The sequence below is a fragment of the Oncorhynchus mykiss genome, chromosome 4, assembly GCF_013265735.2.
Source record: "Oncorhynchus mykiss isolate Arlee chromosome 4, USDA_OmykA_1.1, whole genome shotgun sequence".
NCBI lineage: Eukaryota > Metazoa > Chordata > Actinopteri > Salmoniformes > Salmonidae > Oncorhynchus > Oncorhynchus mykiss.
In genome coordinates, this window is record NC_048568.1 from 14,952,093 (window position 1) to 15,094,344 (window position 142,252).

The 142,252-nt window shown below is 43.3% G+C and overlaps 9 protein-coding genes across 14 annotated transcripts; 2 read left to right on the forward strand and 7 right to left on the reverse strand.

Annotated features, from left to right (window-relative positions):
* Positions 1-521: 521 nt before the first annotated feature.
* On the reverse strand, positions 522-8,031 carry ppil4 (peptidylprolyl isomerase (cyclophilin)-like 4). The gene is made up of 12 exons (XM_021600308.2): positions 7,872-8,031; positions 7,380-7,512; positions 7,159-7,276; positions 6,873-7,015; positions 4,080-4,176; positions 3,763-3,879; positions 3,402-3,526; positions 3,201-3,267; positions 2,341-2,452; positions 2,070-2,160; positions 1,708-1,837; positions 522-1,462 (listed from the first exon to the last, which is right to left on the reverse strand). Exons 1-12 carry the CDS (start codon positions 7,939-7,941, stop codon positions 1,289-1,291), a joined length of 1,377 nt encoding a protein of 458 aa, XP_021455983.1. The 5' UTR covers positions 7,942-8,031; the 3' UTR covers positions 522-1,288.
* Positions 8,032-8,104: 73 nt separating this feature from the next.
* On the forward strand, positions 8,105-12,362 carry LOC110522159 (glycoprotein integral membrane protein 1). The gene is made up of 8 exons (XM_021600309.2): positions 8,105-8,391; positions 8,807-8,878; positions 8,972-9,071; positions 9,151-9,305; positions 9,440-9,599; positions 9,724-9,944; positions 10,040-10,203; positions 10,693-12,362. The coding sequence occupies exons 1-8, from the start codon at positions 8,302-8,304 to the stop codon at positions 10,799-10,801; spliced, it is 1,071 nt and encodes a 356-aa protein (XP_021455984.1). The 5' UTR covers positions 8,105-8,301; the 3' UTR covers positions 10,802-12,362.
* katna1 (katanin p60 (ATPase containing) subunit A 1) lies at positions 12,359-17,102 on the reverse strand. 2 transcript variants are annotated; one of them, XM_021600306.2, is made up of 11 exons: positions 16,758-17,097; positions 16,224-16,386; positions 15,970-16,115; positions 15,414-15,603; positions 14,954-15,069; positions 14,713-14,818; positions 14,451-14,609; positions 14,179-14,305; positions 13,592-13,726; positions 13,369-13,495; positions 12,359-13,132 (listed from the first exon to the last, which is right to left on the reverse strand). In XM_021600306.2, the coding sequence occupies exons 2-11, from the start codon at positions 16,383-16,385 to the stop codon at positions 12,934-12,936; spliced, it is 1,467 nt and encodes a 488-aa protein (XP_021455981.2). In that variant the 5' UTR covers position 16,386; positions 16,758-17,097; the 3' UTR covers positions 12,359-12,933. The 2 variants fall into 2 exon arrangements, with proteins under 2 accessions (XP_021455981.2, XP_021455982.2); XM_021600307.2 differs by having other exon boundaries at positions 12,369-13,132; positions 15,414-15,582; positions 16,758-17,102.
* A 3,775-nt stretch (positions 17,103-20,877) lies between these two features.
* LOC110522160 (serine/threonine-protein kinase LATS1) lies at positions 20,878-33,526 on the reverse strand. Its single transcript, XM_021600310.2, has 8 exons — positions 33,316-33,526; positions 32,319-32,804; positions 29,806-29,956; positions 28,007-29,502; positions 23,596-24,178; positions 23,269-23,454; positions 22,987-23,093; positions 20,878-22,897 (listed from the first exon to the last, which is right to left on the reverse strand). Exons 2-8 carry the CDS (start codon positions 32,670-32,672, stop codon positions 22,361-22,363), a joined length of 3,414 nt encoding a protein of 1,137 aa, XP_021455985.1. The 5' UTR covers positions 32,673-32,804; positions 33,316-33,526; the 3' UTR covers positions 20,878-22,360.
* Positions 33,527-33,742: 216 nt separating this feature from the next.
* LOC110522162 (nucleoporin Nup43) lies at positions 33,743-40,095 on the reverse strand. Its single transcript, XM_021600313.2, has 8 exons — positions 39,844-40,095; positions 37,230-37,352; positions 36,514-36,591; positions 36,219-36,381; positions 35,869-36,004; positions 35,233-35,384; positions 35,023-35,139; positions 33,743-34,872 (listed from the first exon to the last, which is right to left on the reverse strand). The coding sequence occupies exons 1-8, from the start codon at positions 39,961-39,963 to the stop codon at positions 34,643-34,645; spliced, it is 1,119 nt and encodes a 372-aa protein (XP_021455988.2). The 5' UTR covers positions 39,964-40,095; the 3' UTR covers positions 33,743-34,642.
* Positions 40,096-40,172: 77 nt separating this feature from the next.
* On the forward strand, positions 40,173-48,478 carry LOC110522163 (protein-L-isoaspartate(D-aspartate) O-methyltransferase). Of its 4 annotated transcripts, none has more exons than XM_036975696.1 (8): positions 40,173-40,491; positions 45,029-45,133; positions 45,238-45,269; positions 45,450-45,554; positions 45,709-45,829; positions 46,126-46,250; positions 46,839-47,055; positions 47,547-48,478. In XM_036975696.1, exons 1-7 carry the CDS (start codon positions 40,317-40,319, stop codon positions 47,016-47,018), a joined length of 843 nt encoding a protein of 280 aa, XP_036831591.1. In that variant the 5' UTR covers positions 40,173-40,316; the 3' UTR covers positions 47,019-47,055; positions 47,547-48,478. The 4 variants fall into 4 exon arrangements, with proteins under 4 accessions (XP_036831591.1, XP_036831589.1, XP_036831592.1 ...); XM_036975694.1 differs by having other exon boundaries at positions 46,839-47,008; XM_036975697.1 differs by having other exon boundaries at positions 40,178-40,491; positions 46,165-46,250.
* lrp11 (low density lipoprotein receptor-related protein 11) lies at positions 47,768-56,410 on the reverse strand. 2 transcript variants are annotated; one of them, XM_021600312.2, is made up of 9 exons: positions 55,568-56,410; positions 54,968-55,125; positions 54,350-54,491; positions 53,402-53,527; positions 51,438-51,689; positions 50,469-50,642; positions 50,266-50,325; positions 50,044-50,160; positions 47,768-49,929 (listed from the first exon to the last, which is right to left on the reverse strand). In XM_021600312.2, the coding sequence occupies exons 1-9, from the start codon at positions 56,163-56,165 to the stop codon at positions 49,775-49,777; spliced, it is 1,782 nt and encodes a 593-aa protein (XP_021455987.2). In that variant the 5' UTR covers positions 56,166-56,410; the 3' UTR covers positions 47,768-49,774. The 2 variants fall into 2 exon arrangements, with proteins under 2 accessions (XP_021455987.2, XP_036831588.1); XM_036975693.1 differs by having other exon boundaries at positions 50,469-50,639; positions 55,568-56,408.
* Positions 56,411-56,770: 360 nt separating this feature from the next.
* Positions 56,771-117,317, reverse strand: map3k5 (mitogen-activated protein kinase kinase kinase 5). The gene is made up of 30 exons (XM_021600315.2): positions 116,242-117,317; positions 100,119-100,258; positions 97,573-97,596; positions 93,907-94,100; positions 91,237-91,405; positions 90,583-90,689; positions 85,938-86,108; positions 85,222-85,334; positions 84,113-84,272; positions 81,546-81,699; positions 81,239-81,346; positions 80,977-81,029; positions 80,175-80,270; positions 79,790-79,871; positions 79,096-79,229; positions 77,901-78,028; positions 76,796-76,932; positions 76,135-76,240; positions 73,553-73,710; positions 71,569-71,746; positions 71,370-71,390; positions 70,970-71,147; positions 70,010-70,178; positions 69,596-69,787; positions 68,681-68,786; positions 64,878-65,121; positions 64,452-64,564; positions 59,472-59,584; positions 59,108-59,184; positions 56,771-58,979 (listed from the first exon to the last, which is right to left on the reverse strand). Exons 1-30 carry the CDS (start codon positions 116,654-116,656, stop codon positions 58,919-58,921), a joined length of 4,101 nt encoding a protein of 1,366 aa, XP_021455990.1. The 5' UTR covers positions 116,657-117,317; the 3' UTR covers positions 56,771-58,918.
* Positions 117,318-124,038: 6,721 nt separating this feature from the next.
* ccn2a (cellular communication network factor 2a) lies at positions 124,039-126,940 on the reverse strand. The gene is made up of 5 exons (XM_021600316.2): positions 126,577-126,940; positions 126,099-126,315; positions 125,726-125,980; positions 125,403-125,614; positions 124,039-125,279 (listed from the first exon to the last, which is right to left on the reverse strand). The coding sequence occupies exons 1-5, from the start codon at positions 126,634-126,636 to the stop codon at positions 124,983-124,985; spliced, it is 1,041 nt and encodes a 346-aa protein (XP_021455991.1). The 5' UTR covers positions 126,637-126,940; the 3' UTR covers positions 124,039-124,982.
* Positions 126,941-142,252: the final 15,312 nt, after the last annotated feature.

The window sequence follows — 142,252 nt, forward strand, 5'->3', positions numbered from 1 at the left end:
GCGATGTGTAGCCTATGATTATCGGAGCAGAGCTTGCCTGCCCACAACCCTCACTTGCAGCTCACCAGCTGATATAAGCTACGTGTGCTGGGTGTGGCGTGCCCTTTCACTGCCAGATAACAGAACCCTTGTTGCTCTGCGCATCCAGTGCTGCTAACATTTTCCTTACCATAGTACCCTATCTAGTCCAACTGCAAATACAAGTCGCGAGAATCCAAGTCAAATCAGAAGTCATGAAAATCTGGACTCCGTCCTGACTACAACACTGGGTATCATGCTATTTCATTGACATACGGCTTGAACTCATGGGGAGGATGACACAGGGAATCCCCTCTGCAGTGTGCATACAGACAACTCACGCTTTCCATGCCCACTACCCAGCTAACAATTCTAGGTACAGAGAACGTTTTTGTAATATTACCCGTGATGTTCCCCTAATGTTTGAGAGTCTAGTTTCCTGTTAGTTGATGGAACATTCTATGTTAGCAAAAACCTTAAAACATTTTTAGCATGTTTTGGTGTTAAAGTTCAGAATGTTCCTTTAATGTAAAAAATTACTTATCTAGAATGTGGTTACAATATTCTCAGAATATACAATGTTCTAGATGCGCTTTAAGAACATTCATGTGTCTGAGGGTTAAAATTGTGGGAATATTTGTTAGCTGGGTACATTTATTTTCTGTACAAAAGCTGGAAAAAAAACTACAGTCAAAAAAAGGTTAAAATATGGACAAACATGGGGGCGGGGGGGAATCATTCACCTGCCCATTAATAAACAGAGAAAGGGGGGTGGGGTATAAGTCAAACCAAAATACAAATATACTTATAGAACATTACTGACTGGGGACTTAGTTATTATGTGTGTATGGAGATTGATTTGGAAAATGCTGTGTAGACCTAAATACAGAATGTTGCCCTATAGGAATCGAGCAGTTCAGGCTGAAATGTTTTATTATTCATAATGAGCAGTGTTCTCAGGTTACGTAACACTGTGTTACTTCCAGGTAATTAGGGTAAACATCCCATTATATTCCCCCCCCCCCCCCCCCCCCCCCCCCCCCCCCATGTAATGTGAGGGCCGAGTCCCTAGTGCTGCTCTCTCAGTCATGGGTGGTGTTGGGGTAGTAGGGGCCACAGTGACAGGTATCAGGGCGGTCCAATTCCATTTCAATTGAGTCAATTCATGAAATAAACTGACATTTATTTTTCAAAGAGGATTTTCCAATTCAGTATATGGATGGGGAATTGAAATGGAATTGGCCTCAACCCTGTTCCTATCCCTCTCTCATCATCGGTGTCTGCTCCTCTCCTTGTCTTTAGACTTCTTGGGTGAGCGACTGCGGCTCCTCTCTGGGCGGTGCTTTTCATGGGACTTGCTGTGCTTGTGGTGGCGGTCTCTTTCCCTGGAGCGTGAATGCTGCCGGTCTGTCTTTTTCTCCCGCCTGGGCTCCTCACTGTTCCACTGTAGGTATAACATAGGGAGAGAAACAGGTTTGACAAAGGTTCAAGAGAAATCTTTGGTGGTGCTGAAACAAAGCTCTGTGGAATGACTCAGTATACCTCAAGTGACTAGTGTCACAACTGCTGAAATGACAAGCCATTCCCAAATGACATGAGTCATGCTTATTCTAATGCTCCTACTGTGAAAGAAAGTATATGTGCCCACCACAAGGAAAACAATTAGTTCAAGAGCCATTTTCAGGCCACCTTGGATTTCCTGGATTTCCTGGTGTCCTCGTCATCCGAGTGATTGTGTTTCTTATCCTTGTGTTTCTTCTCAGCATGCCGATGGCTTGTTCCTTCTTCCTCTTCCTCTAAAAGCAGGTCGTATTTGGAGCTTTTGGGAATGTTTAGAAAAACTTGAGGAAGTAAAGTGTGCAATTCCAAGTTTGCCAAGTCTTTCAGAGAAATGTCATTTCTTCCAACAGAGAAATGTCTTCACAATAGTTTACCTCTCTCTGTCCTGACAGCTATGTGAAATGGTGCACAGTTGAGTTTAAGTATTTTACACTTGAACTCATATTCTCCTCTACATATTGAATAGCAAATATAAACACATTTAAGGATACTCCTGCTTAGGTTTGACTTTATCCTTGAGAGCTAATTTGGATCCCGCGTCTTTTTCATAGGCCTTGAAGTCATCCTTGGTATACTTTCCACCTAGAAAACAAAAGACCCATGTGAAGTTCTCTACTTAGCAGAGGTGAATGGCACATCCTTTAGTTTAAGTGCCTTATTAGGGCTTAATTGAGTCTCTGAAAGTATACATAACACATACTTTATGGATCACACAAAACCTTTAAATAAAAGTCCAAGTGAGTTGTTTTAATAAGTGTTTACCTTTGCCTTTCCACTTGATCTTTGAAACAGACTGGCTGAAGTCCACGTGTATGCGCCTGTCATCTATGAGCACATTGTCCATCTTGAAGAAGGCCTTTTCACAGTCCTCCTCCTGTGCACAGAAAGGACATCAATTGCATCTAAAAGAGGGTCATGTGAGCCCTTATGGATCCAGTGAACAAGGGAATTAATTTCAGTAAACAAAACCATATGACCATTCAAATGAATTCATTTAAACCCTCTCAATTCTGACTAACTGGTGCCATCTATTGATATTTTGCACAACTGCACTTGAATTGTTCAAAAAGGAATCTCTATCTTTAGATTTCTGTCTTGATTTGTATGCTGAACAAAAATATAAACGCAACATGCAACAATTTGAACGATTTTACTGAGTTACAGTTCATATAAGGAAATCAGTTAATTTAAAATAATTTATTAGGCCCTCATCTATGGATTTCACAACTGGGCAGGGGTGCAGCCATGGGTGGACCTGGGAGTGCATAGGCTCACCCACTGGGGAGCAAGGCCAAGCCAATTAGAATGAGTTTTTCCCCACAAAAGGACTTTATTACAGACAGAAATACTCAGTTTCATCAGTGCCTGGGTGGCTGGTCTCAGACGATCTCGCAGGTGAAAAAGCTTTTTACAGAACATTTCTGGGACCTTTTACTTCAGCTCATGAAACATGGGACCAACACTTTACATGTTGCATTTGTATTTTTGTTCTGTGTACTTATGAACCGGAGTGGAGCAATGTTCAACTTTTATTTCTATGCATAATCAAAATAGGGCTAAAATGCTTTTATGATAACTCATGGTACATAAAGCAATCATGTGAAAACCAAACCAATACACACCTTTTCAAACTCTATGAAAGCATAGCACAGAGACTCTCCTGACTTCCAGTCTCTGATGATCTCACAGCTGTAGCAAATTAAGAACATGTTAATCATGGTACATTCAATATTTAAATTGGTTAGGACTAGGTCTATTTATAATTAAATATGTATCGTAATGTTATGAGGCCAGTATATGGAAATAGACAGGGTCTATTTTACCACTTAATAAGTCCGAAGCGGGAGAAAATGATCTCCAGGTCTTCATCTGTGGTCACAGGGTTCAGCTTACACACAAACAGCACATTCTCAGGAGGTTTCACTTCCGCATCAGGGAGATCACCCACCTACACAAGCACATACACACGTCAAACCACAAAACTCTTATAAAACCACCATATAATGTTTACAACACTAATATGTTCACTAGCTAATTAACTACTACAGCAGAAGTACTGTTGGGTTCTTCAACAGCAATCTGCACAAACAAGTGGTAATGTTGAGTGTTACAAAATCCCTTCTGCCATCACTCCTGAAAGTATGGACATCCTCTACAAGGCTAAGTGGACCACCCCCCTCTCACCATCTCCAGTAGGATAGCCTGTGTCTTGGCCTCCTTCTCCTTCAGCAGCTCATCCAGCTCCTCAGCCTTCTTCCCATCTGTGTCGTTGATCACTTCATCAGCTCCAATACGCCCACTCTGCACACCAAAGAGGGGCCAGTAAGGTTAGACGTCAGAAGTTGCATCATTCATTGTTTTCTGGTACTGAAGACAATAATGAACTAACTTAAACCTGTTTAATTTTATATTAAAGTAATATCGTTTACAATACTTTTGCTCTGAAAGGGAGATATGCATTGCTTTTAATTCAACGGTACAGAAAGTGTCCAGTCACATACATCCAGCTGTTCCTTGGTAGGCTCAGGGGAGCGGTCAGGCACGGGCAAGTCAGCAGGGTCATCGAAAGGGTCTTCCAGGATCACAGTGTGGTTTATTCTGCAATAACAAAACAAGTATCATACCTATTTTCTCTCCACCTTATACTGGGATGTCTATCTGAGTAGGTCATTTTATTGACACCACTGTAGCAGGGTTTACTTTTGGAAAATGTGCCGCCGGACATAAAAATAAAAAAAAAAGCTACAATATGGAACTTTTTGGGCGACCTGACCAAATTTGCATAGAAATGTGAGTTATAGATCTGTCATCGAAAGCAAGTATAAGAAGTAGTAGAGCTGTTCTGTGTGTGCTATTTCTATGCTTCCCATTCAAGTTTCATTTTAGAGAGTGTTTTACTTTCGGTTTTGTACATCAGCTTCAAACAGCTGAAAATACAATATTTTTGGTTATGGAAAATATATTTTACAGTGGTTTAGATGGTACAATGATTCTCTACACTATACTTGCTTGTTTTGTCACAAACTGAAATTCAGCCAACTTTTTGCAAATTGGAAATGATTTCTGCATATTGCACCCTTAATTTACCAGATATTTGAGAAATTTACCGGACCCATACACATTGGGTGCGTAACCTGATTAGGGCGTCCACCCACAGTGGTCAGACTGACAGAAATCGCATTTAGATGAAAGTAATTCCTATTAACAGAACATGGAAGTCGAGGATGCAATGATGTGCGGTCCTTCTTACCGAATTCTGATGACAACTGCTCGGCCTCCGACCGCAAGGCACTACAGAGGGTAGTGCATACGGCCCAGTACATCACTGGGGCCAAGTTTCCTGCCATCCAGGACCTCTATACCAGGACCCATGAGGAAAGTCCTAAAATATGTCAAAGACTCCAGCCACCCTATTCGTAGACTGTTCTCTCTGCTGCCACAAGGCAAGCGGTACCAGAGCGCCAGGTCTAGGTCCAAAAGGATTCTAATCAGTTTCTACCCCCAAGCCACAAGACTCCTGAACAGCTAATCAAAGGGCTACCTCTTTCACGCTGCTGCTACTCTCTGTTTATTATCTATGCATAGTCACTTTAACTCTACCTACATGTACATAATACCTCAATTACCTCAACTAACCGGTGCCCCCGCACATTGACTCTGTACCGGCACCCCCTGTATAAAGCCTCGCTTTTATTTTTTTACTGCTGCTGTTTTATTATTTGTTACTTTTATTTTACATTTTTTACTTAACACTTTTTCTTAAAACTGCATTGTTGGTTAAGGGCTTGTAATTAAGTATTTCATTGTATTCGGCGCATGTGACAAATTCAATTTGATTTGATTTAAACTAAATCAGTAAATTGAAATAAATAAATTAGGTCCTAATCTATGGATTTCACATGACTGGGAATACAGATATGCATCACAGATACCTTTTTAAAAAAGTATGGGATGTATATGGATCAGAAAACCAGTCATTATCTGGTGTGACCATTTGCCTCTTGCAGCGCAAAATCGCCTTTGCATAGAGTTGATCAGGATGTTGGTTGAGGCCTGTGGAATGTTGTCTCCTCTTCAATGTGTGTTTTGAAGTTTTTCTATGCAAGTCAGTTAAGAAAAAAATATTATTTACAATGACGAGTTGCGTTGCTGGATACTGACGGGGACGGGAACATGCTGTCATACACGTCGATCCAGAGCATCCCAAACTTGCTCAATGGGTGACATGTCTGGTGAGTATGCATGCCATTTCCAGCTTCCAGGAATTGTGTACGGATCCTTGCGACATGGGGCTGTGCATTGTCATGCTAAAACATGACGTGATGGGAGTGGATGAATGGCAAATTGCACGCCCATACCATCACACCACGGGGCACTCTGTTCACAACGTTGACATAAGCAAACCGCTCGCCCACACGACACCATACACACTGTTTGCCATCTGCCCGGTACAGTTGACACCGGGATTCATCCGTTTCAAGCGTGCCAGTAGCCATCCAAGGTGGGCATTTGCCCACTGAAGTCGATTACGATGCCGAACTGCGGTCATGTCAAGACCCTGCTGAGGATGACTAGCACGCAGATGAGCTTCCCTGAGACAGTCTGTGCAAAAATTATTCATTTGTGCAAACCCAATGTTTTATCAGCTGTCCGGGTGGCTGGTCTCAGACGATCCTGCAGGTGAAGAAGCCGGATGTGGAGGTCCTGCGCTGGCGTGGTTACACATGATCTGCGGTTGTGAGGCCGGTTGGACGTACTTCACTCTAAAACAACAAATTCTCTAAAACGACCTTGGAGGCGGCTTATGGTCGAGAAATTAACTTTCAGTTTTCTGGCAGAAGCTTTGGTGGACAGTCTTGCAGACAGCATGCCAATTAAAAACTCCCTCAACTTGAGACATCTGTGGCATTGTGTTGTGACACAAAACTGCACATTTTAGAGTGGCCTTTTATTGTCCCCAGCACAAAATGTAATGATCATGCTGTTTAATCAGCTTCTTGATATGCCACATCTGTATACTGTACGCGTATTGATAAATAAGATACATAACAAATATACTGTACACATGCACCAATTTAATTTGACTAAGTAATGCAAATTAACCTATAGACCAATAAGAATGACCAGTCAAATGTATTTATATTGACAGGTATTTACATCAATAAATAGGCTAAACTCTAGGTATTCATGGAACAGTGAGTGTTTATTATATTTTTTTTGTATAAAATTCTATTCTAATCTCCCTCTAAAATGGCTACATTAAAATATGATTAAAGGAAATTAAATTTGCTGACCTGATATCCTGAAAAGGGATGAAATCCTTGTCAACGAAGGTCTCATTGATCTTGGCCAAGACGTCCATACCCTCTGACACCTCTCCGAACACAGTGTGGACCCCATCCAGGTAGTCCAAGTTCTCACCAGTGGTGATCAGGAACTGGGGACCAAGGAGATTGTTACAGCACAAATAAAATATTTCAGATGCTTGCCATCTGTCCTACTCGAATCTGTAGGCTAACATTGTGGCTTTCAAACTGATAGCAGTTAAATACTGAGGAGGTGGATGGCAGTTTTACCAACCTGAGAACCATGTTGGTCACTGCCATTGTTCACCATGGACACCATCCCCTTCTTTCTGTGTTTGATCCGTGGGTTTTTCTCTGCATCATAGAAGCGGGCCTGGTCTCCATATAGTTTACTGAGGGTATAGAAAATAAATCATCAACATTCCTGTGAGATATAAACTACAGCTGTGATGATGATTTTGGACAATGCTGTTTATGCTAAGGAAGAGGACTGACCCATAGACAGATTCTCCACCACGGCCAGTCCCAGTGGGATCTCCAGTCTGCACAATAAAATCTCTCTGGACATTGTGGATGAGGCAGTAATTGTAGAATTTGATTTTGCATAACTTCAGGAAATTCAGGGATGCTAGAAAAAAATGAGCTGATCATCATTATGAGAACACATCACATTCATAAGACGTTAGGATTTCCTTTCCCTGAGTTTCAATGATTGCGCCACATCAACACAGAGTGAACTGTCAGATGGAGTGTCCCCAAAGCAAACCTATCTTTTTAAATGTTTGTTAGCTAGCCGAAATATAACATTAACAACAGGTAGCATTTGCTATCGCTGGGTAAATGAATGGTTGGCTATCTTGTTACCTAGCACTTGCTAGCAGCAACTTAAAAGGCGATATTTGACTTTCTGAGAAACTTTAATTATTACGAAATGTAGGCGGTGTTACCAAATATTAACGTCGGATGTGTTAGTGCATGTTTTCTTACTTTTAGGCCTTTCTTCTGTAAATAAATCAATGACGATATCACCCAATGTTGTTTCAAGAAGAACCGCCATGTTTGCAGGGTGACTGCGCAGCTGCGCACGCGCTCTTGTTTGGTTCCGGTGTCACTTGGGGGTGTTGTGGGTTTCCACTAGTTACCACAACCACAAAGTCAGAACATCTACATCTGGTAAAAATGTACGAAAACAAAAATATTTTTTTGTCTTATTTTAAGGTTAGGGTTAGGTATAAGGTTAGCCACGTGATTAAGTTAAGGATTAGGTTTAAAATCACATTTTAAGAATATAAATCGTAGAAATAGGCGGAGTTTATGACTTTGTGGCCGTGGTAACTGGTGACGACCGTATTGTTGTTTCCTTTGATCAGACTGAAAATAAGTTTCCTGCAAAATATTTTTCAACGACCGCTAGAAGATGGCGATGAAACGAACATTAAGTTATTCTCTATTTTTTCTGTTTATGTCGTTTATTTTAGCTGAGTCTGCACCTCGACAGTTGAACACGGTAGGAGACAAATTTACCACGGTACTAGACTAGATAGCTATAAAAAAAAATATGTATAAAAATAAACTAGTCTAGATAACGTCAACTGTTAGCTGGTCAAATCAACAAGGTAACGTTAGTCTTAACTATGTTTACCTACTGTGCTGAATGCAGCTAACTAGCGAGTCAACTAATATTGGTAGGTAACTAGCTGGCTAATGATGCTAACGTTACCTTTGTTGCTATCTGACTCACTGCAGCTAGCTAACTAGCTAATGTTTATGTTTTTATCCAAGTAGCATGAGAACAATACAAGCCAGGTAGAATGCCCTGAAGTGTCACTCACTGGTCCTGATGTTTTGGTGAATAATGTTATTTACCTAGCTAGCTAATGTGTATATCATGTTCCTCTTTCCCATTCATGATTCTCACACAGGAAAGCATTCTGATCAATGTGACAGCAGGGACATTGGATGACACACAGGTGCAGGAGTCCAACAACTTGCAGGTAAGCTATAATACTCTGAAGTTGTCTATTAATAAGCCTGTCATAATGGTATTGGATAATAACATAATTAAATCAATACATTTACCTTTTCAGATCAACCTGAATATTTCAGTGGATGAAGAACAGGTGCTCATCAATGACATCCCTGTGGAGTTGTCAGGGGTGACTAGGTTGAACTGCCAGGCCTTGCTGTGTGAGTAGTGAAAATGCTTCTGCTGCTTACAGAACTGCATTATGCACCTGATTAATACAGATTTTTACTCTGTTTACAGTGGATACCATCAATGGAACCAGTGAATTTGAATCTGGTGACTATGTGTCCACTGTCACCCGGGTGATGGTGAGCCAGAATCGCCTGTGGAGTGATTCAGAAGAGGTGGTGGCTCTCCAGGTGTTCAGCGAGGTCATTGAGATGGAGGGGAAAAAGGTCAAGTTACTTGATGGAGAAAAGGACAAAATAATTGTTAGGATATTTGTCACAGCATATTTTCACCATGGTGGGTGGTACAATGATGGTAAATCTGTGATCTTATGGCTTTTGTGTCCTTTTCTATCACTTAGGTCCAGCAGCCAGAAATGTGCGAAGTGAAGATACTGATGAGCCCCAATTTCCAGAAGCTTGCTCAGTATACCAACACCTACCCCATTGGACACAGTGAGATCTTCAGGATCCCAAGGGAAAATGATGTGGTCATCACAGATCCAACAAATCCTAAAAAAGGTATGCAAGAATAACTTTTCGTTCTCGTACTTTTACATGAAAAGGACAAGTTCTCAATTCCATTACTAAAGTAGTGTTCCTAAATTAGTTTGTGAACGGTATTGTTCCACTTCCTTCTGCTCAGCTGAAGACCAAGTGATGTCCCATACCACCATTCATTACCCTCTGAAGCATGCTGACACCACCCAGGAGGAGATTGCTGCCCCAGGCAAGCTCCCAGAGACTCCCCTCCGCATGGACCCAGACTTGCTGTATGATAACAATGATGAGGATGATGACTTGGGAGGGCTGTCGGATGAAATGCAGACAGAGGCACCGCTCAAACAATCCATCTCCTCTTACAGTGTAAGTAAATTGGACATCAGATCCAAATCAAATGCACAAAATACATTTTCTAGGATGTGCTCGGAATGTGCTTTGAAGTTTGAATCTGTTTGCAGGCCATGTGTCGATGGGTGGAGGAGGTGAGGGACCGCCTGCGACGCTTCTGGTCTGAGTCCTTGCCCCTGTTCTTCTTGATCATGTGGGTGGTGGTGATTGGTGTGGTTGGGTCAGCGGTCATTGTCAAGATCCTGGACATGCTCTTCCCAACATGTGAACACAAGTATGTTTTCACATAGGTCCTGTTGTGCCTGCTTACATGATTGTTGTAGAATTAAATGAAACATTGCCAGGTCAGTATGCAGGATTTGTCATTGACCACACCTTACTGCCAAGACCATTTGAGGCACATCAGTCGCATCTTTTCTTAATGCGGCAATTAGCAGTAGAACAAAAGTGTCTTCCCCACCCCTGTTTTAGTAAAAAGCTGAGGGATGGCTGGAGAAATGTAACCACACTCAAATTCATAGACAGAGGTATGGATGCAAGGACTGAACATACATGCTAATGCTATCAAAATTAGTTTGAACCAAACATTGGAGTATACTTCGGGTTCTGATAGGGCACGACAGCTGAACTAAGCACATCTTTTTCAACAATCAATGGGTACATATTAATGATTGAAGTTTAAAATTGTAAGTAGCACTGCTGATTGCCCCCTTTTTAAGTGTGATTTTTACTAGGAAAATTAATGTTGTACCTTTTCCTCTAGGGGAATTTTCCATTTAAATCCTGTGACTCTGATGCCTGAAGATGAGAAACACACCCTGCTAGAGAACATTGAAATAGAAGCAGAGGAAAAAGCCTTAAATGAAAACTGAAGACTGATGAAGTGGAGTGAGTCTGATTGCAGCTGTTGACAACAAGGCATTATGTGGTTAGAGAAACCATAATCTTTTTGTAGCACTTAAACATGCATTGCATACACATTATTTGCTTTATACCCTCTACTCAAAACATGAATCTATGTTAATACTGCAAGCAGATCATACCTATGGACCTAGCTACTTACTGCACACTGTTACTTTTAATATTATGATTGTGTTACCTCAAGTTACAATATTACTTTGTGTTAAGTAGTTTGGATATACAGGTAGCCTAGCGGTGAAGAGTGTTGGGCCAGTAACCTGAAAGGTCGCTGGTTTGAATCCCCGAGCTGACTGTGAATATGCCGATGTTCCCTTGGGCAAGGCACGTAACCCTAATTGCTCATGTAAGTCGCTCTGGATAAGAGCGTCTGCTAAATGACAAATGTAAATATACCACACGTTAATATTGGTTTATTGCTCATTTTATCATTCTGACTGGAGGATTGAACTGAGGATTTGGTGTTTGTCTGCATGCAAGACAAGCAGCTTTTATTTACTGTTTTTTTGAGCCAGTACATATGTCAAGGCCTCACCTATACATTAATTGTAAAAGGATCAAAAACAAAAAAAATATTGAATGTTGCTATTGCATTTTGACTAAGCTTGACTCTTGGCTGCGGTAAAGTTCATAAAATGGACAGGAATGCCTAGTCTTGCACCCATAAGTGCAGTGCAGAATAATGATCAAATATGAAATCTAACCATTTCAATTGTTCGAGAAGACAGTTCCTAGTGGCGCGACCTCTGGGGCATATTCACTTGGCTCTCTGTCACAGATACAGATAGACCTAGAAAGTATAGCATGGACATGAACTGGAGAAGCGATTCATTTCCAGTCTTTACATTCCAATTATGTTCACTCTGGAAACATTGCACTCACAGAATAAGCCCCCGCTGCTTTAATAAATGCCTGTTTGTATGCATTTGAACTGAATATGGTTAACGGATGTTCTTTGCAATTAATGAAAATGGTGACACTTATAGGACCTTTTTTTTTTATAAAGCGCATCTTGTCTCAATATAGCTAGTCAGACCTACTCTTCTCCCAGTAGCATATTGGCTGGTTTGCCTCAAAGGCATGACCAAAATATAATTGTATCAATGTGATTCAAGGCTAGGCTCCTGGTTGACGTACGCATGGCATTGAATGGGGCCTTGGCACATTGACTTTCTGCCTCAGCAGAACTTGCAAGAGAGGCCGTAGTAGTGAATGCAGTTGGCGGTCACAGAAACCGCTTAAGGAAACTGCATGCAATTTGAACTTCAGTGAATGGATGAAGAACGTAAGTTATTTGACCTTTTTGTTGCTTCTATGGTGCCTCAATTCCATTTCAGTCTTGTGTTGTACTGAAGCATGGGAGCATGACTTGTGTGCATAATGTATTTTCATTCTAATCAAACTACATTGAATTCCCAAATGCTGCTCAATAAATGTTTCTGTAATGTTAGTGACATTCACGCTACACAATACAGCCAGGTTACATGCAAATAAAGCACATGGAAGCCTTGTCAATGCAAGTAATATTTGACTTTTATAGCTTTATTAAGACATGGTTAGTGTTCTATGATTGGTATATAAATTCACATCCACAAAATGTGGGTAGAACCAGTTGGTTCCCTAAATACATATTTAGAAATTAAATCAAGGTCATAAAAAATGTTCTGGTAGTGTATCTTTGATTAACTGATAGCAGTAGCACATCTGATAAAACCCAAAGACACTGGATACTTTGGTAGCAAAGGAGTTCAATTGAAATAGAAAGGACCATAGAATTTGCTGTCATGAGACCTGGTAGTGCAAATGAATGAACTTACTTAACAGCTAATCTACTAGTGTAAATTGAGCTATAATAAAACACATCAGAGAATCATTTGGTTTTCAACAGTCTTCGTTCCAGCACTCCTGGGCCTTTATAGAACAGCTTACTTAGGTGCATGGTTACCCTACTTTAAGGCATTTCGCATCACCTAGCCTAAGATATAAATAATTTACAAAGAAAGGGAAACCATTACAGTTAAATTATTGTTCCCAGAATATCAACTGAGCATCCCACCAAATCCCCTGCAGGCTTCCTGATTAACTCTCAGCAGGAGCCAAACTCTTCAATCCACTTCTCATACTTCTCTAGATCGGACGCCGATACAGACTTGGACACTTTCTTCAGAGAAGACTCAAAGTCCTCCATGGTGGTGGGCATGTGCATCTCGGCTCTGGAGATGTTACGGATCTCCTCTGGCGTCAGCCCCTCGATCCTTCGCCGCATGGCCATCAGAGAGGCGTCCCTACAGATGTAATGGACACAGTGTTTACTAAAGGCAGTGGAACACACCTGACTTTACTCTCATAAAGTGAAGAGTGGTTCATTTCACCATTATTTCCTAATTGAAGAGGCATCTCGTTTTCAAATCAGTGAGTCTCAGCTGAATGATTGTATTTGAACAAATACGCAAGTGTTTATTTACGACTGTTCGCTTAAATATATATTTTTTTTAATAAACCTGAAAAGATAAGGCCTTACCTGCACACATTGGTGATGTCTGCTCCTGAGTAGCCCTCACTCTGCTCTGCTATCTTTGCCATATCCACATCATTGGCCAGCTCCAGCTCCTTTAGGTTGATCCTCAGCAGCTCCACTCTGCCCTTGGCTGCAGAGAAAACAAGCCAGTCACACCATTGTGAACATATACATACATACACATATATATATATTTCAGGAAAACAGTGTTCCAATGATTGTTGACCTGAAGGCAGAGGGATGTAGATTCTCTTCTCCAGACGTCTCCTCAGAGCCTCATCGATGTCCCAGGGAAAGTTAGTGGCTGCCAGCACCATCACCATCTTAGAGGGATCCTCATTATCTGATGCTCCTCCCACACCTAAACAGCATAAAATCCCATTAATAATCAAATTGATATTATCACTGCTATGTATTTAGGGTACAATCTATTGGGCAATAAACATTGTTGTAGAGACATGAATAGTGCATGTACCAGTGGTGCATGCACCAGTGACTTGGTCTATAAAAAAAGTGGTCAGATGAAGCAGATGCTAAACTACAGGACTGTTTTGCTATCACAGACTGGAACATGTTCCGGGATTCTTCCGATGGCATTGAGCAGTACACCACATCAGTCACTGGCTTTATCAATAAGTGCATCGAGGACGTCGTCCCCACTGTTCACCTAATAACTTTTTTGCACTATTGGTTAGAGCCTGTAAGTAAGCATTTCTCTGTAAGGTCTGTTGTATTCAGCGCATGTGACAAACTTTGATTTGATTTAATTAATTTGGCCTCCCAAATTAAGCAGAGTGGCTGCTGTTACTGTACCATCCATCTGGACCAGCAGCTCTGCCTTCACCCGCCGGCTAGCCTCATGTTCCTCTGACGTTCCTCTGCGGCTGCACATGGAGTCAATCTCATCAATGAATATGGTGGTGGGGGCATAGAACCGGGCCTGTTCAGAGGAGAAAATTAAACACTGAAGAGCCACACCTCAAAAACAGCCTTTTCACATTTTCGTAATATGATGCCGCCGGTTCTCTCTTTCAGGAAGAAAAATGTACTGCACGGGCAGAGGAGCTGATGAGGCAGAACCTTACCATTTCAAATAGAATGCGGACTAGTTTTTCAGACTCTCCTCTGTACTTGGAAGTGAGAGTAGAAGACGAGACGTTAAAGAATGTGGTTCTGCACTCTGTGGCAACGGCTTTGGCCAGAAGAGTCTTTCCTGTGCCTGGAGGACCCACCATAAGCACACCCTAAGAAAATATTGCACATGGATACACCACATATTAGCAAGGCATCATATCAACCAATCCAAATAATATATAAATCAAGTGGGCCTTGGGCTTCGATGTATACCTTCCATGGTCTTCGTATTCCTTTGAAAAACTCTGGCATCCACATAGGTAGCACAACAGCTTCTTTCAAAAGCTTTTTTGCTTCTTCCAAGTCTGCAATATCATCCCTATAGGCATTGGGGGGAAAAATATTTCCTGTTAGACAACTCTTAAAATGAAAAACATACATTATATTTTTAGGATAATCCTGGAGGTTAATGATAGCTGTTCAGGGAGGTTAATTGATAGCCAGTCAAACATACCATTTGACATTGGGGTTCTGTGAAATGATGTCTCTCTCCAGGGCCTCAATAAGGTCTTTGTCATATCCTTGTCCGTCAAACCGCTTCACCTCTTTCTCTGAGACTTCAGCTTTGTTCTGCAAGGCAAACATACAGGAAGATTGTCAGCCCTGAGGGGGCTCACTGTGTAGCAGAGGCTCGCTCTATTCCAGGAACCAGACTGACAAGGTGGTGATGATGATTTTAAGGTAAACAGAGTGAACAATGTTTGGTCAACAGTGCAAATAGCTTTCAAGTTAAGGTTGGGTAATGCCAGGCAAAGCATTACATTTTCCCTGGGACAGTGATCATTTATAAAGTTGAACCTTTATATTTAATAATCCTCCTTGTGGTAGGAGTGGTCTATGTGTGTATTATGTAAGGGTGTAACAAAGAATCTTTCAGTCCTTATTTGAGCCCTTGATGGTACATTGTCATTTACCTTGTCGTCTTTTGGTTTGGCTGGGGGCTCTTTTTTTTCCTTGCCCTTCAAAGGTTTGGCTCGGTCCCCATTGGCCCCACGTGGTGACTGCCGATGCTGAGCCCGCACACCGGCCACACTCAGGCGGTTGTTGTGTGGTTTACTGTCTTTGTAGGGAACCGGGGGCCTCCTAACCGGAAGAGGAGAGGCTCTTTAAGGAAAGAAGGGAATAGTACATCAATCAGCCTAAGCACTCCAAATAATACTTTTAGGTTCAGTTAGTTTGTATCTTAAAAGATGACATTTGGACATCAAGTGGGTACCTTTGAGTGCTGAAAGAGCAGGCCACTACCAGGCACTCTGAGCACTAATCTCACTCATATGACTGGATCATTAAGTTATTTTCTTCAGACAAACAGCTTATTCTCCCCTCTTACTAACCAAAGTGCAAACCCCATCAGATACTAATGCAAAGACATGAAAACAACTTGAATATATTTTCCAAGTAAATGAATGACTGGGTCTCTAAATATATACACTAGAATAGAAATCTGTGTGAAAGGAGTCCATGCTGTACCTGCGCTCTACTTGTACAGGCCATATGTCATTAATGTCATCTTGATTACTTGGTGGTTTGGATGGGGTGGTCTCCAGTTGAAAACTTTCTAGAGTTGTCATTATTTCTTGAACCTGATTGTTTTCTTCGTTTATCTCTTGCCATACCTGTAAAGAGATGTCAATAGCAACATAAGAAAGGCACATTTACTGACCAAAACTCTGTTCCAATCAAACAAACTTAGGTTTAACAATGACAAATGTCATAGATTTTACCTGTTGCCATTTCTGTTGGAAGCTACTGTCCCGTACTGTGAAAAGGTATTTCTTGATTTGTTCAAGTACTCCCCGATAACAAACAATAGCAGAACTGTAGTTCCCAAGCAAAGCGTACTCTCGAGCAAGTTTCACGTTTTCATTGATCTCATGCAGACTCATTCTAGAGAGATGAACATTTTATTAGATTAAAGTGATGTTTTTTTGTGATGTTATAATGCAGTTCTCCCCAGAAGGCATGACAACAGAGATCCTGTAAAACAAAACATTAAATGGCACAAGATGGACATGAAGATGCCAGCTGTGACAGGGAGTTGAATGATATCGGATTGTTAGCTTAGCATAACTTGGCTAGTTTGTTAACTAACACGTTTCAGATGAACGAACATCACAATTTAGAAAATAACAGCAATAAAACTAGCAAAAGTATTTGTTACATAACGTTACTGGCACATAAAACATTTCATGTCAAATTAGCAACTACAAATTAACTCCCAAACTTCTTTAGCATGCTAGTTTGCTAGCTACACCCACCTGTTGCATTGATGTAAAAAACAAAATACGACACAAAAAGTGTAGAACCGCACCCAAGGACTGAAACAAATCGAGTCAAGCGTTTAAAAATGGCAAAAAAATATAACGTTAATTACATTTCTTTTCGTCTGACAAAAAGAGCTAAAACCACACCGAAACCAGACAACACACCCGCCTATGAACGTTTGAAGCTGTCAACTCAGGCGTCATATCCTGAACTGGAATCAGAAATGGAACGGCAGCAACAGCAGCATTATTTTAACTCTTTCATATACAACACGTTAAAATACAAATATGGCTTTGACCCTCTTCAACAGACGACACCTTTGGGTGAACAGATTTTGATTTGTGTGGTACCCTCAAACACAACTCTAGACCTCGAAGCGAGTTCCACTGCGTGTTTTCATTGTTCCCCACTAATCAGGGACAGTGGTGTAAATTACTTAAGTAAAAATACTTTAAAGTACTACTTAAGTAGATTTTGTACTACTTAAGTAGATTCTGTACTTTACTAATTTATATTTTTTGACATATTTTACTTTTAGTTCACTGCATTCCTAAAGAAAATAATGTACTCTTTACTCCATACATTTTCCCTGACACCGAAAAGTCAGTGTTACATTTTGAATGCTTAACAGGACAATTCACACACTTATCCCGAGAAAATCCCCGGTTATCCCTACTGCGTCTGATCTGGTGGACTCACTAAACACAAATGCTTTGTTTGTCGATGATGTCTTAGTGTTGGAGTGTGCCCCTGACTATCTGTAATTGGAGTGTGCTCCTGGCTATCTGTAATCTGTAATTTAGAAAACAATCGTGCCATCCGATCTGCTTAATATAAGGAGTTTGAAATGATTTATACTTTTACTTTGATACTTAAGTATATTTTAGCAATTACATTTACTTGTGATACTTAAGTATAGAGACAGAATAAGAGACAGAATAAGTTAGGGGAAAAACAAAAGGAAATGGACTAATTCAAGAAAGATCAAATGTAATATATTTTAAAAAATGAAGCAAACTGGATGGAATATGGAGAAAAATGCCCCATACTCTTTTTTAATCTTCAACATAGAAATGCTACCAAAAATGATTTACTGAAACTAATGACGGAGTCACCCATGATTCATGAAATAATATTTTGAAAGAGGAAGCAAAGTACTTAAAGCATATATTTTCATTTCAGTCTCCTCCATCTCCACTAACCGAAGTTAATTCTATGGATTTTTTTTCTATTAATAATGTAAAATTAACAGCTGTAGACTCATGTGAAGGCCACATTACAGAGGAGTAACTTATTGATGCTATTAAAGCCTTTAAGTCTGGGAAAACTCCAGGGCTGGATGACATACCAGTTGAGGTATACCAAACCTTTGTTGATGTACTCAGAGGAGCATTATTAATATGTTTTAAACATTCCTATAAAAATGGTAGATTATCAGATACTCAACAAGAATGTCTGATTTCATTATTCCTGAAACAGGAACCAGGTGGTAAATATAATAATCCAGTCGGTTTCAAAAATTGGAGGCTGCATACACTTCAGTGTTGTCATGCAAAAATTCTAGCAAAATGCATAGCACATAGAATTTAAAAGGTATTGTCGGATATTATTCACCCTAATCAGACAGGTTTTTTACATGGACAATACATTGGCAGTGGTGTAAAGTACTTAAGTAAAAATACTTGAAAGTACTACTTAAGTTGTTTTTTGGGTATCTATACTTTACTATTTATATTTTACTATTTCTATTACACCCTGAGGAAGGTACAGTGATGCCGAAACGTTGGTGAATAGCCATTACATTTTTGGAGATTATACATGCAGTGTGCAACTTTCTTTTGATAGTTTACAGTTTATTCGCCGTTAGTCAGCACCTCCACACAAACTATTTTCTGGGTGTTGGCCTCCCAACACTATCTACTATTTCTATTTTTGACAACTTTACCATTTACTTCACTACATTCCTAAATGTACTGTACTTTTTACTCCATATACACTGCTCAAAAAAATAAAGGGAACACTTAAACAACACAATGTAACTCCAAGTCAATCACACTTCTGTGAAATCAAACTGTCCACTTAGGAAGCAACACTGATTGACAATAAATTTCACATGCTGTTGTGCAAATGGAATAGACAACAGGTGGAAATTATAGGCAATTAGCAAGACACCCCCAATAAAGGAGTGGTTCTGCAGGTGGTGACCACAGACCACTTCTCAGTTCCTATGCTTCCTGGCTGATGTTTTGGTCACTTTTGAATGCTGGCGGTGCTTTCACTCTAGTGGTAGCATGAGACGGAGTCTACAACCCACACAAGTGGCACAGTTAGTGCAGCTCATCCAGGATGGCACATCAATGCGAGTTGTGGCAAGAAGGTTTGCTGTGTCTGTCAGCGTAGTGTCCAGAGCATGGAGTCGCTACCAGGAGACAGGCCAGTACATCAGGAGACGTGGAGGAGGCCGTAGGAGGGCAACAACCCAGCAGCAGGACCACTACCTCTGCTTTTGTGCAGGGAGGAGCAGGAGGAGCACTGCCAGAGCCCTGCAAAATGACCTCCAGCAGGCCACAAATGTGCATGTGTCTGCTCAAACGGTCAGAAACAGACTCCATGAGGGTGGTATGAGGGCCTGACGTCCACAGGTGGGGGTTGTGCTTACAGCCCAACACCGTGCAGGACGTTTGGCATTTGCCAGAGAACACCAAGATTGGCAAATTCGCCACTGGCGCCCTGTGCTCTTCACAGATGAAAGCAGGTTCACACTGAGCACATGTGACAGACCTGACAGAGTCTGGAGACGCAGTGGAAAACGTTCTGCTGCCTGCAACATCCTCCAGCATGACCGGTTTGGCGGTGGGTCAGTCATGGTGTGGGGTGGCATTTCTTTGGGGGGCCGCACAGCCCTCCATGTGCTCGCCAGAGGTAGCCCCTTGTGAGACCATATGCTGGTGCGGTTGGCCCTGGGTTCCTCCTAATGCAAGACAATGCTAGACCTCATGTGGCTGGAGTGTGTCAGCAGTTCCTGCAAGAGGTTGGCATTGATGCTATGGACTGACCCGCCCGTTCCCCAGACCTGAATCCAATTGAGCACATCTGGGACATCATGTCTCGCTCCATCCACCAACGCCACGTTGCACCACAGACTGTCCAGGAGTTGGCGGATGCTTTAGTCTAGGTCTGGGAGGAGATCCCTCAGGAGACCATCCGCCACCTCATCAGGAGCATGCCCAGGCGTTGTAGGGAGGTCATACAGGCACGTGGAGGCCACACACACTACTGAGCCTCATTTTGACTCAAAGTTGGATCAGCCTGTAGTGTGTGACTTCAAATCCAGACCTCCATGGGTTGATAAATTTAATTTCCATTGATCATTTTTGTGTGATTTTGTTGTCAGCACATTCAACTATGTAAAGAAAAAAGTATTTAATAAGAATATTTCATTCATTCAGATCTAGGATGTGTTATTTTATTGTTCCCTTTATTTTTTTGAGCAGTGTATTTTCCCTGACATCCAAAAATAATAATTACATTTTGAATGCTTAGCAGGACAGGAAAATATTCTAAAGTACACGCTTATCAAGAGAATGTCCCTGGTCATCTCTACTGCCTCTGATCTGGCAGACTCACTGAACACATGCTTCCTTTTAGATTATGTATGAGTGTTGGAGCGTGCTCCTGGCTGTCCGTAAATTTAAAAAACAATAAAATGGTGCCATCTGGTATGCTTAAAATAAGACATTTGAAATGATTTATACTTTTACTTTTAATACCTAAGTATATTTGAGCAATTACATTTAGTTTTGATCCTTAATATTTAAAACCAAATACTTTTGACTTTTACTCAAGTAGGATTGTACTGAGTGACTTTCACTTGACTCATTTTCTATTAAGTTATCTTTACTTTTACTCAAGTATGACCATTTGGTACTTTTCCCAACACTGTTCAGTGACTGATTTAGACCCGGGATACCAGGTGTGGCCAATTATCATATCGAGCACAAAACCAGCAGGCTCCAGACCTCATAGGGTAAGAGTTGAATACCCCTGGAGAGTACTATAGAGCAGCCTGTATTGGATAGTTCCAGGTGTGAAAGGCCAAGAAAATGGAATTTGTGGAAGTGCTTTACATTCTTTATTCATTAGCCCTTCTCCCAATCCCCCTCCCAAAACATTTACACCATAAATCTAATTATGTCATCTTTACATGATTTCAACAAAAACAATGCATATTACAACTACATCAAAATATTTCCAAGTCACTAATAAAGGCAAAATATGGGATAGGGGAGGTGACCCATCTATCCACTATGAGCTACTAAAGACTGCCAATTTATAATTCCTTTTTCAGTATGGTATCAGTCCTTCGTGAACAGGTTCGACGTGTCAGTGAGCTCATACATACACAGCATAGTGCTTGGTTGAGACACTATGTCAGAAGTGATGAAGGCAGATGCTACTGTGGAAGTGAATGAGAGAGAAGAAAATGCCCTGTACATAGCATAACAGAGCCTGTCGGCCCCAGTCATGCCATCTCTTCATTTACTTTAGTTTCATTATATAAAAAGGTACCTTTCAGATTGGCCTTTTTCAGAAACAAGGAAACGAAATAGACAGTGGAATGATCACTACCAATTATTACAGGAAAGAGATTTGAATAATGCGGAGGGCCTGCCCTAATGAATATCAACTAACCAATCAAATAGATAGAGAAAATATTTACATCAAATGTGTACAACAATTTATAAATAAATGTTATGTATAAATTAGAAAAATACACAAATCCCTAGTTCAATCAACTAAGTCTAGTTTAAAATGCCCCTCTATACAGTATTTGGTGAAAGAGCAGAAGATCAAAGGCACAGCAATGAAAAATTCAAGATGTACTTATCCCTGCAAATTCTACCAGAGTGATATCACTAATATATCCCCATTGCAATAGACCTATTAAAATATAAATTAAGACAATTGTCAAAAAATAAAGTAAAAAAAATAAATCCCATACTTATGAGTATCAACTAGCATCACCAGTTTGTAGTATCCTTAATAAAGGAAGGCTTAAAACAGGGTTTATAAGTCTTCGAAGAGCACCCTGATATTTTTGCTTTCAATTCCTTGGTCTGTTCAATGTCAGACAGCATATAAAGCTTACCCTGTACAACTCCATGAATACACCTGTAGTGTGAAAGACTAAACCCTCCTCCTACAGACTGTAGTGTAGAGAGACTATACTGTAGTGTAGTTATGTGTACCATGTATCTGTTCTGTATGGTACAATTATATCTGGTCCTAATTGTTCCGCAGAAGAAGGGGCTGAGAACACAGTCTTGTACACAATTCAGTCCCATTCAAAATTCGATTTTCCCTAACCTTAACCCTAGCACCTAACCCTTAATGTAATTCTAACCCTAATTCTAACCTTAACCCTAAACCCCATAGAAATAGCATTTGACTTCTGGTCCCCACAAGAACAGTTAAACACGTCCACACACACACGTCATATATCCAACTCCTGACCCGCTCTCTGACAAACCAGCAACCTGTTTCAAAGACATTATGTACCAATAAACCAGCAGAACAAAGATGTTTATAGAAGATACTACACATAGACCAAATCACGGCCCTGTGCCCCCCTGCGGCTCTCTTCCTGGTCTCCCTCCTCCTGTGCCGGGGCCTCAGAGTCTGCCTCGTCCCCATCAGATCCCTCCTCATACTCTATGCCAATGGGCTTGGGACAGCTGTAGGGGTGGCCGTTGTCGTCAAAGAAGCGGCGGAAGGTGAACTCGTAGAAGGCGTGCTCGGGGTGCTTGCCGTTCTTGAACCAACCATTAAGGGTGTCATTGTGTTTGCCCTCGGCTTCGTTATCTCTGCTCCACAGCTTGTCTGGGTCCACCGGGTCAAAGTTGGAGGTGTCTGTGCAGTGAGCGATGGTGGGTACGTAGGGGGCCGGCTGCATCTGCCGCAGGTCACTAGAGAAGTCGATGGTCTTGAAGAAGGGCTGCACCTTGATCTCGTCGGCGCCGTTCTTGCCGAGGCGATCCTCGGGGCCGCGGCATAGTTTAATGATGAGGTCCGATGCCTCGGGGCTCAGCTTGGCTTGAGGGGGGATGTGCAGGGTGGTCTGCCAGTTTATCACCTGCGTACGAGACAGAACCAGAGCGTTTAATAGAGCGCAGAGGACAACACCTGACAAGCCAGGCCCACATTTTTAACTGGTTGATTTACCTTGAGCTGGGTTTCCAGGGGTGTAGTTGTTAAGAAAGGAGGCTGCCCAACCACCATTTCATACAGAATGACACCAACACTCCACCAATCACACAGTTGGGTGTATCCTTGAACAGAGAGTTAACACAGTCACATGTTAGCGACAATAACATGGCGCACAAGAGAAAAATAACCTTTCACACATTACGCTTAAAATGTCACTTCTACACTAGTAATTCAAACATCACCAATTATATTTCCAACTCCCCATAGCAGATTCAACTCTCTCTTACACAGGCTTACCTGTTCTGAGCAGCACCTCTGGAGCAATGTAGTTGGGTGTCCCCACCAGGGAGTGGGCCAGGCAGCGCTGGTGTTGCCTCGCCTTCCTCCTCTCCAGGGGCTTGAGCCGGTCTGCGCAGCGACAGTTAGCTGGGTCCTGCTCCCATTCCTTACTGAAGTCCATGCTGTCCTGCCGAACATGGTCTCCTACGGAGAGACACACACGACACAAAGATTAGCTTGGCTTTACTGACAATGAAGAGAGGGAGAACAGTGTTACCCCAAAGGCCAAAACATCCTCTTGGATTGAAGCAGCAACAATCATCTTAAGGGATGGATCATACTAACCACTCTGGTAGTACTTTGAGTCGTGCGTCCAACGGAAGCCGGTGCAGAGCCCAAAGTCGGTGAGCTTGATGTGTCCGTCACGGTCTATGAGGATGTTGTCTGGCTTGATGTCGCGGTGGATGAAGCCCATCTTGTGCACGCTCTCCACGGCGCAGGTGAGCTCAGCGATGTAGAACTGAGCCAAGTCCTCTTTGAAGAGGCCCAGCCTGATCAGCAGACTCATCATGTCACCCCCAGGGATGTAGTCCATCACAAAGTACAGGTTGTCCTTGTCCTGGAAGGAGTAGTAGAGCCGCACCACCCACTCATTATCAGCCTCAGCCAGGATGTCTCGCTCTGCCTTGACGTGGGCCACCTGGTTCCTGAGGAGAACGTCCTTCTTGCGCAGCGTCTTCATGGCGTACAGGGCTCCCGTGTCCTCCTTCCGGGCTAGACACACCTCTCCAAAGGCTCCGATGCCCAGGGTCTTGATCCTCTTGAACATGGACTTGTCCATCTTGGCCCGCTTCAGTCGGATGTAGTTGGACTCTTTCTGAGACAGCATCATGCGCATCTGCTCCTGGGCATCCCCTGACAACCCAACCTAAATAGCAAAAGATGACAATTTATATTCAGGCCCGTCATGGAGATGGTTTATTTAAGAGAGCACCACAGAATACTCACTAGGCACATAAAATAAAACAACCAAGATGCATTAGCAAAGCAATGAATTCAAACTGGTAGGATGCAGGCCAAGGTAAGGTAACACAAAATAGTAACGATTAAAACATTGGAGAACACAGGTTAAAAAAAACCAAAAGATACACCATATGACCAAAGGTATGTGGACACCTGCTTGTTGAACATCTCATTCCAAAATCATGGGCAATGATATAGAGTCGGTCCCCCCTTTGCTTCTATACCAGCCTCCACTCTTCTGGTAAGGCTTTCCACTAGATGTTGGAACATTGCTGCTTCCATTCAGCCACGAGAGCCTTAGTGAGGTCAGGCACTGATATTGGGCGATTAGGCCTGGCTCGCAGTCGGCGTTCCAATTTATCCCAAAGGTGTCAAGGCTCTGTGCAGGCCAGTCAAGTTCTTCCACACCGATCTCGACAAACTATTTCTGTATGGACCTCGCTTTGTGCACAGGGGCATTATCATGTTGAAACAGGAAAGGACCTTCCCCAAACTGTTGCCACAAAGTTGGAAGCACAGAATTGTCTAAATGTCATTGTATGCTGTAGTGTTAAGATGTCCCTTCACTGGAACTAAGAGGCCTAGCTCGAACCACAAAAAAACAGCCCCAGACCAATATTCCTCCTCCACCAAACTTTACAGTTGGCACTATGCATTCAGGCAAGTAGCGTTCTCTTGGCATCTGCCAAACCCAGATTAGTCCGTTGGACTGCCAGATGGTGAAGCATGATTCATGACCCCAGAGAACGCGTTTCCACTGCTCCAGAGTCCAATGGCGGGGAGCTTTACACTACTCCAGCCGACGCTTGGGAATGCACATGGTGCACATCTTAGGCTTTTGTACGGCTGCTCGGCCATGAAAACCCATTTCATGGACAGATGATTTGTATGCGCTTCAGCACTCGGCGGTCCCGTTCTGTAAGCTTGTGTGGCCTACCACTTTGCGGCTGAGCTGTTGTTGCTCCTAGATGTTTCACTTACAGTTGACCAGGGCATCTCTAGCAGGGCAGAAATTTGACAAACTGACTTGTTGGAAAGGTGGCATCCTATGACAGTATCATGTTGAAAGTCACTGAGCTCTTCAGTGAGGCTATTCTACAGCCAGTGTTTGTCTATAGAGATTGCCTGGCTGTGTGCTCGATTTTATACACCTGTCAGTAACGGATGTGGCTGAAATAACCGAATCCACTCATTTGAAGTGGTGTCCACATACTTTTGTGTATATAGCAGACGTTCTCAATAAGGCTGGTATTCTTGGCAAGCAAGGTGTTAATATATGCTGCAGTGGAGCACAATCATGGAAGTGGATGGACAGGCATGCCTCTCCCTACGGAGTTGGTGTGTCGCTGTCAGTCAGCAGAGGGCTTCATGCTGTTCAATTAAAAAAAGGTAAATCTTTCAACAGCGGCTTACTTGGTCACTGATCTGTGTGGACTATTCAGGTCACGGCATTGATAGATGATACTTTAACCTTCTACACCAGCTGTTAGTGACAGCAAGTAGAGAACAGGAGAGAAAGAGAGAGCGAAGCAGACAGAAAGAATAGAACATTAAAAAACTATTAACATACAGCTTGAACAGGAAAGAAATAGTAAGAAAGAGAGAAATATTGAAAACTAGGACTGCGTGAGGACATTCGAAATCCATGTGTGTATATTTTGGCTTTTCAGTTGATAATGTATTACCCTGTATTCCTGTGAATTGGACCAAATTCCCTCCCAGCTGCAGTCAGAGCAGGAGATGTTCACCCCTCTGCGTCCAGACTGCAAATGAATCGCACATGCGGGAATCCGCCGCTGGCTGATCCCGCCCTGGCTTACATTCAGGGCGGGATGTAAATGTAAAATGTTCTTTGTCTAAACTAAATCACTGCACCAAAATAAATCACTGCATTTGACTCACACAGCCTCAGTCACTTACTCACCTTGTCCACTGCATCTCTGTGACATAAGCTAAACATCTAGCTGGCTAACTCATAATGTCTCAGTCTAAACTATACACGCAAAAATACAGAAAGGAGTGGGAATCAAACCCTGAATTCAAAGGCTGGCTGAACACGTTTATTGGAGATGATACACGGGCATACTGCCTGTATTGTAAGGCTGATTTCTACACCAAACTTAGTGATGTAAAAAGGCATGACAACTCAAAAACATACTCAAAAGGCAAAGCCTTATAACAACAGTTCCACCCAAAACAATGATGAGTCCACAGATGTAAGTGTTTCTAAGTACCTGGGGGTTGTGATAAGGTACTTTAGTGACACCAAGCAGACAATTGTTTCAACTTTTCTGGGGCTTGTTGAGTTGGAGGGAGGAGATGCAAAATCTATAGCCCGTGCTGTTGTGGCTTTCCTCGAGAAGTGTTGTCTTAAAAAAGAGAAACTCCTGGGGATAGGGACTGACAATGCCTCTGTTATGACGGGGATTAACAATGGGGTCCATAAAGTGCTGAAGGAGGAGGAGTAAAGACTCAAATATCTGGTTCTTATTCACTGTGTGTGCCACTCTCTGCAGCTTGCTCATTTGTAGTTCTAAACATATTTAGGGTGTTTTTTACTCACTTTTTGTCTCTTCCATGACTTTTTCTTCTCTGAACTTCTCTGAAGAAGTAGCGCTTTCCTTTCTGGGTGTCGAGTCTAGCGTTCTGTTTTGTTTGGTGCGTGCGACCTGGCGCTCGCTCCACTTTCATTTTTATCCGCTATTGAACACAGTTTATTCTGTCTTAAATTTGATCGATTATTTACGTTTTAAAATACCTAAAGTTGGATTAGGAAAGTTGTTTGAAATGTTTGGACCAAGTTTACAGGTAACCTTTTAGATCATTTGTAGTCATGTTGGGCGAGTTGGAACCGGTGTTTTTCCTGAATCAAACGCGCCAAATAAATGGACATTTTGGGGATATAACGACGGAGTTTATCGAACAAAAGGACCATTTGTGATGTTTATGGGACATTTTGTAGTGCCAACAGAAGATCTTCAAAGGTAAGGCATGAATTATATCGTTATTTCTGAGTTTTGTGTTGCGCCCGGCGGGTTGAAATATGATTGTCATGTGTTTGTATGGTGGGATGCTGTCGTCAGATAATAGCATGGTTTGCTGTAAAGACTTTTTGAAATCTGACACGGTGTCTGGATTATCAAGAAGTTAAGCTGTATTTTGGTGTATTGCACTAGTGATTTTATGAAAGTTAAATATTTCTAATAATTTATTTTGAATTTCGTGCTCTGCAATTTCACCGGATGTTGTCAATGTTCCGCTAGCGGAGTGGTTGAAAAACAAGTTTTATTGACTCCAACCTAAGTGTAAGTAAACTTCCGACTTCAACTGTAAATGGTAACAAAATAACTTTTGTCAGTGTGGTGTGTGTGTAACCTTTATTTAACTAGGCAATTCAGTTAAGAACAAACACTTATTTACAATGACGACCGCACCCGGACAATGCTGGACCAATTGTGCGCTGCCCTATGGGACTCCCAATCATGGCCAGATGTGATACAGCCTGGATTCGAACCAGGGACTGTAGTGACGCCTCTTGCACTGAGATGCAGTGCCTTAGACCGCTGCGTCCATGTGTGTGTGTGTTAACCGTACTAGAATGCTTAAAAGGCCGCAATTTTTTTGTATTATATAGGTATAGTTTTTTTTGGTCAAGGAAAATATTGGATATTGTTATTGGTCAAAAATGTAATAACGGTGCATCACTAATTATAAGTAGTGCCTGTGGACTCACCCTCTGCATCTCACTCTCCAGCTGCTTCTTCCTATGGATCCTCATTTGGTGGTTCTTCAGGACGTTCTCAACGTGCTGCTCCATGAAGAACTTGAAGGCCTGGGGAGAGTAGAGTGACACTCTGGGGTCTCCTCGCCGCTCCTCGTCTTTGTTGTTCCGGCGCATAGGCACCGGAGATGTGGTGATCTGTTTATTCTCCTTCTCTGTTCCCATGGCAGCAGAGTATGGGCCTTCTGGCTTGTCATTAGAGCTGCTGCTACACTCCTCTTCCTCTGCAGCCTCCTCTCTCCCAGTACTGGGCTTGGGCCCTGGGTCATAGGCAGGGCAGGGTGCAGCAGGCTGTTGGAGAAGGTGTTTGGGGTACGGGGGTGGAGGACCCTGGTAACTGGGCACCTCTGCTACTGTAATGGGTACATGGGGCATGGGCGCTGCTGGTAGAGGCTCCTGGTAGGTAGTGGGAGATGGAGAGGGTGGGGGATGGTGCATCCAGGGTGGGTGTGTGGGGGCCACAGCAGTGTGTAGTTCAGGCTTCTGCACACGCATACTCTTAACGGGCCTCAGGATGGGGGCCTGGGTGATGGCTGTCACTGTGGTGGCAGAGGGTTGGGAGCTTGCTGGGTGGCCCTGCCTGTTGCTCATCTGGTGGCTGTTGAAGGAGTTGGATCGGACAGGGATGCTGTGCTGCTGCCATGAGGGGGACATGTCCTGGTTGCTGCTACCTGGGGAGGACTGGGGCTGGCCGAGGGGGGCTTGGGTCCAGGACTGAGGCCCACCTATGTTGTACATGTCAAGATTGTACATGTCAAGATTGTGACTGTTCCGGTTAGGCACCATCATGGACTGGGGGAGGTTACCATCGTTGATGTAGGATGGGGACGAGGCAGGACCTCCGGCCTGCATCTGCTGAGCGGTGGGGCTTTGTCTGCTGCTCTGGTTCACTGGGTAAGGGGGAGGGGGTTGTCTGCTACTACCACTCTGGTGTCCCATGTAGTCTGGTTGAGGGGAGCCGTTCTGAGACCAGCCGGATGGGAAGCTGAACTTGTTCCCCCCAGAGCTCTGCATGATGATGGGCTGACGGCCCATGGGCACTGGGCTGATACCCCTCTGGTTCTGGGGGGCTGAGTAGCCATCGGGCCAGGCTCCTTGGGGAACGGGAGAGATCCGGGGCACCAGGTAATCCATGTTGCCAGAGAAGCGCTTGGTGGAGGGGTTACTGTCCCAGGAGGGTGGAGGCGGGGTTCCACCCCTATTTGGGGGAGGGGTGACACTGCGCACCTGAGGGGGTAGGGGAGGGTTGACCCGTTGGTTGTTGCCAGGGTGGCCCTGTGGGAAGGCTGGGGGAGGGCCTCGTCCTGCCAGGTCACCCTGGGGTCCAGGGCTGTCTGAACGGTACACCATCCCCTCCACCCTCATGTGGCCATGTCTCTGAACCAGGGACTCCTTGGAATCCTTCCAGCTCTGCCTCCTCAGCACAGGCTGCTGGATATGAGAGGAACCTGCAACGATGGAAAGAAAAACTACAGTTAAAAAGCAGCATATAGAGAAGAATCGTTGTGTTTTCAGTAGATGTTACAGCTATATCAAAAGAGAGCAAACCCTTGCCTTGTACAGCATTCTCAATTCAAACACACTCCCTTCTCCCAAAGCAGTTGTTCAACAGAATCTTGTTCCCTCAACAACAATCTATTGCATCTCCAGCGACAAATAGTCTAGCCCTAGATTCTGCAACAACAGTAGCCAAGTTCCTGTGAACAACCCTGGAAAAAGGAGAGGTTCGGTCACAAAGGACAGACACCTACCGGGGGCTTTCATGCCTGCATTGACGGGGCGGGCGGCGGCATCCACCATCTGCTCCCTCACAGGGTCCTGGTAGCTCATCTTACTAATGTACTCTATGGCTGCCTCCACGCTGCGACTGTTGGTCTGCATCAGAGCACGGATCACCATTTCCTGCACACAATACATTTACTAGCTATTAATACCTGAAACAAAAGGGTTGCTCAAGGTACTGTTAGACAAACATCAGATCAAGTTAACAGGAACTACACAACAACTGTCAAATACAATGTAAATCATACATGCCTTTTTTGTGCACATTTTTTTTTAAAGAACCATTGAAAATATTTTATACTCCGCTTCAGTGCTGAATACAGGAGTCCTGTGACTGACGAGTTGAAAACATCTTTAGCATTAGGGCAATTCCACAGTAACAGAATCACTCAGATGTCACTTTTATGCCAATTACCAAACAAAAAAATATTGATTGCAAAGTTAAACCATACAACTCTATGAACTATACAGAAATGCATACCTATGAATGTCATTCTCTTCATGTTGAGGTGTTCCGAATAGGTACAAAAGGTAGAAACATTTAATTTCCTCCTTATTCTACACTGGCAATTATTAGAATGAGCACCGCACAGCACAGTAGAATTCAGTGCATTACAGTAGAGTACAGTAAATTACTCGTGTGCACTACTATACAGTACTGTATTGTACTGACCTATACTCTACTGTACTAACGTTATGCTGTCCAAACTTGTGAAACAGACGTCTAGGATTGCCTCTGATTTGGACTGACTTTTCATCATCTATGGACGTCCGGTGATGGTTGATGCTCAGTGGGCTGGTTACTAGGTATTTAATGATTCACAGATACACATAGGTCCCGATTTAAATGTTTATAAGTGCATAGGTCCGCGGACCCCAAACTGATCCAAATGTAGCATACGTCGGTCAGAAAATCTATTCAGACTTTACAAATCGGCGGTTAACTATTTTTTGGGCCTCATACTAAATTCTTTCTACCTTCCGAAAATACCAAACTTTTTTGACAACTGATGCTTCCTCTCCTTCAGTGTCGAACTGCATGTAACGGTGTTGACAGCCATTGATCAACTACAAGATATTTTGCAAGCCTAACCTCCACAGTCAATATCAGTAGCCTAGTCAAACTGCGTGCTGACCAACGTGAGGTAGGCTGCCTGTTCCTGAACTTGCACATCTGTGCGGCACAAATGGCTTGCGTGACATTAGGCTTTATTAGTTGAGTGACAACCTATGTAATTTGTAAAAATTATTGTTGTTATCTATGCGCTGTTGAAAAATGGTGCTTTACCGGACGGAAAGTAAGCTACCGGGGACAACTCATCTAACTATACCTGCGGAACAGGGCTTGCAATATTTTATTTTGATTGTTCAGGTTCCCCATCAGCAATCGTTTTGGTAGTTTTGCTTTAAACAATCAGTTTATATATATCGCCTTCAGAAAGTATTTTGTTACGTTTCAGCCTTATTCTAAAATTGATTTACATTTTTGTATAATCTTCAGCAATATACACACACAATACCCCATTATGACAGAGAAAACAGGTTTTTAGAAATGGTTGCAAATATATTAAAAATTAAAAAACAGAAATACCTTATTTACATAAGTATTCAGACAATTTGCTTTGAGACTCAAAATTGAGCTCATGTGTATCCGGTTTCCACTGACTGGGGCAAAGGTTCACCTTCCAACCTTGACAACGACCCTAAGCAAACAGCCAAGACAACGCAGGAGTGGCTTCGAGACAAGTCTCTGGATGTCCTTCAGTGGCCCAGCCAGAGCCATGACATGAACCCAATTGAACATCTCTGGAGACCTGAAAATGGCTGTGCAGCAATGCTCCCCATCCAACCTGACAGAGCTTGAGAGGATCTGCAGAGAAGAATGGGAGAAACTCCCCAAATACAGGTGTGCCAAGCTTGTAGCGTCATACCCCAAAAGACTCAAGGCTGTAATCGCTGCATAAGGTGCTTCAACAAAGTACTGTCTGAAAACTTGTGTAAATGTTATTTCAGTTTTTATTTATCTGCAAAAATGTATTTAAAAAAAGTTTTCCCTTTGTCATTATGGGGTTTTGCGTGTTGATTTGATGAGGGACAAAACGATTGAATCAAATTTTAGAATAAGGCTGTATAATGTAACAAAATATGGAAAAAGTCAAGGGGTCTGAATACTTCCAGAATGCACTGTACATGAATGCAGGGTAAAGAGACTAGGCATCAGAACATATCATAATAATAATAATAAGAGTAAAATAAAGAACAGAGTAGCAGCAGCAAATGATAAGTGTAAAAGTGTGTGTGTGTCAGTATGAGTGTGTGGGCGAATGTAGTGTATGCGAATGCGTTTTGTGTGGGAGTGTCAATTATGTGCGTGTAGTGTGTCAATCTAAATCTAGTGTCGAAATCATGTGACTCATGTCCACACCTTCGCTAGATACCTAGCTGAAGCACTGTTTCCACTTTTACATTATTTTCTCCATACCTCATCAAAGCCAGCAGACAGCAGCTCCAGCAACATCTGTTTGTTAACCTCTGCAGTCCGTCCAGAAGAGTTGGGCTCATTGGCATAAGGCATCAGGGACTTGCGAATCTCCTGCAAGGCTTTGTGGTAGGGGTTTCTGGGGTTGCTGCAGCGCCCTTGCTGCCTGGGGTCTTCAGGCGCCACTATAACAGCACCCCCCATGTCCACCTTAGGGGGGTCAGAAGGCCGGGACATGTTCCGGAGACTCTCCCGAATTTCCTGCAGCATCTGGTGGCTGTTAACACTGTAGTTGCTAGCAGGGAAAGTCTTTGGTCGCATCTGTCGATATCCTTCGGGTTTCTCCCCTCTCTTCATGTAAGAACATGTAGATTGACAGCCAAAGGGGGACAACAGGGTAGCACACAGCAGTGAGTCACTGTGAGGGTATCAGGGGCCAGGAAGAGCTTCAAGACTCGATTCACTTCACATCTGCATCCTGCTGAATACCTGGGGATGATAAAACACAGCAAATGGGAATTAATTCAATCTCCCAGATATGAGCAGTGAAATGATCCAACAGATTCTGTCAATTAATATATTCAGACAATTCATTATGGAAGATAGCTACAAAACTAAACTATTAATTATAAGCTATAACTTAAGTTACAACCCATCAACTAAACTAACGTTAGTTAGCAAACGTGACCATGAAAACAAATGGTGTTGGTAGCTAAGTTAGCCGGGTAACGTTACCAAATATTGTAGTTAAAAGTACCGACTGTAGGATGTTATGTAATAAACACATGTAATCCAGCCAGCAACAAAGCTAAAAGGTAATGATGAATAAAATGCTACGTATTTAGCTAGTTACTGACTCAACTTCAGTTAAATAGCTAATCAGCTAGCCATCTACCAAAGCCAACTGCTGCTGGTTGTCCACGGCCTGTTCGCGTCGCAAAGCAACCACTAGCCAAGTTTGCTAGCATGCTAGCTAACAGGTTGTTGTCAATTAACTTACCTTCAGAAGCATTCTTATTTTAATCAAATCTCCAGACTTCAAATCAAAAAGAAAGTGCGATTAAATTAGTTAATCTAGTGATTTAGACGAAGTTTGAAAGTGAATCGTTTTACAGCTACTCCGTGTCCCAACTGTGGCTTGAATATTCCTGTCTTGACAGACAACTTTCCCGGATGTGTAGGTTGTTTTTCCCATCGTCCCCTGCGATAGCACCTTTCACCCCCCCACTTTTACTGTTGATACTTAAGTACTCATAAACATAAAACAAATACAATACATACATACAAAATGAAAACAAATGGATGTCAAAAGTTTATATTCTATAAAATGTTATAATTAGACCTAAATGTGGTCCATATTATGGTTGTGTCATATTGTGTATATATCGTCTTATGATGTGATGCATAATTGGATAAGTGATAACATATTTATGCAAAGGCATTTTATTTCAAAACACAGGAGTTAAATTACATGAATACAACCAGTATGACTTCCCCAAAAATCAAGTGCTTTATCTGTGATTGGTTTTGAGCATAATTTAGAGTGTAAACTACATTTCTGTGGTAATCCAAGATCTCTCTGTATGCTTTTAATTTCTTAAACCTCCCTCAGGAATATCAAAAACAATCATACAATTTACTAAATACTTTCACCTGATGAAGGTGATCTAATCCTCAAGAGCAAGACCTTTTACTGGGAAAATATTTCAACAATCAGATTAGTTAAATAATTGCCTGAAGATAACGACCCTACCGCTACGCACTGAGGTCTGAACGCAATCATGGTTACATTAAGACACAGTGAGAAAACGTACCTCAGTGCAGGGATGGGACATGCCACTGTCCTCCAAATGTTACATTTATCCACACTGCTCCATCGAGAAGATTGAAATTTTGCTCATGCCCTTTTTGTCCTCATGCTAGGTAACAGTAGCCACCGCAGCCAATTTTGGAATGTTGTGTCAGCCAATCAGCTCCTTTGTTGTTCAACGCAATGTGCTATTCCATAATGGCTGATATGGCTGCTAGCTAACATGAAGACGAAAAATGAATTTTTCCGCAAAAACTAGCAGTATATAAATCTTCTTGGAGTAGTGTGGATAAAGGTACAATTTGGAGTGCAGTGGCATGTCCCATCCCTGCATTGAGGTATGTTTTCCGAACCCATATCTCGCGCCGGCTCCAAGTGTCTTAATGTAACTATGATTGCGTTACGACCTCAGTGCATCTCAGGGTAAATAAGCGGAATGGTAGGGTCAGCATTTTCTGGCAAGATAAAGTCCAGCCAGCCCGTCAAATAATGTGAACTGTATTTTTTACATTTATTTTTAAATTGGGACATGTCTGTTGACATAAATAGCCTCTCCGTCCGTTCCACACACCAAGCATTGTCCCAGTACATCCAGACTGTTCACAGACAGCATTTGGCTAGGCAGCATGTGAGTGGTCTCAAGGTGTCCCTTACTAGAGTCCCCAGTCAGCCAGGCATTGATGAGGGACTGGTTCCCACCTGCTGGGGCTATTGCGCTGCGAGAAATTATGCTTGTGTTCCGTCCACCTGGTGAATAAATAAATAAATTACTGGTGTTACAGTAATGTAATCCTGCTAAATAAAAAAACCAGGTGGATATATCAAATACTTCCCATTTGGTAGTAATCACAACAGTCCTGCTCTGTGAGCCTTGAAAACATATTTCTGATGACTTGCCTTGTAAGAAGGATGGTGTGTCTGTATTTGAAGAAGTCTCCCAATGCAACAGTGATCCATCCTCTGAGCATGAGAACAGGTGGCCTGGGTTTGATGGATGAAAATGGACCTCCCACACTGTGAGGACAACAAAAACATAAGTTAAAACCCTTAAATTGAAGATCGACTTGCTGTTTTAGTGAATTAACTACTTCCATAAATATGTCTTACTTTCAGAAGTGTGTGCCTCCATAAGTGAAATGGGCATGTTGCCTTGTCTCACGTCCCAGATACAGAGCATGCCATCCTGCCCCCCTGTGGCCACAATGTGTTGTTGGTTGGGGTGCCTGTCCACACAATGCAGTGGGACTCTGTCTCCAGTTCTAGAAGCCCCCCCCAAAAAAAGACAAAAACAACACTTAAAGATGCACTATGCAGAAATCACTCTGTCATCTCTTGGTTGCTAAATGCCTGATTGTTATTTTAATTTCAGTTTACGTAACAAAATAAGCAAGTATAGTGTAGAGAATCATTGTACCTTCTAAACCACTGATACAGTTTCCATAAACAAAAATATTGTATTTTCAGCTGTTTGAAGCTGGTGTACAAAACCGAAAGTAAAAGCAAAACTGAAACTCAAGAACATGGAAGCATAGAAATTGCACACATAGAACAGATCTACCGCTTCTTATACTTGCTTTTAATTAATAACTGGTCTAAAACACATTTTGTGTGAATATTTGGTTGGGTAGCCCAAAAAGATACATATGGCAGCTTTTTAAAAAACAACAAAGGACATTACACAATTAAGTTGTTGCACCAGAAAAACTGATTTACTTCAGCTCCTCAAATATGTAATCATCTTACAATGAAAGAATCTGCGATGGTTCATTGCCTGGTTGCCTGAAGTCCCATAGTTTGAGCTGGCCAATAGAATTGACGGTAAGGATCTCTGTAGTCCTCAGGAAAGTCACAGCATGGATTGCGCTACTGTCAGCCTTTTCTGACAGGAATGAAAAATACTATGTCAGTTTCATCTTGGCTAAAGGGTGAGATTTCACTTGAAGTTACAGCTGACTTTTGGAAATGGATATGAAGGCTATGTCATTGCAAATTCAAAATGCAACCTTTAAGAAAATAATGGCCATTGCCAGGAGAGCATACAATTATATACACTCTTATTAGCACATAAAGGACCTATTGTTTCCTCCTCAGACCTATGGTGCGCAGCACTCCTTCCTGGTCCGCTCTGAAGAGCATGATCCTTCCATCTTCCCCAACTGTGACAATCTCAGGGCTGTTACACACAACTCCAGTACATGGGGCGTTGTTGCAGGGATAATGATGTGCTCTTTCCCACAGTTTAGAAACAGACAATGTCTGTAGAGAAGAGAAAATAGATGCTATTGAAAACAAGGTCCTACACAAGCTAACTTGACATTTGTAATTGATGTATCCATGATTGTTGGTATATCTTCATTATGACTATGTCTTGTGAAGTAACATCCATACCTGGCTGTTGTGGTGATGCCGAAAGATAGTCACCGCTCCAGTTGATGACGCTGTTACTATTCTGTCTTGATCCAGAAACTAAAAGGAGTGTAAGATTGACATTTAATTATGCAGTGGTGTAAATTACTAAAGTAAAAATACTTTAAAGTACTACTTAAGTAGTTTTTTGGGTATCTGTACTTTACTATTTATGTTTTTGCCAACTTTTAGTTCACCACATTCCTAAATAAAATGATGTACCTTTTATTCAAGAACTTTTCCCTGACACCCAAAAGTACTCGTTACATTTTGACAGGGAAATGGTCCAATTCACACACTTATTAAAAGAACATCCATGGTCATCATTACTGCCTCTGATCTGGCAGACTCATTAAATACAAATGCTTTGTTTGGAGTGGGGACAATAATTTGCCATCTAGTTTGCATAATAAGCCATTTGAAATGGTTTATACTTTTACTGTTGATACTTAAGTACATTTTATCAATTCCATTTACTTTTGATACTTAAGTATACTTAAAACCAAATACTTTTACTCAAGTAGTATTTCACTGGGTGACTTTCACTTGAGTCATTTTTTATTAAGGCATCTTTACTTTTACTCAAGTATGACAATTGAGTAATTTTCCACCACTGCAATTATGACATAATTATATTGAAAATCAGGACCAGTACAATAATATCTAATATTTTTACACCTAATAGTATATTAACTTACTTGAAGGTCCAGAACATCCCCATTATGTTTGTATTCGCATAATAATTGAGGGTCTCCCTCAAATTCATCGTCCATACTGGAGACCCCATTCTCTCCGATGGACCAAATTGAAATGCTGTTGTCCTGAAAAAAAGAGATTTTGCTAGAGGTATGCAATCAGACAGAAATGTTCAAGAGCTGAGTGATGGTAAGTTACACTAGCTATTAGTGCTTAATTTAAGCTGAATATGATCCACACCTCTCAGATTTGACTTTGTTTGTTCCGGCACCTATTTGCCCAGATCCGGTATCTCTCGCTGCATGATTTTTTAATTATTTCACTGTTTGCACTTTAAACATTCAAATAAAAGCGATCAGCATTAAATCAAGTTGCCCCCTCGCTATTTCTCCCGCTCCTCAGAAAGACCATCATGAAAAAGTTTGGTGATCCTTCTATTCTGCCACACTGATTCCAGACCTGCTCTCTTACTTGTACATAGAGGTTATGGGGAGGGCCAGTGGGGTAAGTAACTGATCTTGACACAGGTCTTGGTAGTGGTGGTCAGATAGTGAAGAAGTCCCTACGTAATCACCTCACGTAGCCTAGTAATCTCCCTACTAAATTTGAATCGTGGGAACTCCAAATAAATAGTTGATAAGTAAAGGCAATTGAGTTTGACATTTTTCAAGTCCAAAAATCCAGAGAAAGATGGTGAATCGAAACAAGAACGAGCCAGAGAACTGTCAGTGCCGGAAAAAAGGAGTGAGGGGCAAACTGTTCCTGATGGCAATACTAATCTCGCCAGTTCAGCATTACCACCGGCACCTCCACTAGCTAGTAGGCCTACTAGCGAGTCAGGGAGAGGGAGACGGTGCATCCACTGACGAAGTGCTTGGAGCAGTTGCAATTTGCGGTTCAAGAACAAGCAAACGCATAACCCCTTGCTTGTCATACAAAATTCAAAGTTGGACTGTACAACAAACAAAAAGGTAGGGAGCTTGGGTCTAGAAATGACTGGAGGGATTACACTAGCAAAATAGTTGGTGGAATGTACAGTAAATTAACATCCTATGCATCAGACATAAAACAAACAGAGCCCTCCGGAAAAAAAGGTTTTTGAACATGTCTGAACAAAGGCGCATTTGGTGGCAGCCTTGTAGACAAGACTAAAGAGGACACCCAGGTTAACACTCAAAATGAAATGTAAAAAAAAGACACTACAGCCAGTCTTCAGAACAGCCTTAGGAGGCTAAACATCACAGCCACATGCCCCCTCACGGCTTTGAGCAATAATTTCACTCTCAGGAGTTAAATGGACTTGACATGGGGCTCCCGAGTGCCGCAGCGATCTAAGGCACCACATCTCAGTGCTTGAGGCGTCACTATAGACACCCTGGTTTGATTCCAGGCTGTATCACAACCGACTGTGATTTGGAGTCCTATAGGACGGTGCATAATAGGCCCATTGTCATTCGGGTTTGGCCGGTGTAGGAAGTCACTGTAAATAAGAATTTGTTCTTAACTGACTTGCCTAGTTAAATAAAGTAAAAATAAAAAATCAATGTAAAACATGGGGAGTCATTGTGGGAGGTTTCAAAAACTAAGGCAGTCCATTATTTTGTCCTTTACCTTCACAGCACAGAACAAGTTTCATCTGAATATGTGCTTCATATTATCACATAGGCAGGAGGCCTATATATTCTCATATGTGTGTTCTGCTGTAGCTTACATTTATGTATTTTATGAAGTTATATTGCGATATTTGTTCTACAGCTACATCGATGTCTTGAAAATGATATGAAATTCGGATCTTGTAAGCCCCACAGCGGAGTATACACTACCGTTCAAAAGTTTGGGGTCACTTAGAAATGTCATTGTTTTTGAAAGAAAAGCACATTTGTTGTCCATTAAAATAACATCAAATTGATCAGAAATACAGTGTAGACATTGTTAATGTTGTAAATGACTATTGTAGCTGGAAACGGCAGATTTCTTTAATGGAATATCTACATAGACGTACAGAGGCCCATTATCAGCAACCATCACTCCTGTGTTCCAATGGCACGTTGTGTTAGCTAATCCTAGTTTATCATTTTAAAAGACGAATTGATCACCAGAAAACCCTTTTGCAATTATGTTAGCACAGATGAACTGTTGTTCTGTTGTGACCCCAAACTTTTGAACGGTAGTGTATGTGCATATGGCAGGTGTACTGCAGTGTCGTAAAAATATGTTGCTGAACATTGATGTCTAGAAAATGAGGCTATAAGAAATTCAGACTTGTGTAGCTAAGCCCCGCTGCAATACTCAAGTATGTGGGCACACTGCAGTGACTTCTAAAATGCTTTGAATAAATTAGCACCTTGGAGTGCTGTCCGTTTCACCACCATCTATATTAGGTTACTTGGTTACTACGTTGTGTTTGACACTTTTTCTCAATGTGTTCCGGTAACGTTACCTCACTGAGCCACCCGGATAACAACACTCTCGCGCTCACTATGTGTTCCGGGACATCACGATTTACAAATTAAGCACTTTTAGCTAGCAACGACAGTTAAGTGAAAGGTTTCTTATTATTGACAGAATAATAAAGTAACGTTGTGTTGACATTAGCTAGCTAACTAGCAAACCCACCTCGTTGTCCCAAGACCCAGTAGCAAATATGTCTGGTTGCTGTAAAGACGAAGATGAGACCGGTCTCCATCTCGTTTTGCTGATTTTCTTTGACACGTACTTAGCATTGATTCCCTCCATCAGAATAATCTTAAACGTAGCTAATTTCTATTTCTGATATACATGTAAACGTATAATTAAGTCCCCTCTACATGCATTTCCCATAATACCGCCAAATCTCGTACGGTGGCTCAATGAGGACAAACTAAACGTCAAACGCAATGTGATTACGTCACTAATTCACAAACGTGTTAAGCTCTCGCGCCCCTCCTACTGGGTGAACGCGGAAGATAGATTCTTGCTCTGGCAATCAAATCTGAGTGGTCAAAAACCCCACATTAAAGATGAAATCTCCGATTAGCTAATTTATATGCAACCATCATTTATTCAGGGACTAGCTACATGGAAAAAGCTGCAAGCTGCAAAGTAAAAGTATGTCGCGTGACGTGTCCCCTCCGTCTGTTTTGGAGGTTGTCAGTTTCATAGGCAAAGGCGTTGGCGCAGGCGCGGCACTGACAGCCGCTGTCTACCTGCTCCGCAGAGTGTGTTTAATAATGGCCTGGAAATCTGGAGGAGCCAACCACGCAGAGCTTGTAAACAACCTACGCAGTAAGTTTACTCATTATGTAATGTGGATAATTAAGGATTTTGGTTTAGATATCTAATGGGTAATAGAGAATTGCTGCTTTCGCCAAAGCATGGTGACTACCGTCAGGCTAGGCTATTAAACATAGGGACATTGCACACTGTTTTCCTATGTAGTCACGCTAATATCTGGCTGATGTTTGCAAATCTGCACCTGCTACCACAGAGTGCTAGCTTGCAAGTTAACAATTTCATCGACACAGTAGTGGCATTATTAGGTGCAAAGGCTAAGTATATCCTTAGGTATTTTATGTGCGTCATATTGTGCTTTGCACCAACCTTGTTTAGCTACAGTCGCTAACTAGCTATCAGCCACAGCTGTTGTTAAAGAAACATAGCTAGTTAATTTGCTAGCTAGCCAGTTCATATGATTGTCATGCGGCATATCATGCGGAATACCGAAGCCGTTTGTTAGTTAGCAAACCTACTAATTACATGCATTGGAAGTTCGATTGAGTTGATCTCTGTTTTTACTACAAAAACAAAAGTGTGGTCCAATAGTGTGTGATTGCGGTCCGCAATTCGGGGCATTACTGTGTGGTGATTATATGATTTGTCGCCTCGGATGGTTTGTTTATATAGTAGGTTAGGCCTAGCTACAATGTCTGTGGCATCAGCAGTACCATATCACCTGCATCTGAAGGAACGCCACAACCAAATCATAATCTCATTGGTTCTTGCATGAAGGCCCCCCCCCCCCCCCCCCCCCCCCCCCCACACAGGAGCGCCACAATAGTTTTGCGCTAATATTCTATAAATGGAGCAGGAAGTAAAGCAGTAGAACATTTGAGGTGCCGGTACTCAGTTCTGGTGAGCTCCTGCCCAAGTCAAGGACTGATTACGGCCACAACCTGTACTCTAGTGCTCCCGCCTGCATACCGGAGTCCTAGCTTAAATCTGGACTGATACAAGTATAAAGAGGGGTTCCTGCACATGCAAGAAAGCCCACAAGCAAGAACGCCCAGAATTGCGGGACACAATTGCACTCTTCTCATCTGGTTAGCTAAAAAAGCTGTAACCTGTGGGTGGGGTATCCATGCCTAGCATGTTGATCCACTGTATTGACTGTACCTAAGTTACTGTAGGATAGGGAATGCCATCCTTTGGAGAGGCATGATCCAACCTTGTTGTTATTAAAGCAGGCTACTGGTCACACTCAGCATTCATAGGTAGTTGAGCAATATTTAATCCAATTTGCAGTCACACCTGACACACCACTGTGGTGGTTAGCCTTGCTAAGATTGTGTGTCTCTTATGTGTGTGCGCCATAGAGTAAGAAGTGGCACGTGACATGAGAAAGATGAAAAAAGAAAGATGTCAGCTTCTCGCTCCATTTTCCTTCCATCTAAATCTACTAATTCAGGATCTAATAGATCTCTTAAATTCACCAATTTGCTAGGCAGATACTTTTGGTCATGTAGTGCATGTGGACACCTGCTTGTTGAAAATCTCATTCCAAAATCATGGGCATTAGTATGGAGTTGGTTCCCCCTTTGCTGTTATAAAAGCCTCCACTCTTCTGGGAAGGCTTTCCACTTGATGTTGGAACATTGCTGTGGGGGCTTGCTTCCATTCAGCCACGAGCATTCATGCGGTCAGGCACTAGGCCTGACCTAGCTCGCAGGCAGCGCTCCAATTCATCCCAAAGGTGTTCAATGGAGTTTGTCTAGAATGTCATTGTATGCTGTAGCGTTAAGATTTCCCTTCACTGGAACTAAGGGGCCTAGCCTGAACCATGAAAAACAGCCCCAGATCATTATTCCTCCACAAAACTTTGCATTAGGCAATAGGCACTATGCATTGGGGCAGGTCGTGTTCTCCTGGCATCCGCCAAACCCAGATTTGTCAGTCGGACTAACAGATAGTGAAGCGTGATTCATCACTCCAGAGAACTAACTTTCACTGCTCCAGAGTCCAATGGTGGCAAGCTTGACGCCACTTCAGCCGATGCATGGTATTGCTTATGGTGATCTTGGGCTTGTGTGAGGCTGCTCGGCCATGGAAACCATTTTCAGGAAGCTCCTGACGAACAGTCCTTGTGCTTGCTGACGTTGCTTCCAGAGGCAGCTTGGAAGTCGTAGTGAGTGTTGTAACCAAGGATAGACTATTGCTACACGCTTCAGCTCTCGGCGGTCCCGTTCTGTGAGTTTGTGAGGCCTACCACTTCGCAGCTGAGCCGTTGTTGCTCCTAGACGTTTCCACTTCACAATAACAGCACTTACAGTTGACTGGGGCAGCTCTAGCAGAGCAGAAATTTTACAAACTGACATCCTATGACGGTTTCACATTGAAAGTCACTAAGCTCTTCAGAAAGGCCATTCTACTGCCAATGTGTGTCTATGGGGATTGAATGGCTGTGTGTTTGATTTTATACACCAGTCAGCAACTGGGGTGGCTGAAATAGCCGAATCCACTAATTTGAGGGGTGTCCACATACTTTTGTACATATAGTGCATTTTTTGTAATGAAACTAAAAATATCTCCTGAAGACTTGGTGCAGACTGCAGTGAGGCTTTTTGGCTTGCTTATATCAGTGTCCAACATGATTTGGCCAGCAGGCCAAGTTGGCTATTTTTACACGGTCAGTGTTCAGAAAAGCACTGCAGCAGACACGAGGGCGGGTCTGAGCATTTTGCCAAAAGCCCTTTGGCCTTGATTGCGCCTTGCTCACTTTTAAATTGTAAATTGCATAGCTTTATTCATTTTGATACTGTACACTACAAGGACATAGGCCTATTTTATGTTGAGAATGTCTTCTGCATGAGAAGAGATTAAGGCCAGCTTTTAAGATGCGCAAGCAGGTACAACACTGCATCCAGGGAAACAAAAACATTGGGTAAAATGTGATGCTGAAGTGGATTAATAATTCATCCACCAAAGTTGAGTTCTGGGTGAATTTTAGCAACATCCATCCTCCCCCGTTGTCATGTGCTTTCTGATCCATTTAGGCCTACTCACCAACTGCAAATCATAAATTAGCCTAAACCAGATTTAAATGGGTCAAACTCAAGATGCATGCTAATTCCTTTATAGTTTTTTTTTGCATGCTCCTTAGGCCAGGCTTTTCTCTGTGAGCTTAAAGCTGATCACACACACTGGGTTCAGAACATCAAGTTATTTAAAGCCACTATATGTAACGTTTTGGGCGACGCAACCAAATTCACATAGAAATGTGTGTTATAGACCGGTCATTCTTATTGAAAGCAAGTGTAAGAAGCGGTAGATCTGTTCTATGTGTGCTATTTCTATGTTTCCCGTTCTTAACTTTTGGTTTTGTCTTACTTTTGGTTTTGTACACCAGCTTCAAACAGCTGAAAATACAATAATTTTGCTTATGGAAAATATATATCACTGCTATTTAGATGGTACAATGCTTCTCTACACTATACTTGCTTTTTTTGTCACATAAACTGAAATTAGGAAAACGATTCGAATTTTAGCAACCAGGAAATGGCGGAGCGATTTCTGCATAATGCAGGTATAATGTCCTGTGCATTCGGAAAGTATTCAGACCCCTTGACCTTTTCCACATTTTGTCAGGTTACAGCCTTATTCTAAAATGGATTCAATTTTTTTTCCCCTTATAAATCTACACACAATAACCCATAATGACAAAGCAAAAACAGGTTTTTATACATTTCAGCAAATGTATTAAAAATTGGAAACTGATATCACATTTACATAAGTATTCAGACACTTTACTCAGTACTTTGTTGAAGCAACTTTGGCAGGGATTACAGCCTCTAGTCTTTTTGGGTATGACGCTACAAGCTTGGGCCACCAGTATTTGGGGAGTTTCTCCCATTCTAATCTGCAGATCCTCTCAAGCTCTGTCAGGTTGGATGGGGTGCGCCGCTGCACAGCTATTTTCTGGTCTCTCCAGAGATCTTCGATCGGGTTCAAGTCCGGGCTCTGGCTGGCCCACTCAAGGACATTCAGAGACTTGTCCCAAAGCCACTCCTGCGTTGTCTTGGCTGTGTGCTTAGGGTTGTTGTCTTGTTGGAAGGTGAACCTTCACCCCAGTCAGTGGAAACAGGATGCACCGGAGCTCAATTTCGAGACTCCTAGCAAAGGGTTTGAATACTTATGTAAATAAGGTTTTTCTATTTTTTGTTTTTATAAATCTGCAAAAATGTCTAAACCTGTTTTCGCTTTGTCGTTATGGGGTATTGTTTGTAGACTGAGATTTTTTTTTTGTTTTAATCCATTTTAGAATAAGGCTGTAATTGAACAAAATCTGGAAAAATTCAAGGGGTCTGAATACTTTCCTTAAGCACTGGAAATTGGCGACCACTCAGCAATATGGTTGTTAGGTTGGGGCCCAGGGTCTCGGGGAGAAATAAGAGCAGTAGCACCGGCTGTCGCTGGCACTTCCTACTGTCAGTGGAGACTCCTGCGGAGGGATTACTTTACTCTGAAGACACTGCAGTTTTTGTGAATATGTTACTCTCCACAAATCCACTGTACCGTTAAACACCGCCTGTCTTCCTTTGTCCCTTAGAAAATGGGATCATCAAGTCGGACAAGGTCTATGAAGTCATGTTGGCCACAGACCGAGGCCATTTCTCCAGATGCAACCCTTACATGGACTCCCCACAGGCAATAGGTGTGCTTATTTATTGTAGTACAATAAAGTATTGTAGTGCAAATTCTATACACCAGCCATTGATGAATGTTAGACGCTAACAATCACTTTCTTTGACCCCAAAGGCTATCAAGCAACCATCAGTGCACCACACATGGTAGGCCTAGCTATGCCTTTTAGTATTTGTTTAAATTGTTGCATATCTTATACATTTATTATAACTATCAAACATTGATCACCTTGCTCCTATAATGTATACCAACTGCGCACGTACCAGAGGTTTGCAAATACAATGCTGACAGGTGGTGATGCAGTTGTATGTTGATCTCTCTACCAGCATGCCTATGCCTTGGAGCTTCTGTACGATCAGCTGTATGACGGGGCCAAAGCTCTGGATGTGGGGTCTGGCAGCGGAATCCTCTCCGCGTGCTTTGCACGAATGGTGAGCTATATTATGATGACGGGTTAACACATAACATAGGTTCTGTGTTTTGGTGGTAGGGTTGGGGTAAATGTTTCTATTTCAGGTTTTTGGGTTCTGTGTAATGTTCGATGGCATAGACTTGTATACCTCCCTAATGTATTGTCTTTAACAGGTAGGTCCCAAAGGGAAGGTGATAGGAATTGACCATATCAAGGAACTGGTAGATGATTCTATAACCAATGTAAAGAAAGATGACCCCGGCTTGATAACATCAGGTAGAATAAAACTAATCGGTAAGTCTGAAAAGCAGCAAAGCAAGATGGATTTTTTTTCTAATTCAATTTGGTGACTTGTATTATTGGGTTATGCAAAGGTATTATACAAAATATAGAGTTTAAATATAAGCTTAAAATACAGTTGCTGACGCGATGACTTAAGTAAGGAAACATGGGTGCGGCACTGTCTGCTGTACTGCAGTCAACCAACATCAGAGTCAGAGGCCAGAGACGAGGTTGAGGTGGCATCGCACAGCTCTGATGTGTGCCTTCACGCTCTGCGTCTCAGTGCTTGACGGGTATAAGGCTGGCAGCGTGTGAGTGGCAGCTGCTGCCTATTTGTTGCCTTACAGTGGGAGACGGGCGGATGGGCCATCCAGAGGAGGCGCCTTACGATGCCATCCACGTGGGCGCGGCAGCACCCAACGTGCCACAAGCAGTAAGTTTCCAAACCACAGAAAAACACAAATGAAGGCATCAAAGGGGACCCAGTTAATAGGAGTCCCATCGCCGCAATCCACCTGGGGCGGCAGGGTAGCCTAGTGGTTAGAGCGTTGGACTAGTAACTGGAAGGTTGCAAGTTCAAACCCCCGAGCTGACAAGGTACAAATCCCCTGAACAGGCAGTTAAACCCACTGTTCCTAGGCCGTCATTGAAAATAAGAATTTGTTCTTAACTGACTTGCCTAGTAAAATAAAGGTAAAATAAAAAATAAATCTGTAGGAATGCTGTGGTCAGAGACGAGATAAAAACCAACACGGACTCTAACTCTGTTAGTAACAGCAGGCTTTGTTCGGTCTCAGGAAATATGTTAGAGCTCTGTGCTGTGTTATTTTGTCAAACAGTACCCTGGTCTATTCGGGTGTAACTACACTGTTGCATATTTTGCTACTCGGCTAGCCATTGCATTGTTAATGTGAACATCTCTTCTTCAAAGACTTGTCTGATGGGGTGGAAAACTGTGAATGTTTGGACCTTGGGGCAGGTTATCTGGTTCTGACCCAGTGAGTGTCCTCTCCTCCCTCAGCTCCTTGATCAGCTGAAGCCAGGCGGCAGGCTGATTCTGCCCGTGGGGCCGGCCGGAGGGAACCAGATGCTGGAGCAGTACGACAAACTGGAGGACGGCAGCACCAAGATGAAGCCCCTGATGGGGGTGATTTACGTGCCTTTAACAGACAAAGAGAAGCAGTGGTCCAGGTGGAAGTGACTTCCTACTCCCTCTCTCCTTCACACAGTGGGCAAAGGTGAAATGGTGTGGCCTGGAGCAGATGATGGATCCCAAGGGGCTGTGTTTGCGGCTTGTCATCATTAGTTGCTTCTTCCATACCATGTCAACTGGCTGCACGTTTTCTTCGTTTTAATCCCGTAAACTAGTATGATATTTTAGATCTGTTCAGCTAAACAAGAGTGCAGTGACGCAAACAATCAAGTGTGGATTCTGTTTGGTATTACAAGAATGGATATGTTTAAAATGTTTGATGGTTGGCATTTGGCAGTGGTATTTCTGGCATGAGAGCTTATCAATTTGAATCATCCTTGTTTCTCGAGGGGAAGTCTACAAGAGACGTTTATCCTCATTTGGATTTTGCACGTGGTGTGGGGCTTTCTACAACAGTTTGTGCATGGGAGTGTCTAACTGACCTTCAGTGGCATGACAAGAGGGAGTTCTGATTTTGACACAGTATATTTCCTTTTTATGTCCATCGCTTAACGTGTTGCCTCTTATTTCTCACAGGGATGAACTTTGAGGCGACAAACTGTCCATATACCACATTTTCAATGTGAGCCTGGAGGAGACTACTTTGGGTTCCAACAACAGCCATTGGAATTCTTTCAAAATATTTTCTTTATCATGCTGAGGAATAACCCCTGAGGTTGGGAAAAAGACTGTTAGAGAATGAACAGAAGAAAGTGTCGGGGTTAGTCTTTTTTTCAGGCCTGCATTTTTTTGGGGGGGGGGGGGTTGTGAATTTTTCCTTTTGATTAGCTGCAGGATTTTGAGTTTAAAATTATTATTTTTTTTCTACATTTTGGTTACATCCGTGAGTTGCAATCAACCATTTCAACAATAATGCATTTCAGCTCCATCAAAGCTGAGTGTGAAGAGGTTGCCAGACTGTTCTGATAAGGAAAGCCTGAGTTGATGAGATTATTCACCCACTTGCTACTGATTTGCATCTGAAGATCTGACTAGATATCTGTACTGCTCTGCTAACATATCAGTCGTCCCCCCCCCCCCCCCCCCCACACACACACACACAGTATTTAAACAGGCACACGCAGGTTGCACAAATGGCTACTCTATCCCACATCCTGTTGTTTGACATGCAGCACATGGCACTAAATGGCATTAAAGGAAGGACTATTACATCTAGATTTACTCGTACTGTTGGATACAGGCAAAAGCCAAACCACAACACTCTACAAGAGTGGAGCACATCCACATGGTTTCAATGACAACATTGTGTGCAGGCTTTACTGATGACCGACACTAAATGAAATAGCCGGTGCTTTGCCAAAATAAGCCTAAATGCAAAGAAAATGAATGTCTGTAGTTTTTTTTTAAACATGGAATTAAAAAGCACATTTATTTTGGATGGTCCATGGCTTTCACAATTTCTGGAATGGCAAAAATGAAAATAAAGAGATGCTTATGTTTTTGTCCCACTCTGTGCCGTGGAGTATTTATTGTTTTTGCCGTTGAAGACGGCACCTACTGCCATTTGTCCTTACCACTCTAAAAACCTCTAGTAGAGCAGGAAGAATCCACGTTGTATATTCTGATTGCATTACCACTCAGAATACTCTGAACACTTTATCACAGAATTCCAAAAGACACATTGATCAAGAGTTAACTTTACTATTTCACACACACTATGCATACGGGCGTTTGAGCTACGTCACCATTTTAAAACTACATAGCTAGACGACACAGAAAAGCAACCTACCACATTGCAATATCAGACGGCCTAGAATGCTTTATGGCTTGATATGGGTGTTTCTGGAATTACTTGCTGTTATAACAAAATAATGATTTTCAGTAATGATTGTAGTTTAGGAATTTACAATACGTTACATAGTTTGCTACCCCCATATTTCAAATGAGTCTGGTATAAAATAAAACTCTAGGCCAAGCCTAATAGATATACACAACAGTGCCACTCAGTGGCAGAAGTATTACGTAAGGGATAAAGTACTATATCTCCCAACGAAAATATACATCCACAATTCATGAAATGAAAGCGGGTGAAAGAGCAATAATGAAAGAGCAGACAAGCATCATTTTTCACGCCAAGCGAGTACACAAAAGTGGCAAACATTTCTTCCCTGTTAAAAGGTGGGTTTGATTTAGCTCAACCGTGACCCTGGAGTGCTGGGTCGGGCTTGCACCTATGGGACAATTTTAAAGAGTGATCTCTGCCTACCTAGCATGGCGAGTTAGATAAATCAAGTGCACCTAAAGGTGTACACTGTCATGATATAGAACGTTTGATAGGCTGTTAATCATGAAGAGTCCTCCTGGCTAACAAGTTGACTGAGAGTTTTGTTGTTTCTGCCTGAGGGGCTTTTAGTACGGAGGGTGCATCCAAAAGAAATAGAAGTGCCATGAACAGACTTTTTGAGAGGCAGGTTTTCAAACTAAAAAAAAAAGGCACCCAAAAAATAAGATTCTGCCACTGCGGTCACAGATTCATTGAGCAATTATGACCTTGATTATTTAGTTACATAGAAGCAATAGATGGTCATATCTTAATGGCTAATTCAATGACACATATTTAATGCGAATTTAAAGACGACTTGCGGGCAGTGGGTTCAGAACAACTGCAACAAAAACCATGTATATCAACAACTAAAGATAAACGTTTGTTTTGTTTACAAAAGGGCACTTTAGAGACTGGAAGGGCAAAGGGGCATGTGCTCTGCACAGGTAGAGCCTTATCTGTGCATGTGCCTGCTATGCTGCTACAGGTACATGCCGTTGATGAGATAATCAGACTCCTCTGTGGTGAGGGGGCGAGCCTTCTTCAGCTTGTGGTGGACCAACCGCAGACGACAGCCAATCATGAGCAGCAACAGAGCCGTGATGATCAGTCCCAGAACCAACGGCAGGATCGCACCTGCAGGGGAAAAGAGAGAGATAAAGGGACTGTCATATACTATCTTGAATTCTCCATGTATAACCTAATATTACAGAGTTATTGTAACTAAGTTGGTAAGGATGTTGAACAGACCTGACTCAGGCCCTGGGTGTCCTCCCACTACTGAGTGTGGTTTGGATATTGGGAACATGTCACTCTCTGCTTGTAGTTTGGTCTCTGGCCACTTCATGGTCACTTTAGGGGTCTCTACTGTAAATGTTAATACACTGGTTAAGACTGAGACAGGTGAGAGATTGTATTCAGCTGATTAATTATCATGTGCAGGAGTAATAATTATAAAACAATGGAATTTACCTGACTCTGTGTGTTTGGTGGTGGGGGGAGGTGCCACGGTCATTTGCTTGATAGCAGTACCTGAATTATTTGTTTCCATTATTAATTTGCATAATTGTATTCCTACATTATGTACACCTCATTCAATATGTAATGAGAATGCACATCAGAATCCAGATAATTCAAAAAAACAAAGAAAATGTAGTCTCCTAGAATAATCCTACCTGTTTTTTCTATACATTCATTGACACAGTCTGTCTGCTGCAGGAAGTTGTTATGGTTGCCCTTGCAGCCTCCGTAGATGAAGTGCTTGCACTCTTCAGCTACAGGGTCATAGAACCAGCGTGGGAAGATGCCTTTACATGGCCCCACAGCAGGGGGAGCTGCACAGGGCTCTGCTGGGAGAAAGAGAGAACAGAGAAAGTGAGAGATTTGGTCAGGTGGGACAGAGAGAACAGAGAAAGTGAGAGGTTTGGTCAGGTGGGACAGAGAGAACGTAGAGAGCAAGAGAGAGATGTGTTCAGGTGGGACAGAGAGAGAGAGATTTCGTCAGCTGCGACAGGGGGACAGAGCAAAGAGAGGGAGGGAGTGATTTGGTCAGGTGTGACAGAGAGAAGGAACGAGAGATTTGGTCAGGTGGTCTCAGTCTTTGATAAGTTAACATTGGAAGTACCCCGCCTCATCTGTCTCAGGCTAGCCTAACTCAGGGATCAGGTGGCGGGGGACAGAGGAGTGCTTTGTTCCAATGCTGAGGGGAGACATGGCGATAAATGGCCCCTGTGAGGCTCACTCCCGTCCCAGGACTGCACTCCAATCTCAGCCCTGCTCGTCTCACAGAGTGCCGCTGCGGGCCTTATTCTGCTTCGCTCCACAGTTCCAGATCAGCTCTATGGCTCAATGGCTGCCTTCAGGGGTTCAATCTGTCTCTCTCTGTGCTTACTAGCTAACACACAAAGGCCTTCCGCTCTCTGCTAGCACATACAAAACTCTGGCCAACCAGAAAAATGTTGCAGCTACCAAATGGATTGAATTACTTCACAGCTGACCAAAACCTTTAATCTATAGTTGTTTTTTGTCTACAGGTTTTTGTCCAAGGCTGTTAATATGGTGTTTTGATTCATGTGCATTAAATTGCCTACTGGCTTATAGCTAGGTAGTAACAAAGCTAGGTAATAGTTACACAATGACAGTACCTTGACTGACAGGGCTCTCCTGTTCACTGTGACTTGGCTGTGGAAGGACTGGGGGCACAGCTTTGCTCCTCTCACGAGACTGAGGGGTCTGTGGGTCTTGTGGAGCTTGTGGTGGAGGTGGTCTTGCCTCCTCCATGGTCTTCTTGGGCCCACCCTGGGCCATGGAGTGGTCCTCAGTCTCCTCTGGCTGGGCTACAGGCCTGTGTGGGCTGGCACCTGCAGGGTGGGTCACCGACTTCCTGTTCCCATCAACTGTAGAGAGGAAAGAAATGACAGGGCATGGTTATCCTGGGCTCTCGGACACAATTTACTGCAGCCCTCCTTGCTCTGATATTCCAGACTGAACTGCATGCATACAACTCCATCCTTGTACACTCAAGTATAAAACTACAATTCATCCTAGTACACTCTAGTCTAAAACTACACTCCATCCTGGTACAGTAAAGTCTAAAACTACACTCCATCCTAGTACAATAAAGTCTAAAACTACACTCCATCCTAGTACAATAAAGTCTAAAACTACACTCCATCCTGGTACAATAAAGTCTAAAACTACACTCCATCCTGGTACAATAAAGTCTAAAACTGCACTCCATCCTAGTACAATAAAGTCTGAAACTACACTCCACCCTGGTACAATAGTCTGAAACTACACTCCACCCTAGTACAATAAAGTCTAAAACTACACTCCACCCTGGTACAATAAAGTCTAAAACTACACTCCATCCTGGTACAATAAAGTCTAAAACTACACTCCATCCTGGTACAATAAAGTCTAAAACTACACTCCATCCTGGTACAATAGTCTGAAACTACACTCCACCCTAGTACAATAAAGTCTAAAACTACACTCCATCCTAGTACAATAAAGTCTAAAACTACACTCCATCCTGGTACAATAGTCTAAAACTACACTCCATCCTGGTACAGTAAAGTCTAAAACTACACTCCATCCTAGTACAATAAAGTCTAAAACTACACTCCATTCTAGTACAATAAAGTCTAAAACTACACTCCATCCTAGTACAATAAAGTCTAAAACTACACTCCATCCTAGTACAATAAAGTCTAAAACTGCACTCCATCCTGGTACAATAAAGTCTAAAACTACACTCCATCCTAGTACAATAAAGTCTAAAACTACACTCAATCCTGGTACAATAAAGTCTAAAACTACACTCCATCCTGGTATGATAAAGTCTAAAACTACACTCCATCCTGGTACAATAAAGTCTAAAACTACACTCCATCCTGGTACAATAAAGTCTAAAACTACACTCCATCCTGGTACAATAAAGTCTAAAACTACACTCCATCCTGGTACAATAAAGTCTAAAACTACACTCCATCCTGGTACAATAAAGTCTAAAACGACACTCCATCCTGGTATGATAAAGTCTAAAACTACTCTCCATCCTAGTACAATAAAGTCTAAAACTACACCCCACCCTGGTACAATAAAGTCTAAAACTACACTCCATCCTGGTACAATAAAGTCTAAAACTACACTCCATCCTGGTACAATAAAGTCTAAAACTACACTCCATCCTGGTACAGTAAAGTCTAAAACTACACTCCATCCTGGTACAATAAAGTCTAAAACTACACTCCATCCCGGTACAATAAAGTCTAAAACTACACTCCATCCTGGTACAATAAAGTCTAAAACTACACTCCATCCTGGTACAATAAAGTCTAAAACTACACTCCATCCCGGTACAATAAAGTCTAAAACTACACTCCATCCTGGTACAATAAAGTCTAAAACTACACCCCGCCCTGGTACAATAAAGTCCACACAAGAAACCTACAGCCTATGTTGTTATTATTATTCTGTTATTCTATTACAATATGATCATCCTTTTATTTATTTAACCTTTATTTTGACAGGAAAGCCAACAATTACCAGGAGCTACTGCCTCCCTGTGGCTGACAGCATGAGGAGGACAGATTGGGTGACTTACAGCTCTGGCAGAAATCCTCGTCTGAGCGGTCTGGACACTGCTGCTTCCCATCGCAGGCGTAGGTGATGTCAATACAGCAGCCGTCGTCACACATGAACTGGTAGCGGGAGCAGCTACCTGTACACACTGGGGGAGAGGCGACACAAACACCTCTGTTTTACTCTCTAATGACACTGTAGTTCAGTGCCTACACACTCACAAATGGGTGATGAAGCGCTACTATTGGCCACCACCACCACCACCACGGCACCCAATGACAGTCCCCAGGTATACTTGGCAGCCTTCCTACAGTATGGATGCTGTGTTAAACTGCTGTTCTGTGTAATAGGTCACTCATCTTATGTTTGTTGGAATTCGGGATTGGACAGGAGAAATGTATAATAGTAGTACATTATGTTGCTGTAATATTCATCACTTATAGGTTTAGAAAAGGACCTTCATAGTCCAGGTACATAAACAATCCCCACCCTCTTCCTTCCTTTGTTACTCTAGATGGGGCTAGACTAGGATAATTTAAGGCATACTATATCTCATCCATCTCTATGCAGTGAATAGATTAACATGCCGGATCATCTGAATGGCTATTAGGCAGCCAGCCATTTGACTAGGGCAGTACTGCTTAATTGATTGGAGCACTAAATCCCAGGCTCTGTTTCATTATGCGATGGATTCAACCCTTAGAAGCATGGATTCAATTGCAGCGAAAAGGTAATGTGCCTTCTCTTCTCTTCTCTGCTTCTCTGTGCCTGTAATGCATTGGTCTAGAGTGTAAAATGTCTTATATGAGGAACAGGACCACAGAGAAGCACAAATAAATTTGACCACAACAACACAATATTGTTAATAATGTTAGTCACAGAATAGCGAGAAAATAGGCAAGATCCAGTAATGAATTATCATTCATGAACATGAGGAGGCACATCTGGCTGGTTTTGAAGTGTTTTTCACCTTCAGCTTGGCGTTCTGGAGCCAGCACAGTCACAGTGACATTGTCGGTGCTCTTCTGTCCCGCGATGTCAGTGACAGTCATCTGGAAGGTATAGACACCCTCCTGTAGACCACTGATCTTCAGTAACCCTGGATGGGTCACCTGCAGGTGAGCAGAAATAACATTTCAGAGAAAATAACACGGAAGAAAATAGCACTGAGAAATTATGCCATGGACAAAGCCAAAGCCTTCATTGAAAGAGTCAAGAGGGGTTCCTTCTAAAGACCCACGACTGGTATATCACATCAACTGCTCAGTGGCGTCACAGGGAGAGAGAGGGTAGCCTACAATAGGGCTCTTGTCCTTTCGGCAGGTTGGGTGACAATAGCCTTTTATTTGTGTCTGTGCAGCAGGGCATTGTGTGGCTCCGGCCGCACCATGCAAACCGCCACGTTGACTTCAGCATATACCTCGTTCTATGTATGACATTATAGCAACAAAACAACTGTGAGTCCCAGATCTGCTAAAGCAAATGCCATTCCACAGTGTTTTGACACTCGACATTACTCACAGAGGAACGAACCTAAAAGCAGAAACAAAGTTTAAATGCGGAAGAGTGACACCAGTTGCGGTGTTACCTTCATGTTGATGTCTTGGTCGCCCTTCACCAGGGCCCATTCGTAACGAGTGACTCCGTGGTCGTCCACACTGTCCCGGCCGTCCACTACGGCCCAGTCAGTGGGCAGCTGGATGACCACATCCTGGCCGGCATCACTCCGGGGCGGCTCGTCCATGTCTGAAAACAACCCAGAGCAGAGCTAACCCACTGGGCTCAGATGTCAGTTCAACGTCTAGTTTTGATTTACATTTACATTTAGTTGAGTTGTCAGCTAACCTGTATTCAACGTGAAATCAACATATTTCACCATGCCATTGGATTTAGTTTCAAAGTTGGGTGAAACTTGTCAAGCGCACCTGGACTCACGGTTTTACATTAAATCTAAATTTAGAAGCAGGGGGCAAATAGCAAATGATTAACCCAAGCTAAACACCAGACTGATAATTGTTAGAGGCGGTGGAACAGAATTACCAGCAACCATTTACTATGTATGCATGCTTTATCAAAAGCAATAGCAACAAATTATATAATTTTGTGATTTAGACAAACACTTGCATGTATGTATATTGTATGTTATAACTGTAATCCCATATAAATCAAAGCAGGTGCAGAACCTCACCTGGCGTGCCATCTTCAAAACTAGGTTTATCCTCAGGTCTCCTGATTTTGTTCCCATCTACATTGCCACTGGAAGAGGTTACGTGCCCTGTTGTATTGTGAGCCCGGCTGTAGGTGCTGAACCCTGTCTGTGCTGCGAACGAACAGACGTTTTTATTTCTATAACTGCAGTTGAGCAAATAGCAGTTGAGGCCGTCGTCCGACTGTCTCATGTCCTCTTGGACCACCGCCACCGTGCAGTGGGGGTCTGCGCAGCAGGCATGGAGACAGTCTTTCCAACTGTACACCTGGTCAGGAGCCGAGAGAAAGGTGGCCCCCTGCTCTATGGAGGCCCTCGCTCGGATGATATGTTCCTCTACGGCGTTGAAGTCACCCAGGCAGACGTCAACCACCTCCTCTTCCTCCCTGCTATACGTCTGGTCCTGTTGGAGCTGCTTGCGGAATTCTCCTAAGAGCTCTTCCACCCCTGATATTTTAGATTTCAAGTCCGATATTTTAGAGGACCGGGTGTGAATGCTAGTCACCATACAAAACAGCAGCATACACGCAATAAGTCGATGCTGAGCCAAAGCCATTATGTTTACGCAGTTAGACGGCATCCTTCCCGGCTATTTTCTGACGCAGGAGGAGGCACTTCTTTATTTTCAACAATAGAAACCTATAACGCGAAATATAAATACTGTCTCATTTCCAATAATCTCGAGTCGCCGGTGAACACTTTTGCTTGTTTCTTTTTGCGATGCTAAAGGCCTTTTGTCGGTATCATGATGGCACTGCTTGGAGGTAGCGCCCAACATCCACATCCAGCCACAGTGATTGGAGGCGCACTGAAATCATTGACGTCACGGATGATGTTTTATATTGAGACTCTTCGGGATCTATGATATCCGGAATCATTGGGGCGTCCCTACGCAAATTAAGTTGAAATGTACTATGGTTAATTAAGGTTTATGGTTACCTTATGGTATAAAGTTAGGGTTGGAGTTCAGGGTATGGACGTTCCAAGTATGCCGGATAGTACAGCCCGTTTCCCGCAGCGCGCCTGTCGGTTTTGGTTTTATGCAACTCCCTGTATGTCTGCAAGCTTAAGAACTGTAGATTTTCTGAATATTATTAGGGTACTAGACCTGCATTTTGAAATCATAGGCCAATGGAAAATTATTTGTGTTCAGTTGTGTGAATATAATGTCCATAATAAACATGATTTCTGTTTACACTTTATTTCACAGTTAAGATTAAGACGATGTTTTGTGTTACACAACAATATGTTATTGCACAAATAATGCAATCAATCTATCATGAATATGAAAACAAAACGGACATATTTGAGCAAAACTTCATTTGTGTATTTCTGACAGAAATATTTTAAATAAAAGAGGTTGGTGGGACAACAATATGACCATCTTGTTTTCGTTTCTGATTTGAAATCAAACATATACATTTGATTGAAAGAATTAGCATTTTTTAAAGGGGCAATCTGCAGTTGCTATATACATTTTTGGACTTGTGAATGAATGATGTGTACCTATTGATTCTTGAAGAATATAGCTTATAAATGCCAGGGGCAGGGAGGCCACTTTGTTATCCTTTCAACTGTTGATTGCCGCTTTAAAGATCATATAATATACAAATGAAGGCAGGCTAAAACTATAATTCCCCAAATATACAACAAAAATACATCTTCAATATAGTAAAATATCAATTGGGTCATCTGTTTTTTCCGATCAAATATCATACAAAATCTGACATGTGGAAGTATAATGTGTAGGTTAGATAATTTTGTTCCATCGCCAGTATCGATAATATCTATAAATTACCCAACTCAACTTTGTGTTGCACATTAGATAGGACATCTAGGTTTTTGTAAATTGTTTAACTAAAAGTAGTAATTTACTGTCATAATATTTGCAATATATTTACATAATTTCCCCTAAAATCACACCCCAAAAAATCTTAAAATTACATAAATGTTAAATAATTACTTGAACAAATTAAGTCAAGAGTTTTGATGATTCAAAGCCGTCACAGACAATTAAACAAAAAGGTACAAAAGGGCATGCATGCAGTGATGGCCTTGAGAGTAGACAATATGCATAAAAACGCATTTAAATAAAGTAGTGATAAGAAGCCACTGACAATAACAATGTTGTTTATCAACACATAATGTACAGCAGCTCAAACACATCAGTTAACATTGCATTTTATCTCTCAGGCTTGGTTTAGAAAATGGTCAGTCTCATGTGCTGTTAACAAATGATAGTAAGGAGATAATTCTACAACCAAATAAAATTTACATTTGAAACACACTCTCAGATATTTATAGGTAATGGTCCACTGTTTGTCCTGTGAATCTTGGAGCACCAGCTTAACATGTCATAACTGTTGAACATAACTGTTGAACATTATAAAACCAGTGGTGCTTATTTACACTGAACAAAAGTATAAACAAATGTTCTCATGAGCTGAAATAAAAGATCACAGAAATGTTCAATACGCACTAAAAGCTCATTTCTCTCAAATCACAATTTGACAGCTGTGGCATATCAAGAAGCTGGTAACCACAGCATGATCATTACACAGGTGTACCTTGTGCCAGGGACAAGAAAAGGCCTCTCTAAAATGTGCAGTTCTGTCACACAACACAATGCCACCGATGTCTCAAGTTTTGAGGGTGCGTGCAATTGGCATGCTGACTGCAGCCATGTCCACCAGAGCTGTTGGTAGAGAATTGAATGTTCATTTCTCTACCATAAGCCACCTCCAATGTTGTTTTAAAAAATGTAGCAGCACGTCCAACCGCAGACCATGTGTGTGGCGTCGTGTGGGCGAGCAGTTTGCTAATGTCAACTTTGCGAACAGAGTGCCCCATGGTGGCGGTGGCATTATGGTATGGGCAGGCATAAACTATGGACAACGAACACAATTGCATTTTATCGATTGGCAATTTGAATGCACAAAAATAGCGCAATAGATTTGGGCCTAATGAATTTATTTCAATTGACTGATTTCATTATATGAACTGTAACTCAGTCAAATCTTTGAAATGGTTGCATGTTGCGTTTATGTTTTTACATGAAAAAGTAACTGCGTTTGAAAATAATAATTCCCAAAATACATTTCCATAACCCAACAAGTTCTCTCTAACACACACAATATTCCATAGGTCTCTCTCACACAATAATGGCAATACTCCACACATGATCAACTACACTGGATTCTTGGTCTAATAAATACTGAGATTAAAGTGCAGTGGTAAGAGTTGAGGAGAACACTCAGTTGTTGTTGTTGTTGTTGTTGTTGCTGTGGTAAAGTTCCTGTACTGTAGCAGTGGCTAATGGCACACGAAGGCTCCTCACGCAGGCTTCTCTCTGTAGTCTGTGATGGCCTTCCATAGCTTACACAGGATCCCACCTCTGAGGAGGAAAACATGAGAAAGATAAAGACAGACTATTATCACAACGTACGATATTAGTGTTTCAATCAGGTCGTTGACATGGCTGGCTATTTGACAGTGTAGGAGAGAATACCGTATGTTGTATACCTTAATCTCAAACTCTTCAGGTCGTCTCTCGTCACATAGTGGAGAAGGTCCTCTAACGTGTAATCCTCGGTCAGAATCTACAAAATGGGTCAAATCATTGGTACATGAAAGAGATGAAGCTCGTGGCCAATAGATGGTGCTCAACCGTGTATCTGTTATTAAGGCTTTACACATACAGTCTGCATATAGCCTTCTGTGCAATAATCTGTCAAACATCAATCAAGCCATTTGTTTTAACAGCTTTACAGCAATGCACATTGTTTACTGTAGTATAGTGGGAGAGAATTACGTGGGTGTGAGTTTGTTTACGTAATGTGCCCATTTAAAACAGACGTGGCTGGGGGAGAGCTGCCTCAGGACCTACCCTGTCCATGGAGTCATCGTCAGCACCTTGGAGTTTCAGCCACTTGATCAGCTTTGGGTCACCATGGCTCATAGTGGACTTGCTCCTTTGGCTCACTGATAATGTAGGCATATCTGTCAACAACAACAGTACATGTCCAACTATTAAAAGGGGCCATCTGCAGTTGCTACATACATTTCAAAATGTATAATGAATGATATGTACCCATTTCATCTTAACTTACAAATGCCTCATAAGCTTAGTTCAACTGTCGTACTCCATCATAACCCAAAATAAAAGGTTGTTTCACTCCAATGTTTGTAAACAAATTGAATGTAAACAAACACTGTATAGCCTCAAAACATGGTTAAACTATAATATTTATATTTCTTGGATGATCAGTCCTTGCATCCATAGCTCTGTCTATGAATTTGAGAGTGGTTACATTTCTCCAGCCTTTAACCAAAACAGTTGTGGGGATGTCACTTTTTTATTGTTTCTACTGCAGATTGCCCCTTTAACAACTACCATGTATCATCCATATAACTAATCATATTAGACATAGCAAAGAATATGCATGGTCTATTTCCTGATGCATCTGTTGTACAAATATTTCCATTAGTCCTTTAAAAAGCTGTATTTTGTGCATAGTGTATGTAGTGTATGTTGGGCAGTGGTGGAAAAAGTACTCAATTGTCATACTTGAGTAAAAGTAAAGATACCTTAATAGAAAATGACTCAAAAGGGTCTCCTGTGTGGCGCAGTGGTCTAAGGGAGACCCATGGGGTGGTGCACAATTGGCCCAGCGTCGTCCTGGTTAGGGGAGGGTTTGGCCAGCAGGAATGTCCTTGTCCCATCGTGCACGAGCCTCTCCTGTGGGCCAGGCGCAGTGCACACTGACAAGGTCGCCAGGTGTACAGTGTTTCCTCCGACACATTGGTGCGGCTGGCTTCCGGGTTAAGTGGGCATTGTGTCAAGAAGCAGTGCGGCTTGGTTGGGTTGTGTTTTGGAGGACGCACGGCTCTCGACCTTCCTGAGTCCGTACGGGAGTTGCAGCGATGAGACAAGACTGTAACTACCAATTGTGTACCACGAAAAAAGGGTAAACAGGGGTAAAAAAAATTGGAAAATGACTTAAGTGAAAGTCACCCAGTAAAATACTGAAAGTATTTGGTTTTAAATATATTTATGTATCAAAATTAAATGGAATTGCTAATTAAGTATCAAAAGTAAAAGTATACTTAATTTAAAATTCCTTAAATTAAGCAAACCAGACAGCACAATTTTCTTTTTTTATTGATGGATAGCCAGAGGCACACTCCAACACTCAAGACATCATTTACAAACGAAGTGTCACACCCTGACCTTAGAGATCCTTTTTATGTCTCTATTTTGGTTTGGTCAGGGCGTTGGGGTGGGCATTCTATGTTTTGTGTTCTATGTTTTCTATTTCTGTGTGTTTGGCCGGGTGAGGTTCTCAATCAGAGGCAGCTGTCTATCGTTGTCTCTGATTGAGAACCATACTTAGGTAGCCTTTTCCCACCTGTGTTTTGTGGGTAGTTGTTTTCTGTTTTTGTGTCTGCACCAGACAAAACTGTTTTGGTCGTTCTCGTTATTCAGTGTTCAGTTCTATTAAAATATCATGAAACAGCCGTTACGCGAAGCATTTGTGTTTAATGAGTCTGCCAGATCAGAACTCCTCTTTTACGCTACTGCGACTCTCTGTTCATCATATATGCATAGTCACTTTAGCCATATTTACATGTACATATTACCTCAATGAGCCCGACTAACCGGTGTCTGTATAAAGCCTCGCTACTGTTATTTTTCACTGTCTTTTTACTGTTGTTTTTATTTCTTTACTTACCTATTGTTCACCTAATACCTTTTTTTGCATTATTGGTTAGAGCCTGTAAGTAAGCGTTTCACTGTAAGGTCTACACCTGTTGTATTCGGCGCACGTGACAAATAAACTTTGATTTGATTTGAGTAGGGATGACCATGGATGTTCTCTTCATAAGTGAGTGAATTGGACCATTTTCCTGTCCTGTTAGTACTTTTGGGTGTCAGGGTAAATGTATGGAGTAAAAAGTACATAATTTTCTTTAGGAATGTAGTGAAATAAAGATGTAATAAAGTTGTCAAAAAAATAAATAGTAAAGTTGCAAACCGTAGTCTGCCTTTTTTATGTTGGTTTTGGAGCAATGTCTTCTTCCTTGCTGAGCGGCCTTTCAGGTTATGTCGATATAGGACTTGTTTTACTGTGGATATAGATACTTTTGTACCGGTTTCCTCCAGCATCTTCACAAGGTCCTTTGCTGTTGTTCTGGGATTGATTTGTACTTTTCGCACCAAAGTACGTCATGTTTAGGAGACAGAACGCATCTCCTTCCTTAACGGTATGGCGGCTGCCTGGTCCCATGGCGTTTATACTTGCGTACTATTGTTTGTACAGATGAACGTGATACCTTCAGGCACTTGGAAATTGCTCCCAAAGATGAACCAGATTTGTGGAGGTCAACAATTTTTTTTTTGAGGTCTGGCCGTTTTCTTTTGATTTTCCCATGATGTCAAGCAAAGAGGCACTGAGTTTGAAGGTAGGCCTTGAAATACCACCACAGGTACACCTCCAATTGACTCAAATTATGTCAATTAGCCCATCAGAAGCTTGTAGCCATTACATAATTTTCAGTAATTTTCCAATCTGGCACAGTCAACTATGTGTATGTAAACTTTTGACCCACTGGAATTGTGATACAGTGAATTATAAGTGAAATAGTCTGTAAACAATTGTCGGAAAAATTACTTGTGTCATGCACAAAGTAGATGTCCTAACCAACTTGCCAAAACTGTAGTTTGTTAACAACAAATGTGTGGAGTGGTATGTAAACTTTCAACTTCAACTTTAAGTCCTTTACACCACTGATGTTGGAATGTGTGTAGTGGATGTTGGGAGGTGTGTAGTGGATGTTGGGAGGTGTGTAGTGGATGTTGGGAGGTGTGTAGTGGATGTTGGGAGGTGTGTAGTGGATGTTGGGAGGTGTGTAGTGGATGTTGGGAGGTGTGTAGTGGATGTTGGGAGGTGTGTAGTGGATGTTGGGAGGTGTGTAGTGGATGTTGGGAGGTGTGTAGTGGATGTTGGGAGGTGTGTAGTGGATGTTGGGAGGCGTGTAGTGGATGTTGGGTGCTGTGTAGTGGATGTTGGGTGCTGTGTAGTGGATGTTGGGAGGTGTGTAGTGGATGTTGGGAGGTGTGTAGTGGATGTTGGGAGGTGTGTAGTGGATGTTGGGAGGTGTGTAGTGGATGTTGGGTGCTGTCTAGTGGATGTTGGGAGGTGTGTAGTGGATGTTGGAAGGTGTGTAGTGGATGTTGGGAGGTGTGTAGTGGATGTTGGGAGGTGTGTAGTGGATGTTGGGAGGTGTGTAGTGGATGTTGGGAGGTGTGTAGTGGATGTTGGGAGGTGTGTAGTGGATGTTGGGAGGTGTGTAGTGGATGTTGGGAGGTGTGTAGTGGATGTTGGAAGGTGTGTAGTGGATGTTGGGAGGTGTGTAGTGGATGTTGGGAGGTGTGTAGTGGATGTTGGGAGGTGTGTAGTGGATGTTGGAAGGTGTGTAGTGGATGTTGGGAGGTGTGTAGTGGATGTTGGAAGGTGTGTAGTGGATGTTGGGAGGTGTGTAGTGGATGTTGGGAGGTGTGTAGTGGATGTTGGGAGGTGTGTAGTGGATGTTGGAAGGTGTGTAGTGGATGTTGGGAGGTGTGTAGTGGATGTTGGGAGGTGTGTAGTGGATGTTGGAAGGTGTGTAGTGGATGTTGGAAGGTGTGTAGTGGATGTTGGGAGGTGTGTAGTGGATGTTGGGAGGTGTGTAGTGGATGTTGGGAGGTGTGTAGTGGATGTTGGAAGGTGTGTAGTGGATGTTGGGAGGTGTGTAGTGGATGTTGGGTGCTGTGTAGTGTATGTTGGGAGGTGTGTAGTGGATGTTGGGTGGTGTGTAGTGGATGTTGGGAGGTGTGTAGTGGATGTTGGGAGGTGTGTAGTGGATGTTGGGAGGTGTGTAGTGGATGTTGGGAGGTGTGTAGTGGATGTTGGGTGGTGTGTGGTGGATGTTGGGAGGTGTGTGGTGGATGTTGGGAGGTGTGTAGTGGATGTTGGGAGGTGTGTAGTGGATGTTGGGTGGTGTGTAGTGGATGTTGGGAGGTGTGTAGTGGATGTTGGGAGGTGTGTAGTGGATGTTGGAAGGTGTGTAGTGGATGTTGGGATGTGATTAGTGGATGTTGGGTGGTGTGTAGTGGATGTTGGGAGGTGTGTAGTGGATGTTGGGAGGTGTGTAGTGGATGTTGGGTGGTGTGTAGTGGATGTTGAAAGGTGTGTAGTGGATGTTGGGAGGTGTGTAGTGGATGTTGGAAGGTGTGTAGTGGATGTTGGGAGGTGTGTAGTGGATGTTGGGAGGTGTGTAGTGGATGTTGGGAGGTGTGTAGTGGATGTTGGGTGCTGTGTAGTGGATGTTGGGTGCTGTGTGGTGTTTGTTGGGTGCTGTGTAGTGGATGTTGGGAGGTGTGTAGTGGATGTTGGGAGGTGTGTGGTGTTTGTTGGGAGGTGTGCGGTGTATGTTGGGAGGTGTGCAGTGTATGTTGGGAGGTGTGCAGTGTATGTTGGGAGGTGTGCAGTGTATGTTGGGAGATGTGCAGTGTATGTTGGGAGGTATGTGGTGTTTGTTGGGAGGTGTGCGGTGTATGTTGGGAGATGTGCAGTGTATGTTGGGAGGTGTGCAGTGTATGTTGGGAGGTGTGCAGTGTATGTTGGGAGATGTGCAGTGTATGTTGGGAGGTATGTAGTGGATGTTGGGTGCTGTGTAGTGTATGTTGGGTGCTGTGTAGTGTATGTTGGGTGCTGTGTAGTGTATGTTGGGAGCTGTGTAGTGTATGTTGGGAGCTGTGTAGTGTATGTTGGGAGCTGTGTAGTGTATGTTGGAAGGTGTGTAGTATATGTTGAGATGTGCTCACAGATAGGCTCTGAGCAGATCCTCAGTAATTTGATCCCCTCTTCCCTCTCGTCCAGGACCTGCTGGAGGATGGCCTGGTACTCTCCCTCCCTCTCTAGCAACTGCTCCATTAGCCTGGACAGACACAGCAGGGAGAGAGGAGGGGAGGGGGAGACATAGGGTCATTCAATGAGTTAACACAATACTACTAGACATGGCTACTGCAGCCACACCGATAGCCATGATGAAAATGAACATATTTTCTCTTCTGTGTTGGGACCTTTCTACATAACAGAATTCACATTGGTGAGGAAACAATGTGAAGCTACAGGCAATATCTGTTACTAATTCATCACAGATGTGGTGGTAATAGAAAAGGTTGTTGGAATAAATCTCTGCTTTTGTGTCTGACAGTTGTTGTCATGGTTATGACCGCACGGCGACCCACCTGCTGGTTTCCAGCTTCATCCTGCCTAGTTCTATGCTGACGGAGCGCTGGGCATTATTGGATTCGTGTGAAACGGTGGAACTGAGTGTGCTCACGCCGGAGGTGGCGACCGTGTCATCATGGGCAGTGTTGGGAGGGGCTCTGCTCTGGTGGGCGGCGGAATCCTCAGGCTCAACGTCATCGTCAACATTATCCTGGTCGGCCGGGTCACTCTCCGAGGCCAGGCTGAAGTGGGGCCTCAGCTCTGGGTAAGGACACGTGATGCATCATTACACCGTTACAGCAATAGCATGACAACTAGTACATATACAACAGCTAAACTGCACTTTGAAAGAGGAAACGTGAAACAAAGACAGCAACATCACAAGCTTCAGTAAAGATCAGTCTATGACTACAATAATCTTTCAAATGCAATTGTTATAATGGCATCTGACGAGTATATACAATATTCTTGTTAAATGCAAATCTCTGTTCTCCTTTTGATGTATCACTATTGGGATTCACCAGGAACGCCAACTCTTGGAAGGACCTATCAAAAGCGTCTGTTGGAGACAGACAGGTAGAGTGGCAAATAAGGTGAGCCCCTCACTTCCTTATAACGAGCCACTTTCCCGCCCTATGGTCATTCTCACTTCTCTTCCTCGCGAAGAGCATTGCTTTCTAGCTAATTATTACTAGTTAATTATTACTAGTTATTAGCCGCAAGGCTTCTAACTAGCTAGCTTTAAACGCCATTTACACAAGCTACCTTTTGCTAGCCACCAGCAGCAAGGCTTCTATCTAGCTAGCCCAAGCCTGCTTCTTGTTGTTCTTTCAACAGGCGTTGCTAGCAAGCCTTGTTCCTCACAATGGCCACTGCTATCCCATCCCAGGAAGAGCCTAGCACTTGAACTCCCAGGTTTTTGCGCTTGCGGTTCCATGATTGTGAGGAAGGATTACCATCCTCAATGCATCAATTGCTTGGGAAAGGTACATGCCCAAGAGGCGCTCGATAAATGAGTGTTGTGATCACTGCAAACTACTGACTAGGGCTGGACAGAGGAGGCTTAAATGAGCATCTATTTCAATAGCCCCTCGGAGCCAACAGCGAAAGCTGAGGCACAGCTCCCCGTAAACTAGCCCAGTTGGGGCGAGGTCATGGATAGACTCGACTCCCTCACCTCACTGTCTGACGATGTAGTGTCAGGGGAAAGCGAGCTAGGGGGTGACGAGGATGACAATGGGATTTATCTCACAGTTATCCTCGAGATAGCTCAGGAGATGGGGGCTGACGATCCGGTTCGCCCGCCCTCTATGGCCCACAGGTCGGACGGCCTTGAGAGCAGTGAAGCCACCCCCTACTCCATTGGAGTTTGGTGGCCGTCTCTCGAGTGGTCGTTTCCCGTAGGGGCTCGGGGCCCGTCAAGGGACCTATGCGACTGGAAGAGACACCCATCTCATACAGCCCCTGTAAAACAACTGCTACCCGCGGTACCAGCTTGCTTCAGGGAAGCTAAGAGCTTGTGGCACAAAACCCTCACTAGCAAGATTTTTGCTAGAAGTACTCCGAGCCTGGATATGCAAAACATGTACTATATGGAGGAATCTGGATTTGTTAACCCTCCCAATGTGGAGCCGCCACTGGCTTACCACCTCAGCCCCTCGCGCCATGTTGCTAACGACACCGACACCTCACTCCCTAGAAAGACACAGCACTTTACTGCCTCCATTTTTCAGAAAATGTACTAGGCCTCGGCCCAAGCAATCGGAGCTCTCAATGTGACCTCTATTGTTGGTTTATCAGGTTGAGCTACTGAAAGAGATGGGGAAGAAACTGGAGCAGGACACCCATTGCCAGATGCTTTGGAGGACAGCTGTATGATTACAGACCTAAATCTCTGTGCCTCCCGTAGTGCCATTCAAGCTTGTGGTTATAGCATGAGCCTAGCAGTAGTGGGTTTAACAGACAAAGTAAATGTGGACCTCCTGGATGTCCCAGTGACACCCGATGAGTTGTTCATGCGGCAGAAGTGTGACATGCGCAAGAAAGAAGGCAAAGCCTTCAACTTCTGCCTGCCCCGCAGACCTGGGCCCCGTGGTAGACCTTGGGTTCATACATCTCGTCCCAAAAATATTTTACATACAGCGGATTTTTAAAGGGCTAAAGAGTTTGGTCTGCTTTGGGTTTACATTTTTGCCATTTGAAAAAAAGCTACTAGCCGCTGAGAAGTGTGGAGATGTGACATTGCTCCATCTTTCACTTTACTACTGCCTTTAGCATCCCTAAACCGTGTTGGGAAGCAGTGAACTACATGGAGTTGAACTAGTAATTGAACTACATTTTGCAGTAGCATGGTGGTAGTTGAACTAAATTCAAATCTAGCTACACTCTTTGGAGAGAAAAAAGGTGCTATCGAAGTTTTAAGGGTTCTTCAGCTGTTCCCATAGGAAGAAACCCTTTTGGGTTCCATGTAGAATAATTATCACAGAGGGTTCTACATGGAACCCAAAATAGTTCTAACTGGAAACCAAAAAGGTTTTAACATGGAAACAAAAAGTGTTCTCTTATAGCCTGAAGAACCCTTTTGGAAGGCTTTTTTTCCTAAGAGTGTAGTGTAACTCTTCTTTTTGTGAAAATAAAATATGGCGGTAGGCAATAATTTCCTTTCAGATCTGCCTAATTCTCACTTGAAACATCGGTTTTGTGTTTATTAGGCTAAAATCCATATTCCGTTAACATATGACCCCAAAGCGATCTATTCATGCAGATTGTAGTATATGTCATTTCAGATTTACTTATGATCATTTTTCACAAAGTAGTTTGTATGTAGTGAACTACTTCAAACTATATTTTCCTTAAGGGTAGCTTCAGCGAGGCTTAACTTCTTCCAGTGTGAAGTAACTGGGAGCTTGGTAAACTACATCTTCAGAGTAGCTTCCCCAACACTACCACTGTTTGCCCAGGGGTTTTTCATTTCGGACGTTGCGCATCTACTTGGATTGAACGAGAGCTCAAAGTGTTATGCCCTTCTCTCATAGGGCCCTCTCCTACTGAGGAGTTTACCTTTTGGGCACTGTTTTTGGGACGTATCAAATTAAACAGAGGAAGAGAAGCATGCTTGAGAATGACCAGAGGGCAGGAGAGTGGCTCCTTATAAGGAAGTGAGGGGCTCACCTCATTCGCCGCTACATGTCTGTTTCCAACAGACGCCCTTTTGTCTTTTTGTTTTTTAACCCCTTTTTCCTCCCCAATTTCGTGGTATCCAATTGTTAGTAGTAGTTATTGTCTTGTCTCATCGCTACAACTCCCGTACGGGCTCGGGAGAGACGAAGGTCGAGAGCCATGCGTCCTCCGAAACACAACCCAACCAAGTCGCACTGCTTCTTAACACAGCGCGCATCCAACCCGGAAGCCAGCCGCACCAATGTGTCGGAGGAAACACCGTGCACCTCGTGACCTGGTCAGCCTGCACTGCGCCCGGCCCGCCACAGGAGTCGCTAGTGCGCGATGAGAAAAGGATATCCCTACCGGCCAAACCCTCCCTAACCCGGACGACGCTAGGCCAATTGTGCGTCGCCCCATGGACCTCCCGGTCGTGGCCGGCTGCGATAGAGCCTGGGCTTTTGATTGGTCCTTCCGAGAGTTGTGATACGTCTCACTCATATTTTCAGAGAATCGGAGTTACAAAAGTAACCTTAAGTTGTGATTAGATTGGGGCTCTGTTCAAAGTCATGTTTCTATCTTTAGTTAACAAACAGTGTCCTGGGCCCTTAGGTGCATAATTACTGATTTAAAACTCTGCAGCTGGAGTCACTGCTATTACCTGGCACCAGAATGGTGATGGCAGTTTGCACCGCTTTACGGATGATATTGTCCAGAGCGAACATCCAGTGGGGCTTGATGTTGTGGTTTCGTAGTACTTTGTTTACCTGGAGATGCAATGGCCACACACACACACACACACACACACACACACACACACACACACACACACACCATTAATAAACAGCTGACCCACACACATACTGCACCTATGCATCCTCTACATGGTCACATTAGTGGAAAGGACAACAGGCTTGACCCCAGAGGGTGTCTGTTTACATTGCGTGTGGTGGCTGCCTAGTAAGCTGAGATATCCCCCTATAATTAGCCTATGGAACAAGCATTTCCCAGAAAAAAGAGAGACTGCTATTTATAAAAAGCCATGCATTCTGGAAAATCCAACTGTGAAAAACAAGTGTGCATCGTGCGTTGATAATAATCTGTTGCAGACAGTGTAACCTATAGACCAGAGCTGGTTTCATAAGTATCCACTAAGGGGCATCAGAGCTCATTATTGAGTTATGTAATAACTCTCACATATCTTACAGCCTGCTACAGTGCTATTTGCATAATTGTATTTGTGATACAGGGCAGAATCAGCCCCTTTACACGATGTGTAATTAAGGGGACATATTTCCCTTTAATTACCCTTAAAGGTCAAAAATGTTTCACAGTCAATAGTCTGATCTGTTTGTTCAAACAATGGCAGCATGGCGACATAATTCTGCTGTGAACGTTTCACAGAAACCCCCTTAAATCATACTTTAATGCCTCCAGAACCTTTGGTCTATACAAGGACTATTTTAATTCCAAGCCATTCACAGTGGATAAATAGACAATGGGACTTTTGAATCATCATAGGCCATTTATAATGCTTATAGAGAGACCTACTAATAGGTGAAGAAAGAGCACTTACTGCATCCTGGAACCCGAATAGCACCACCTGTAGTTGGCTGATGGCCGTGCTGTCAAAGTCTAGCTCCAGTTTGAGCTGGGAGAGGGTGTTGGCTATGATCTTCCTGTCCGCCATGCGCACAAAGTCCCCCAGACTGACCACCAGGGTGGAGATATGCTGATGTCTCAACTTGGTGTCGGATGTCTCAGAACCCTGCACACATAGGGGAGAGGAGGGTGAAGGTAGAGAGAGGAGTGCAGATGATGAGAGGTTTGTTTTACTCTGAGACAGCTTCTAACCTGTTCCCAGATCTGTTCGTGCTGTCTTGCCAACTCCTAGGGTCATTGTCATGCCGAGTGACACGCCAGGGGAAAAAACGAACTGGAACCAGGCCAAACCTTTCCCTGTCCACTACCAGACTAGATGCTAACTGACCTGTTTGAGAGCCTCCACGAGGTTGGCCACCACCTTGTCTCTGTCCTCAGTGAGAATGCGGTGCAGAGTGGCCCTTCTCTCGCTGTCCTTCCTCAGCATGAAGAACCCAGTGTCCTTCTCATCAGGAGACGGAGGAGCACTGTGGTCCTCAAAGTTCTCCACTGGGATACTGGTGGGGAACACAGGTTAGATTAGAGACCTCAGTGACATTTGTTTTAGAACATATTTATATAGGAGAATAATAAAGTTCAAGTTGGTATACCAACGAAATGTTTACTTGCAGGAAGGCACAATTTATAGTCCAATATTTAAATGTGTTTTGGGGAAGGGAGGATTGGGGGGCAAGTGTTTAAAATGGTTCAGTATTTAGTAATAATAACAAGAGTCTGGTAGCAGCAGTTTTGGTGTGTGTGGATGAGTATATCAAATCAAATATGATTTGTCACATGCGCCGAATACAACAGGTGTAGCAGACCTTACAGTCAAGTACTTACAAGCCCTTAACCAACAATGCAGTTATAAGAAGTCAAAAATAGATAAGTCAAAAAATAAGAAATAAAAGTATGTCTGTGTCAGTGTGTTTGTGCGTGAGTGCGGAGAAAAAAACACAGGCTCAGTGAAATTGTTTTGACAACATATTAGTGAATTTTATCATTGTCAACATTACAGGACATTCTTTGGCCACTGTGGTATAAGCATGATCAAATCTGGAGCTAATGTACTCCACGGATGTACAACATGCCTCATTGTCCATAATGCCCAGATAATATACAGAGCATCTGTCTTTATCTCTCACTTACTATAGCAATATTCACAAGTTTCCTCCAGATTTGGGTTTTTCCGGCACTGCTTATTGTCAGATTGATTTTAAGAGGTGTGTTTTTGTGATCTCAAATCCTTAAAATGTTAGCTTCACTGTCCAAACACATACGGTATGGTGCTGACTGTGTGTTGTGTTACCTGAGGAACAGGGAGCGGGTTCCCTTGACGTCCCGATCGCTGTAACACTTGGTGCTGGGCTTGAAGATGAAGGGGTTGGTGTTGAGGTCATTCTCAGGGGAGACGGAGCCGTACTCACTGCTGCTGCTGGTGTCCTCCACCACCACAGGCACTGGCAGGGAGATGCTGCGCAGGTACTCTGGAGGGCACAGAGACGGGTGACGGCACAGTTACACAAAGAAAAGCAGAGCGAGCAACTTGTTAAGGACACGACACGGAAATGATATTACAGTACTACTTCTGTGAGGGTGTCATTTCAGGGTAGGGTGGTCAACAGGATAATTGGGTTAGCCTCATGTCGTTGGGCTCAGACTCAGTGTACTCTAGAGAGGATGAAGCACAGACGCTCAGATAAACTCACCTGAACCTGCTGGTGTAAGAGCTGAGGAGAAAAACATATATATTTTTTAATTCAATGATAAGTATGGATTGTGCAGAGAAATAAACAGACAAAACGTATTTAAAACAAAGTATCTAGAAGCAATTGTCTATCTATTCAGATATATCTATATTCTACTAACTACTGCACTGATTGACCAGTGAAGCGTTGTCCTAGCTACCTGTGAAGCTGCTCTTGCCCCTCTTCTTGCGGCTGGTGACGGTGAGGAACTCATCCGTGAGCAGGTGCAGGGCGGTGGCCCTCTGGTCGGGATCGGGCTCAAAGCAGCGCAGGATGAAGGCCTTGGCCTCCATGGACATGGAATCTGGGATCTCAGGGTGGATCTTAAACATGCCGACCTGTAGTCAAGATAAAACGCAGCACAGTCATGCTTGAGTTAAGGGCCTAAGCTGCAGCCAAGTCACAGTACAGAACTAAGTCAAGTGACCTAGCCAAGTCATGCTAGATTTAAGGGTCTAACTTGCAGCTTTCGCCAAGATAAAACCCAGTCATGTTAGATCTAAGGGGCCTAACTTGGAACAACAGCCAAGATAAAGGCCTAACCTGCATATACTGCCCAGACAAAACCCAGTCATGTTAGATCTAAGGGGCCTAACCCGCAGCTACAGCCAAGACAAAACCCAGTCATGTTAGATCTAAGGGCCTAACCCGCAGCTACAGCCAAGACAAAACCCAGTCATGTTAGATCTCAGGGCCTAACCCGCAGCTACAGCCAAGACAAAACCCAGTCATGTTAGATCTAAGGGCCTAACCCGCAGCTACAGCCAAGACAAAACCCAGTCATGTTAGATCTCAGGGCCTAACCCGCAGCTACAGCCAAGACAAAACCCAGTCATGTTAGATCTAAGGGCCTAACCTGCAGCTACAGCCAAGACAAAACCCAGTCATGTTAGATCTAAGGGCCTAACCCGCAGCTACAGCCAAGACAAAACCCAGTCATGTTAGATCTCAGGGCCTAACCCGCAGCTACAGCCAAGACAAAACCCAGTCATGTTAGATCTAAGGGCCTAACCCGCAGCTACAGCCAAGACAAAACCCAGTCATGTTAGATCTCAGGGCCTAACCCGCAGCTACAGCCAAGACAAAACCCAGTCATGTTAGATCTAAGGGCCTAACCTGCAGCTACAGCCAAGACAAAACCCAGTCATGTTAGATCTAAGGGCCTAACCTGCAGCTACAGCCAAGACAAAACCCAGTCATGTTAGATCTCAGGGCCTAACCTAAGGGCCTGACTTTAGTTAATGGTGGGGAAACAGATCTCTTCTAACCCATAGCTCTGTGGCGCTGTAACACTATGCAGGTGTGCTCATACCATCACAGTATAGGAGGTCAACGCGAAAGTGAAGGACGAATGCCTTAGCTCGTCTGATAAGAAGCACTCTAGAAATTCCCAACATTGATCTGGAATGTAGGCATGAGATTACCAGTGGAGACATTCCAAAAGAATATTCATGTGAGGATTGTTGCCAAACGCTTTCTCACCTGAACAACAGTATAGATGAGAAATTACCCTAAATGGTAGTTTCTCATGTAAGCCATTGCGTAGAAAGATGACAGTGTTAGTGAAAGCATTATTAGCATTACAGATCTATACAATCAGGTACAGAAAAGTGGTTTATAAACACTGGAAAATGCAAGTTAAGACATGTGAACGCACAGCAATTTACTACTGTAATTCAATTAAAATGCATGGAAATGTCCATGCTTCTGGCCTGTATTCAACATGATCTCCATCACAGACCACCCTGTTGGATCATTAGCTTCAGTTTTTAATAGACTACATATGCCCAGACTTTGCCTTTGTGATATTGCTGATGAGGGCAACACTTAAAATTTCCACTTTAGATGAATACAAGTGGAAAAAGCTTGAGGGGGGCTCATTAATGGAACGGAAACTTTAAAACAACACACAAAGGATAGACAGTACTGCACACAAATTCTATCTGTAGGTACTATGTCTAACCTCACAGTTGAATAAGCATGCAATCCAATCACTTGCACAAATGTGCCTAGAGGCGTGTAAAGACAGCTATCTATTCCCGCATCTGACTTCACTACTGAGAGAAAAAGGTCAGCAAAACCATAAATCCCAATGAACAACAGAGGTCAATAAACTGAACATTAGTTGACCTCTGAACTCTGACCTTGAACATGGCGGCCTGTGGTTCCCCCAGCTCGTAGAAGGGTGGTTTCCCAGTGGCCATCTCAATGATGGTGCACCCAAGAGACCAGATGTCTGCAGGCTTGCCGTAGCCTCGAGGGCCTTTATCTATGATCTCAGGGGCCATGTACTGTAGAGTCCCTGCAAAACAACAACACACCAAACCGACTGTAAATTATACACATCACATCTGCTAGTTACAAGTTGCATATGTAGAATTTGCATATAAGGTCTGATACAAGCAAATCAGATTTTAGGGAGGGTGAACTTGGGCTCTATAGTAACCATGGATGAAATGAGTCTAATTGTAGCTTACTGTAAGAGGAGCTTTTATAGAGCTTTTAAAAGGTATGCTAAGTGCTATGGTGAAAATACACATTGGCGTACAATTTAAATAGGAGAAACTGACTGTACGGTAATGATTTCAAGATGAAAAGGAGGTGTATTTCTATGCTCCAATCAACAGTCCACTGATCTTAACAAAGAGGCCAAGCTGTGCTACCATTGGCTGCCACAATGTCAACACTGCCATAACCCTGGAACCCTGACCTGACCACTCTGAATAGAAACGGCAGGCTATTCTTTTGCCGCGGGCCTATTTATTCTAGAGTGGATGCGTCAGGGGGCTGGAACGTAACTATAAATAATTTGTAGACTGCAAATTGACCCAAAGAAGCCCAAACAGATATACTGGGGGGGGGGGGGAATTCAGAAGAATTTGGGCACACAAAATAACTAGTTACTTTGGGACAAAACTAAGGTTATTATAAATAGTCAGTGAGATCACTACGTGGATTGAGGGTCCAGCTCATTTTCAAACATTCTGTTCCATCAAGGCATGTTTACAATGTAGGGAGGGGAAGCTTGGTGGTTCTAAACCCAATCAGGCAGATCAGAACAGACCCGTGGTTATAAACCCAGTCAGGAAGACCAGAACATTACAGTTGATGCCAGAAGTTTACACACACTTAGGTTGGAGTCATTAAAACTTGTTTTTCAACCACTCCACAAATTTCTTGTTAACAAACTATAGTTTTGGCAAGTCGGTTAGGACATCTACTTTGTGCATGACACAAGTAATTTTTCCAACAATTGTTTACATCACAATTCCAGTGGGTCAGAAGTTAACATACACTAAGTTGACTGTGCCTTTAAACAGCTTGGAAAATTCCAGAAAATTATGTAATTATATAATTAGAAGCTTCTGATAGGCTAATTGACATAATTTGAGTCAATTGGCGGTGTACCTGTGGATGTATGTCAAGGCCTACCTTTAAACTAAGTGCCTCTTTGCTTGACATCATGGGAAAATCTAAAGAAATTAGCCAAGACCTCAACAAATCTGGTTCATCCTTGGGAGCAATTTCCAAACGGCTGAAAGTACCACGTTCATCTTCACAAACAATAGTACGCAAGTATAAACACCATGGGACCACGCAGCCGTCATACCGCTCAGGAAGGAGACGCGTTCTGTCTCCTAGAGATTAACGTACTTTGGTGCGAAAAGTGCAAATCAATCCCAGAACAACAGGAAAGGACCTTGTGAAGAAACCGGTACAAAAGTATCTATATCCACAGTAAAATGAGTCCTATATCGACATAACCTGAAAGGCCGCTCAGCAAGGAAGAAGCCACTGCTCCAAAACCGCTATTAAAAAGCCAGACTACAGTTTGCAACTGCACATGGGGACAAAGATCGTACTTTTTGGAGAAATGTCCTCTGTTCTGATGAAACAAAAATAGAACTGTTTGGCCATAATGACCATCGTTATGTTTGGAGGATAAAGGGGGAGGCTTGCAAGCCGAAGAGCATCATCCCAACCATGAAGCACGGGTGGTGACAGCATCATGTTGTGGGGGTGCTTTGCTGCAGGAGGGACTTGTGCACTTCAAAAAATAAATGGCATCATGAGGTAGGAAAATTATGTGGATATATTGAAGCATCATCACAAGACATCAGTCAGGAAGTTCAAGCTTGGTCGCAAATGGGTCTTCCAAATGGACAATGACCCCCAAGCATACTTCTAAAGTTGTGGCAAAATGGCTTAAGGATAACAAAGTCAAGGTATTGGAGTGGCCATCACAAAGCCCTGACCTCAATCCTCTAGAAAATATGTGGGCAGAACTGAAACAGCGTGTGCGAGCAAGGAGGCCTACAAACCTGACTCAGTTACACCAGCTCTGTCAGGAGGAATGGGACAAAATTCACCCAACTTAATGTGGGAAGCTATTGGAAGGCTACCCGATAAGTTTGACCCAAGTTAAACAATTTAAAGCAACGCTACCAAATACTGATTGAGTGTATGTAAACTTCTGACCCACTGGGAATGTGATGAAAGAAATAAAAGTTGAAATAAATAATTCTCTCTACTATTATTCTGACATTTCATATTCTTAAAATAAAGTGGTGATCCTAATTGACCTAAGACAGGGATTTTGTTACTAGGATTAAATGTCAGGAATTGTGAAAAACTGAGATTAAATGTATTTGGTTAAGGTGTACGTAAAGTTCCGACTTCAACTGTACCAGCGGTTATAAACCCAGTCAGGGAGACCAGAACATACCAGTGAAAGTCTCAGTGCAGGGGTTGATCCCAGCAAGCCGTTTAGAGGTGCCAAAGTCAGATATCTTCAGAACTCCACTATATGTGTTTATTAGCACATTGTCTCCCTGTGGATATAAAGAGAACAGATGGGATGAGAAAAGAGCTCCATTTCAAGTAAGATCTATTCCTTAACCTTAACCCAAATGACTATGATAACAGCCTGGTAATCTAAGGTATTTCCTAGAAGGCAATCAGCAACAGTTGTTACAGTGGGCCATATTCACCACCTCCAATCCAAAACAAGTTTATTAGCATTGACGTGAATGGCCGTTGAGGTGATTTTATGAGATACTATTGTTAAATGAGGCAGAATTTAGAGGCCTATCTTGTCCTGGGTGTAGGAGGAAGAGTATGCTAACCTAAATGACTTGCTCTATTATGGGATGGGAGTGGGCTCAGTGGGTTTTTATTATGACTGAGACGGAGTTATGTCACATTAACCTTCCTGTAGGATGATAAGGGGAAGTCTTTATGATAGTGCCAGGCACCACTTACAAATCAAATCATTTATGTACCCCTGACATGAATGTGGCCTCCCTATTGGCCAGGAGAATACTATACAATGGCCAATCAAAGCCTTTGAAATAGAGCAGTGGAAGAGGAAAAAGCCAAGGCTCCACCTTGATGTCTCTGTGAGCGATCTGGTTGTCATGGAGATATTTGAGCCCCTCCAGGATCTGTCTGGTGTAGAAGCCGATGGTGGGTTCGTTATTCTTCAGAGGGCCCCATTTAGACCTCAGCAGGGCAGACAGGCTTCCTGGATACAAACCACAGGCCAAAGTACAATACATATTAATACATTCTGCTTTACTATCAGCAGGACAGGAGTGTATTCAGTCCATTACATAACTCAGATAACATACACTCACAGGATAGGTTTATTAGGTACACCACCCCGTTCACGAAAATGGTTAGCTCCTACAGTCAGGTGGTTGTGGCTTGCTACACAAAGCAGGCAGATGGGCATCAAGGCATTCAGTTACTGTTCGACTGAACGTTACAATGGGCAAAACGAGTGACCGAAGTGACTTTGAGCGTGGTATGGTCGACGGTACCAGGGTTGCCGGATCCAGTATCTCAGAAACGTCCGCCTTCCTAGGATTTTCACGCACGACGGTGTCTAAGGATTCCCGAAAATGGTGTGACATACAAAAAACATCCAGTCAGCGACAGTCTTGTGGGAGAAAACAGCTCGTTGATGAGAGGTCGAAGGAGAATGGCAAGAATCGTGCAAGCTAACAGGCAGGACCCAAAGAGACTAATGATGGCGCAAAACAACAGTGGTGTGCAGAATGGCATCTTGGAATGCACAACTTCTTCTCCTATGAGCTAAAAACAAGAACAAGCGGCTCTAGTAGGCACGCGGTCACCAACACTGGACAATTGAGGAATGGAATAATATTGCCTGGCCGACTAATCCCGATTCCTGTTGCGTCATGCTGATGGCAGAGTCAGGATTTGGTGTAAGCAGCACGAGTCCATGGACCCATCCTGCCTGGTGTCAAGGGTACAGGCTGGTGGCGGGGGTGTACCGTCGTCCAATCTGCAGCAACTGCGGGATGCCATCGCGTCAGCATGGACCAACATCCCTGTGGAACGTTTCCAACTTGTAGAATCCATACCCTGAACAATTCAGGCTGTTCAGGAAGCAAAGGGGGGTCTGACCCGGTACCAGATGGGTGTACCTAATAAAATGTGTATACGTGTTTGTATTTGCCCTCTTACCTCCGGGAACCTGCTCCATGAAGATCTTGATAAAACCATTCTCGCTGATGGAGCCCAAGTACTGCACAATGTTCTTGTGCTTCAGGTGTTTGTGAAGGGCAATCTCCTCGTGGAGGGGCTGAGAATACCTAGGACAGAATAGATGAAACATCCACTGTTACATCTAATAAGGAAAAAGGACAGGATGAGGTCTTCTCTCTCTCTCTCGTTCAAAAAAAAAAAAAAAAGACCAGAGCACTTTGAAACAGGAAATTGCACTGTTGCACTTAGTAGCTTGCAGTAACCTATCACGGAGAGAGATGTCAGAGGGACTCAGTCTCAGCCCAGTACACCATGGTCAGAGGACAAGGAACACAAGGACACACACCAGCTGGCTACATATGAAATGTCACTCTCCAGCAATCTTCTTCTAGAGATAAATGTTCAAACTGAACACCATCAATAATAAGACTAAATACATTCTCCCTCAATCACACGGTTGGCTATTCTAGTGAATCAGACACTTATTCAATGTTTCCCCCGCCCCCCGAGAGGATACTTCAGAGTTGCTTCTAAGTGATTCAGAATAATTCTTGACACCTTTGAGTTTTCCCATGATAGCCCTCTAATGACTTGTGATGTGATGAGTGGAACAATGTATGGCAGAGGAATCATCTGGGCTGATTGGGCTCTGAAGGAGTCCCATAATAAAACAGGAATAGGTGGAACAATGAGCAGACCAGTGATGGAAGGCAGCGCAAGTACTTGGTACACTAGTTGCTAGGCGACTCTTTCCCCCCCAATTCTTTTCATTGCCCAGTCACTCGATCAGGTGTACGGTATATATATATAACACTTTGGTGTGCCAGAGAAAGGACACACAACAGGAACACAGAGCTAACACAGTCGACGACTTAAACGAGCGTTTTGGTTTCCCTTCGATCTGCCAATCAAATTATCACTCTCAGGAAACCCCCTTGGTTGTTGTGCTCTGAATAACCAATCACTCCCTTTAAATAACGACACAGGGACCTGTTGCAATTCAGCCTTCCATTAGCAAAGGGCCTCTTAAAAGACCGCAAAAGTGTCATGGATGCTTATTATGTCAACTATAGTAGCCGGTGCAATGACAATACGCGTAAGGGGGAATAGTAGAAGCTGAGGATTTGTGCTAGGGTCTTTTTGTGGAAAATTTCAACTTAACATGTTCACCTACCTGCTGTCTCTCTCCGGTATCTCCTTGATGGCCAGCCGCACCTGGTTGCTAAGGTCCCGGCCTGCGTACACCACTCCAAATGTGCCTTTTCCCAGAACCACCCTCTCCCCGAGCTCATCATACTCATAGTCGTACTGAGGAGGAAATGATTTTAAAGATGACATTTTGTTGCATGTTAACTTCAAGGGCCATAACGATAGAGTTACAACAGGGATATAGGTCCATCTTAGAGCAGGTGAGCCATAAGGTGAGAGTGGCGGCTGGGTATCAACTAAGCAAAGGACAATGTGAGCTTTGCAAGGTGTGGCATTGATCAAACAGGGCTCAAAAACAATTTGTGGCACCATGCTTGTGTTTGACAAGAAGTCTTTGGGTAATTATTCACAGACAATTATTTCCCCCCGCCTCACCACTGGGGGAACAGGTGACTAGAGGAGCAGGTGCTTTTCCTACTCTACACTATTGGTTTCCATTGCAAAACGTAGAATGAACAGCATGACCCATGTCCACACTGTAGGAAGTTGCCTCTATCCATTTCCACACTGTACATTGCCTCAATCTGGTTTGATTTTGATATAGAATTTGGAAAACAATCGGAGAGACAATTGCTGCTGCCTACACCCTACACATTCTGGAAATCAGGTTAATCCTGTTGGAGACAACATACAATGAAAATATCCCTCTCCTCCCTCACCTCTAGGGCGTCAGCGTCACACTCCCCCTCTTCGGAGCCTTTCCATGTTTCTTCTGCGATGCTGTTGACCAGATCACAGAACCTGCAACACACAGATCACCCCAGATGACCTTTACCACACTTACAAATACGTCACAGGAGTAGTTGTGAAAGAACACTAAGCCCAGGCACCCTTTCATACACTCTCAGCGTGAAAACTCAATGGGAGAAAGCTCAAATCACACCAGCACTGACTCACTGAATCACACTGTGGAGCTAATAAGACTGGCTGCCTGTGCTTTGGTTCTTCTCCGTGTAAATCTCTACAGTACAGTCACTGCCTTGGACAGCGGCTCACATGCTGGTGAGATGGAGTGGTCACGGCACAGACAGAAGAGTGACAGACCTTTTGCAGTGCATCTCTGTGCAGAAATAGATCTGGAAGTCCTCAGAGTTGTTTAGCACGTACAGGAAGGCACTGCGCTCGTCAAACTTGGAAATGCTGAGGAAGAGGAGTTGACAGTTAGAGACGAGATGGGGGAATTCACCTGACATAGGACACTGGCATAGACTGGATGTCTGAGCATAGCCATCTGAGAAATCTCTCCAGTTGTAGGTAACTAGAGAAGCTTTTCATTTTCACCAGAGCTGTAAAAGTCTTTAACCACCAAACATTCTTCTTCATTCAAACACATAAAACAAGTTACAGTAACTCGGACGGAATGAGCATAACTCAGAGCGTTCCTTCCCACACACACATACACCCTGTTGAGTCTCCACCAGTGTTCAGCGGAGTGAACAGGGATTCTAAGCCAGCTAACCGAGGCGAGGGCTGAGCAGAGTGGAGCAGAGCACAGAATGAGTGGTTGTATTCAGCCCACCATGGCACACTGTTGCATCAGAGGGAACTGCCATTGTCTCCTAGTCCACTGGAGGGGGAGTGGGCACCGAGTAAGATACGTTCCCTAGCAACATCTCACAGAGGCCCTCTAGAGTGGAAGATCATTCGGCCTGTCAGTCTGCCACTGAATTATTTTGTGGAGAGGGAGTCAGGGAGGGTGGAGGAGGGAGAGCCACGGAGGGACCGCCACAAAATCATTTGTTATGTTGGCGGCATATGGGAAAGAGGAGGAGAGTAGCGAGCAGTGACTTCACTGTCCATATATTACAATGAGTGTGTAGATCAGGACAGCTGTGAGATCACCAACCTGACACCCCGTACTGACATGGCGCTGAAGTTCCACTCATGGACCCCCCTGTTCTGTTAGAGAGATCAGAAAAACATGAACCTCAGAAAATATGACAAGGACTGACACCTGAAAATGTAACTCTGATGACCTGGCAAAATGTGTCAGTTCAGAGAAAGAGAGAGACATACTTAGTTTATGAGACTCTTTCCAGTGGAAGAAAAACCACAAAGCAAAGGCACGAGGCAGTTGTCACACACTCTTCCTGTGGTCAGTAACTTACCTTGTCATCAGGAGCAACATGCCAGATGGAGACAGTGTTCTCCTCCACATCGTTGTTTATGGACAAGTACGAAGGCTGATAGACTTTCGTGGGCTCCAGTATCAACACCTGGAAAAGAGGACAACCAATATCACCTCGAGATCAGAGAAGTAAACAGTCTAGGAACACTGCCTCAGTTGGTGCCATTGTTATGGTTTATGTGTGTACAGTATATGTCTAACTGTCAAGTTCAAGTCTAAACAGTGAAGAACGCCAGGAAGGAAGAGCGAGCATGGGGCTCAGTGGCAGTCACATCAGGGAGACATACTGGGAAGCGGACAGATGAGACGTCTTTCTTTGTGGCCTCCACCAGGAAGTCCATCCAGAAGTCCACCAGTTCCTGCTTGGGCGGTGGCTGCTCCACAGAGGGCTTTTTGAAATGCTGGTAAATCAGGATGGTCTCCACGAGAGAGCTCAGATACCTGGGGTGCAGTCAACACAAACGTTAGCTTGAAATACATTTTAAAGGCCATTGACCGCAGAAAAAGAAAATGCACTTAAAACAGATCAAAATCTGTTTGAATACGGTGTCAAAATCTGGAGCTTGAAAGAATAGGGTCGACACATGACTGAAACCGCATGACTGAAACTGAAGGATCTCAGATCGATTGTCTGCGGGGCAAAGTTAAACTACCCTTTCATGTCAGACAGTCATGACCATACTTTTATGGGAAAGAGGGTCATTCTGTACATGTATTAAACTTTGAGTTTGACCAATTCCAGTCAATTTCAATATTTGAAATAAATTTAAAAATAAATAAAAATGACCACAAAAAAATCATCCATATATCCACCCCTGTGACTACAAAAAAATAAATGACATTTAAATTGTGCAAAGTAGGTTTAAATAAGTTGTCTACACCGAGTGTACAAAACACGAATAACACCTTCCTAATATTGCCCTCAGAACAGCCTCAATTTGTTGGGGCATGGACTCTACAAGGTGTTGAAAGCGTTCCACAGGGATGCTGGCCCATGTTGACTTGAATGTTACCCACAGTTGTGTCAAGTTGGCTGTATGTCCTTTGGGTGTTGGGCCATTCTTGATACACACGGGAAACTGCTGAGCATGAAAAACCCAGCAGCGTTGCCGTTCTAGACACAAACTGGTGAGCCTGGCACCTACGACCATACCCCGTTCAAAGGTACTTAAATCTTTTGTCTTGCCCATTCACCCTCTGAATGGCACACATACACAATCCATGTCTCATTGTCTAAAGGCTTAAAAATCTGTCTTTAACCGGTCTCCCCTTTATCTACACGGATTGAAGTGGATTTAACAAGTGACATCAATAAGGGACCATAGCTTTCACCTGGATTCACCAGGTTAGTCTATGTCATGGAAAGAGCAGGTTCTGTACACTCAGTGTATACAGTGCCTTCGGAAAGCTTTCAGACCCCTTGACTTTTTCCACATTTTGTTACGTTACAGCCTTATTCAAAAATGTATTAAATAAAAATAATAAGACTCTAAATTGAGCTCAGGTGCATCCTGTTTCCATTGATCATCATTGAGATGTTTCTACAACTTGATTGGAGTCCACCTGTGGTAAATGCAATGATTGGACATGATTTGGAAAGGCACATACCTGTCTATATTATATAAGGTCCCACTGTGTTGAGGCACAGAACCTGGGGAAGGGTACTGAAAAAATTCTGCAGCCTTGAAGGTCCCCAAGAACACAGTGGCCTCTATCATTCTTAAATAGAAGAAGTTTGAAACCACCAAGACTCTTCCTGGAGCTGTCCGCCCGGCCAAACTGAGCAATCTGGGTAGAAGGGCCTTGGTCAGGGAGGTGATCAAGATCCCAATGGTCACTCAGACATAGCTCTAGAGTTCCTCTGTGAAGATGGGAGAAACTTCCAGAAGGACAACCATCTCTGCAGCACACCACCAATCAGGCCTTTATGGTTGAGTGGCCAGACGGAAGCCACTCCTCAGTAAAAGGCACATGACAGCCCGCTTGGAGTTTGCCTAAACTCTCAGACCATGAGAATCAAGATTGAATCATGAGATTCTGAAACCAAGATTGAACTCTTTGACCTGAATACCAAGTGTCTGGTGTGGAGGAAACCTGGCACCGTCCCTACGGTGAAGCATGGTGGTGGCAGCATCATGCTGTGGGGGTGTTTTTCAGCGGCAGAGACTGAGAGACAAGTCAGGATCATGGCAAAGATGAACAGAACAAAATGCAGAGAGATACTTAATGAAAACCTGCTTCAGAGCGCTCAGGACCTCAGACTGGTGCAAAGGTTCACTTTCCAACAGGACAACGACCCTAAGCACACAGCCAAGGAAATGCAGGAGTGGCTTCTGGGACAAGTCTCTGAATGTCCTTCAGTGGCCCAGTTAGAGCCCAGACTTGAACCCGATCGAACATCTTTGGAGAGACCTGATAATAGCTGTGCACCAACGATCCCCATACAACCTTACAGAGAGGATCTGAGAGGATCTGCAAAGAGGAATGTGAGAAACTCCCCCAAATACAGGTGTACCAATCCTGCAGTGTCATACCCAAGAAGACTCAAGGCTGTAATCGCTGCCAAAGGTGCTTCAACAAAGTACTGAGTAAAGGGTCTGAATACTTTTGTAAATGTGGTATCTTTTTTTTTCTTTTCATACATTTGCAAACATTTCTAAAACCTGTTTGTGCTTTGTCTTTTTGGGGGGGTTTGTGTGTAGATTAATGAGGGGAAAAAAATAATTTAACACATTTTAGAATAAGGCTGCAACATGTGGAAAAAGTCAAGGGGTCTGAATACTTTCCCGAATGAACTGTATGTTGATCTTTACATAAAAAATGTTACAAAAATAAAAACAGCACCCTCCCTCACCAGACGGGGGCCTTGAGTTTGAAGAGCTTCTCTGAGGCCTGTATGACCCTAGTGTTGTCACAGGCCAGGATGCTAGCCCCCAGGAAGAAGCCCACGTCCCAGTAGCTCTGCAGCTTGTCCAGGCTTCCCTTCTTCCCCAGGAGGCTGCTCAGCTTCACTCCTGGAAAGGAGAACAAGGTCAGGTTAGGGAAATATTACAATAGTATTTTAAAAAGATACTGCACACTGTTGAATGCTCCCATAGTTTTATTGTTCAAGGTCTTTCTAAAGGTACATCATTTGCCATATCTTATGTGCTTTATATACTGTGCGTTATTTCAAGGGTTTGGGAATAGGCTGGGGCACTGTATACCCCAGTAGCCTACTCTTATGTTAGGCATTTCACCTGAAATGCAGCTTGGAGGATCTCAATGTCCTCTTTGGATACGTTTTAACATCTAATGTAGTTGGTTGCCATGTTGCTACTCTATTGCAGAGTGATAATGGAACATGGCTGTTTTTGGCCTCGCTGAGGCAAGCTGCCACTACATGTCCTACTCATGTAGCCCGGGGCAGCGCAGAGTAGAGGAGGGCAGGTAAGGGGCTAAGGACTGGGAAGGGGGCCCACGGCTGATTCCCAGGCCTGTCTGTCTTGTTTCTCACATTCCTGAGTTTCTTTCTGAGCCTCAGATCTCACAGCAAACACAGAGGATTGGGAGCCAAACAGCACAAAACCCCCTTGCAAAAAACCCCACACAAAACAAAAAAGGAAACGTAATGGAAAGCAAAACAAATGGAAACGTCATTGTTTACGTAAAATCGGATGTTTCATATTAACCCCCGCAGTACAGTAGCAGGCTCTCCGTTCACACCCAGACTACCTTTGATGGGAGTGTCTCATCATAAGCAGTTCGTTTGAATGAGCAGTATCTGTCACATGAGTTGATATTGATCTCACGCTTTATGACATGAGGGTAACCGCAGTGCAGTGGGAATGCAGATCAGTAACTTCATTATTCTTAGTCACCAGCAGCTCTACTGAAAAACAGAGTAGCGAGCTAATTCCAATGCACCATCAGGCAGCTCAAGGCCAAACAGATATCAAGGAGAATGAAGTGTTAGCTACTTACCGACTTTGCGGAGCTCGAAGGAGGCGTCAAACTGGTGTCCCGCTGCCAGGAGTAGAACGGCGTAGTTGATGCCAGAGTGTAGTGTCGGCTCGGACTCAAACCCCTTTTTAAACCTGAGAAGAAGGACAGAGAGGCCAATATTACACCCAATGCTTCATTTATAAATCTAACTTGATGTTCCTACAGTCATTTCTGATGTGTCCTTGGTGAGAACTTTATAGTCTTTATCACTTCCTCCCTACTTTTGAAAAAAAGCATCCAGAAATAACTACAGCATTATTGAGCAGGGTGCACAGAGGAACCACTTATAGCACAAAGCTTGAGTCTCACAGATAAAAACCTAATTTACTTCATGAGCAATCTGTTCCACTGAGGGAATGAGTGTGAATAACATGAGAAGGCTCTCCAAAGATGTCGTCTGGGTTGGAACAGAGGACAAGGACAGGCCAAGTTATTCAAACGAGATGCCATGAATCAGCTCGATGAGAGACATAACCATTCCAGGAAGACTGCAGTTATCTTTAGAATATCAGAATGCACCTGCAGGCTCTTTGCTCCGAGTCAGATGACACTGCTGTTCGTTAGCTGTAGTTGAGAGGTAGAAGACCTCTCTATCTCTACTCCTCTAGCTGGTGAGGAGTGGTTGGTAATTACCCTCATCAGTAGCCAGTCTCTCCCTCTCTCTCACTCACTCACTTACTCTCACACCCACTCACCAGGCTGTGCCACTGTCCCTGCTCTTGGTATCAGTGAAGTGGGACTCTAGGAACATGTCCTTGTAGATGCGTCCCACCAGGCAGTAGATGTCTGAGGCCACCTGGTTGTCAGACTCCACCAGGGGCAGCATAATGTCCAGGGCCTTCTGACGGTCCCCCGGGAGGTTCCTCCTGAATAACACAGAAGAGGGAATAACCAATAACCAAAGACGGTGAGTCTCAAATGGCACCCTATTTCCTTTCTAGTGCACTGCTTTTGAACAGGGTGTAGTGGACTACAATAATTATTCATACCCCTTGATTGATTCCACATTTTGTGTTACATACAGCCTGATTTCAAAATAAATTAAAAATCTCACCCATTTACACACAATACCCCATAATGACAAAATGAAAGTGAATTTTGCAAATGCATTGAAAATGAAATACAGAAATATCTCATTTACAAAAGTATGTGGACACCCCTTCAAATTTGTGGTGTATAGAATTCAAGGTGTATAAAATTGAGCACACAGACATGCAATCTCCATAGACAAACATTGGCAGTAGAATGGCCTTACTGAAGAGCTCAGTGACATTCAATATGGCACCGTCATAGGATACCACCTTTCCAGCAAGTCCGTTTGTACAATTTCTGCCCTGCTAGAGCTGTCCCGGTCAACTGTAAGTGCTGTTATTGTGAAGTGGAAATGTCTAGGAGGAACAACGGCTCAGCCACAAATTGGTAGGCCACACAAGCTCACAGAACGGGACCGCTGAGTACTGAGGCGCATAAAAATTGTCTGTCCTCGGTTGCAACACTCACTACTGAGTGTTTCAAACTGCCTCTGGAAGCAGTTATGGTCTGGGGCTGTTTTTCATGGTTTGGGCTAGGCCCCTTAGTTCCAGTGCTAGGGAAATCTACAGCATACATTGATATTCTAGACAATTCGGTGCTTCCAACTGTGGCAATGCATGACATTGCCCCCGAGCACAAAGCGAGGTCCATACAGAAATGGTTTGCCGCCTCCCAAGTGGCGTCACTACAGCACAATTGACTCAGCGTCGTCCGGGTTAGCGGCCCACTAACGGCCCACTAACAAGGACTGAGCCCTCTCCTTCACAGTGGCCAACGTGAGTAAAACATTTAAACGTGTTAACCCTCGCAAGGCTGCTGGCCCAGACGGCATCCCTAGCCGTGTCCTCAGAGCATGCTCAGACCAGCTGGCTGGTGTGTTTACGGACATATTAAATCGCTCCCTATCCCAGTCTGTTGTCACCCTAGACCCACTTCCGTTTGCATACCGCCCCAACAGGTCCACAGACAATGCAATCGCTATCACACTGCACACTGCCCTATCCCATTTGGACAAGAGGAATACCTATGTAAAAATGCTGTTCATTGACTACAGCTCAGCATTCAACACCATAGTACCCTCAGAGCTCATCATCAAGCTGGAGGCCCTGGGTCTCAACCCCACCCTGTGCAATTGGGTCCTGGACTTTCTGACGGGCCGCCCCCCAGGTGGTGAAGGTAGGAAACAACATCTCCACTTCCCTGACCTTAAGTACCTCGGTACACATCACAGACAAACTGAAATGGTCCACCCACACAGACAGTGTTGTGAAGAAGGCGCAACAGCACCTAATCAACCTCAGGAGGCTGAAGAAATTTGGCCTGTCACCCAAAATCCTGACAAACTTTTACAGATGCACAATCGAGATCATCCTGTCGGGCTGGAATCACAGCCTGGTACGGGAACTGCACCGCCCTCAACCGCAAGGCTCTCCAGAGGGTGGTGCGGTCTGCACAACGCATTACAAGGGGCAAACTACCTGCCCTCCATGACACCTACAGCACCCAATGTCACAGGAAGGCCAAAAAGATCATCAAGGACAACAACCATGTTGACACCTGTATCTTTGTAGTGACTGGGTGTATTGATACACCATCCAAAGTGTAATTAAAAACTTCACCATGCTGAAAAGGAATATCAATGTCTGTTTTCTTTTCTTTACCTCCCTGGTCATTGTAGTTGAATCTATGTTTGAAATTAACTGCTCGACTAAGGGACCTTACAGATCATTTTATGTGTGGGGTACAGAGATGAGGTGTTCATAAAAAAAATCATGTTAAACACTATTATTGCACACAAAGTGAGTCCATGCAACTTATTATGTGACTTGTTAATTTCTGCAGTCAAATGACCAAATCACCCTCTTGTGGCATCATGGGTGGAATCTTATTAATATTTTTCCTAATTTCCTAATGAATTAAATATACTTATTTTTGAAGCACAGAAAATCCAGTGTTTCTATGTCAAACACTTTTGATATATTTCAGTCTTCTGTGATGTACTGTATATAAAGTGTAATATTGGGATGCAAACTCAAAATTGAATACATTGCAACTCTATATCTGACATGGTACAGGTGTCTTCTTTTATTAAGCCCATAACCATATGTGTGAGGTGTATAGTTTTGTTTCAAAGTAGATTTGTTTAAGACTACCAAGAAACATTCTGTGTCCCTGATTTAGCCCACTGCAGTAAAAGGTTAAGCACATTTGTACTCCTGAACTTATTTAGGCTTGCCATAACAAAGGGGTTGAAAACTTTATTGACTCAAGACATTTCAGCTTTTCATTTTTAATTAATTTGTAAACATTTCTAAAAACACAATTCCACTTTGACATTATGGGGTATTGTGTGTAGGCTAGTGACACAAAATCTCAATTTATTCCGTTTTAGAATAAAGCTGTAACGTAACAAATTAGAAAAAGTGAAGGGGTGTGAATACTTTCCGAATGCACTGTCCTGGGAGTTTGTCTAGGTGTGTCTCTCTCTCTTATGGTCTACACTGAGAGAGGGGGATGAATAAACATGAGACAAGCCGGTGTGTTTGTGTGTTTGTGTGTGTGTGTGTGTGTGTGTGTGTAACACCAAAGCGCTATGTCTTGGCAGAGAGGAAGGCATCAAAAGGCTGTAGATTACATTTCATGAGGGTACTGGGTTCAATTACCTCCCTTACAGACCTGGCCAACTAACTCCTGTGTTGGACTGTCTGGGTTTAAGGGTATTAGCGAGAACTGGAGTAACGCACGCAGTAATGACCAAGCACTTGATCTGTCGGCAGTCAGTCGCAATCCATACTGTAATGCTGCTTTACCAAGCGAACGGGAGCCACATTCTATCCCTCCCTCGGATCCCATTCTATTTTGTACATACATTGTCTGAATATGAAATGTAATTGCCTGATTAGTCTTTCAGTTTTCTTAAGCCTCCTCTTTATCCCTCTTCTTTGCGCCCCAAAGGGGGACAACAAAGTCTCCACAGGTTCTTTCACAAGGCAGCCTAACAGCATCCCAGTGTGAGCCTCGTGGTCGGAATAACTTAGTTGGCATGGGCACACTAATATGGATCTCAACAGAGCCATAGAAATTAATGCTAAATAAGCATAAGAACGGGAAGCTATTTCCTCTCCCCAGCTTTCACTTCAATACCAAAGTGCTGCTGAAGGGCAACTGGAGGGGGGGGGGGGGGGGGGGGGGGGGTGAAGCTAAGCAGTGAGTCAGCCTAGCCCACTCCAGTCATGCAATAGGCAAACATGGAGGGGGGGGGGGATTGTGCAACAGGCAAGGCTTCAACCCTAGCACTTCCCTGTAACGCAATGACTCAAACGAAAACGCTGCTTTTCAGACATGTTTAGTTCTCATCATTCATGCTTCATTATTGCAGGATAATGGCAAGTTTTTGCAATGGTGTACTAAACTGCTGAATCATGAACCACCTCCAGTTGGGGAAATTGTGAACAAAGAGGCTGCTGTCTAAACCAGCACACAGACTCATGGCAACCATCTTCATTTTTGAGCTATTCAATTATGCAAAGAATGTGCAACAGGTTTCTTACTGTGTTTCTTTGAGGGTTTAAAATGCAAATGGTGTAAAGTACTTAAGTAAATATACTTTAAAGTACTACTTAGGTCGTTTTTTGGGGTATTTATATTTTGGACAACTTTTACTTCACTACATTCCTAAAGAAAATAATGTACTTTTAACTCCATACATTTTCCTGACAGCCAAAAGTACAAGTGGCATGTTGAATGCTTATCAAGAGAACATCCCTGGTCATCCCTACTACCTCTGAAATGGCAGACTCACGAAACACAAATGCTTTGTTTCTAAATGATGTCTGAGTGTTGGAGCTCGCCCCTGGCTATCTGTATATAAGGAATGTGAAATTACAGCAATTCAATGTACTTTTGATACTTAATTATGTGTACAACCAAATACTTTTAGACTTCTATCAAGTAGTATTTTACTGGGTGACTTTCACTTTGACTTGAGTTATTTTCCATTAAAGTATCTTTACTTTTACTCAAGTATGACAACTGGGTACTTTTTCCACCACTGATAAATGCAGCAAAATGCTATCCTAACTGGCTAGACACCAGTGTTGCGTTGTAGCATGCAGGAGAACCAGTGACAAGAGAGGCAGCATGTTAAAGAGCAAGCAGTAAAATACTTTCCAAGCTGAACATCTGTGACGTTCCGACCCAGAGCACAGACACACGTGTTTAGCACATGCATGCGTCTGTGTGTGCGTCTGTGTGTGTGAGGGTGTGCGTGTGCAGACAAAACCAGGTGTGACATACTGGGGGTCTTACCGATTCAGTGCAAAGGCATAGTGGAACTTGACATGGGGATTGGCCACAGGGTCAAATGTAGGAAGCTTCTCCAAGGTCTCCACCAGCTTCACTATAGATTCATAATCCTGCATTACATACAAACATAGAAAAACAGATTGTTGGACTCAGCCATCTTGGTTGCTATCGTTAACATCAAACCTAAAATGTCTATGTTCGTGTTCCCTTACAAAGTCACTTCACTGCACTTGGGAAGGACACTGTTGGCTTATTCAAGTAGTTCAAAAATTCAAATGTCCTCTCTTCCACCATTTCTTGTCCAGTATATATTTATCCAAAACGTGTTCAATAATTCACTTTCTCATTGTAGCTCTGGTCGTTTGTATCATTTATTAATGTGGCTGGTGGCTGCTAAGGCTGGCGGGATGGGAGCCTGTAGGGTGAATGGCATCGCAATGCAAAGAGAACGGACTTGAGTGCAGTAGCCTTACGATTAGCCACAGAAAGATGACAAAAGGCTTAGCCTGCAGCATTCCACAGGCAGGTAGTCCTTCTGAAATGCCTAGTAGCCAAGGGAGGCCCTAACACATTTATGCTGACTGCTGAGGCATTGCAGTCTGCCTAAAGTGACTGTGCCAACAGCATTCGACAAGCGTAAAAGAGGGTAACATGTACCTGGATGTCCCTGTAAGACAGAAGCAGGTTGATGACAATGTCAGCTGAAAGGCACTCTACGTTGTCCAATCGTTGTTGAATACGGCTGAGTTCTGAGGCCAGCTCCGACCCCGTGAACAACTCCCGCGCTTTCCGGAGCTCGTTGAGAATGGTTTCTCTGAAGTATTGGCTACAAAGGGGAAACAGAGAGACTCATAAATACAGTGCCTTGCGAAAGTATTCGGCCCCCTTGAACTTTGCGACCTTTTGCCACATTTCAGGCTTCAAACATAAAGATATAAAACTGTATTTTTTTTGTGAAGAATCAACAACAAGTGGGACACAATCATGAAGTGGAACGACATTTATTGGATATTTCAAACTTTTTTAACAAATCAAAAACTGAAAAATTGGGCGTGCAAAATTATTCAGCCCCCTTAAGTTAATACTTTGTAGCGCCACCTTTTGCTGCGATTACAGCTGTAAGTCGCTTGGGGTATGTCTCTATCAGTTTTGCACATCGAGAGACTGACATTTTTTCCCATTCCTCCTTGCAAAACAGCTCGAGCTCAGTGAGGTTGGAAGGAGAGCATTTGTGAACAGCAGTTTTCAGTTCTTTCCACAGATTCTCGATTGGATTCAGGTCTGGACTTTGACTTGGCCATTCTAACACCTGGATATGTTTATTTTTGAACCATTCCATTGTAGATTTTGCTTTATGTTTTGGATCATTGTCTTGTTGGAAGACAAATCTCCGTCCCAGTCTCAGGTCTTTTGCAGACTCCATCAGGTTTTCTTCCAGAATGGTCCTGTATTTGGCTCCATCCATCTTCCCATCAATTTTAACAATCTTCCCTGTCCCTGCTGAAGAAAAGCAGGCCCAAACCATGATGCTGCCACCACCATGTTTGACAGTGGGGATGGTGTATTCAGGGTGATGAGCTGTGTTGCTTTTACGCCAAACATAACGTTTTGCATTGTTGCCAAAAAGTTCAATTTTGGTTTCATCTGACCAGAGCACCTTCTTCCACATGTTTGGTGTGTCTCCCAGGTGGCTTGTGGCAAACTTTAAACAACACTTTTTATGGATATCTTTAAGAAATGGCTTTCTTCTTGCCACTCTTCCATAAAGGCCAGATTTGTGCAATATACGACTGATTGTTGTCCTATGGACAGAGTCTCCCACCTCAGCTGTAGATCTCTGCAGTTCATCCAGAGTGATCATGGGCCTCTTGGCTGCATCTCTGATCAGTCTTCTCCTTGTATGAGCTGAAAGTTTAGAGGGACGGCCAGGTCTTGGTAGATTTGCCGTGGTCTGATACTCCTTCCATTTCAATATTATCGCTTGCACAGTGCTCCTTGGGATGTTTAAAGCTTGGGAAATCTTTTTGTATCCAAATCTGGCTTTAAACTTCTTCACAACAGTATCTCGGACCTGCCTGGTGTGTTCCTTGTTCTTCATGATGCTCTCTGCGCTTTTAACGGACCTCTGAGACTATCACAGTGCAGGTGCATTTATACGGAGACTTGATTACACACAGGTGGATTGTATTTATCATCAGTAGTCATTTAGGTCAACATTGGATCATTCAGAGATCCTCACTGAACTTCTGGAGAGAGTTTGCTGCACTGAAAGTAAAGGGGCTGAATAATTTTGCACGCCCAATTTTTCAGTTTTTGATTTGTTAAAAAAATTTGAAATATCCAATAAATGTCGTTCCACTTCATGATTGTGTCCCACTTGTTGTTGATTCTTCACAAAAAAATACAGTTTTATATCTTTATGTTTGAAGCCTGAAATGTGGCAAAAGGTCGCAAAGTTCAAGGGGGCCGAATACTTTCGCAAGGCACTGTATGTTATTTCACACTAGAAATCAACATGAAATCAAAATGTTCTGCAAAGAACCCATTGCGATGTGTTGGTATGATTTTCTGGGGAAATAGGTTTTGGGAAAAGAGTCCCTTCAATGTCTTCTTCACTGCACTGTTGAAGCAGCACATTTCAGGAGACAAAACATTCATCCAAAGAGCAAATTCTCTCAGCTCTCTAAAGCATGACTCATTATTCCTGGAAGAGAGGCAGTGATGCTGAACATTGGCAGAGAGAAAACCCTAAAAGATTAGGACATAACTAAGTAAAGCTAACATTGAAACTGAGATTGCTATGCAGGCCAATATGTTGCAAAGCTATTTAAAAAAAATATAAAACGAGTGAGTTGGACAATACAATGTCTTCTGAGGAATACTCAAGAAGTGCAATATCCGACGAAAAGGGCTATCGCACTTCACCAGCTAGCCACCCATATTGCATGATCAACCACAGAAAATGACACAAGACAACACAAAAACCAGTACACGCTAGGTCAATGTAATTATACCTCTGCTGGCAATAACAGCTCTGTAATAATCACCTTGTCATGCATGTTCACAACTCATTCCCAACTACAGTACCACACCTACCTCCCTAGTGAGATGACACCTGTTTCACTACAGCTTGGTGGGAGAAGAAACAAGTGACTTCGACAAATCAAGTCAGGCTGAATGTGGACCTCTGGGCTGGTCTTAGGCCCAGTGTCTAACCGACAAAACTCTCAAGCCACTATCTACCCCAAACCTATACTATTCGCCAGTTGTTGGACCTATGGGCTAGCTGGCCCAGCACCTAACCCAAAACACTTCTCTGCTACTCACCAGGAGTTGGCTTGTGGCACCTTGAGTAGCTGGACGAAGCGGTCCAGCAGGGGCATGCAGATGGGCCCCAGCAGCATCTCGAAGCTGGGCTGCATCAACTCCGTCAGGCCCTTCATCAGGCTGCTCTCGCAGCAGTACACCTTGTTGTGGGGCGTCACCATGTATGGGATGAAGCTGTAGTTGGCTGAGCATGTCTGGGGAGAAAAAGCAGAAACAACATTATGGGTTGTGGTGCATGTAGAGTTGGTTTGATGTGTTAGTGTCAGACATGGGTCAAATAGCTAAATATCACAAATACTTGGATTAGTTTGCTCGGTAAAGTCTACCCCAATATGAATATGAAGTTTACCCCCGGAGAAATTGAGAACAGCAACAGAGCATCCACCTTACATGCCCTATTAACTGCATGCGCAGGTCCAGAATTATTGGCAACCTTGATAAAAGATGAGCAAAAAAATACCACATAATAAATAATACAACTAGTGAGCTATATTATAAACAAAAAAAAGAGGAAATTATATTATTTCATACTAATACAATAACTCCGATAAAGTAACAAGGCATAATTATTTTCCTCCCATTGAGAGGATAACGGCACTGAGTACATTCGTAAAATGTTTTATGAAATTGGAGAACACATTTGGAGAGATCTTAGACCGCTACTCCATAAAGAATCTTTCCAATCCAAGTACCAATGCCATTTAGCAAACTCCAGGCGTTTACATTTGTAGGATGATATGAAAATAGAGCTCTTTGGACCCGTACACCCGTAGTGGGTTTGGCATCGAAAGAAGAATTCAGAAGCATAAAAGAACCCCATACCTATTGTAAAATATGGCTGTGCATCATTGATGTTATGGGGCTATTTGGCTTCCACTGGTCCTGGGGCCCTTGTTAAGGTCAATGGCATCATCATCTTTACCCAGTACCAGGACATTTTAGCCTGCTTGCCTCTGCCAGGAGGCTGAAAGTTGGCTGCAAGTGGATCTTCCAGCAAGACAATAACCCCAACCACACATCAACATCCACAAAGAAATTGTTTATTTGACACAAAATCTACATCTTGACTTAAAACTTGTGGTTTGAATTGAAGAGGGCAGTCTACAAGCGCAGACAAAGGATATCAAGGATCTGGAAAGATTATGTATGGAGGAATGATCTAAGCTCCTTCCCAATGCGTTCTCCATCTCATAAAACATTTGAGAAAATGTCTCAGTGCCGTTATCCTCGCAAGTGAAGGTATTGAAAGGTATTGAAAACAGGGGTGCCAATTATTGTTTTATTTTTGAGAAAATACATTTTTACTTGTTAATCAAAATCGCTTTCTCTGAGAAATTGTATTGGTATTAAAACATGTAGCATACAATATAGCTCAGTACTTTTGCTAATCTTTATCAAGGGTGCCAAAAATTTCTGAACCTGACTGTACAATGGGAGGACAGTGGTATGGGCCTTTTTTTGTGTGCTAGTAATTTACCACCCTGATCTGCAGGGACAATGGTGATGTTGTACCCATGGAGAATTGGACATAATGAGTCTGTCTGAAGAGCCGGTGGCCTGGGGGACAGATCCACATCAGTAATTACAGTGACATTAGGATCTGACTGACTGAACTGCTCACACTGCCCTCAGGGCAGAGCTGCCCTTAAAACTCCCATTCATGTTGCTCATGGAAATCCAATTCAAACCAGGTCTGTCTTACTACTCTTGTCCAGCTGTATTTGCATGTGGTGTAGAGAGTACCAATAAATCTATCATTGATGTCTGTCATTGTAGTCTGTTATTCACGGTATACTCAACACTCAGCACTAGAAAAGCTTACGTAGATGGATCCTGACCAAATTATACTAGAAAATGTAGGCTACAGTAAAAAAAAACAAAAAGGGATTTTGCTGATCCACATCTGTTGTGCTGCCCAGATGCATCCTGAGTCTGCACAGTCAGTGGATATTTGAATCTCTCTGTATCACTTTGATCTTCAAGAACACACCCGGGATGCTTTGCTACTCACGCTTGTAACAAAAGGAAGTGAACAGAGGGTTAAGTTCTGCCTGTAGAAATTGGAACGATCCACAGTAAAACGGCTTCCTCTTCTCCAATCATATGTTTTTTTTTTATGACATCACTAGTCATGCCATAACTTTCCAAAATAATCTGTGGCGGCTTGTCACGGCTAGGTGCATCCACAGATTACGACACCCTTCCTGTACTATATTGAGCCACGGCCCGGCGGATCACATGACGACAACACATCATAATAAATGTTTTAGTCGCCAGGGGCCGTCCTTCGCTCCGGCAACCTCAGCAGCACCTGTCTTTGAGTCTCATTACATTCTTGTTTGTGATTGTATTAGGTAATAGTAGGTGGCACGCAGGTCCACAAAACAACAATCTTAAGGAGCAGAGGAGGGACTGAAAACTGGGGGTGTGTCCCAAAATCGCACCCTATTTTCTACATAGTGCACTACATATGGGCTCTGGACAAAAAGTTGTGCACTATATAGGGAATACATACCGTGCCATTTGGGACTTAGCCGGGGTGTTAGCACGTTATGGTAATTAAGGAGTTAAATATCAGTCAGGCAGTACAGGATTAACCTATTCATAAAGGGGGAGGGGTAGACGGGAATAAGTAGTGTGTGTGAGTAATGACTTAACATTAATCGTTAGCCCTAATACCTGTATGACCGCCCGGCTGGCTGCAGCCATAAAACAATCCAGGAATTTGTTCTGATTAGTGGTGTACCATGTGATATAAGCCCTTGGTCAGAGTGCCACTAATGTGTCATATCCTTCTGGGGCGTGGTGTGTTTGTTCACTCAGAGCAGAGAGAAGGGGCGTGGTGTGTAGATACAACTAGAGAAAGACAGTCAGTCACGGATGGCGGCAGTGGACTCTCACTGTAATGCAGGCTATGTCGCAACACACCGATCAGCCATCAACCTGCTTCCTGGAGCACCAAGCCACCTTATTCCACTCCGTAAAGTCAATTACGCCAGCTAAGCTCGAGGAGGGCAACCCTGTCGCTCCCATTAGCCCTATAGGCAGCACCAGCCCGGCAGGCGGCTCATAGCTGCTGAGGAGGCCCCCTGTCCATGCCCTTTCCTCAACCTCACAGCTTTTTCCCCCCTCATGCCACAGTACATCAATGTTACCATATCGTAGTATTCTATATAAGAAAGCCAGCCAGCCAGACAGACACAGACAAACAGACAGTGTGGTGCCTCCTTGTCTGACCTGGCTATCACTAGGCAGAAGGAGTGGCAGACACTGTTACAGACGGCAGGAAGGCAGGAAATCGGAAATGAGAGTCAACTCATTCTCTCGTTTTCTCTCTGCTTTCCAAAGCACCCCAGTCACCCTGGTGATAAGGCTTGCCTGTCAACCAAGTACAGCTATTCTGGAAAGCTCTCAGAGTAAGGGGAAATGCTTTAGTTTACTGTACACACAGCAGAATGAACAAAGCCAAACTAGAGGGATAGTGAACTGGGTAATGAAAAGTGTTTGATGGTAGCAGCGATGGCTGCGTTGCTGAATGTTGTCATGAGTAAAAATCAGTTTATTGCGTTTACCTTCACACAGGAAATGTGAAAGAAGGAAGAGACAAGAGAGGTGTGCCATTAACAACTTTGAAATAGAGACACAGTGTTTAGTTTGTGCACTTACAGTGTTCTTCTGGCAAACGATCTCCTGCAAGAGAGAAAGAGAAACGTCAATACTGCACTGTGGATAGATAATCACAAAACATTACATTGGTCACAGTTCACTAGAGCGATCCTTAAGTCAAGCTATAAATGGACTCCTGCACTTGCAAACAAAACCAGTGGAAACGCAGATACATCAGCACTAACATTTCATTTTGCGGTGCCGTATTGTGTAGGCTAAGGGCCAGCAAACCCCCATGGAGATATTAAACATGGCAAAAGGGCACTTTAAAAAAGGTTGAGCCTTAGCACTTGTACACAATGGAGTCGCTTTATTCTAAACAATCTATAACGGTTAACACAGCAGCCATTGTTACTCTTAACCCTCAATAAGGGAGCTGGTACAGTTTGAAGACTGCAGGCTGATAGTGATTTGTTAACACCACCACAGAAAGGCTTTTTTTTTACTGCAGGGTGTAGGTGGGTTAAGATGGAGGATATAGTTTATCAAGATTACAGGCATAATATCTATGTTCTGGTACACTTTGTAAAATATGACTTATTCTTTGAGGAATTTACGACAATTTCAAAAGATTGCAATGCTTTTTTTTAAATGTCAATGACAGTGGCAGAGCAGAGCAGGTCACAAGAGTGTGTGGGGTATCTTGGTTTCTGCATATATACGCACAAGAAACCATAATCTCCCCTCCCCTTCATTCTCTCACTTGCATACCTTTGTTGTTGTTGGTGGCGGTCATTGATAGGGGATTCCCGTGTGACTGCAAGGCCCTCTCACTTTTCAAACCAATTTAGGCTAATGTTAACTCGACTGTGCATTCATCGCCTGACAGACTCAGGGCCAAAAGGTTAAAGTTATTGCAGCCATTTTTTAAAAATAGATCAATATCAAATCATCTCTGGGTAACTACTATGCACCTTACTGTGATTGTTTTCAATTCAAATGGTCAAAAGTAACAAATTGCTTCTTAGCAAAGAGCAATTTTTTAAGCAAGCATTTTGCTATGACTGTGTGCGAGGTGTCTGAGTGGGGAGGGGAAAAACGGAAAACTAGTTGTTATTGGCAGAGAGGTTTTAGCAAAAATTAACAGCTCTTACACTTAAAGGGCATTATCATAATTTTCACAATTTCACAGTATTATTCCAACCTTGTGTGGAAATGTATCCACTGAACAAAAATTATAAACGCAACATACAACAATTTCAAAAGATTTTACTGAGTTACAGTTCATATTAGGAAATCAGTCAATTGAAATCAATTCATTAGGCCCTAATATATGGATTTCACAAGACTGGGAATACAGTTGGTCACAGATGGTCACAGATACCTTTACGAAAAGGTAGGGGCGTGGATAAAAAAAGAACAGTCCGTATCTGGTGTGGTCACCATTTGCCTCATGCAGCGCAACACATCTCCTTCGCATAGAGTTGATAATGCTGTTGATTGTGGCCTGTGGAATGTTGTCCCACTCCTCTTCATGCTGTCGTGCATGTCGTTCCAGAGCATCCCAAACATGCTCCATGGGTCTGGTGGGTATGTGGGCCATGGAAGAACTGGTACATTTTCAGCTTCCAGGAATTGTGTACATATCCTTGCGACATGGGGCCGTGCATTATCATGCTGAAACATGTGTCGATGGCTCCAGATGAACGGCACGTCAATGGGCCTCAGGATCTCGATGTACTGCCAAATTCTCTAAAACGATGTTGGAGGCGGCTTACGGTAGAGAAATTAACATTAAATTCTCTCGCAACTGCTCTGGTGGACGTTTCTGCAGTCAGCATGCCAATTGCACACTCCCTCAACACATGAGAAATCTGTGCCATTGTGTTGTGTGACAACTGCACATTTTGGAGTGTTTTTTTTAGTGTCCCCAGCACAAAGTGCACTTGTGTAATGATCATGCTGTTTAGTCAGCATCTTAATATGCCACACCTGTCAAATGGATGGATTATCTTGGAGAAATACTCACCAACAGGGATGTAAATCAATGTGTGCACAAAATTTGAGAGAAATATGCTTTTTGTGCGTATGGAACATTTCTGGGATCTTTTATGTCAGCTCAAGAAACATGGGACCAACACTTTACATGTTGCATTTATATTTTTGTTCAGTATAGATATAACACAGGAAATCACATTTTTGACTACACTGGGCCTTTAAATGCTAGGATATGAGTCCGTCTGTCATAAACACATTTCAATGTCGACAACATTCTCTTTTACAAGACTAAAGGGTGAAACAGAGGTAAAGAGGTGCAATTCTAAACCAAATTCTGTGTGTTGATTTTTTTTTCTTCAGTCAAATGCTATTTTTACATAGCCCTAATATCTTATGAAACACACCATATCCTGCCTAGGTGTTAATGCATCTCCCACCAACAAATCACGGATGTGTTTATCTGTCACAACAACACAACAGCAATGACAGCTATTACATGTTCCCTGCACACTCATATTTTAAATATAGACTGTGACCTTGTGCACTTAAAGGCTTAAAAAGTACACAGAGAATAAAAAAAGAAAATGAGTGCAAAATGTGCAGTTTACCTGTAGGGACTGTAGTGAGTCGGAGTTGGTGTCACAGTACAGGATGATATTGTTGGCCATGCTGAAGCTCTCCCTCACACCTAGGTGGTAGAACAGGGAGGGCTGGCGGAAAGCGTCCGTCATCTCCACTACAGCTATGTCTGGGAGGGACAGAGTAGGCCTGTTAGTAGTCTTAAAGGCCCAATGTTGTAGTTTTTTTTATCTCCATATCAAAAATGGCTTCTTAGCAAAGAGCAATTTCTCAAGCAAGATTTTTGCTAGGACTATCTAGGAGTGGTCTGAGTGGCGAGGGGGAAACTGAAAACTAGCTATTATTGGCAGAGAGGTTTGGAACTCTTTCTCATTGGTGTATTAACTAATTTACCACCTGGTGATGTCACCAGGCAGGCCAAAAAATCCATCCCACCAAAGCAGGCTGAAATATCAGGCGGTCTTTCCAAACAGCTCTTACACTAAAAAGGGATTATCATAATTTTCACAATTTCACAGTATAATTCCAACCTCATAGTTTGGAAATATATATAAAAACAGAGGAAAATCACATTTGACTACACTGGGCCTTTAACACTGAACAACTGCCTGTAGTATAACATATTTTAAGCCTACAACATCTTGTACTAGTTTCGTCACATTTACCACAGTTTGTTTAGATTTCATATGAAATCAGATTGATGGGACAATAATGGCCTGTACAATTGTTTTGGACTGAAGTAGAATATTTCATTTGCCCAAATGGTCTTTTTTAGACCAGACTGTGAGACATCACTAAATCTTCCAAAATAAAAGGCCAAAATAACATTGTCTGGTAGGAGGCCTGGGGTGGGGTTCTTCCAGAAGCCCCTCTGGTAGCTCCCACTGACAAATAACTGCACGAACAAAACTGCGCTAGAACTGTGATGCAGTGTTTTGTAATGACAGAGCTCTCCAGAGTGATAACATTTAACAGACCCACCCCACCTTTTCATGTGCTTCCAAGTTTCCCCTTCCATGTCAACATACACATTACATATAGCTTAGTATAGAGCTTTCCTTCCCTTCCAATGGAGCGCCCTTTCACTGTAATACCTGGGTTCCAGTCCACTACAAACCCAATGCTATTCTCACTCATTGAGAACCAAACATCCACACAGACAGCCAACACCACAGGGATAATCAAAGCAAACAAGCAATCTATTTTAATGTACATTCTAGTGTGTGTGTGCTGCTGTGTTGTTATGCAAATACAAGGTCCCAGTGGAGACAGCCTGGCTTGTTTTAGCAAAATGTTCATTTTCATAGGGCCAGTCCCCCCAGGCAAGAGCGCAGTTCCTCCCACTCAGCAAGGACATGTAAATGCCACCAGGAAGTTGTTTCTTCTTACTGGGTCTTAAAGGCTCTGTTCAGGTCACACATGTTCATTACAACCCGAGAAGAAGTGATGTACAGTGGGGAGAACAAGTATTTGACACACTGCCGAGTTTGCAGGTTTTTCCCACTTACAAAGCATGTAGAGGTCTGTAATTTTTATCATAGGTATACTTCAACTGTGAGAGACGGAAAATCACATTGTATGATTTTTAAGTAATTCATTTGCATTTTATTGCATGACATAAGTATTTGATCACCTACCAACCAGTAAGAATTCCGTCTCTCACAGACCTGTTAGTTTTTCTTTAAGAAGCCCTCCTGTCCTCCACTCATTACCTGTATTAACTGCACCTGTTTGAACTCGTTACCTGTATAAAAGACACCTGTCCACACACTCAATCAAACAGACTCCAACCTCTCCACAATGGCCAAGACCAGAGAGCTGTGTAAGGACATCAGGGTTCAATTGTAGACCTGCACAAGGCTGGGGTGGGCTACAGGACAATAGGCAAGCAGCTTGGTGAGAAGGCAATAACTGTTGGCGCAATTATTAGAAAATGCAAGAAGTTCAAGATGACGGTCAATCACCCTCGGTCTGGGGCTCCATGCAAGGTCTCACCTCGTGGGGCATCAATGATCATGAGAGGAAGGTGAGGGATCAGCCCAGAACTACACGGCAGGACCTGGTCAATGACCTGAAGAGATCTGGGACCACAGTCTCAAAGAAAACCATTAGTAACACACTACCCGTCATGGATTAAAATCCTGCAGCGCACGCAAGGTCCCCCTGCTCAAGCCAGCGCATGTCCAGGCCCGTCTGAAGTTTGCCAATGAGCATCTGGATGATCCAGAGGAGGAATGGGAGAAGGTCATGTGGTCTGATGAGACAAAAATAGAGCTTTTTGGTCTAAACTCCACTCGTCGTGTTTGGAGGAAGAAGAAGGATGAGTACAACCCCAAGAACACCATCCCAACCGTGAAGCATGGAGGTGGAAACATCATTCTTTGGGGATGCTTTTCTGCAAAGGGGACAGGACGACTGCACCGTATTGAGGGGAGGATGGATGGGGCCATGTATCGCGAGATCTTGGCCAACAACCTCCTTCCCTCAGTAAGAGCATTGAAGATGGGTCGTGGCTGGGTCTTCCAGCATGGCAACGACCCGAAACACACAGCCAGGGCAACTAAGGAGTGGCTGGTGTAAAGCGCTAGCGGTGCCACTACATATCCGGGTTTCGATCCCGGGCTGTGTCTCAGCAGGCCGCGACCGGGAGACCTATGAGGCGGCCTACAATTTGCCCAGCTTCGTCCGGGTTAGGGGAGGGTTTGGCCGGCCGGGATGTCCCTGTCCCATCGTGTTCTAGCGACTCATGTCGCGGGCCGGGCGCATGCACACTCACACGGTCGCCAGTTGTACGGTGTTTCCTCCAACACATTAGTGTGGCTGGCTTCCGGATTAAGCGAGCACTGTGTCAAGAAGCAGTGCGGCTTGGCAGGGTCGTGTTTCGGAGGATGCATGGCTCTCGACCTTTGCCTCTCCCGAGTCCGTCCGGGAGTTGCAGCGATAGGACAAGACTGTAACTACCAATTAGATATCACAAAAATGGGGTAAAAAAATGAATAATATATATAAACAATGATATGTGCCTTCACAGAGGTTTACCTTTCAAGTGAGCACTTAAATCCCCTTAATTAGCCATCACTGAGACAACAGTTCCCTCTAAACTGCATGCGTGCATGAGCGGGCACGCAGTGGCCCAGAGACTGCCCCGCAGCTCCCCCAGGACTGCAGCACAGGCACAGAAGAAAAATCAGAGCCCACGGAGAGAAGCACGAGATTTTCCCTGTTAGTTAACACTATCAAGGTTTCCCTTTACTGTGGCAATTGTGATTAAATCAACACAATATTAGGCCCTTTCAGTGCAACATACCAAAACAAAACGAACTATGCAAGAAATTTTGTTGTAGGCAGAAAGCATCTGAGTAGGATTCTACTGTGCACGACTCAGCCTGCACTCTACACAGACCATGCGGCATAGCCAATCAGAGCTGCAGTAGGCCTAAATGCAAATAGACCATTGCCAAATATGGATCTGTGCCATTTACTTGAATTGGAGTGCTGTGATCATGAGTAGACGAGCTTGTTTTGAGATCAAAGCAAGAGCTGCATGTAGCCGCATGTGCATATTTTGTTCATATCCTTTGCTAGTTAGTGAGTTACGAGCCCAGTTATAGATCATTTGAAGTCAGCAATAGGGGAGTGATTGCTTCCTACAAGAGCACAAAATGTGTGCATTTCTATCCATCTTTCAAAAGCTAGTCAGGTAAAGAGCTTTTTCTTTTGTCTTAAAGGGGCAATGTTAAAGGCAGAGGGTAGCTTAATTGGTCTGATTCTCTGCAATAATGTTAAGTGGACAAGTGGATTAACAGGTTCATGTCGAGCCCTGCATGTTTTTTTTTTCAAAAGTCTCATGGAATGTAGGCCTACATTGAACACCACACATTATCTGCTACTGTAGGCTGAATGATATAACAGCTATTTCCATGTTCAAATGTTATGGGATGCATTTTCTCCATTGTTGTTGATGGTAGGCCACTCTGGTAGGCCCTACATTATGATCAAATAGCCACAGTAGCCAACTTGGCCACTGTTAAAACTGCAACTTAAAGTCGGTACAGCCTCAGTGTTCACAGTAAACGTAAAATTAAAGGGATCATTGCTTGAGACTGAGTCCCTGTTACAGACATACGCAATAGGAAATAAAACGATAATTGTTATGCTGAAGACAATACAGATCATGCAAAAGATCAGAGACTGCTGATGTACAGTGAGTATGAATACTGGATGAGGTCAAATGCCAGCATCTCCTCATTCCAGATAGTACAGGCTTGCTGTTGAATAATATATTACGGGACCCATTTATCCGCTAGCAGAGGAGCCCCCATCAATATTACATTTGAGAGATGTGTTAATGTGAAAAGACCAGAGAACTGCTGTCACGTCCTGACCTATCCTTTGTTAGGTCTCTATTTTGGTTTGGTCAGGGCGTGAGTTGGGGTGGGCATTCTATGTTTTGTGTTCTATGTTTTCTATTTCTATGTGTTTGGCCTGGTATGGTTCTCAATCAGAGGCAGCTGGCAATCGTTGTCTCTGATTGAGAACCATACTTAGGCAGCCTGTTTTCCCACTATGGGTTGTGGGTAGTTATTTTCTGTTTAGTGTGTGTTGCACCTGACGGAGCTGTTGCGGTTGTGCCTTTTGTTACTTTGTCATCTAGTGTTCAGTTATATTTAATAAAATGCCGAACACGTGCCACGCTGCACCTTGGTCCTCACCTTTTTACACCAACGACGGCCGTTACAACTGCAAATGTTTGATACCAGTAGTGGAGGCATCCATCTGTGTAGAAGTTAGAACGTCACAGACACTTCTATGAGGAAACGGGTGGGGTACATACCGCGCTATCCTTGGAAGCCTCTGCCTTGTATAGGATTAGGTATGAGCCAGGGGAAAATATTAGCTTACATAGGGCAGGGCTTATATGAATGATGCTTTAGGGGGAAAATGTAGACATTTGGAAAATGTGGTAGACGCAGAGAATGAGAGTCTTGTGCTAGAGAGTAAGAGGAGACATGAGTGGCCTCTTTGACTTAAGAGCTCCTCAGCTCTCAGCTGACAACACTGAGGTGTCTGGCGAGGCATGATGCAGTACTGTACACTTGACTGCTTTATGCACATTTGTACTGGCACTTTGTTTTAAAAGTACGGTTTAAAGAGTGCTGGGATATGAGAGACTTGATAGAAAATATTGATTTTGAGTTTAGGGAATAGATGCAGCATCAATGGGTTATAAGTGTTAGTGGTGATACACTAGCCAATTATCAACAGCCAACTCTCGAAACATGAATAGCTGGTGACTAACAACTCTGCACACAAAAGTGATGTAGGCCATGTACGCAAGTCCTTGTTTTTCTGTTGTATTTGAATCCTCAAAACAAGGTTGGAAGTAGAACACCTGAGTCTCTCAACTGTGACACACGAGCAGTCATAATCTGCCACCCCCTTTGTTGGCACTGCCCATTTCGCAGTGCCAACAAAGGGGGTGGCACATCTCCCCCACTGCTGATCTTTTCCAAAGAACAGAACAGTGAACAACAAAACAGAAGGAGGAAATGGGGCTCTGGGAATAGCGGAGGAACATTGTGTGAGTTCTTGGTGCCCTTGCTTTTTACTGAGTACTATTCTCTGACGTCTATCCATTTACTGACAGGGGAAAAAAAAATGTTTCATTTCCCTTCTCAGAACAACGCACAGACACAACAATGGGTGAGGACAGACTGCAGCTCTTATTCATACTCTGTGTCCTCAACTATTCCTTGAACTTGACAGCCACCGCTGCAGTCGTGACTCCCAGTAATACGGCGTTGAATATATCTAAGACCGATGCTCTTCTTTTCACTAAGCACATTTACTGATACTTATTCTGACGAACAACACTAAATCATTCAGAGAACCCCCCCCCCCCAAAAAAAAAAATCTCCAATAAATCACAACAAACATTGCTGCTGCTTTGTCAATTACGTAGACCCATTTTAAACCCCTTGCCTGTTGTTCGGAAACACACAGAGAGTGTGGTCAGTCACCGCTGGCTTGACTAGGCTGTGCCTATACAACTCTCCTTTAACCCAAAATGAGGTGGGGAAAAACCTAAACAAGATAGAAGTAGGCTAATATACGTTCTGATTGCTTTCGAAACCAGTTTATACCTCCTACTGATGGAATCGCTATTTTACCTCTGTAGGAGTGTTACTGGTCAATCAGAAAAAGGGCAGAGGGATTCGATTCCCTCTTTTACTCCATGCCAAAGAGTGTGCCCACCTAGCAGGTGTCTGGGAGACAAAGAATCATGTACTATAAATCCATGGACTTATGCAAACACTTGCATGAATACTTAAGTCTTGAATTCTCATGATATGCTCACGTTCACAGAGCTTTCATTAAATATAAAAAATATAAAAAACAGGCCAGACAATGTGTATAATTTCCTCTTCAAAGCCTCAGAAAAACACGTACAGTTCAAGTCGGAAGTTTACATTCACCTTAGCCAAATACATTTAAACAGTTCCTGACATTTAATCCTAGTAAAAATGCCCTGTTTTTAGGTCAGTTAGGATCACCACTTTATTTTAGAATGTGAAATTAATAGTTGTCACGATCATCGTTGGAATGAGGTGAGGACCAAAGCGCAGCGTGGTAAGTGTTCATCATATATTTATTAAACCGAGAACACTGAACAAAATAACAAAGGAGAAACGAAACAGTTCTGAAAGGTGACATACACACAACAGAAAGTAACTACCCACAAAACCCATGTGGGCAAGAGCTACCTAAGTATGGTTCTCAATCAGAGACAATGACAGACAGCTGTCCTTGATTGAGAACCATACCCGGCAAAAAACAAAAATACAAAAACATAGAAAAAAGAACATAGAACGTCCACCCCTAGTCACACCTTGGCCTAACCAAAATAGAGAATAAAAAGCCTCTCTATGGCCAGGGCGTGACAATAGTAGAGAGAACGATTTATTTCAGGTTTTATTTCTTTCATCACATTCCCAGTGGGTCAGAAATGTACATACACTTTATTAGTTTTGGTAGCATTGCCTTTAAAATTGTTGCGGGTAGCCTTCCACAAGATTCCCACAATAAGTTGCGTGAATTTTGGCTCATTCCTCCTGACAGAGCTGGTGTAACTGAGTTGGCTTTGTAGGCCTCCTTGCTCGCACACACTTTTTTGGGACCAAGCTTGAACTTCCTGACTGATGTCTTGAGATGTTGCTTCAATATATCCACATAAATTTCCTACCTCATGATGCCATCTATTTTGTGAAGTGGACCAGTCCCTCCTGCAGCAAAGCACACCCACAACATGATGCTGCCACCCCCGTGCTTCACAGTTGGGATGGTTTTCGTCGGCTTGCAAGCCTCCCCCTTTTCCTCCAAACAAAACAATGGTCATTATGGCCAAACAGTTCTATTTTTGTTTCATCAGAACAGAGGATATTTCTACAAAAAGTACGATATTTGTCCCCACGTGCAGTTGCAAACTGTAGTCTGGCTTTTTAATGGCGGTTTTGGTTCCTTCCTTGCTGAGCGGCCTTTCAGGTTATGTCGATATAGGACTCGTTTTACTGTGGATATAGATACTTTTGTACCTGTTTCCTCCAGCATCTTCACAAGGTCCTTTCCTGTTGTTCTGGGATTGATTTGCACTTTTCACACCAAAGTATGTGTAACGGTTTTCTTTAGGTGAAGGAGAGTCGGACCAAAATCCAGCGTTGTGATGATTCATGTTTGTTTAATAAAGGAAAAACTATACATGAATAAACTACAAAATAATGAAATGTGAAAACCTAACCAGTCCTATCTGGTGCAAACACAGAGACAGGAACAATCACCCACAAAACCCAACACCAAACAGGCTACCTAAATATGGTTCCCAATCAGAGACAATGACTAACACCTGCCTCTGATTGAGAACCATATCAGGCCAAACATAGAAATAGACAAACCAGACACACAACATAGAATGCCCACCCAGCTCACGTCCTGACCAACACTAAAACAAGGAAAACACACACGAACGATGGTCAGAACGTGACAGTACGTTCATCTCTAGGAGACAACACGTCTCCTTCCTGAGCGGTATGACGTCTGCGTGGTCCCATGGTGTTTATACTTGTGTACTATTGTTTGTACAGATGAACGTGGTACCTTCAAGCGTTTGGAAATTGCTCCCAAGGATGAACCAGACTTGTGGATGTCTACAATTTTTTTCCTGAGGTCTTGGCTGATTCCTTTTGATTTTAGCCTATCAGGAGCTTCTAAAGCCATGACATAATTTTCTGGAATTTTCCAAACTGTTTAAAGGCAGAGTCAACTTAGTGTACGTAAACTTCTGACCCACTGGAATTGTGATACAGTGAATTATAAGTCAAATAATCTGTCTGTAAACAATTGTTGGAAAAATGACTTGTGTCATCCATAAGTGGATGTCCTAACCGACTTGCCAAAACTAAAAACGAGTTTCAATGACTCCAACCTAAGTGTATGTAAACTTCTAATTTCAACTGCATATACTCTCAGTGACCAGTTTATTAGGTACAACACCCCATTCACGAAAATGTTTATCTCCTACAGACAGTCACGTGGCTGTGGCTTGCTACATAAAGCAGGCAGATAGGCATTGAGGTATTGAGGCATTCAGTTACTGTTTGATTGAACGCTAGAATGGGCAAAACGAGTGACCTAAGTGACTTTGAGCGTGGTATGATCGACGGTGCCAGGGGTGCCGGTTCCTGTATCTCAGAAACGCCCGGCCTCCTGGGCTTTTTCACGCACAACAGTCTTTAGGATTTACCGAGAATGGTGCGACAAACAAAAAACATCCAGTCAGCAGCAGTCCTGTGGGCGAAAACAGCTCGTAGATGAGAGAGGTCAAAGGAGAATGGCAAGAATCATGCAAGCGAACAGGCGGGCCACAAACAAACGGCACAATACAACAGTGGTGTGCAGAATGGCATCTCGGAACGCACAACTCGTCGGTCCTTGTCACTGGACAACACTGGACAATTGAGGAGTGGAAAAACATTGCCTGGTCCAAAGAATCCCGGTTCCGGTTACGTCATGCTGGTGGCATGAGTCCAAGGCCCCATCGTTCCTGGTGTCAATGGTACAGGCTGGTGGCGGTAGTTTAATGATGTGGGGAATGTTTTCCTGGCACACGTTAGCTCCCTTGATACCAATTGAGCAATGTTTCTAGTCCCCATAGAATTCAGGCTGTTCTAGAGGCAAAGGGCGGTCTGACCTGGTACTAAATGGGTGTACCTAATAAACTGCGTGTCTTTATGTATGCAAATGTTGACATGCAAGAAAAACTGTAAGAGTAACGTTACAATCCCATATTTAATTTATATTTTGAAGATCTCAAGCGTATCCCCCCCAAAAATCCTGTAGCTCTACTTCAAGCATATCTTTTGACCACACACAGTGAATAAATGCCAGCGAGACATACACAAGATGAGAACACTTGAGAATGTAATTATTTCAGATTGTAGTAAGAAAATTCAGGCCTTTGTTGAGAATTTCAGCAGTTGGCGTCGCGCCATTGTGGATGGACGATTGAATGCCTGAAGCTTAATCATTCATTTCTCAGCATATTCTGCTCAGTGATAATCCATCTATCCATTATCAAACTATGACGGTGTTGAGTGAAGACATCACTGTCTAGCCATCCGTGATGTGTACTTTCCCCTTATCACTCAGGAGGAAAGAGGGGAGTGTACTAGCGCGCCAGTGTCATGGATTTCCCTGGAGCTCAGCCGCACTGAGGAGGACGCAGGACGGAACAACCCCATAGTGGAAGAATGACGGTCCCTAGTCTCCACTGGAAGTGAATGTTTCCCAAGACTGCAGTTTTCTTTTCCCCAAAGATGCAATAGGACCTTGTGTCTGATAATGACCGTGCTCGAAGGGGCCAGTGGTGACTTAAGCACAGAGAAATGTGAACGTCCGCTGCCAAAATTCCAAAAACAGCAGTTCTTGGAGACCTCTATCTGCAGAGTGTGCTCCGTTCACATTCCATTATGTTTCCCTGCAGTCAAATTGAAGCGGAATTGAAGAGGGAACTACCAGTGCATCATGATGTCCTACAATCAGTCAAGACAAATCTATGGGACTAATAATCAATTCACACAAGCATCCAGTGTTGCTAGCTGCTTCCAGGAAGCAATTTAAGCACTCAGACGTGTATTGTTATTTTCAGATCAGGTTTGTTGGCCCATGAAACCAAACCAGTTAAAAGAGGCTTAAGTGCCCAAATTAGGTTCAGTGTTGTTATGCAAAAACAATGGAAGGAATAAGACACCGTGTTGGTGTTTAAATTGAGCATGTCGTGCCTGATTCTATAAATAAACCCAGCCATAAGAAAGAATGCAGGGTACTTTTACAATGGTTAATAAGCTGGTGGGAAGCCTTGCCCAAAAAGAAGAAATACTACTTTATTTTTTAGAAATGAGTGCAATATGCAGGAAAGAGACAAACCCCAGCTCCGACTGGAAAGGAGAGAAACTTGTCAGTAGCACCAGGGCCTTCGGTAGAAGGAATCCTCGGCATCTGGTAGTTTAGTTTCTGTTCACACTAGCATATTTCAGAGAGTGAGTAGTGAGTGCCATGGCCCAAGGGGAAAGTGTAAGAACAGAATGTGAATTGATCTCATCCAATCTCACAAACAAAAGGAGCTTCCTGGTCCCTACAGTGTCAGTTGCCAAGATTGGCCTTATACTTCCTGATTGGCCTCTTGTTAAAGAAACAAACTAAACAGAACTTGTTTTTAACAAGGGCACTTTATGTCTCAACGTAATTCCATTTAACATGAAGGATACTAATATACAAAGTGATCACCTGGCAATAAAGAAATACAGCACCAAGATACCTTTGTGAGGTCACGCAATAGTCTCACCCTGCCAACATCAACAGGTCATAACTACTCCCTTGCCCTACTGCCAACTGCTGCTGGCAAATGTGATACCACATACCCAAACTGCAGATAAAACCTGACAGAGTGCTTTGGTCAACCAACACTCTACACCACTCTATGTTTCTGAGGAACACATGATTTTTTTCTCTTCCTTTCCAGTAAAGACTATATTTCCTGGAAAGTAATGTGGTTGGTGATCCAATTTCTCCTGACCTAATGCTTTCTGACCCACATGGGCAGCCAGCGTACACATGAACATGGATAAACAACTTAGTAGACAACCAATAGGGGCAGAGAGTGACAGCTGCCAGCCAGCCTTCAGGTCAGAGTGCATCTGGGATCTTGTGGTGGAATCCTTTGACAGGGAAAACAATGCTGAATGTGGTGTGTGTAGGCCTATCCTGTAATGTTGAGTGACTGATAACCTTTGAATCCAGTATATACTCTATAGATACTTCTCCAGAATAGAATTCTCTATCAAAGGACACACTCTTGACTATACATTCAATCTTTTGTCTCGTGATACCACATCGTTTGGGGAGAGTTGTTCCCTCCAGGTGATCTCTACTGTACATCACAACAGTTTGACTGTTTCCTTTATGACAGCCTCCAGTGATATGGTGCTGAAGTTCAGTGCTTCATTTCGGGACCAACTGAAATGAGGAGAGACTCTGGGTGAAACATCCAGGCTTTCTTCTCCAGAGATTTACATGGTAGGATTTGGGATGTCATGGATACAGACTCTCAAAAGGACAAACATTCGAGCAACTGAATGGAACACACACTGGGTCCCTGGTGTGAGAAGACACTGTGTACAGGCTTGTCGTCTAGTTCGCACAGTCAGACAGCCAATGGTTCAGTTCAGCCCACAGCGGAGCCACTTTAGCTGAGGGGTAAACAAACACTTATACCAAGGTAATACTGTTCTCGGAATCACCATGGACTCTTAAACACTATTGTCCTCCATCCAAATTACACAGACATGTGGTATAATGATCAACCATGACCGTACTTTCCTGCATGCCATAGCTATGGCTTATACTGCTTCCCGGGCACAGTTACAGGTGGCAGTCAGCGCAAGAGTGTTGTCCTTTGGGGACCAACATACAGTAAAGGCAAAGCATTATCCATTTATTTGGATCAATATTTATCCATTATCCATTTAAAACCATTACCCCTTTTTTAACAGTAGCCTACACCACTGGCTCACTTCATTAGGATGGCTGTGTGCTTTGACCTTTATCTATTGAGCTGATGGGGTTAGGTCAATAGCCACTGCTGTGTTTACTCAGCGAGGTCACATGTGAACATTTTATATGGATCTGAACAGCTATTTGATGTACTGTGAAAATGTGCTTCCACCTGCACATTGCTGATGCACTTATTTACATGTTATGTGACTGCTCCCTTCTTATGAGGTAAGCACTGACATTCAGAATGTGGTAGTTCAACTCTTCCAAATAAGAAGTAAAGCGGACAAGCCTCTAGTTCATTGTATACGAAAGCTAGAGTTTTGTTCTCGTTTCTTGTGTTCCATGATTCCATCCCTAACATGTCCTGTTGTAGGAACACGATAAAGAAGTTGCCAATCTTTAAGAAGCTTCTGTCAGTCATCTCAATAAAGCTTGTGTTCATTTAACAGATACAAAAGGGGTTTCTGGGAACTGCTTTCCACCTCCCATTTGAATTATACTGAAAATCCACAGAGGCCCTGTGGAAAATAGCCAAAGCAAAAAAAAGGGGGAAAATTGAGTTCCGTTTACACAACCAACAATGTTTTGACAACCGACAATCCTTTAAGCTATGATGTCAGCTAAGTCTATACAACACGGGTGTTTTAACATTTACTTCACTGAGAAAATGCCCTATTGTATTATGGAATATTACCATGGAGAATATGTCATTAGTGTTATTACTGTGTATTTTATGTGTGTCAGGGATACAACTGCATTAGCTATATACAGTTGCGGCCAAAAATATTGGCACCCTTGCACCTTTCTTAAATAATTCCCTATTTCTTCTAAATTAAGTTGACATTTAAAAAAGAAAGTAAACTTAAGTGCCACGATTTGAATTTACAAAATAAATAACAATGGCATGAACAAAAATAATTGGCTCCACAGAACTAGTACTTGGTTGCACAGCATTTGGCCAAGATAATTCTAGCCATCAATGAGCCTGCTGCACCTTTCTTTTTTTCCCCTCTTAAATTTTTTTTACCCGGTTTTTCTCCCCAATTTCGTGGTATCCAATTGTTAGTAGTTACTATCTTGTCTCATCGCTACAACTCGTACGGGCTCGGGAGAGACGAAGGTCGAAAGCCATGCGTCCTTCGAAACACAACCCAATCAAGCCGCACTGCTTCTTAACACAGCGCGCATCCAACCCAGAAGCCAGCCGCACCAATGTGTCGGAGGAAACACCGTGCACCTGGCGAGCATGCACTGCACCCAGCCCGCACACGAGTCGCTAGTGCGCGATGAGACAAGGATATCCCTACCGGGCAAACCCTCCCTAACCCGGACGACGCTGGGCCAATTGTACGTCGCCCCATGGTCCTCCCGGTCGCGGCCGGCTGCGACAGAGCCTGGGCTCGAACCCAGAGTCTCTGGTGGCACAGCTAGCACTGCGATGCAGCGCCTTAGACCACTGCGCCACTCGGGAGGCCCCTGCTGCACCTTTCTACTGGTCATTTGGACCACTCTTAAGCAGCAAACTGCTGTGCTTAAGGGGCGCCCTCCACCAACTGCTGTTTTCAGCTCTCGCCATAGGTTTTGGATATGTTTCAGATCTGGACTCTTTGCTGGCCTCTCCAGAACATTCCAGCATCTCTTCTGGGGCAGCAGATAGCCTAGCAGGTAAGAGAGTTGGGCCAGTAATTGAAAGGTGCGAATCCCAGAGCTGACTAGGTGAAGAATCTGTCGATGTGCCTTTGAGCAAGGCACTTAACCCTAATTGCTCCTGTAATTCGGATAAGAACATCTGCTAAGTGATTCAAATAAAATAAATATCTTCTTGAACCATTTCTGGGTGCTTTTTGATGTGTGTTTTGGGTTGTTGTCCCGCTGGAAGACCAACAACCTTTAATGGTTCCCCATTTTTTGGACACTAGGTTTAACATTGGACTCCAAAACACCTAATAATCTGCTGTTTCATGATGCCTTGCGCAAGTTCAATGCCCTCAGTACCAGAGCAGCAAAGCAACCCCACAGCATTATCAATCCTTCCAAATATTTGATTGTAGGGAGGGTGTTCTTTTCATTGAATGTTTAATTTAGTCATCAGTAAACACAGTGCTGATCTGTATTGCCAAAGAGCTATAATTTTGTTTCATTGGTCCACAGAACATTTCCCCCAGGATTTAAGTTTGTTTAGGTGGGTTTCTGAGAAGTTCAATCAGGATTTATTGTGTCTCTTTCAGCAGTGGGGTCTCCTATATTTACCAATGACCAAATTAAGCATTCAACGAAAAGAACACCCACCGTAAAATCAAACATGGGGAAGGTTTGATAATGCTGTGAGGTTGCTTTTCTGCCTCTTGTACTGGGGGGCATCATGTGTGCAAGACATCATGAAATCAGGAGATTATCAAGGTGTTTTAGAGTGCAATGTTCAACCCGCTGTCCAAAATCATTGTATCTGTTGATGGTCGGGGGTTTTCCAGCAAGTCAACAACCCCAAACGCAGATCGAAAGCACCCTGGAATGATTCAAGAGGGGGAAAAAGACTGTTGGTCAGCAAACCTATGGTGAAAACAGCAGTCGGCGGAGGGAAAAAATAGAGCAGTTTTCTGCTGAAGAGTGGGTCAAATAGCCAGTAGAAACGTGCAGCAAGTTCATTGATGGCTACAATAAGCATTTGTTGGCAGTTATTTTGGCCAAAGGCTTTGCAACCAAGTACTCGCTCCGGGGTGCCAATAATCTTATCCATGCCATGTCTTTACAAAAATAAAAATGGTTCTGCGTTGTTTAAAATTCAATAACAAGGTGTGGAGACAAAAAAAGATCAATTATTTCAATTTATTTGAGAAGAAATCGGAAATTATCCCCCCAAAAAAGTGCAATGGCGCCAATATATCTGGCCGCAACTATACAACTTCAATTTCTCTGCAACATGGTTTGAATACTTTATAGTATGTCCCTCATCATCTCCCATCCTGTATTTCAAACCTTGAAGGTTGGCAAATAGCGTTATAGTTGACCGTACAGTGGACCCTAAAATCGACCACGGTACAACATCCAGGTCATCAGCTGCTATTCATATGAAGGAGTGATCCTTGCAAACACACAGTAATACTCATTTTGAAAATCTGACTTTGAAGAAACCCCACTAGGCAACAACACATTTCCATTTGGGTTGAAGGGAACAGTTTTAGATATATGGGCAAAGGAGGAAAAGTGCTTTAGACTGAAAAGGTTCAGTTCACTTCTGGAGTCTAATGGAAACTCAAACCCCTGCTCATACTTAGCAGAACAATCCATGACGCTCAGGAGGCTCACTTCGGGAGGCACATTTGTGGAGCAAATTAGGCATTCCACCATTGAGTCTATTCAGTGCTCTATGTGTTCCAGATGAACACAAATGGGTAGGCTATAGGCTATGTAGTGGAAAGAAATATGGAAACTGGGGGGGTTAATGTAAGGCTTCTAAGCCACGACATGTAAAAATGTTATCTGCAGTTTTCTGTGTGCTGCTCACGGCAACCACCATGGAAGCCCCATTAGAGCAAGTGGTGTGGCATGTGGATTAATGTGCACCGTAGCCCAATTCCCACCCACAGGAATGTGTATTGAACAGTAGTGAACCTGTTATACCTTTGGTGAATACACTACCGGTCAAAAGTTTTAGAACACCTACTCATTCAAAAGTGTCAGAGCAAAGAGTGGCTATTTGAAGAATCTCAAATATAGACTATATTTTGATTTGTTTAACTCTTTTTTTGGTTACTACATGATTCCATATGTGTTATTTCACAGTTTTGATGTCTTCAATATCATTCTACAATGTAGAAAATAGTACAAATAAAGAAAAACCCTTGAATGAGTAGGTGTTCTAAAACGTTTGACCTTATATGAATATCCCCTATGTCATGTGTTGAAGGCTGGGATTTGATGTCTGGGGGTTGATTTAGATGAAAAGACAGTGACAAAAGTAAATATGGTTTGGTTCTGATAGTTTGAGTGCAACATATTCAATAACCCACCTCATGCACTCTGCATGTCATCATCACCTCTTACCTGCATTATAGAACTGGTCAAGCACACACGTCTCCCCAAAGTCGATCTTTCCAAAATGTATGATTTCTAGTTGACTTCCCACGGACTCGCACGCGTCTTTCAGGCAATGCAGGGCCATGTTCTCTGCGGTGTGCAGTTGAGTGAGCTCGCTGTTGACGACATATGCCACGGTGACGGCCCTGCTTTTACATTTCCCGGTAGATAACAAGCAGCCACTGTCCATCGGACAGCTCAGGATACTCGGACTGATGCTTCCGCTGACCACAGAGTCGTGCCAGAATGTCCCAGCGGCGGGGATGGGGTCACCACAGCCTCTCTCTTCCCGGGAGCCAGCAGATCCCCCGCGGGCACCCTCTGTGTTCGAGCCAGGACTAGAAGAGGGGACCGACAAGGATATCCCTTCATCTTGACTCATTGTTTTTCAAAGTCTGTTTTGGTTGACAATCCCTCTGTGTTGTTATGGATGCTCCGTTGCCCAACATCTCCATACACCCAAAGTCAACATTACGCACGTTTCCTCACAGACATTCTACACAAAAGGCACGCAAGGAAAATGTCCTTACTGTTTGAAGGTATTTCAACACAGGTAAACAACAGTCTGGTGATATGGGTCAACCTCCTGTAAATTCATTCCTGGTTTCGCAAGATATTGTGCGATCTGCAATGATCATGAACCAAGATAGTGCGTACTACCACCATTGAAAGACACCGTTACTGTGAAGTCACGACACATAGGCTACTCATATACAGCTAACGATCCTATGGAAAGTACCAGTTACCACTCAATTGCGACATTCTTGCGCGTCGCCAGATCGACTCCACTTAGTTTCCGAAGTTGCGCACTAACACAGGTTTCAATCGTTACAAATCCCACATGAGCTTGTTTTCGGTTGATCCATCGCCCTAGAAAGCAGATCTGGGTTGCTGTCCAAATCTGTGCAGCCGCGCAATGAATAGCCTATCATCTAGAAACCATCCCCATAGAATAATGAATACCAATGCGAATATTATGTCCAGTCCCTGGACCCTGCCCTATTTCCACTACTATCTTTCCTGCACAGGCTCATGCACACTAGCCTGCGGTTGAGCCTTGTTTACGGGGCGGTGACATGACCATATTTGGAACAGTTGGAGCGTATTTCCCCTTAAAGCGACAGTCTGCTATTTTCCAGTAAGAAAATATTTCCAGTAATTTTAACTGATGAATCATATTCCTTGATGTTGAGTAGAAGAGGCTGGTGGGAGGAGCTATTTGAGGACGGGCTCATTGTAATGGAATGAATGGAATCAATGGAATGGTGCAAAACACAAAAAACATAATGGAAACAACTTGTTTGACTCCATTCCATGATTCCATTAAAACCATTACAATGAGCCCGTCCTCCTATTGCTACTCCCACCAGCCTTCTCTGAATTGGAGGTACATGACTTAAAACTATATGACCTACCCTAACTATATTCAGTTGCCATCCATCAAATGTTCATGTTTTTGTTGTCATATGGGTACTGTAAACAAATTGTAGTTTCAAATCATAAAACAAGCACAACGCTGTTCTAATGGGATGTCATTACTGTTTAATTTTGATTTATTTCACCTTTGTTTAACCAGGGAGGCCAGTTGAGAACAAGTTCTCATTTACAACTCCGACCTGGCCAAGATAAAGGAAAGCAGTGCGACACATACAACAACAGAGTTACACATGGAATAAACAAGCGTACAGTGAATATCATAATAGAAAAAAGTCTATACATTGTGTGCAAATGGCATGAGGAGGTAAGGCAATAAATAGGCCATAGTAGCGAAGTAATTATAATTTAGCAAATTAACACTGGAGTGACAGATGTGCAGATGATGATGTGCAAGTAGAAATACTGGTGTGCAAAAGAGCAGAAAAGTAAATAAAAACAATATGGGATGAGGTAGGTAGATTGGATGGGCTATTTACAGATGGGCTGTGTACAGCTGCAGCGATCGGTTGACTGCTCAGATAGCTGATGTTTAAAGTTAATGAAGGTGATATAAGTCTCAAACTCCAGCAATTTTTGCAATTCGTTCCAGTCATTGGCAGCAGAGGACTGGAAGGAAAGAAGGCCAAATTAGGTGTTGGCTTTTGGGATGACCAGTGAGATATACCTGCTGGAGCGCGTGCTACGGGTGGGTGTTGTTATCGTGACCAGTGAGCTGAGATAAGGCAGAGCTTTAGTCAAGTGCTACAGTATTTGCATTGTATGTGAACATTACGCTTGCTCCATTGTTTATGTTTTGTTGGTGGCCCACTCTTTGATGGTATGTACGTACATCTTACAGTGTGGCTTTAAAGAGACAACAACATGGTCATACAGTACCAGTCAAAAGTTTGGACACACCTACTAATTCCAGGGTTTTTCTTTATTTTTTAAAACTATTTTCTACATTGTAGAATAATAGTGAAGACATCAAAACTATGAAATAACACATATGGAATGATGTAGTAACCAAAAAAGTGTTAAACAAATCCAAATATGTTATATTTGAGATTCTTCAAAGTAACCACCCTTTGCCTTGATGACAGCTTTTCACACTCTTGGCATTCTTTCAACCAGCTTCACCTGGAATATTTTTCCAACAGTCTTGAAGGATTTCCCACATATGCTGAGCACTTGTTGACTGCTTTTCCTTCACTCTGCGGTCCAACTCATCTCAAACCATCTCAATTGGGTTGAGGTCGGGTGATTGTGGAGGCCAGGTCATCTGATGCAGCACTCCATCACTCTCCTTCTTGGTCAAATAGTCCTTACACAGCCCGGAGGTGTGTTGGGTCATTGTCCTGTTGAAAAACAAATGATAGTCCCACTAAATGCAAAATAGTTGGGATGGCGTTTAGCTGCAGAATGCTGTGGTAGCCATGCTGGTTAAGTGTGCCTTGAATTCTAAATAAATCACTGACAGTATCACCAGCAAAGCACCCCAACACCATCACACCTCCTCCTCCATGCTTCACGGTGGGAACCACACATGCAGAGATCATCGGTTCACCTACTCTGTTCCTCACAAAGACACTGTAGATGGAACCAAAAATCTCAAATTTGGACTCATCAGACCAAAGGACAGATTTCCTCCAGTCTAATGCCCATTGCTCGTGTTTTTTGGAAGAAGTCTCTTCTTCTTATTGGTGTCCTTTAGTAGTGTTTCGTTTTCAGCAATTCGACCATGAAGGCCTGATTCACGCACTGTCCTCTGAACAGTTGATGTTGAGATGTGTCTGTTACTTGAACTCTGTGAAGCATTTATTTGGGCTGCAATTTCTGAGGCTGGGAACTCTAATGAACTTATCCTCTGCAGCAGAGGTAACTCTGGGACTTCCTTTCCTGTGGTGGTCCTCATGAGAGCCAGTTTCATCAGAGCGCTTGATGGTTTGTGTGACTGCACTTGAAGAAACTTTCAAAGTTCTTGAAATGTTTTTTATTGACTGACCTTCATGTCTTAAAGTAATGATGGACTGTCATTTCTCTTTGCTTATTTGAGCTGTTCTTGCCATAATATGGACTTGGTCTTTTACCAAATAGGGCTTATGTATCTTCTGTATACCACCCATACCTTGTCACAACACAACTGATTGGCTCAAATGCATTAAGAGGTAAACAAATTCCACAAATTTACATTTAACAAGGCACACCTGTTAATTGAAATGCATTCCAGGTGACTACCTCATGAAGCTGGTTGAGAGAATGCCAAGAGTGTGCAAAGCTGTAATCAAGGTAAAGGGTGGCTCCTTTGAGGAATCTAAAATATCATATTTATTTAGATTTGTTTAACACTTTTTTATTTACTACATTATTCTATTATTCTACAATGTAGAAAATAGTAAAAATAAAGAAATACCCTGGAATGAGTTGGTGTGTCCAAACTTTTGACTGGTACTGTACATGTTGCCCTTACCCCTTTGTCCCGACCTTTGGAGAATAGGCCCTCTTCATAATTTTGGGAAATTCCTTACTTACATCACCTGAAACCTACATGTTACGTTATGTAATAATAGTACTAAACGCTACGAGAGCTGTTTACAGCATGCAGGGTTTCAATGATTTGCAACTTATCTCAGAATGGACATAGGCCTATAACTCAGATGAAAGTGTTTGATGTTTAGGCTACTACATAAATCACAAACAGGTCCCAGAGGCTTCATAACACTGGGATCCGTAGAGCAACCACTTGGCTCCCAAGGACTCATATCATGATATAGACTATCTATATATTGTATATAGATAACCTATTCAATAATCTCAACTATATACATTGAAAAAAAAATCCAAGCATGTGACCCTTTTGTATTGTGACCCCTTTTGTTCATTTTGCATAGGTTGGCCAGTTTCTGTGGGTAACCTAATGTAACTCTTCAATAAGGCCTCCCAATGTTTTGGTTCCTAAATGCTGCCTCCATCTATTGGCTCATTTTGGACTGAAAAGGTTTGGTTTGGTTATAGCTGTTTGTAGTTCTGTGGCGGAGGCACAGTGGCTGTGAAATTATACTTTGTTATAGCCTGCCTGCCCTACACTAGATTTCAGATGTCTCTATGTGTAGGCATATATGCTTTTATGTGTTAATAGACCTACCTAGATTTGATATAAATTCCAATAGCTCATGGAATAAAACTGGTAATGTATAATAACACTTCATTTCAACCTGCAATTCCCTCGAAATATACATATTGAGAGCAACAAATAAACAAACTTGGTTTTGTATTATATTTCATTAATTACTTTATTTCCCTACAACTCAGTTTCCCCCGAGACTAGTTTCTTTCTCATACCACACCCTCATGTAGGCAGAGGGGGACCCCTTGTGGTCAGAGTAGCCTACCGGTTTGGTAGTATTATATGATTTTAAAATAGCTCCCCTGTCAAATGGTGCTACCTTAGTTACATTTAGCTTGAAAGAGACCCTTGAGACAAAACAGTTTGGTGGTAGCATTTTATCACAATGGTTGACTCTGTCGCCAACACAACCGAGACAATAACTCAAGAACTTTGCATGTGTTTATGTGCAAACACCAGGTCATTGAATAGACACTGGGGGGCAGTACAGGTTCATTCTAAACGCAGCATGCAGGACAATACAGGAAGTGTAGAAGGCATGCGCGTTTAGAGCGCTACAAGGAATATCGTTCTAGAGGGGCAACGTTTACTACAGGTGAAGCACTTTATTCAAATGATGAGGTACAATTAAAGTACAATTGTACTCTACCAGTTGTAGAGTATACATCTGGCCGGATGTGTGATATCTGATCATCTAAGTAGCCTATGGCCTATGTTCTCAAAGTTATTTATTTAACACTTATTTCACCAGGTATGTTGACTGAGAACACATTCTCATTTACAGAAACGACCTGGACAATAGTTACAGGGGAGAGGATGTGGCGATGAATGAGCCAATTGGAGGCTGGGGATGATTACGTGGCATGAGGGCCAGATTGGGAATTTAGCCAGGCCACTGGGGTTAAAACCCCGACTCCTAGTATAAGTGACCACAGAGAGTCACTACAGCCATTTAATGTTCCATCCGAAGGACGGTTCCCTACACAGGGTAATGTCCCCTGTCACCGCCCTGGGGCTTTGGGGTATATATATACACTGCTAAAAAAAATAAAGGGAACACTAAAATAACACATCCTAGATCTGAATGAATGAAATATTCTTATTATAGACTTTTTTCTTTACATAGTTGAATGTGCTGACAACAAAATCACACAAAAATTATCAATGGAAATCAAATTTAGCATCCCATGGATCCCATATGCACCAGCATATGGTCTCACAAGGGGTCTGAGGATCTCATCTCGGTACCTAATGGCAGTCAGGCTACCTCTGGCGAGCACATGGAGGGCTGTGTGGCCCCACAAAGAAATGCCACCCCACACCATGGCTGACCCAACGCCAAACCGGTCATACTGGAGGATGTTGCAGGCAGCAGAACGTTCTCCACGGCGTCTCCAGACTCTGTCACGTCTGTCACGTGCTCAGTGTGAACCTGCTTTCATCTGTGAAGAGCACAGGGCGCCAGTGGCGAATTTGCCAATCTTGGTGTTCTCTGACAAATGCCAAACGTCCTGCACGGTGTTGGGCTGTAAGCACAACCCCCACCTGTGGACGTCGGGCCCTCATACCATCCTCATGGAGTCTGTTTCTGACCGTTTGAGCAGACACATGCACATTTGTGGCCTGCTGGAGGTCATTTTGCAGGGCTCTGGCAGTGCTCCTCCTGCTCCTCCTTGCACAAAGGCGGAGGTAGCGGTCCTGCTGCTGGGTTGTTGCCCTCCTTCGGCCTCCTCCACGTCTCCTGATGTACTGGCCTGTCTCCTGGTAGCGCCTCCATGCTCTGGACACTACGCTGACAGACACAGCAAACCTTCTTGCCAAAGCTCGAATTGATGTGCCATCCTGGATGAGCTGCACTTCCTGAGCCACTTGTGTGGGTTGTAGACTCCGTCTCATGCTACCACTAGAGTGAAAGCACCGCCAGCATTCAAACGTGATCAAAACATCAGCCAGGAAGCATAGGAACTGAGAAGTGGTCTGGTCACCACTTGCAGAACCACTCCTTTATTGGGGGTGTCTTGCTAAATGCCTATAATTTCCACATGTTATCTATTCCATTTGCACAACAGCATGTGAAATTTATTGTCAATCAGTGTTGCTTCCTAAGTGGACAGTTTGATTTCACAGAAGTGTGATTGACTTGGAGTTACATTGTGTTGTTTAAGTGTTCCCTTTATTTTTTTGAGCAGTGTATATTTAGATCAGAGGAAAGAGTGTCATCTACTGGCCCTCCAATGCCACTTCCTGCAGCATCGGGTCTCCCATCCAGGGACAGGCCAGGACCAACCCTGCTTAGCTTCAGAGGCACATTCAACTAGGTAAAGCCTCCTCAACATCATTAATTAGACATATCACACTATATTGTTGATATGAATGTCTCACACTGCAGTCACCCCCCAACAACAACATGAGCCAGACTAAGTCTAAATCCAGTCAAGACTTTTGAGGGGGAAAAAGCAAATGAAAAGAGCCCTTTGTGGAGAGTTACAGGTTTTTAGATCCAACGGCTCTTTCATTTTGTCTGGAAAGCAACCAACGACCCTGCTACTCAGTGACAGGAAAAGGATTTACACCGTGTTGATCAGCCAATTACTGTATACATTTTTGTGGCTTATCCTTTGGTATGAGGTAAGTCCCGTTTCCCGATCCCCATCATATATTTGTATGTATGGTCTTTGATGTTGAACCAGGCCTAGTTCCGTGTGGTGTGAGTTTTCCCAGTGGCGGGACACTGATAGTGAGTGTTAAAGCACAAGGCTGCCAGTTAGACTGCTCTTTTCCTCAGACGCTGCCAGAGTATGTTTCCTTAGTCTGCAGTCAGGTTAGTGTGTAAATGGACAGGCAGCACACCGCTCCATCCACGCGTCACAGGGAAGAGAATAGAGGACTTTAGAAAAGCGTTTTGTTGGATGGGCTGGCAGTCTTCCGCTGGTGTTGGTGGCTAAAAAAGTGACACAGACTACACCTTACTAGAGACTGGGTGGTCTGACAGAGCATGGACCTGGACCGCACACAATCCAATGAGTGGAATTTCAGTGGCCTGACTGCTGTTGTTGAACTGAAAGTGGGAACACCTAACTGCTTTGTGAACATGTGCTAACTTATTAGTGGCTGATTTCATGTGGTGAAGTTTGGGATATCATTTGGGTGTGAGTAGATTAAGTTCTGTAGGGTAGGCTACTTTTAAAGCCGAAAGAGTAAAACAAAGAAAGGAAGACATGTTTATATAAAAAATATATTTTATTCCAAACTACAAAAGTGAAAACATGTAACTTTTTTGTCACACTTCTCAATAAAATAGTACACAAAACTGTCACAGGAACAGTCAAACCCAGCAAATAAGCTATCGATAAACATGTTGAAGGAAGAGAAAAACAAAACAAACTTTTTAAAACTTTAAATTAACTTAAACAACTGTACAATAATATGTACAATATTTACAGCATCAATAATACATATAAAAAGGAATGAAGCTACAAATCATCCAGTCTCTCTTTTTTTTTTTTTTGGACAAAATACTGATTCCTTCCTTGCAACCTGAATCAGTCAGTCAAAGTCAAATACCTCTTTTCTCAGTGCTGTGGCATGCCCTCAAAGCATGCACACTACGCTCCTTGTCTGGAAGGACGGCTGTTTTTCTGCATGGGCTAAACCATGACCTGTTGTTAGCACTGCAACAGTTAGGATCTGCAAAACAGTGAGCTATACACAAGGGTACGTTCAACTAGTACTCTGGTGGTTTAAGGATTTAAGTTTCTGTACTGGGGTTGAAAGTCTTCACCCTTCGTTACTGCAAGTGCTCAGAGGTTGTACACAGCCCAGTTAATTAGATGCCCGCCACAGTTTCGGGGGAGGGGAACATGGCATCAGCCAATTAGTGACAACAACATAGGTTGTCACATAGTAGAACTATAGTGCAGTAAGTATTCTATTTCGGGCAGCAGAGCAGCCCCCTCTTTAGGGCAAGTGGCCCTAAACATCCATCAATACACTCATACATATACATTGAATATACGCATATATGTTTCTGTCCTTGTACAAAATACACAATTAGAAAATTACAAACCAAAAGACAAACAAATGCTGTGCTGCGAGATGAGATGGATATCTGTTCGGTTCAAGTTAAGAGTCATTGGTTGTTTTTGCTGTTAGCTGACGTAATTGTTTACGCCATGTCTCCCAGCATCTTCTTGTAGTACATGGACTCAAATATGTCATTCTCGCCGGGGCAGTTGTAGTGGCACGCGCAGGTCTTGATGAACATCATCTGCTTCTTCATGACCTGGCCGTCGGGGCACTTGAACTCCATGGGCAGGGTGGTGGTTCTGTGGGGGGTGCAGCAGCGACCGTCGGTGCACACGCCGCAGAACTTGGGGCGGTAGGACTTGGTGGTGGTGCAGCCAGAGATCTCAAACTTCATGGACTTGGACACTCTTGGCGTGCGGATGCATTTCTTTCCCTTCTGGAAGAGCAAAGTGTAAAGAAAAAAGTCATAATTAGTGACCATTGCTTTCCTCTTGATTTGACAAAATGTTTGTATTATGATGAAAGGGTTGGTTGGGAAGTGGTTGAAGAATGTGCTTACCCTAATGCTCTGCTCCATGTGGGACTCGCAGGGTCTGACCATGCACAGACGGGACTGTTTCTCCAGGCGGCACTCGCGGTTGTCGTTGGTTACTTTGGTAGAGATGCCCAGGCCGCAGGTCTTCGAGCAGGCGCTCCACTCAGTGGTCTGGACCAGGCAGTTCTCCCTCATCATGGAGGGGTCAGGCCCGTAGGTCTCCTCCTCTCTGTAAGCTGCGGGCAAAGAAGGGGAAGTGACATAAGACTCTTTATCTCTACACTCACACTGACCAGATTACATCATTCGAATGCAGGCTACTGTGTGTGTCTAAGACTGAGACTCACCAGCGAGAGCAGAGCCCACAAAGATGTTTGTGTTTTGGGGGGCATCGCACACCCACTCCTCGCAGCACTTCCCGGGCACTTTGACGCGGCGGGGCATGGGGCAGTCAGGGCTGGGCAGGCGGATGTCCATGCTGCACAGGGGAATACAGCCCACGGCACCGTCCAGGCACGTGCACTGGTATTTACAGCTGCTCTGGAAGGACTCTCCACTCCTGTACACCATCCCACCCATCACACAGGTGGCGCCACCCTTAGCTGTGGGAGGAGGAGAAGAGAATGTCACATCTCCAGTCACACAAACGCCAGCAGAGGAAAATAATCAAAGAGTCAGCGTATTAGAACGACAAAAGAAGCCTGTTGAGAGTCACATTACCTGTGCAGACTCCTATGCGGCGGTTGACGGGGGAGCCGAAGTCACAGAAGAGCCCTTTGTGGGGGTCGCACATGTCCCTGTCTGTGCAAAGCTCGCCCATCTGCTTGGCACACACCCTGCAGCAGCCGCAGGCATCGGGCACCAGGCTCACACCAGGGGGACACTGGGGGTGCACATCAGGACAACTACACTGCCCACTGCACTCCTGAGCCACAGCCTAAGGGACAAAGAGACAGGAGTATGGTTAGACCCTGATCACATGGGCACAACTACTACTAACGTTACAGTTCATCAGCCCCAAGAGCTAGGGCATCATACAGCCTTTTGTAACTGTGTTAACAAAATATATCGATTTACAATTCAACTGCTGTTGTAATAGGCTAGACATGCCGATAGCTCGTGCCTGTCTGGTACATGGCGCATAGACACAGGAATACAGTTCCCATATAACTTGACATTCTCAGTAAAAGGGTCTTACCAGGTAGCAGAGAGTGAGACAGAAGAAAGAAATCAGCCTCATGTTCATTCCAGCAGACATTTTGCTTTTCTTCTGGGGTTTTCTCGGAGTATGTTAGACAAAAATAAGTCTTCAGGCTCTTCAAAAGTCTTCCTTAGTCTCTTGCGAGTAGTCAGGGAGCTTGTCGTCTGATCGAGTCGATCTCGTTGTTAAGAAGTTTCTGTGTTTTTGGTTCTCTCTCAGTTAAGTTCTCGTAGTTCTCTTGGTTAAAGCTAGAGTTTAGCTTCAGTAGTAGAGCTGCTGCTGCTCTTGTAGCTCTCTCTTGGATGAGGAGTTGTTCTGTGTCTGAAGCTAGGAGCTCTCCCTGCCTTTATACACCCAGCGCTGCAGTGACGTGCCAGTGGCTGAATGGAGTCCTGGACAAACATGGACATTCTTGGCATTCTTTCCTAATTTCCTGCCCCCCCCCCCCCCTCCTAGACTCGCTCTCCCTGACATATCGCATTCCTCCTGTCTGAAGCCAAAGTGCTGTCACATATCAAAATAAAAGTGCATTCTTGGCACTATCCCTCAACTTTCCCTTTTATGTGTAATCGGCGGTTGTGTTGTATCCCGGAGAGAGACCGTAAACCTCCCCTGGTATTAGGAATAGCTGCCTCTCTGTTCTCTTAGCACATCACACATAGATTTGTACACGAGTGGCTTCAAAGGCTTTAAATATCTATTATTGCATGTGCATTTTATAATGAACGGAAGGGCTGTAGTGTAGTTCACCATTACAAACAGTACTGCTATAAAACCCCTGTACACCTTCAGGACTGCTTTTCTATTCGGAAAATAACATACTGCACAGGGAAACAGATGTATGATATGTAATTGTATGAGTAATTGTATTATACAATAGCCTTCCTAAGTCTAATAAGTCATGGGTATTGGGATTTAATCAACAAGTCCTTAATAAAGGGGATTTGTACAGTATAAAACCACATCACCGTCTAGTTAACAGACTCTCATCAGTTCTATTCATTGGTTTTAATCGCATACTTTTTTTTATAGCCATGTGCTTCTACCTCACTAATAAGGTTTAGTCTATGGACTTTAAAGCATAGTTGTACTACATTCCTGGTGTGGGATTCTATTTTGCTCCGTCAGTAGCTAAACACTGAGCAGACTTGAGGATTGCAGGAAAGCGGCTAGACTCTGGGGTTTGTATATTTTTGAAGAAACGATCACACAAGCCCCAGACTCTCCACCTCAGTCTTATGAAAGGCAGCCCTGCTCCTCACCAGCCACCGAATCGGAAATGAAAAACTCCCAGAGAAAACTCAGAGCTGGAGGAATGTGCGGCTGCGCCAGCAGACATACTATTACTGCATGGACACACCGACTGGGAGGAAGCGTGGCCTTATATGGGAATCTTCACTAGCAGCATCTGTCTTTCCCTTTTTTCCAGTGTGGTTTGTACAGAAAGTACAGTAGGAGCTCCTCAGGGTCTGTACTGTCTGAGACGTTCTCGCCGGGATGGTAATGTACCCTGTCTGTCAACACAAATTCATTTGTGGCCAAACAGAGGCTGCCAGTTCCTTAACCCCGTCATGTCAAATAGTAGCAGCTTATCGCAATGCCCTATTTGAAAATGCGCTCGATTTCCTGAACCAATAACAGTGCGGTGTGGCTTTCCATTGAGGGGTTGGATGAACTGAACTACCCTCCACAGGGCAGTGTTTAATCAACCATTGTGTGTGGTAAGACGTAGCTGTGTGTTAGCATCAGATTCCCTGTCTTAGGCTGTTGTCCTGGAGCTCTCATTAGTGCTCTCTCTCTAAGCCCCCTGTTGGTGTGCTCCTTTCTCCCCAAGACGTTCCTCACTCAATGGAGCATAGGTAAATCCTGTAAGGTCTGTTAACCTTTAATGTCATGCTCTCTGGTTTTCAATGGTGGCTAAAAGGGGTCTGAAACTCGAGCTTAGGCATGGCAAGGATTCCAAATTCAACATTCCACATGCGGTGCAATTGGGGTCCAATTTGGGATAAGTGATGAGGTGCTAATGTTGGAGTGACGGGCAGAAGTTAGCTAGGGTCAAAGGTCAAGAGCTGGTGACGCAATGGAAAGGATTCCACATTCAGTGTAAATAAAGTACCCATTAGAAACATGCTTCACTGTGGGATGTAGCAGACCTGACCATGTGACTCACTTTCCCATTCCCTCAACGGAGGAGGGTGTTGTGTTTAAAAATATTGCCGTGGTTCATTGTTCCCAGTACAAAAAAACACACATACATCAGTGTATTAAACATTCTGCCAAGGAGTAATTGTCTGTGCAGTGTGATTCCAGTTCTCTCCATTTCCATTTCCACTTCTAGTCTTCGTCCCAAATGGCACCCTATTCTCTACATAGTGCACTACTCTTGCCCATCAGAGCCCTGTGGGCCTTAAATGTAGTGCAGCATAAAAGGAATAGGCTGCTATTTGGTACACAACCCCGTTCTGTCTGCAACTTACGTGACTGTGTTCAAATGACAAATGTTCTGTCTGAGGTATTCCATCTATGTGATGATTGTATTTTTAACCAAACCAGAGATCTGATCTATGATTAAAATGGAATCGGACGTGCTGTGTATAATGTTTATTATTGCAATTTTAGTGCTCTTCCAGAAAAGAAACAACATGTAAAATTGGATAGAAGGAATTCATATTGCCTTCAGACAATTGATGTGTGTAATACACAGTTAAAACCATGTATTAGAAACACTATGTTTACAGCAGCTTTAGTTGTTGAGCCTATGTTGTTTTGCAGTGCATCAAACACTTGTGGATGTCGATTAAGGCAGCCCCCTGCACCTCTTCGATTCAGAGGGGTTGGGTTCAATGCGGGGAAGACACATTTCAGTTGAATACATTCAGTTGGACAACTGACTAGGTATCCCCCTTTCCCCTTTCCCTTGTGTTACTTTCATGTGTAAACTTCAAGAAACGACATGTCAATCAAGAATCAAAGTTGGTTGAATTCTTTAATGGGCCATCCTATTAATTATTTTGACCTTTGCGTTGCTCTGAACTTAATTAAAGTGGTTTGGTTTAGCCAAAAAGAAGCCTTTGCTGTTGCATGGGACTTTTGAGTCACTCAAATGGGTGATTCTGCTCGAGCTATGAGAGGAGAAGAGAGACAGACACTATGTTGATGAGCTTGAACTTTTACATCTGAAGAACTATCTGAAGAACTCGATTTATCTAGCTACCTGAATTTGCCTTCTGTGGAAAGTGTACGGCATCGTTGTTTCAACGGGAGCTAGCCTAGCTTGTCAGATTTTGAGCTGTAGAGGAAGGTTTCCCAAGGTTTCCATTAAGTTATAAGAGTACACTCTAATACCCGGGAGCTTTCTATATTATAATTCTATATATTTTTACCCCATTTTCGATGGTGTCTCATCGCTGCAACTCCCCAACTGGCTCGTGAGGCGAAAGTCGAGTCATGCGTCCTCCGAAACATGACCCGCCTAACCACGCTTCTTAACACCCGCCCACTTAATCCAGCCACACCAATGTGTCGGATGAAACACCGTTCAACTGACTACAGAGTTCAGCCTGCAGGCGCCCGGCCCTCCACAAGGAGTCGCTAGAGCGCGATGAGCCAAGTAAAGACCCAATGGCCAACCCCTCCCCTAACTCGGACAGCGCTGGGCCAAATTGTGCACCGCCCTATGGGACTCCCGATCACGGCCGGTTGTGCTGTCTAATCAATGATATGAGGAAAGGTATGACTATTGCCTTCTAATAATGGAATGTCTTTGACAAGCCGTGCCAGCTCTCCACATTATACAGAAATATGTGATTTTTAATCAACTGAAAAATGATCTTGATAAAATAATAGACAAACTTGTGAGAAAACATGTAGCGTACTAGTCAAAGCTTCTTACCATCTAGTATTTCCACCATGAATGGATGATTAGGACTAAAAATAGGTAGGCCCAATATAGTAGAAGACACAGGTACAGAAATTGGATTTCTGACTCACAAATACCTAAGAATCTGTTTTAAGCTTAAAAGCAACAGTTTGATCATCTACAATAACCCAGTGGCGAACCATCACTATAGGACCTAGGCCTTCAGAGGTACCAAACATATTCCAATAGCCTACTTTGTATCTTCTATCGTCAGACCATTCTAGTTGTAATGAAGGAGGAGCAATACTTTTAGATGACGTTAAGAACGAATCAAACAGGCCACACTTCGGGCTGCAGCTCACACATAGACAGAAACCGGCATGGAAGCAAATGTGATACACAGCATACAATAATGCAACCAGCAAAACAAAAAACACTGTTTACACAACCTATGGTAGCCTAACACCACTATCACGTGACCAATAGCGACCACAACAGTGACACGTCAAAGGTGATAGACGTGTGGTGCTGAAAGGACAGCGACTGTAATACCTGTGCACTCCATGGCACTGAAGGAGAGCACGGTTTTGGTCAAACATATAGACACGGCTGATAGACAGAAGTCACACACACCATCAAATAAATGTATAGAATAAGCAGCCCATTCAACCTAGTAGGACTTAAAAATATATATATATATTTCCAAAATGAAATGAGCAAACCAGCTATTACTTCCCATTGCAAATCTTTTATCCCGTTCATCACACTACCCAGTGACATAAAGAAAATGCAACATTGTTTCACACTCATTATTTTCAGAGATACAGTGCCTTTGGAAAGTATTCAGACCCCTTGACTTTTTCCACTTTTGTTACGTTACAGCCTTATTTTAAAACGTATTATATAAAATCTACACACTATACCCCATAATGACAAAGCGTAAACAAGTTTAGACATTTTTACATAAGTATTCAGACCCTTTGTTATGAGACTCGAAATTGAGCTCAGGTGCATCCTGTTTCCATTGATCATCCTTGAGATGTTTCTACAACTTGATTGGAGTCCATCGGTGGAAAATTCAAATGATTGGACATGATTTAGAAAAGGCACACACCTGAATAAATAAAGGTCCCACAGTTGACAGTGCATGTCAGAGCAAAAACCAAGCCATGAGGTCGAAGGAATTGTCCGTAGAGCTGGATTGTGTCGAAGCACAGATCTGGGGAAGGGTACCAAAACATTTCTGCATTGAAGGTCCCCAAGAACACAGTGGCCTCTCTCATTCTTAAATGGAAGAAGTTTGGAACCACCAAGACTCTTCCTAGAGTTGGCCGCCCAGCCAAACTGAGCAATCGGGGGAGAAGGGCCCTGTTCAGGGAGGTGACCAAGAACCCAAAGGTCACTCTGACAGAGCTCCAGAATTCCTCTGTGGAGATGGGAGAACCTTTCAGAAGGACAACCATCTCTGCAGCTCTCCACCAATCAGGCCTTTATGGTAGAGTGGCCAGACGGAAGCCACTCCTCAGTAAAAGGCACATGACAGCCCGCTTGGAGTTTGCCAAAAGGCACCTAAAGAGTCTCAGACCATGGAGAAACAAGATTCTTTGGTCTGATGAAACCAAGATTGAACTCTTTGGCCTGAATGCCAAGCGTAACGTCTGGAGGAAACCTGGCACTATCCCTACGGTGAAGCATGGTGGTGGCAGCATCATGCTGTTGGGATGTTTTTCAGCGGCGGGACTGGGAGTGATGAAAGGAGTATCCTTGATGAAAACCTGCTCCAGAGCTCTCAGGACCTCAGAGTGTGGTGAAGGTTCACAGTGCCACTCACCAGATTATGTTCTCTAAATATCAGACTATTACCATGGTTGCTCCATGGATATCAGTTTGAAAGATGTCACTATAAAAAAAGTTTCAAAATAATGATATTTAAATGTACTTTACTGGTTGTCCGTGTTGTTGGTCCTTTTAGCAGTAGGAAGTGGAGATAGGTAAACACTTTCCTGTGGTTACCCTGACTTTTTGCGGCACCGGTATGTTCTGTTGCTTGTATTTTCCATCTCCTGATGCATTTCAGTGATGTACAATATGCTAACGATAGCCGAATGTAACCGAACGTTGTCGACCAAAGCACGTTCCCTTGCAAGCAGCTGGAAGTGCTTGTGAAATTTGCCAGCTGATTCCATGGGACAATGTTTGGTCTGTGCCTCGGTTAAATTGTAGACATATTGTGCAAGTTGCGTGCGGATTGCGTCAGCGTTGGAAAACACAAACCGGAAACACAAACTGACATATCTGTGGATATTTTTTTGTCTCAGATTATTTCCTACATAAGGACAAAATCAGAGGAAAACAGGTAAAGTATGTTCAAATGAAATTTATTCAACAGTCTGACTTTAATGGGACTGTTCATAAAAAGTGAGCCTACACGTTAGAGAAGAGAGAAGAGTCTTCCGCTCTCAGATTCGTAGAGGCTACAGGTGATGATAATTTTAAAACGTTTGAAAGTTCATCTTGAAAAGTATCCACCTTGAAGTTGATAATATCTGTTGCAGCCGCCATCACCATTGTCACACTGCTACAACACAAGCTGGCGTGGGAAAACTGCCACTGATTCTTTGCTCTTGGGCTTGACCAACAACTCACTTTCTTTTTAAAAACAGTCCCACCCATTGCAAGTCAAAATGTGATTGGTTCATTCCACTGTCACTCCAAAAATCTGCTCTAATACAGTTGAATGGCAGAGGCCTTCTGTCCAGTTTCTGAAGGCCTAGCCAATGGCTGCCTGAGCTATCTAGATTTTTCTACCCAGAGACCACCACAGAAAAATCCCGATGGAATAATTTCTCTCTTCAGTATTAACCCTTCTCTTTCCAACACAAACTGAAAAAATGAAATCAGATGATCATTAAAATGATTGAAAAGATTAAATATAATTTTTAAAACAACATTTTATTAAACAAAATATACATGTTTTATATATCCTTCTCTGAAAGCCTAGAAGGCCCTCACGGTTCCCCACTGCGGTAACCCTACCCAGATGTACTTTGGATTCATTTTATAAGACGCACCTCCTAATCTGCTTTCACTTCCTTTAGGGTAAAACATATTGTTCATGATTCATATAAAAACTGAGCTTCTGTTTCTGCTGCTGAGAAACAAAAACCTAGTCCAAGCTTAGTGTATTCATAGTAAGTCTCCTAGAGAATGGGGGAACTCATGGATTACTGTCACACGTTATAGCCCCCAATTGCTTTATCTCCTATTATTATTTTTTTTTCAGTGTTTGTGGGTAATAATACTGCAATAATAACATAACCACATTAGCAAATGGGCACCCTCGTGTTGCTATAATGGCATGGAGAGCCTTCAGTTGGACTAGGTCTCCCTCTGACTGGAGGGCGGAGTGAGGGCGGTGCGCCCCATGATGGATTCCCTTCTGCTTGGATTCCCTTTTGTTCTTCAGAGAGGGCATATTTTCAGCCACAGCAGCATAGCATTCCTGTGAGATTGTTGCAGTGCATTCCTCATGGGATTTGCCTTAAGCGGCCGTCGTCCTCTCCAATCATCTCCCAGTAAAGAATAGGATGACCTCATCAGAACGGGCCCTGTGACGATGGAATTCCCCAAAGAAGCTCCACAGAAGCTCCTCATTGGGGAGAGACTGGGGAGTTTTCCACTGCTAGCTCTCTGGCCATGGTGTAAGCTGAGGTGATGTGACAGAACGCCCTGTACAGGGCCTCTGTCCTCTGAACACACGGGTTAACTCAGCATTTCCTCTTCATTGCCGTCATTCATCATCCATTACAGTTACTTCTACATTTGGAATAGCTAGGCAATGTTTTTCAAAATTCATTTTCCAGTTTCCCCATTTAGGCAAGGTGGGGCCTCGCTCAGCACAGTTGTGCTCATGTAGCCAGAAGCCCGTTGTGCTTTACCAACACCCACATGTACAGATGGAAAGGCTACAGGCTGTTTTTCTAACATTACAACACCCAGTGCACTTTACACACATCTCTTTTGGGGTGATTAAGTTGCCAGCAGCATAGTACTGACTAAGGGCAATGAGTGAGTTATAAACAAGAGTTAAATATTACAAGTTAAGGTGTACAGTGGGCCGACATGAGTGAGAATATGATTGAGTATTCAGGAAAAAAAAGAAAAGTATTCATCTTAACCACATTTTTCAGGGATTGTCCTAGTGTAAGTAGCCTATGCATTTTCAGACCTGCATAGCGTTACTGTTCACTGAAACATCTGATGAAGATGAAAAGATGAAAAGAATCAGACATGCTATTTTAGTTGAAAGGTTGATCATCCAAAAGTGTCTGGGAACAACTATACGCTAAACTTACTGAACACTAAAACAAACAAGAACAAAGATTATTTGCCTTCATATCCATCTCACCATCTCCACCTAAAATTATATAATTGGCAGTTGGCAGTGAGCTCCTGGAATGTTCCCTGCTTTGAAACTTCAAACTGACCATCCCTCCACCACTATTTAAACTGAACATGTGGCAGAGATGTCAAAATGTGCTAATTATGAGGGCTACAGTTTCTGGCTCTTTGAAATACCAAGGCTGACTGAGGTAATTCATAGCCCAGACTCTTGCCGACCGTTGGACCTTACTACATCATTCGTGTCATGGAGCAAAATCACAGACTAGAAATGGCTAAATCTAATTTCCTTTGAAAGCGTGAAACAAATTAATATAATCGGTGGGCTAAAGGATACAGCTGAGAGAGAGTGGCTGGAAAGTGGAAATGGATTTGATAGATGCGATTGTCTATAAAAAGCCTTGGCTGTGGAAAATTACAGGCTATTTAGACTAGAAAGGACAACCCAGGGAAGTGCCAGGGTGCTGAACTTTTTTCAACAAAGAGCAGAAAATTATTTCATCCACAGAGATTTACTGCTACACGCTTGCCTTCTGAGGGGGCTACCATGGTAATGACAGTGAATGAGGAGCCTACGTCTGCTGCATCCCTCTGTCTGACCTCTGACCCGACCTCTGACCCATGTCTGTAAAACCTGCCATCATTCTGAACAGAATCCCATATGGGGGCCTGAGAGTCCACGATTTATTGAATCTAAAGAGAGAATGGTTTGTACAGTGTCATGAACAAAGTGCAGAGTTCCAAATATAGGCATAGACACCCCACACTCTGTCCCCCCTTATCCCAAACTCACACCCACACTCACATACTCTGCTGTATGTTTTTTGTCTTCAGAGGAGCTATTGGAACATTCCACAGATGAGCCCCTTTATGCAAGTTGCTGTTTGTTGTCTCCTGGCCAGGACTCAGGTCATTAGGAGGGCTTTGTCCATCTCTGCCCATCTTTACACAGCAGACTTCATAGCAGAACTAAGAAGGTCATTAACAGCCACTACCTCACAACAGCATGTAAACATACACTATTTATACAAAAGTATGTGGACACCCCTTTAAATGAGTGGATTTGGCTATTTCAGCCACAACCGTTGCTTCCAGCAAGTCAGTTCGTCAAATTTCTGCCCTGCTAGAGCTACCCCGGTCAACTGTAAGAGCTATTATTGTGAAGTGGAAACATCTAGGAGGAACAAGGTCTCAGTCGCAAAGTGGTAGGCCACAAGTTCACAGAACTGTCCTCGGTTGCAACACTCACTACAGAGAACAATAACTGTTCGTCGGGAGCTTCATGAAATGGGTGTCCATGGCTGAGCAACTGCTCACCAGCCTAAGATCCCCATGTCCAATGCCAAGCATTGGCTGAAGTGGTGTAAAGCTTACCGCCATTGGACTCTGGAGCAGTGGAAACGCGTTCTCTGGAGTGATGAATCACACTGCCGGATGCATAGTGCCAACAGTAGAGTTTGGTGGAGGAGGAATAATGGTCTGGGGCTGTTTTTCATGGTTCGGGTTAGGCCTTCCAGTGAAGGGAAATCTTAGCGCTCCAGCATACAATGACATTCTAGATGATTCTGTACTTCCAACTTTGTGGCAAAGGTTTGGGGAAGGCCCTTTCCTGTTTCTGCATGTCAATGCCCCTGTGCACAAATGAGCTCCATACATAAATGGTTTGTAGAGATCAGTGTGGAAGAACTTGACAGGCCTGCACAGAGCCCTCATCTCAACCCCATCGAACACCTTTGAGATTAATTGGAAAGTCGACTGCGAGCCAGGCCTAATTGCCCAACATCAGTGGCCTACCTCACTAATGCTCTTGTGGCTGAATGGAAGCATGTCCCTGCAGCAATGTTCCAACATGTAGTGGAAAGCCTTCCCAGAAGGCTGTTATAGCAGCAAAGGAGGACCAACTCCATATTAATGCCCATGATTTTGGAATGAGATGTTCGACAAGCAGGTTTCCCCATACTTTTGGAAATGTAGTGTATTAACAGTGCTTGGCCTAGTTAAGGGCGAAGCGTGACCTGTCTGAAATCAGCAATAACCTTTTTCTAATACATTACAGCACTTGGTTTTACAGTTGATTATGACCCCCATAGTACATGAGTTGTTCTACAATGCAATGTGATCAAATGAAAAAGTTAGTCACCCAACGTTTCATAAGTTTGAGTGAGAAAGCTAGTGAAAGCTAGTGAAATAACTGCAGTGGGGATAAATACCACCTGCAGTAGGATGAGGAATCTGAAGCCAGCCAACTGAGGATTCAATTTCTACCTCTCCATCAACAGCTGCTGTCTTTATTAGTTGACTTATGTTTTGATCACTGCTGCACGCATTCCTGGAGATACCTGTGGCTGGTGGGTATAGTCTAACGGCCGAGGGCCCTGAAAAGCACTCATTCATGGGATTGCAGTTGGCCAGCGCCCCAGCGCCAAGACAAGCACCCCAGGAATGCCCTCATCACACTCGCCATGGCAACCGAGCTGAGCCGCAGGAGACAACACAGCTCAGTAACAGTCTTCAACAAAAACAATCAGAATAGACGGGTTGGTTGTTTAGCAACAAAACCAACGCGTGCGCAACTATGGGGCAAAACAGACAGGATTGGCCTGGATTTTTGACAACATGCAAACTATGTTTTGTCTCCAATGTTTATTGAAAACATAAATACATTTGCACAATGAGCGCTCGTTCTCTGTCAAATACATCGTTACAGTTATTGGTTAGCTAGCTAGCGAATTTTAGCCATATAAGCAATGAAATGAAATCAGTCAAAACACCTCAAAACAAGACATGGTATTAAGAACAAGATGAAACTAGCTGAAACGAGCCACTTACGATTCCCCACATGGCAGTTTCTTGTCATTGTTGCTAGCTATCTGACCATCCAGACTTGTGCATCGTTTTCGTGACCTTGCCAGCTAACCCATCTATTCCCGGCCGGTTACACCCCCTACTGGAATACGGTTAGAGAGGAGGACTAGGACCCAGACGATAACAATACCATGACCTTGTCATCACAGAATGGTTTGATAAACATGGGACCATATTTCATTTGAGATGTGGCCCAAGCTTTTGGTCTAAGGACCTTCACTAGACCATGTCAGAGCATTAACTGACAGCTTAACTCAATGCATCTGAAATTTACGGTACAACTAACCTAGATTTCTTCAAATAGAACAGACAAAATATGACAAACTACCAGATATTAATAGGGCAACCTTTGACATCGCAAACATATATAAAATATTCTGAAAAAATTAACAGGAGGTGGTGAACAACAGAAAAATAATTATGAATTTGAGGTATACAATAGCAAACATACCATTAACAAGAGAGTACAGTAACCAGTGTCCTGTCTGTGTGTACTATCTAGTCTGGTGGTGAAGTGGGCTGAGTCTCTATCCTCAGTGAGGAATATAACATTAATGACTCATGTCTCTCCTGCAGACTGACCCAATCAGATTAGGCCATTACCTAAGAGGCAGAATAAACACGACACTACTCTAGCTGCTCACCACTGGTGCACAGTTCACCGAATGCATAACATGGAAAGATTTAGTCAATTGCTTTCATTGAACAACCAATGTTAAAGAATATGCCAAAACAACAGTAACTACACTTTTTGAGAATAAACTTGAGAATAATCATTATCAGTACATGTACTTGTATGACTAGGTTTCCAATAACCCAAGGTAAAAAACTAAGTAGGTATGCAGATCTACAGCAAAAGTTCCTGTTTACCTCAGATGTTCTTTTTCGTGTCTTCTTTACACTGTTCCACTAGGCTCGCTCTGTGGTTGGTCTGGCTGAAACCAGCCCAGAGTCTGGCCTTGTCCCATCAGTTGGAGCACTGCTAGAGACGTTGGGAGGCAGGGAAACCAAACCTCAAAAATTATATTACATTTTAGTATCTGTTCCACACGGGCTATTAAATCACATTCAAAAGTTCTGCAACATCCAACAAGCTTGTCACATTCCCTTAAAAGGAAGTTTGTGTGGAATGCAGCTGTCTTTTGTAACATAAAGAAATAGGTGGAATCCCTCCAGTCCTCACCAGCCCACTAATGAGGACATTAGAATGGCTGAAGTACACACCACAGCAGACTTCTATGTGTAAGAGTCCTTGTCACACACAGATCATCATGTTATCACTCAAATGGTGCTGCTGCTGTTTGTACTCTGCTAATTGTGTTATGGAAGACAGTGTCTGGGTTTCATTAGGCCCTTTCAGTGACTTAACCTTCTGTGACAACAAAGGAGATGTTTGCCAGACGGCTGCCTGGCCGTGCAGCACACTGACCCACTAACAAGTCGTCCAAGTTGGCCCCTGTCCGACTCCCCTGGCCTCAGGAATCAAACAGCATTCTGTTTTGCTTCGCTTTGCTCTGCCTGATTGCACTCATACCCGTCAGTCTCAGCTACTGGATTAGAACCCAGGGCACAATCCCACAATCTCTCCCGGGTTAGAGACAGACAGCTAGGCAGCGGTAAATCAAGGCTCTCACTTTCATGTCAGACCAGGTGTAAACTTCAGTCTGGGGGTGAGACTACGTAAACAGAGGTGGCTAAGGACGGAACCTTCATTTCCTCTTATTTATTCAGCTAATTTTCCCCCGATTCTGAAAAGAAGAGGAAGCCATGAAACCAAACAGCAATTAGACATCTTTCATGGGCCAACAGTGACAAGCAGCATTGAGCAGGTTCAAGAGGAATGCCAGTTCCTCCTCATGCCTTGGCAAGTGGTTACATTTCTTCACTAATTGGTTTCCTGCTAAACTCTTCGAATACAAAGACTGGTGTTAGTGAAATGGGTTTCGTTTGTCTCATATAGTGCCAAGGTAAATTGTACCTAAACTCATAGAGAAACCGCTAAAACTTTGCTTTACGGTTTTCCTTTTTTCGTAAACAGGTGTTGCATGCTAGCGTGATAGGTTGCCATCCTGTCCAATTTGACCCCACTTTCTCCTCAACCTTCAAATAAACCTGGTGTTTTTCTTTCATTAGACTTTTAACTTTGCCTACACCTAGTAAATACATGTGGCTTTTCCCTTCCTGTATCAGCCTGCAGGTCTCAGGCTGGACCTAAGGACATTCATATGTATTTGCCAAATGGTCACCAACAGGCCATGACTGATGTTTTTTTAATAATAACATTTGTAATAATATTTGAACATCCATGTGATGTATTATTCAACAGACGTTTGATGTAATATTTTGCATACTGATATGCTGTGGTAGAACAATATATCAATGACCAACAGCTTTCTCGTCTAAACTACAGTATTTAGAAGGAAAGAGAGTAGCCCGTAGCTTGTGAAGTAGCCAGTTTGTCTGTCGGTCATTGACATTTCAGTGTCTCACCAACCAGCCCATATTTCCCTCCATCCACATCTACTCTCCAAAACACCAGAACAAGGCATTCAACTGGGAGCAGTAAACAGTGGTCGCCCTCTGCCTGGCAGGCCTGCTCCGGGAGTGTCTAACTGGCCACCTTAGGAGCACCCCGTGACGTCATAGCCCCACAATTCCTGGCACTGGAGGGATGACCTCATGTTGCTGGCTGTGGGCTAGCAGGGGAAAATGGCACCTCTGCTACAGAGGGGATTCTGTCTGGAGACTGGACATCGAGTTCCACCTACGGGAGCTGGTCTCAGTGTGACCTGACAGATGTATTAACAGTGTTGTTTCAAATTGTTTGTCAAGTTCCACCCGCCTGGGGACGTTCTCATAAACGCCTACTCAGGGAGCCAAAGTCTGGCGTAGTGTTTTTGTGAGGTAAATTATTAGGGCCAACAACTACTAGGAACTTTCACTCTTACACTTAGGACATACTGTACTTTGGAAGAGGTATTCTCGTTGGAATGTACACCCTCAGCAGAGATGAGGCGTGTATTTATTTTGAAGAAATGTTTAATGAAGTGTGGGGGAATACATTTTTTTTTTCTATAAGTCATTACAACTGAACTGAATGGAAGTCTGTCAGTTCCGTTGTCATGGGCGTCCTCCTCTTCATCTGAAGAGGAGAGGCGAGAAGGATCGGAGGACCAAAATGCGGCGTGGTATGTGTTCATGATGAATATTTAATTAAAGAAAGTACTGAACACTGAATACAAACGCAAATAACGACCGTGAAGCTATCATAAGGACTGTGCTGACACAAGCAACTAACATAGACAATCACCCACAAACAAACAGTGAAACCCAGGCTACCTAAGTATGATTCTCAATCAGAGACAACTAATGACACCTGCCTCTGATTAAGAACCATACTAGGCCAAAACATGGAAATCCCAAAATCATAGAAAAACAAACATAGACTGCCCACCCCAACTAACGGCCTGACCATACTAAATAATGACAAAAACAACAGAAATAAAGGTCAGAACGTGACATTCGTTGTAATATCTCTGATTGGGAGGGGTAGGCTTTGTGTTGTTTTAGTGAGAGGGAGAATGTGGCATGTGCAGTGGTCCTTGGAGTCTACTGAGAAGTAATACACTTATCAGGCTGTAACATGCCCTCTCTGAGGTGGCACTTATAAAAAGAGGAAGACATTTTTGCTTGTGGATACAGACAATGGATCAGATAAGGATTCTTGGTCAAGCTTCACACTGTTTATGTGGCAGACATATTTTCTAAGATGGGAAGCATTACAGTGCATATCATGCAATGGCATTGGCTACTCACCCTCCTGTTTATCTCCAACTGTCTGTGGTCAAAACATGTCCTGCTAATCAGCTGCTTGCAGTATTAATGGGCTGTAAGTATGTCCAATAAACACAGGCAGAATTAGCTATATTTGGCTAAATTAGTTATTACACAAGTGTCTATCTGTTAAAGGGCTTTAATCCTCTAAATGTTATGCAGGCTATTATGACCTTTGACAGGTCAGTGTCAAAAAAAATCTGTAAAAATGTTGACAGTTTTCAATTAGGTACGGTTAATGAGATAATGTGAATATTCACAATAAGGCCCATATTTTAAAGTCCTTATAACACTGGAGGTCTGCGATTGAAACGGCCTGATAGCCAGGTTGAGGTCTACTATTCAGGGCCCTACAGGATATATACAGTGTCCTGGTGTGGATCCAGGGAACCACACATCTGAGGCTCCCCAGCCTCCTACCATTAATCACAGCTGCCGTCACGACAACGCCATTACATCATGCGTCAGGCAACACAGAGAAAACCAGTTCTGCTTATTTCACCCAAGAGAAGAAATGTCCAACGTAAGATTTTCAGGAGCAGATGGAAAAACAGTCCTCCATCCAACTTTTCAGCAGAGCCTCAAGACCTAAATGTAGGGCAAAACAAGTTTGGATTTACCTACTTCAGTTACACCAACCCATCTGGACTTCTTTGATTAGCTGACCACTAATCCAGGTCCCAGCTCACGGGGAGCTGAGTCAGTAGGCGTTGG

Coding starts and splice junctions, on each gene's coding strand:
- ppil4 (XM_021600308.2), bottom strand. CDS start 7,941: ATGGCGGTTCTTCTTGAAACAACATTGGGTGATATCGTCATTGATTTA. Junction 7,513..7,871: donor TACAGAAGAAAGGCCTAAAA/GTAAGAAAACAT, acceptor ATTTTTTTCTAG/CATCCCTGAATTTCCTGAAG. Junction 3,527..3,762: donor AGGCTATCCTACTGGAGATG/GTGAGAGGGGGG, acceptor GTGCTTGTGTAG/GTGGGTGATCTCCCTGATGC.
- LOC110522159 (XM_021600309.2), top strand. CDS start 8,302: ATGGCGATGAAACGAACATTAAGTTATTCTCTATTTTTTCTGTTTATG. Junction 8,392..8,806: donor CACCTCGACAGTTGAACACG/GTAGGAGACAAA, acceptor ATTCTCACACAG/GAAAGCATTCTGATCAATGT. Junction 9,072..9,150: donor GAACTGCCAGGCCTTGCTGT/GTGAGTAGTGAA, acceptor CTCTGTTTACAG/TGGATACCATCAATGGAACC.
- katna1 (XM_021600306.2), bottom strand. CDS start 16,385: ATGAGTCTGCATGAGATCAATGAAAACGTGAAACTTGCTCGAGAGTAC. Junction 15,070..15,413: donor CCAAACCAAAAGACGACAAG/GTAAATGACAAT, acceptor TTTGCCTTGCAG/AACAAAGCTGAAGTCTCAGA. Junction 14,819..14,953: donor CAGAACCCCAATGTCAAATG/GTATGTTTGACT, acceptor CAATGCCTATAG/GGATGATATTGCAGACTTGG.
- LOC110522160 (XM_021600310.2), bottom strand. CDS start 32,672: ATGAAGAGAGGGGAGAAACCCGAAGGATATCGACAGATGCGACCAAAG. Junction 29,503..29,805: donor TGCAGGCATGAAAGCCCCCG/GTAGGTGTCTGT, acceptor CCATCGTTGCAG/GTTCCTCTCATATCCAGCAG. Junction 23,094..23,268: donor AGAGGTGCTGCTCAGAACAG/GTAAGCCTGTGT, acceptor TCTCTGTTCAAG/GATACACCCAACTGTGTGAT.
- LOC110522162 (XM_021600313.2), bottom strand. CDS start 39,963: ATGGAGGGAATCAATGCTAAGTACGTGTCAAAGAAAATCAGCAAAACG. Junction 37,353..39,843: donor CTGGGTCTTGGGACAACGAG/GTGGGTTTGCTA, acceptor TCTTTTTTTCAG/GACAACAGCATTTCAATTTG. Junction 35,140..35,232: donor GGAGGCACACACTTCTGAAA/GTAAGACATATT, acceptor TTGTCCTCACAG/TGTGGGAGGTCCATTTTCAT.
- LOC110522163 (XM_036975694.1), top strand. CDS start 40,317: ATGTCGCGTGACGTGTCCCCTCCGTCTGTTTTGGAGGTTGTCAGTTTC. Junction 40,492..45,028: donor GCTTGTAAACAACCTACGCA/GTAAGTTTACTC, acceptor TTTGTCCCTTAG/AAAATGGGATCATCAAGTCG. Junction 45,555..45,708: donor CCGCGTGCTTTGCACGAATG/GTGAGCTATATT, acceptor TGTCTTTAACAG/GTAGGTCCCAAAGGGAAGGT.
- lrp11 (XM_021600312.2), bottom strand. CDS start 56,165: ATGCCGTCTAACTGCGTAAACATAATGGCTTTGGCTCAGCATCGACTT. Junction 50,326..50,468: donor TGAATGTATAGAAAAAACAG/GTAGGATTATTC, acceptor CAAATAATTCAG/GTACTGCTATCAAGCAAATG. Junction 49,930..50,043: donor ACACCCAGGGCCTGAGTCAG/GTCTGTTCAACA, acceptor TTTCCCCTGCAG/GTGCGATCCTGCCGTTGGTT.
- map3k5 (XM_021600315.2), bottom strand. CDS start 116,656: ATGAGTCAAGATGAAGGGATATCCTTGTCGGTCCCCTCTTCTAGTCCT. Junction 79,230..79,789: donor GTGACGCTGACGCCCTAGAG/GTGAGGGAGGAG, acceptor TTTCCTCCTCAG/TACGACTATGAGTATGATGA. Junction 71,148..71,369: donor TCTTACACCAGCAGGTTCAG/GTGAGTTTATCT, acceptor TGTGCCCTCCAG/AGTACCTGCGCAGCATCTCC.
- ccn2a (XM_021600316.2), bottom strand. CDS start 126,636: ATGTCTGCTGGAATGAACATGAGGCTGATTTCTTTCTTCTGTCTCACT. Junction 126,316..126,576: donor GTCTCACTCTCTGCTACCTG/GTAAGACCCTTT, acceptor TTTGTCCCTTAG/GCTGTGGCTCAGGAGTGCAG. Junction 125,280..125,402: donor ACATGGAGCAGAGCATTAGG/GTAAGCACATTC, acceptor TTGCTCTTCCAG/AAGGGAAAGAAATGCATCCG.